The sequence below is a fragment of the Salmo salar genome, chromosome ssa19 (genome assembly GCF_905237065.1).
Source record: "Salmo salar chromosome ssa19, Ssal_v3.1, whole genome shotgun sequence".
Classification (NCBI taxonomy): Eukaryota; Metazoa; Chordata; class Actinopteri; order Salmoniformes; family Salmonidae; genus Salmo; species Salmo salar.
In genome coordinates this window covers 63145938-63290116 of record NC_059460.1, presented here as the reverse complement: position 1 = coordinate 63290116, position 144179 = coordinate 63145938, and the positions used below count along the sequence as shown (strand labels likewise).

Genomic DNA, 144179 nt, shown 5'->3' with positions numbered 1-144179 from the left:
CATAGGCCCTTTTGAAAAGAGAACCGCGGCTGGAAACCAGTATGCCCTAACCATGACTGACCTCTTCAGCAAATGGGTAATTGCTGAACCCTTGAAGGGCTAATCTGGAACAGAGATCGCTTCAATAGTCACTAACAAACTTCTTGATTTTGGACTTGTGGACAACATCACTGACTGGGGAGTGTGGTATATTAACCCTTTACACTCATGGGAATTGGCCTATATGAATAGGGATAAATTGAAATGTTTCTTAAAGAAATATGAAAATCCATAACCATGGTAGCAATTGAAAGGGGACAGTTTGTAGATTATGGGAAAATTATTAGACCAAATGTGAAGACACAACAATAGCAGAAATATTAACGACATCTGGAAATACTCTGAATACAATCAGTAACATAAGAATATTCCTGGAAAATATGGGGTAGGTGCAACAAAATTACAAGGGTTAGTGGGAGGACTAACTGGTTTCTCCAAGTGGCCACACCTCTACAAAGTGTGCACAGTTGCTAAGTCATTTCAATACACTTTTATGACTCAAAGAAGAGTCTTCAACTATATAAGGTGTTTTTTTTAGCTCTCCTAGCTGTGCCGTTGAGGAACTAGAGCAATCACACTTGTAGTTGCATTTGTTTGGAACACACCTCTGCATCCTCGCCAACACACAATTACTGTTTACGCTATTGAGAAACAGTCCATTATAAATCACAATCTGGGTCAGGTGGGCATCATTTGAATGCTTGTTTTATTATCAACATGACTAGTGAAGTTATAAAATAAGACGGTAGTGTTAGGCTTTCACAATGCAATTCAGGCTAACAGATCATAATTTTGGTGCGCATAAAAAGGAGTCTTTATGAGTGCATTCAGGTGTGTTCCACTGTGGATTTTCTTCACAACAGACAAACACAGGCTCATTATGTTCAGAATAATCCAGGGTTTGGCGCCATGTCATCTTGTATCTGTACATACAACATAGTGATCATAAATGTTTACACTGTGTATGACAAGTTTTATGATATGGAATTGTGCACATTTGGACTCACGGGTGTTTTGTTTGCTTGTATGACATCAACGTGGTATTTATTGTAATCCTCAACGTCTCACCTTTGAAAATAGTTTTACATTTACAGCATTTCCCTCTCAGACAACAAAACATTTCCAAAAGTTGTCGGGTACGAATGTAAAGGGCTACATAACAAAATCCTTTATTTTATTGCAGCAATGGCTTCAAAAACGTTTGGGATTTGAGTGAATGGACCGTCGTGTACCCATCACAATGGCGCCAGGCTCAGACTGATTCTGACAACTGGAGTTTTTGTTTGCTCCGTAAGTCGTTGCCTTACTTAAATATGCAACATGTGTGTTCCAGGTTCTGAGCCAAGAGTCTGAATGAAGATGCTCAACTCAATCATATTGTTGCTTATGTATTACGGATGGCAGAATTCGAGGTTCACGGCCTTGTGGCGGAGACACAGGAACTCGATGAGTTGGCATCGATGAGTGTGCCGCTTCTCTGGCAGAGTGTGTGGTTCCGAAGATGACATATGATAGGTATGTGATTAGAGTCCAACTCATAGTTGAGGCATAATTTTGCAATTGGAATACAACGTTTGATCAATAAAAAATGACTTTATTTCTTGGAATTGCTCTCCACCGCCACCTCAGCGTTCATGCCCTCACTGACAAGACAGAGGTAATTTTCTTGTCTGAAGAAATTATGATTGTCTTGATGAGTCTCTCAACTACAATTTTGCTTACAATTCACAAGACGAACAGTACCCTTCCACTTTAACTATTAAATTGCATACCCGAGAGCTTTCCGACGGCACAGCCAGACACGACCGGATGAGCAAGTGGCTGGATCCATCAGGATCGTCCAGGGTGAGACAAAAAGGCTTAACATTTGCTCATCCTGCAGCCTCCAAGAGCCAAGAGGCCCTCATAAGGATGATATTCAGGGTCATCGCCCGGCTGGGCAAGGACTTTGCCGCAGACACCCAGAAGTTATGTTCTGTGAGTTAAGGAAATGTGCTATTGGATGTTTTTGTGTGTTACAGGAGTGTATATTTTGCAGTCAATCCACAATCTCTGTGCGCATTCTTATCTTACAGGTCACAGTGTGGTTTCTGCAGAAGCATGAGTGTTTCAGTTGAGTAAAGCTGTACTTAGTTATCCTCACACATATTGCCTCCCCATAACTTTTTTTAAATTGTATTTCACTATTTGGTTGCGTCTGCATGTTCATTTTAGAGTCAGAGTCTAAAGGGTTAAGTGGGCAATATTAGAGCTAGCCAACATTCTCTGCCTGGTCAGATTGTAATCATCCTCAGTGTCGTTAGGTAGGTTCAACCTAAAACGTATCATTACTGTATCATATCGAAGCCCCTGTATCTAGATATGTATCAAATCGTCTTGAAAGGGAAAGATGCATATCCCTATTAACATGTATGCTTTTTATTTTGATGTATGCAATGCCACCATCATATTGTAACACCAGCACACCGTTCTTACAGTATGTCTCGCTCATCATGTCAAGTAAATCACATCAATGGGTTATACAGTGGCAAGAAAAAGTATGTGAACCCGTTGGAAATACCTGGATTTCTGCCTAAATTGGTCATCAAATTTGATCTGAACTTCATCTAAGTCACAACAACAAACAGTGTGCTTAAACTAATAACACACAAATTATTGTATATTTCTTGTCTATATTTAAACATTCATAGTGTAGGTTGGAAAAAGTATGTGAATCCCCTAGGCTAATGACTTCTCCAAAAGCTAATTGGAGTCAGCTAACCTGGAATCCAATCAATGAGACGAAATTAGAGATGTTGGTTAGGGCTGCCTTGCCCAATAAAAAAAACACTTACAAAATTTGAGTTTGCTATTTTCAAGAAGCATTGCCTGATGTGAACCATGCCTTGAACAAAAGCGATCTCAGAAAGCCTACGAGGAAGAATTGTTGACTGAAAGCTGGAAAGGGTTACAAAAGTATCTCTAAAAGCCTTGATGTTCATCAGTCCACGGTAAGACAAATTGTCTATAAATGGAGAAATTTCAGCACTTTTGCTACTCTCCCTAGGAGTGGCTGTTCTGCAAAGAGGACTGCAAGAGCACAGTGCAGAATGCTCAATGAGGTTAAGAATAATCCTAGAGTCAGCTAAAGCCTTACAGAAATCTCTGGAACATGCTAACATCTGATGTTAGCACTGAACAAGAATGGTGTTCATGGGAGGACTCCACGGAAGAAGCCACTGCTGTCCAAAAATAACATTGCTGCACGTCTGAAGTTTGCAAAAGTGGACCTGGATGTTCCACAGCGCTACTGACAAAATAATCTGTGGACAGATGAAACTACAGTTGAGTTGTTAGGAAGGAACACAAAACACTATGTGAGGATGGAAAAAAAAGGCACAGCACACCAATATCAACCTTGTCCCAACTGTAAAGTATGGTGGAGGGAGCATCATGGTTTGGGGCTGCTTTGCTGCCTCAGGGCCTGGACAGCTTGCTATCATCGACGGAAAAATGAATTCCCAAGTTTATCAAGACATTTTTGCAGATGAATGTCTGCCAATTGAAGCTCAGAAGAGGTTGGGTGATGCAACAGGACAACGACCCAAAACACAAAGTGAATCAACAACAGAAGAAAATATGCCTTCTGGAGTGACCCAGTCAGAGTCCTGACCTCAACCTGATTGAGATGCTGTGGCATGACCTCAAGAGAGCAGTTCACAACAGACATGCCAAGAATATTGCTGAACTGAAACAGTTTTGTAAAGAGGAATATATTCCTCCTGACCGTTATGCAGGTCTGATCCGCAACTACAGAAAACATTTGGTTGAGGTTATTGCTGCCAAAGGAGGGTCAACCAGTTATTAAATCCAAGGATTCACACACTTTTCCCACCCTGCACTGTGAATGTTTACACTGTGTTCAATAAAGACATGAGAATGTATAATTGTTTGCATGTTATTAGTTTAAGCAGACTGTTTGTCTATTGTTGTGACCTAGATGAAGATCAGATCAAATGTTATGACCAATTTATGCAGAAATCCAGGTATTTCCAAAGGGTTCACATACTACACTGCTCAAAAAAATAAAGGGAACACTTAAACAACACAATGTAACTCCAAGTCAATCACACTTCTGTGAAATCAAACTGTCCACTTAGGAAGCAACACTGATTGACAATACATTTCACATGCTGTTGTGCAAATGGAATAGACAACAGGTGGAAATTATAGGCAATTAGCAAGACACCCCCAATAAAGGAGTGGTTCTGCAGGTGGGGACCACAGACCACTTCTCAGTTCCTATGCTTCCTGGCTGATGTTTTGGTCACTTTTGAATGTTGGCGGTGCTTTCACTCTAGTGGTAGCATGAGACGGAGTCTACAACCCACACAAGTGGCTCAGGTAGTGCAGCTCATCCAGGATGGCACATCAATGCGAGCTGTGGCAAGAAGGTTTGCTGTGTCTGTCAGCGTAGTGTCCAGAGCATGGAGGCGCTACCAGGAGACAGGCCAGTACATCAGGAGACGTGGAGGAGGCCGTAGGAGGGCAACAACCCAGCAGCAGGACCGCTACCTCCGCCTTTGTGCAAGGAGGAGCAGGAGAAGCACTGCCAGAGCCCTGCAAAATTACCTCCAGCAGGCCACAAATGTGCATGTGTCTGCTCAAACAGTCAGAAACAGACTCCATGAGGGTGGTATGAGGGCCCGACGTCCACAGGTGGCGGTTGTGCTTACAGCCCAACACCGTGCAGACCATTTGGCATTTGCCAGAGAACACCAAGATTGGGAAATTCGCCACTGGCGCCCTGTGCTCTTCACAGATGAAAGCAGGTTCACACTGAGCACGTGACAGACGTGACAAAGTCTGGAGACGCCGTGGAGAACGTTCTGCTGCCTGCAACATCCTCCAGCATGACCGGTTTGGCGGTGGGTCAGTCATGGTGTGGGGTGGCATTTCTTTGGGGGGCCGCACAGCCCTCCATGTGCTCGCCAGAGGTAGCCTGACTGCCATTAGGTACCAAGATGAGATCCTCAGACCCGTTGTGAGACCATATGCTGGTGCGGTTGGCCTTGGGTTCCTCCTAATGCAAGACAATTCTAGACCTCATGTGGCTGGAATGTGTCAGCAGTTCCTGCAAGAGGAAGGCATTGATGCTATGGACTGGCCTGTTCCCCAGACCTGAATCCAATTGAGCACATCTGGGACATCATGTCTCGCTCCATCCACCAACGCCACGTTGCACCACAGACTGTCCAGGAGTTGGCGGATGCTTTAGTCCAGGTCTGGGAGGAGATCCCTCAGGAGACCATCCGCCACCTCATCAGGAGCATGCCCAGGCGTTGTAGGGAGGTCATACAGGCACGTGGAGGCCACACACACTACTGAGCCTCATTTTGACTTGTTTTAAGGACATTACATCAAAGTTGGATCAGTCTGTAGTGTGGTTTTCCACTTTAATTTTGAGTGTGACTCCAAATCCAGACCTCCGTGGGTTGATAAATTGGATTTCCATTGATTATTTTTGTGTGATTTTGTTGTCAGCACATTCAACTATGTAAAGAAAAAAGTATTTAATAAGATTATTTCTTTCATTCAGATCTAGGATGTGTTGTTTAAGTGTTCCCTTTATTTTTTTGAGCAGTATATTTCTTGCCACTGTAGTTGCACACAGGATTTCATAACTGTTTTGTTATCTTAAAAAATAGCCTATTTCTTATTGTCCTTTTACTGTTTAGGGGTCTGCTTCTTGTTACTTTGTTAGCACTTAATCTTAGCTCATAGTAACCTACGACTTAGTTTACTTATAAAATAAAGTCAGACATGCACTGTATACTCTAATCATTTAATGCATGTGTCAAACTCATTCATGCAGGGCTAAGTGTCTGCGTGTTTTAGGCCTAACCCCTTGCCTAGTGTCTGAGGGTTTTTTCCTTTTTTATTTTAAGACCTAGACAACCAGGTGAGGGGGGTTATTTACTAATTAGTGACCTTAATTCATCAAGTAAGTACAAGGGAGGAGTGAAAACCCACAGACACTCGGCCCTCCATGGTATGAGTTTGACACGTGCACTAGGCCCTCCATGGTATGAGTTTGACACCCCTGATTTAATGAAAATAAACTACATTTCACCACCTTTTTCAGGGAGGGTTGAGGAACCCACATAGGCTGCGTTTACACAGGCAGCCCATTTCTGTCCCAATTGTTTATGCCAATAGTTCAGAATTGTGCTGCCTGTGTAAAAACAGCCATAGTTCATTCTAATACCCTAAATGGTTGGAAGTATACAGAAATGTATGACTTTATTTTTGTTGGTCAGCATCTCAATTTGGTGGGGGGGTCATATCTACTCATTTGATTTGCTTTTTAAAGTGTCAAACACCAGCTATAAGACAGCAGATCGCCGAGACGTGACTTGTTTATGCAGGTTTTACATGTTTTTGGTCTGATATATATTACTTCTCTTTTGGATAGCATGTAATGTCTCTTCCCCTTATACCCTGGAATAAATTATGTTCACTCAAGTATTTCACTGTCAATTTCTGTTATCAACCTACTAATTAAGCATATGGCCATAAATTACATCAAGGACTTGCTTTATCCTTGGTAATATTCTGGCGACAAACTTGGAAGACACACTTGCAACACAGTCCAGTCTTCAATTCCACATTACGACAGTAGAGGCCACTCAAGTGACAAATGACAGCAAAAACAGATTATTTGGGAGAAATTGCAGTACCATGGGGTAGTTATATAAATATTTGTTAGTAGCGTTGATAATTCATGGTAAAGCCAAATCAGCTGTCATTGCATGTATATTTAGTGCTGCCATTTACTTTCCACTCAACGATTGCTCCAGCAGAGGCTACCATGGTACTGTTGGCTTTGGGTAATGTGAGAGACGGTGGGTAAAGTTATAGTCTAGCTAGTTGTGCTACCTAGCTACTGCAGCCTATCATGTGCTGCTTGGAATGGCAGATAGCTAGCTCAATGCATTTGGTTATCAAAAGTAACTAGTGGAGATGTGAAACAGTTGTTTATATTTTGGCTAAAACCTAGCTTTTATACTTGTTTCTTTAGCTATACAAATAAGCTTATTCTCAGAGGTGTGCGGTTGTAGCTATCTCGACCAACTGACAGCTAATTGTTAGCTAGCTAGCTAAATCAAGGGTGAGGGAGGGTGTGTGAGACCCGTATGAGCTCAGCCATCCACACAAAGAGACGCATGTGCAATTACTGAACTGGGAACACTTTCCCGCTGTGAACAATTTTACAACATGACGCCACAATCAGAATGATTGGGAGCTATTTCATGTTTGGAAGATTGTTACTTGACACCCTGGAGGTTTTTGTTTAGTTCCCAGTGACGTCACCTGATGGTCACAAAGAAACGTTCCCACCCATACCATTTAATTACTTTACATATAATGGCAGCATCGCGTGACAAGAACATCCAGGGGACCAAGACACAAGGTCCCAATAATGTTTAACCTGTTGGAGCTCGGGGGCAGTATTGAGACATTTTGAAAAAAATATGTGCCCATTTTTAACTGCCTCCTACACCAACTCAGAAGCTAGGATATGCATATTATTAACACATTCGGATAGAAAACACTCAGAATTTTCTAAAACAGTTTGAATGGTGTCTGTAAGTATAACAAAACTCATATTGCAGGCAAAAACCTGTGAAAAATAGATCAAAAAAAATGTGAATTTTGTGACTGTACTATTTAGTGTCATTGTTTTATAGATACCATAGTGAGAAAGGATTCATTTCGCAACACCTACGGCTTCCACTAGATGTCAACGATCTTTATAAAGTTGTTTGAAGCGTCTATGATAAACAGAGAGCAAATTAGAATCCAAGGAAGTTGACATGTCATCACTTCATTTTTTTGCGCCTGCGCATAAATCTGAGAAACGTGAGTTTTGTCTTCATTGTTTATCTCGACATAGGATAGGTTGTGTGAAAATATTACTGATGTTTAACGTTAAAAATGGACCAAAAGATTAATGCTAAACAACATTTGACATGTTTGAACGAACATAAATAGATTATTTACTAGGTTTTTTTAGCTTTTCGGCGTGATTTTACAGTCCCCCACCACGTTTTGTGGGAGCATAATGAACGCTAAGTACTTGGTGTTATTTGGACATAAATTATGAACTTTGTCAAAAGAAACCACATTTGTTCCGGACCTGGGATGCCTTCCGGACCTGGGATGCCTGTCTTCTGATGGAGATAATCAAAGGTAAGGGGATATTTACAATGTTATTATCGATTTTAGATGATGCTAACTGTATAGCATAGCCTGTTGTTCTAAGCATAGCACCCCGTTTATTGCAAAATGTGATTTCCCAGTAAAGTTATTTTGAGATCTGGCCATTCGGTAGCAATTACGAGATGATAATATATTATTCTTTGAATGACAATATTATAATTTACCAATGTTTTCGAATAGTAATTTTGTTATGTTCACCGGAAGCATTTCAGAGAAGAAAAAAATCTGAATTTCACGCTACTGTAAAATGCTGTTTTTGGATATAAATATGAACTTGATGGAACAAAAAATGCATGTATTGTATAACATAATGTCCTAGGAGTGTCATCTGATGAAGATTGACAAAAGTTAGTGCATAATTCAAGCTGGTTTCTGCTTTTGGTGACGCCTGACCTTGAATTGAAAATGGATGTTTGTACTTTTGTGGCTATGTACTGTCCTAACATAATCTAACTTTATGCTTTTGCCGTAAAGCCTCTTTGAAAATCGAACAATGTGGTTAGATTAAGGAGATGTTTATCATTTAAATTGTGTAAAATAGTTGATTGTTTGAGAAATTGAAATTATTAGATTTTTGATGTTTTGAATTTCCAGCCTTGTTAGCAATCCCGGCTTGGGGTTCATTGCAAACCTGTAGCCCCAACACGTTTTAAGGGACCTTCTGGGGACTATGACACAATGTCCCAAGAACGTCTTAAGAACTTCCTCAGGGACGTCCCTGGGACAAACAAGGAACTAGACAAAACCTCCAGGGTACCATGACACAACATCCAAAGAACATTCTAAAAATGTCCTTGCGTACGTCCCCCGGTACAATATTTATATTAGTATTAATTCATATTTTGTTCGGATATTTTCAATTAATCATTTCACACATTGTTACTTTTTCTTTCTTCTTCTGTCAGCAATGGGTGTGGCTGAAATAGCCAAATCCACTAATTTGAAGGGGTGTCCACATACTTTTGTATAAATAGTGTAACTACAAAGCATTGATCACTTTGATCACACTATAAAGTTTGAGTAATAATAAATTAAATATATACAGGAAAGTAAAAAAATAACTGGGCCTCCAACCCCAACCTCCCATCCCATTCTCCCAACCCAACCAACATGTTATCGCTGTCGATTGTTACAAATAACAATACATGTATCCGCTGGTGAATTGGGAGAGAGTGAGATGATTGCCATCTAAGAGTCAACGTCTTTTTTTTGTTGCAGTGCTGCCTGCCAGCAGTAATCGTCTCTGATTGACTGAGATTCAAGGAGCTATCATCATTAGTAACATAGTAGATGCAAAGCATTGAATATTTACATTCATACAATTCTAAATGAATTTAGTACATTTGTCCCAGAAGCATTTAACCACACTGCACTCCCACATCATTAGATTCACAGTGAACATTTGGGAGTTGGGGCCAATTTCATTGTAAAACGTTTCCTTGGTGCTAAATACAGTCTGTGAACAAACTAGAAAGGTATAAATTCATGGTTAAGATTACAAAATGCCAAAGTCATATTTTTACGTATTCTGTTCCAGTTAAAGAATTGTTCAAATTCAATAAGATCTGTGGACAATACTTTTTTAATGGCTAGCTCAGAATATAAGCTTTCCAAAAGTTGTTTACATAATAGAAATCAGTCCTTTCGGTAGCCTAGAAAATGTATTTATACAATCATTGGATGGTTTGGTAATTGGGTTTCCCAAAGGATTCCGTAAACCAGCATAGCTGACCTAATTTGTAAATATAGAACAAAATAGTTGCCTGGTATGTTCAAATCTTGGAATGTTCTCAAACCATTACTGTCCATGATATCGGCAAGGGTATGGATTCCACATTTGGACCAAAGGCCGCCCTCCAGATCGCAAGGCATTATTGTGAAATATTGGAGTACGGGCATGCCATTTTGATTCCTGGTTACATTGTTTTAAAATTTTGTGCCAAATAGAATTTGTGTGACGAAAGCGTAGTTTACATTGTTTAAGGGATATATCAGTGAAGACCACCTCTTCCAGGGCAATAGGAGACACCATTTTTCTCTCAATATTCAGCCAGGGGGCAGAAGAATCATGTCTTAACCAATTTCGGACGGAGCGAAATGCTAGCACCTGGAAATGCAATTTAAAGTTTGGTACGGATAGTCTTCCTATGTCTTTCCTTCTTTGTAAGTTTGTTAATTTAATCTGGGTTCGCTTACCTTTCCATATACATTTTGAAACCGCACTATGATTTTTATCCCAATAGCCAGAGGGGGGTGTCATGGGAAACATTGAACTACAGAAATTCAGCTGTGGTCGTATATTCATTTTGACAATAGTATCTAAACTCAGTTTAAGACCCAGATGCAGACAGCTAGAATCACAGATGTTTATTGACCAAACAGGGGGCAGGCAACAGGCAGGCCAAGGGTAGGCAGAGGTTCGTAATCCAGGGCAAAGTCATTAAGGTACAGAATTGCAGGCAGGCTCGGGGTCAGGGCAGGCAGAATGGTCAAAACTGTGGAAACTAGGAAACAGAATCTTGAGAAAACAGGTAGACGGGAAAGCAAGCTGGTAAGACCTGACAAGACAAGATGAACTGGCAACAGACAAACAGAGAACACAGGTATAGTTGCACAGGGGATAATGGGGAAGATGGGAGACACCTGGAGGGGGTGGAGGCAAGCACAAAGACAGGTGAACCCGATCAGGGTGTGACAAATAGATATTCTGCTGGTTAAAGCAATAGGGATGTTATTGCAACTAATGAGGTTGATTGAATTGATTTGAGCATTCTGTTAAAGTTTCTAGCAATGGTTTGATCTAAGGAAGGAAATATATCTACTCCCAAATATTTAAAATGGGAGATTGGTGTTATTTCCTTCGATTGACAAATTGCCTGGGCCAGGGGTTCCAAATAGCAAATATTGTCCAGTATTGCAAACTTAGCGCACCCACTGCTGCCATCTAGTGGCCAAAATCTAAATTGCGCCTAAACTGCAATATTATATTATGGCCTTTCTCTTGTATTTCAAAGATGATGGAGAAAAAAATTATAGAAAACACATGTTTTTATAATCTTTTACCAGATCTAATGCACTATATTCTCCTGCATTAATTTCACATTACCATACACTTCAAAGTGTTTCCTTTCAAATGGTATCAAGAATATGCATATCCTTGTTTCAGGTCCTGAGCTACAGGCAGTTAGATTTGGGTATGTCATTTTAGGCAAAAAAAATGGAAAAAAGGGTCCGATCCTATTAATCATATTAATTGGAGCAAATTCCCATATGTTCCAAGACAGACCAGAGATATGTGACCCGTTTCAAGAAACTAGGCGTATGTCTCACCTCACTACTTCACAGGAGAGGCTTTAATAATTTTTTTTATTAAAATGCGTTTTTTTGTTCTTCAGAAATTCCTTCTGAAACATGTGAACTTTCATGTGCCTTAATAACAAACTTGTATGCCATCTGTAAATACAAATACATTTTTTTTACGTGCCTAGTTGGTTTAGCCAAAAATAAAGGAACCTTCCTGCTAGCCATGTTTGGCTGAGATAATGGATGGGCTGGACATGCCGAGAGATGAGTTCAGATTGGTCTACCATGTAGCATTCTTCTGTCTATAACATGAGCTGCTCACTGTGTGGATGATCGTGTCTAGAGCGGCTTAAAAAAAGAAGAAAATTATATCATAAAGAGCTGAAAAAGTGTTGCTACTGCTCTCAACATTACTGCCCTGTAGTTAATAGTGCTATCGACAAAGCTCAGTTGGAAAATGTTGTGATGGACTAGTTTCTGGGGGATGCTCATGGCATGCTGATTCGTTCTGAAAATGAATCAGACAATGAGAAAATCCCTGATTTAGGTTTAAAAAATGTTTTACTTGTTTGGGATAGGGGGCAGTATTTTCACGGCCGGATAAAAAACGTACCCGATTTAATCTGGTTACTACTCCTGCCCAGAAACTAGAATATGCATATAATTAGTAGATTTGGATAGAAAACACCCTAAAGTTTCTAAAACTGTTTGAATGGTGTCTGTGAGTATAACAGAACTCATATGGCAGGCCAAAACCTGAGAAGATTCGAAACAGGAAGTGCCCTGTCTGACAATTTCTTGTCCTTCTGTAGCATCTCTATCGAAAATACAGCATCTGTGCTGTAACGTGACATTTTCTAAGGCTTCCATTGGCTCTCAGAAGGCGCCAGAAAGTGTAATGGGGTGTCTGCAGTCTCTGGGCAAAAAAACAGCAGGAGATTTTGTGAGTGGTCAGGCTGGGAACAGTGACACTGGAGATACAAGACTACTACATTTTTTTATTTTAGCCTTTGAATGAATACAACGTCGCCCGGTTAGAATATTATCGCTATTTTACGAGAAAAATAGCATAAAAATTTATCTTAAACAGCGTTTGACATGCTTCTAAGTACGGTAATGGAATATTTTGAAATAATTTGTCACGAAATGCGCTCGCGCATCACCCTTCGGATTGTGACCTGAACGCACGAACAAAACGGAGCTATTTGAATATAACTATGGATTATTTGGAGTTTGCTCAACCAATGAGAAGTTACAAAAAGGTTTCCTCTCAGAAAATCCTGGTTGCTGGAAAGACAACGGAGGAAGTTGGAACTTGGAGAGAAGGGAGAAGGACGCATGCCGGACGAATTGAGAGGACAGGAGTAAAATGTCGGAAATGGATGCTGAGTTTGAATCACGCAGCACGTTGAGCAAAGTTGGTGAAGATGAATGTCCTGAATGGACAACAATAGTGTCAAAACCTGGAACAAAAAGGAAATTGAGTAAAATTGGAGTGGAGATACGTCTATAAATGATGATTTGCTTCTTGTTGGGATGCGCTTGTTGAGTAGGGAAGCATATGTGGGAGACCCATTTGAGGTGTCTAAAATTGTGAAGTATGCGCTGGGAAAAGTGGACTGTCAGATTGACCAGGAGTGGTCTTATTTTGATTCATTGTATTTCTGAAGAATAGAGGAAGACTGCAGTTGCCCTCAAAGTAATCCATTCAACAGAAGTTCAGTGCTTTGAACTTCGGAATAAAGTATTTGTCAAAAGAGTTATCTCAGGGGTGACGTATTTTCACGGCCGGATGAAAAACATACCCAATTTAAACAGGTTACTACTCTGGCCCAGAAACTAGAATATGCATATTATTAGTAGATTTGGATAGAAAACACTCTGAAGTTTCTAAAACTGTTTGAATGGTGTCTGTGAGTATAACAGAACTCATATGGCAGGCAAAAAGATGAGAAAAAGTCAACCAGGAAGTGGAGGATCTGAGAATTGTAGTTCTTTTTTCTAGTCCCTTTCGAAACTACAGTATCCGTGGGGTTACGTTGCACTTCCTAAGGCTTCCTAAGGCTGTCTAAAGCCTTCAGAAAGTGGTTTGAGCATTCTCCTGTCACTGGGCAGATAATAGGAGCTCAGTTTCTGAGTGGACTGCCTGGCAACAAAGGGATTGGATATGCGCGGTCACGCGAGCACGCTGTTCCTTCTTTTTCTCCTTGAATGAATACGCTATTGTCCAGTTGGAATATTATCGCAATTTTACAATAAAAATACCATAAAGATTTCAAACAGTGTTTGACATGCTTCTAAGTACGGTAATGGAACATTTTGACTTTTTGTCTCTGGTTCCGCGCTCGCGCGTTATGCCTTTGGATAAGTGATCTGTACGCACGAACAAAACGGAACCAAAATCTGACACAGCGGTTGCATCCAGGGGTAGTCTATCTATTATTCTTTAAATAATTGTTACATATTTTGTCAACGTTTATGATGAGTATTTTTGTAAATTGATGTGCACATTCACCGGGCGTTTTGGTGGGAATACATTTTCTGAACATCACGCACCAATATAAAATGCTGTTTTTGGATATAAATATGAACTTTATCGAACAAAACATACAGGTATTGTGTAACATAATGTCCTAGGAGTGTCATCTGATGAAGATCGTCAAAGGTTATTGCTTCATTTAGCTGTGTTTTGGGTTTTATTGACACATGTCCTTGCTTGGAAAATGGCTGTGTGATTATTTTTGTCTATGTTCTCTCCTAACATAATCGAATGTTTTGCTTTCGCTGTAAAGCCTTTTTGAAATCGGACAATGTGGTTACATCAAGGAGAAGTGTATCCTTAAAATGGTGTAAAATAGTTGTATGTTTGAGAAAGTTGAATTATGACATTTTGTTGTTTTTGAATTTGCCGCCCTGATATTTCACTGGCTGTGTCCCGCAGGTGGGACGCTAGCGTCCTACGTAGCCCATAGAAGTTAATGCGGAACTTTGCCAGTCAAGAGGAGGGATACGGTAAAGTGAATAGGACTTCGCCAGTCAGGAGGAGAGGGGCTACAGCAGAGCTGCATTCTCCGCCTGTCAAAAGGGAATAGGAGAGAGAGAGACCCGTGGTGCAGTCGGAATGCGCTACCGATCTTCTGACCAGTTCTACTACAGCCATCGCCATCTTGGGGGAGGCCTATGCAGCATTGAGTATAGGTAAGTTTCGCACTGCCAACCAGTGACAATTCTCCAATGTTCCAGGTTGCTGACGAAGTAAAGGGACAAAGGAAATACAGTATCATTTACATAGTTTATTAGTGGCTGAACATTACTGAAATAAGTGGTTTGAGTTAAAAGAAAAGACTGATGAATGTGACATTCTGGTGTAACTTATGTACATGTTGATCACTAAGTTTAAAGGGTGATGTTGAACTATTTGTGCTGAAAGGGAAGTCATTGATAATGTATTCAGGTGACCAGAAAATATATTTTTCTTATTGAGAGAAAAGTGAAAAGACTATTCAGAAACAAAACGAACATTGATGCCTAAAATTAAACTAAGCATTTTCTTTTTTGTGGAAAACTTGATAATTGAAAGTAAATATAAACAGAGGTTTCATAAGTAGCATTGTGTTGATGTAAGGTCTAGTGAAGGAGGGGATACTAATTAGGTTGGAGGGGTTACTAGGTAGGTTTCTCAGTCCTGTTGGTACACACACGATCTCACTTCAGGTTGTCACCTTGATAGCTAAAAATCCTGAAGCCTTCCTCACTACATCTAGTCACGCTGTACAAAATAGGCACGGAGGCGAGTTGTGTTGGGGGCAGGGACCAAGATCCCTTTGCTGTCTCAGCTGTCCAGGGCAAAAGAGTATTGAGAAGGACCCCTACTAGGTGAGCTAGCCTACCGCCCGCTACAAATAGTACATACAACTATAGTCCTGTTATACTGTAAGTCCAATAAAACCTATTTTGTGTGTGTTTCCACAAAGTGAGAGCTGTAGTTACCACTGAACTGTGCCTGGTAGTGACACAGCTGAAACTACAATCTGGGCCAATTAGTGTGCAGAGTCCATAGATCCAACCCACTGGCTCCCTGTCTCCCACTTTATTGACTACAAGATCCTCCTTCTAATATGCAAAGCTCGTCATCACCTTGACTTAGTTGACTTATTCCTTTTCAGCTCCACTGACACTTTCAAGTTTAATGTGGTGATTCTTTAGAGATTGTCAAAGTTAGCGGAATTAATGTCCTTGTCTTTCTCCCTCAGGGGGACATCTTTCTCCATCCTGATTATGGTGCTGTCCTGTAAAGGAGAGAGATGTTAGAGCAACAATTAAAATCATATTTTCACGTCAAATCAGCATGATGTCCAGTAACAATTGTCTTTCAAGTTTGTCTTGTTACCTACTTTAATAATGATCAATAAATTACAAGTTTGTCATTAAATAATTTGTCATTATTTCTTTATCCCAGGGTATAATAGTACATTGTTGAACAGAATTGCATATCCTCTTGGCAAACACATGAATATTCAAATCTGAATCTGATATTGCAATTTACATTAAATTGATATTACTGCAATTTAGAGCTTAAGATTGAATAAAAGGTATTATCAATATGTCACCATAGATGACACATACTCACCAACCGTAACATCAATGTCCTCTCCACCACCAGCAGTGGTCCCATGAAATGTGTCTAGAACCGTAATATCTTATATTCAGAGGACAGTGCAACCATGTTCTGTGTATGTTTGGTGGGACATTGATGGAATATTGTCCTAACCCATAGAAAACTGGACACAAATGTTCTTGTAACGTTCTCATTTAACGTTACTGGAATATTAAAAGACATAGCTAGCTAGCTAGAGACAGCTCGCTAAGTTATAGTAGCTAGCTAACTACTTCTAAATGGCTTATTTTATCAGTGAAAAAGCTTTTGTAATACTATAGGGAACATCGGGTATTGAATTTAAAAGCGCTATTTTGACAACATTTGCATAATTAATCTTATAAAATGAGTTGCCTGATAATGTAAAACTGGTTTCTGAGTTGATAGGCAATTACGTTTCGTTTTGAAACACCATGTTAACTGATGGGAGTTTTTGGAGCCTGTAATCAAACCCACAAATCCAGATGCTCCAGATACTCAGCAAGTATAAAGAAGGCCAGTTTTATTGCTTCTTTAATCAGAACAACAGTTTTCAGCTGTGCTAATATAATTGCAAAAGGGTTTTCTAATGATCAATTAGCCTTTTAAAATTATAAACTTGGATTAGCTAACACAATGTGCCATTGGAACATAAGAGTGATAGTTGCTGATAATGGGCATCTGTACACCTATGTAGATATTTCAGAAAAAAAATCTGCTGTTTCCAGCTACAATAGTCACTTACAGTCGTATGAAAAAGTTTGGGTAGCCCTCTGAGGCTGCATAATAATTTACTCTGTCGGCACAGAAAATGATCACAGTGGCATGCCATTCATTTTCTAATAAAAGCTGAGTACTGGGGTATTGTCCAGACAAAGATTTTAGTGTAGCAATATTAAGTTGTATGAAATTAAATCAGATGTGAAAAATAGGCTATGCAAAAATGTGGGCACCCTTGTCATTCTGTTGATTTGAATACCTGTAACTACTAAGCACTGATTAATTGGAACACACAATTGGTTTGGTGAGCTCATTAAGCCTTGAACTTCATAGACAAGTGCATCCAATCATGAGAAAAGGTATTTAAGGTGGCCAATTGCAAGTTGTTGTTCTCTTTGACTCTCCTCTAAAGAGCGGCAACATGGGGGCCTCAAAACAACTCTCAAATGACCTGAAAACAAAGATTGTTCAACATTATGGTGTAGAGGAAGGCTACAAAAAGCTATCACAGAGATGTAAGCTGTCAGTGTCCACTGTGAGGAACATAGTGAGGAAATGGAAGACCACAGGCACAGTTCTTGTTAAGGCCAGAAGTGGCAGGCCAAGTAAAATATCGGAGAGGCAAAGGTGAAGGATGGTGAGAACGGTCAAAAACAGCCCACAGACCACCTCCAAAGACCTACAACATCATCTTGCTGCAGATGGTGTCACTGTGCATCGTTCAACAATTCAGCGCACTTTGCACAAGGAGAAGCTGTATGGGAGAGTGATGCGAAAGAAGCCTTTTCTGCACACACGCCACAAACAGAGTCGCTTGAGGTATGCAAACGCACATTTGGACAAGCCAGCTTCATTTTGGAATAAGGTGCTGTGGACTGATGAAACAAAGATTGAGTTATTTGGTCATAACAAGGGACGTTATGCATGGCGGCAAAAGAACACAGCGTTCCAAGAAAAACACTTGCTACCCACAGTAAAATTTGGTGGGGGTTCCATCATGCTGTGTGGCCAGTGCCGGTACTGGGAATCTTGTTAAAGTTGAGGGCCACATGGATTCCACTCAATATCAGCAGATTCTTGGGAATAATGTTGAAGAATCAGTCACAAAGTTGAAGTTACGCCGGCGCTGGATATTTCAACAAGACAACGACCCAAAACACTGCTCAAAATCTACCCGGGCATTTATGCAGAGGAACAAGTACAATGTTCTGGAAAGGCCTTCCCAGTCCCCAGACCTGAATATCATTGAGAATCTGTGGGATGATTTGAAGCGGGCTGTCCATGCTCTGCAACAATCAAACCTAACTGAACTGGAGATGTTTTGTAAGGAGGAATGGTCCAAAATACCTTCATCCAGAATCCACACACTCATTAGAGGCTATAGGAAGCGTCTAGAGGCTGTTATTTTAGCAAAAGGAGGCTCTACTAAATATTGATGTGATTTTTCTATTGGTGTGCCCAAATTTATACACCTGTCTAATTTTGTTTTGATGCATATTGCACATTTTCTGTTAATCCAATAAACCTAATTTCACTACTGAAATATTACTGTGCATCAGTTATTTGATAGATCAAAATGAAATTTCTGATCCAAACACCCAATTATTTATAAATGGAAATCATGGAAATTGTCAGGGGTGCCCAAACTTTTTCATACGACTGTACAACATTAACAATGTCTACACTGTATTTCTGAACAATTTGATGTTATTTTAATGGACAAAAAATGTGCTTTTCTTTCAAAAACAAGGACATTTCTAAGTGACCCCAAACTTTGAACGGTAGTGTATATCAATTAAAAATGATGCTGATTCATGATTTTGACTGGTTTAGGAACTCTGCCTGCCTGTCCGTATCATCTGGAGATGGAAGATGGAACAGAGTAAATAGGCATTTTAACATCATAGATTTAGCCGGTGGTAACTTGTGGAATAGACACCGGCTGGAATGTGGTTTTAACCAATCACCATTCAGGATTAGAACCACCCGTTGTATAAATTCTGTTATTAACTGGGTGGCTCGAGCCCTGAATGCTGATTGGCTGACAGCCGTGGTATATTCTGTTAACATCTGACTACAAAGTGATCTGTTCTTGCAATATGTCATCTATGACATTTCAGACTTAAATATGATCATTTTTCACAAAGTAGTTTGCATGTAGAACTACTTTTTCAAAGTAACTTTAGTTATGTAAACTATATTTTTTTAAGGGTTGTTTTAGTGTAGCTAAGCTTCTTCCAGTGTGAAGTAATTGGTAGCTTGGTAAACTATATTTTCAGAGTAGCTTCCCCAACACTGATAACTTGGGCCTGTTCAGGATGTAGTGTCACAGAACATTCAGATAGAAATGTATCTTGTAGAACAGAAATGGTTGTACGTCCAATAAAATATGGAATTGTGTCCTGTCTATTCATTACAGTTTTATCTGCAACATTCAGAGCACTTCCCGTCCCTGAATACACCCCTGGACTGTATGACATTGCTCTCTTGAACCACTCCCTACATCCTCTCTGTACTTTTTTCCCCTTTTTCTCTTACCTCTATTCTTTGAGAATGTATGTCCTGCTGTGTTGCCTTACACCACCATCTTCAAAGTCAACAGCGAAATCACTTACCAACCTTAAAGGTGAAAGGTATGACATGCACTTACAAGGTGTGTAAAACACACAAAGGAGGTTATTTGATGTGCGGGGGACAGGTGTCGTGTGTCATGGGGCAGAGGGGGCTAGGGATACACACTGCACACTGTCTGAGTCAATTTGTTCCCTGACACATGCGCATAAAAAACCACACACACACACACACACACTAGACTACACGGGTCATTGACATTACACACATACTGACCTTCCCATTAGGCTTACTTTTCACCTCATTTCCCTCTGGTGTCCTCTCTATTACATATTTGTAGTACTAAGCATGATGACAGAATACCGATCAAGACTAGTAAGACAAATAACCTTCAACTCAATCTCTCACCCTTAGAGAATATTATTTCTAGAACTGATCATAATAGTCTAACTTTGTGGGAGGAACACAAAAACGGATTTAATTGCTGAGGCAAACTATTGTCCATTTGCAGTTATCACTATAGTAAAGGCCAATACTTTTGCAGCACTAAAATGAGGAAGTAAGTGAAAATGATGCACTCTCCTAAATGAGTGTTTTCTTGTACAACAAAACCCTGCTGTCAAAACAATTACCAAAGATGAACTGACCCATTTTGACCTTTGACGGGTAATAGTTTGAATGCAGATATGTTGTTCGTTGGCACGCTCTGCATTCTTTTTAGCCACAGGCTTCGTCCCAAATGGCACCCTATTCCCTTCATAGTGCACTACTTTCGACGAGAGCCCAATGGGGGCTGGTCAAAAGTTGTGCACTAAATGGAGAATAGGGTGCCATTTGGGACAGCACAATAGAGATGCCTTTGCAACCCTACTAGTTGTAAAGACACGAGAAGTCTGTTTTCAAAGAAAACTTTATTAAGGGATGTATGTTTGATGTATGTATTACACCTTCACAAAAAACATAAAGACATAGCTAAAGGACCATCTGACTTGTGAATATAATCCCCAGCTGTGTATTGTCGCTTTCCAAGTTATCTGTTGTCTGTAGCTTGAAAGGTGTGTAAACTTTTAGGTATTTTGTTTAGTTGCTTTTTGTGCTGTTGCTCTGTCTGCATGCTACGTGTTGCTTGTCCTATGTTGCTCTGCATGTGCTCACTGCTCATTGTTTGTCTGTATTGTTAGTGTATTTTTTTTTTAATAACCTGCCCAGGGACTGCGGTTGAATTCAGCCAGCTGGCTAAAACCAGCACTTTTACTGAAACGTGTATTAATGTGCACTGTCAGTGAAAAAATAAAACTCAAACTCAAACAATGACGGTGCAATTATGTGGATGGCTCAGTGTGGATTAGGGAACTTCTTACATTTCTTGCTTCGCTAATAGAAAATCCTGGGAATCTTTTTCACCACTCTTATCCTTCCTTGTTAACAAAGCTTTAGATCCTGATAAGCATTTCTTGACAAATGGGCTAAATACTATACTCCTGAGAAGATATAAGCCTGGCAGTGAACTGTAGCAACGAATGGAAAGCCAATGAAGCCATACAACGGTTGTAAAATGACGTTTTTTTTGTTGATGAAATTATTTATTTAACTGGTTGCAATCTGGTTTTCGGACAAGATCACAACCAAAATATGATGTGCACTGAATAGGGAATTGTCAAAACATTGTACTAACATCTCGGACAACTTCTTCATGACATAGACCAGCAATCAATAGAGAAATATTCTAGCACATTAAAACTCTCATGTGTACTCAGGTACTTCATGGACTCAGTGGACAGAACTGGTTGCAATGACATCATGATGACGACATCTGAGTCATTATGGTCAGGCTTTAAACTGGTTGTAATGGTTTTAGTATGCGGCCAGATAACAACCAAAATGCGACATATTTTCCTGATGTCTTCATTACATCATGGGGAAAAAAGCATCTTTATTTGGTTGTAATCTGGATATCTGATGTATCTACAATCAGAAAAAATCTTTATAACCAGTACAAGACCTGTAATGATGTCTCATACCAAATATCAACCAAAACAACAAACACCGGGTTTATTTTTATTTATTTAAATCAAATAACAAATACAGATATCTGGTTCCATTAGAAATTGGATTGCAGTTTGATCATAAAATCTTTCTGTCCTAGACAGGGTGGATACTGATGAATAATGGTGTTTCTTGCTTTTTCCATCAGGCCACTGTTTGAAATATTAGATTAGATCACAGGGCACCAGAGGGCTTTCTCTTTCTCCATCTGGTTTTAGTGGTTAACCCATTAAGATACAGTACATCCAGTATATTTTATGGGATCCTTCACGGGCTCCTCTTCCTGACTGTACTTCCTTTCCGTACTGCTTTGAATATAGGACAAAGGCTATGGACACAGCTATTATAAACAGACTATGGAAGGGAATCAATCCAAAGTGCGTTATAGAACAGCATACTATACCAGAGTTTTAAAGATTGTTTAAGCATGATCCCACGTGCACAGCAGTTGTCTTGAATGTGATTTCCGGATCATATATACTATAAATTAAATGAATTATTTTTTTTTTCTGATGCTTTATTTCTTATTTAAAGTAATCACCAATAATCCGAGGCTGTGGCACTAATGGTCTGAGTGTTTCCCAAATGGCACCCTATTCCCTATATAGTGCACTACTTTTGACCAGAGCCCCATAGACCACTATAGGGAATAAAGTGTCATTTAGGCACAACCAGGGTCTGAAATTAGATCTGTATTGGCGAGGATTTGAGATAAATTTGGCAGTGGATCGGTCCTACCTCCATTATTGGCTCTCTTTTTTCTGAGGGGATAGAATAGAGTGGTCCTCTTCCTGTAGCATGACCCAGCAGTCTGATCACTGTAGAGTGAAGTGAAGATAAGAGTGGGGTGAAATCAGTGAATGTGGGTCAGGAATTGGTGAAGGCGGTGAGAATGGTGAGAGAAACATGGATTTGTTGCTGGTCAAAGTGTTTAAATGTACTGTATATACGAAGCAATCAATGTTGAGCAAGCATACTAAGCCCAACACCTGGTATAGTTTACTATTAAGCTACTTTAGCTGCGCTTTTATGTTTCTGGTCACCTCTCTACTATGGCCCAATGCATATAAAGACCACAAAACTGTGAGCGGCATTGAAAGCTGGGTTCAAATAGTATTCTTTCAAATACTTTTAGGGTTTGATTGAGTGCCAGGTGGGCGGAGTTTGAACTTATGGGAGTGTTCAATTGGTCCCATTGCGGCAGGCAAATTCAATCAAGCACAGCTAAAGTACTTGATAGAAAACACTATCTGAAACCAGGTTTGTTGAGAGAGCTCCAACAAATCTATTCTGGCACCCTTATCTGGCCCAACTCATCACTTTACTCACTCTTCATTTCCCCAGACCAGTGGTACATCGCAAATGACGCCCTATCTCCTACATAGTGCACTACTTTTGACCAGAGCCCTATGGCCTGACTTCCCCGTGGACCACAGCCTGACACCCACAGCAGCACTGGCTCCACTGGGCTGGCCCATGGCCCTGGTCCATGGGGGTTGTCACTCTCATTACAACCCCCAGAGGAGGGCCTTCACAGGGCCGCTTTGTATGGAGATGAGCCAGGGTGTGGATCTCCCTTCTTTTCACCGTTCCCCTTTGATCCGACTCCAATCCCTGCTATCTGATATTGTAGCAGAACCCGACACTGCATTCTGCCTCAGTAGAATTACAGAATGGGAAGAAGGGAATGGGGTAGGGCTGGGTGTTGGGAGTCTGGTTATCTACCTTCCCTGTGTTGTTAGTGGACAATCTGCAGTTGCTACATCCCACAGCTTCAGAAGCAAGCCAGCAAAGCAGAGTGGTCCTGGTCAGTCCCTGGATGGGAGACCAGATGCTGCTGGAAGTGGTGTTGGAGGCCAAGTAGGATGCACTCTTTCCTCTGGTCTAAAATAAAATATCCCAATAACCCAGGGCAGTGATTGGGGACATTTCCCTGTGTAGGGTGCCGTCTTTCAGATGGGATGTTAAAGATCCCATGGCACTTTTTGTAAGAGTAGGGGTGTTAACCCCGGTGTCCTGGCTCAATTCCCAATCTGGCCCTCATACCATCACAGTTACCGAATCATCCCCAGTTTACAGGATGGCCCCCACTCAAACATCCGAAGCATGTTGTGAACTGTTGTGAACCGATGCTTCATGTCCACAAAGGCTTTGTCGACTGCTGGAGACCATTTGAATGGTACCTTTGGAGATGGGAGTGCCAAGAGGGGGGCCGCCTGGGTGCTGTAATCCCAAATGAAACGGCAGTAGAAGTTAGCAAAACCAAGTAACTGTTGCAACTGCACCCTGGACGTTGGTTGAGGCCAATCCACCACTGCTTTTACCTTTCCAGGATCCATCTGAACATTGCCCTCAGCAATGACATACATGTATCCCAGAAAGGTGATAGAGCGGTGGAACTCACTTCTCGGCTTTCACAAACAATTGGTTCTCCAGGAGGCGATGAAGAACCTGTCTGACATGAAGTACATGTTCTTGGGCAGATCTGAAAAAAAAACAGGATGTCATCAAGGTAAACGAAAACAAAACGGTTTAGCATGTCCCGAAGCACATCGTTGACCAAACCCTGGAAAACAGCATGGGCGTTGGTGAGTCCAAATGGCATGACCTGGTACTCATAATGTTCACTGGCTGTGTTGAAGGCTGTCTTCCACTCATCCCCCTCGCGTATCTGAACCAGGTGGTAGGCATTCCGAAGGTCCAACTTGAAAAACATGGTGGCTCACTGGAGAGGTTCAAACACCGAGGAGAGGAAAACGATTTTTTACCGTAATGTCGTTAAGTCTCCGGTTGTCAATGCACGTACGCAGTGTCTTGTCCTTTTCCACAAAGAAAAACCCTGCTCCGGCAGGAGATGCAGACAGACGAACGGCCCCAGTGGCCAGAGACTCCTCTATCTAACTCCTCCATAGCTTTGGTCTCTGGTCCGGTCAGAGAATAAATCCGACCCCGAGGTGGTGTAGTGCCTGGGAGAAGATCAATGGCACTGTCATAAGGACGGTGCGGAGGAAGGGAAGCAGCACGTGCCTTACTGAACACTTCCAGGATATCATGGTATTCACTGGGAATAGCTGAGACATCCACAGTCTTGCTAACATTCTGAGGAAGACGTCTTAGGAAAGGCTGTGCTGCTTGAAGGCATTGGGAATGGCAAAATGGGCTCCAACACAGGATGGAGCTTGTGGTCCAGTCAATCACCGGATTGTGCTTTTGGAGCCAGGAAAATCCCAAAATGACTGGAATATGGAGAGATGCAATGAGGAGGAACTGTATGGTCTCACTGTGGTTACCAGAAACCCGTAATTAAACGGGCACAGTACTAGGAGTGACTTCCCCTATAGAGCTGCCGTCCAGTGCCCTAGCATCTATGGGAACAGACAGAGGCTGAGTGGGAATACCAAGCTCCGAAGAAATAGTGGCATCCATAAAACTTGCATCAGCCCCAGAGTCAATGAGCACTCGGAAAGACTTGGATTGGTCTCCCCTCAGCACAAGCACAAAAAAAGGGTGTGCAGGTGATGGGAATTAGGCAACTCCCAGTCTGACTCACCATAGTGTTGGTACCCACTAGAGACAAGGGTTTCCTAATAGGGCAGGTAGTTATAAAATGTCCTGCCCCTCCACAGCACAGACAACTGTTACTGTTCATCCTCCGGGAGCATTCCCCAACTGATAACCTAGCTCTTACCAACTGCATAGGCTCAGGAGTATCCAACTCACCCATCGTAGATTCACGAGAGGGCTCCGGTGGCTTTGAATCCTCTTGGAAAAGCTGCCTTCGGAATCTTCCGGATTCCCTCGAAGATGAACGAGCCATAGCGGGTGCACGAGTGTGCCCGAGACGAGACCTCTCACTCCTACATTCCCTTAGGCGTCCTTTGATTTTGATGGTTAGGGCGATAAGGGAGTTGAGGTCCAATGGCAATTCCCGAGCAGCTAGCTCATCCTTTACATCCTCAGATAATCCGTGCAGAAAAGTATCGAAAAGAGACTCTGGATTCAAGGCACTCTCGGCGGCCAACATGCGAAAATCAACCGCATAGTCTGCCACACTACGGGAGTTCTGACATAAGTCAAGCAGTTTACTGGCTGCCTTTCTCCCAGATACCGGAGACACAAAATACCTTTCTCACCTCTGCCATAAATTCCTCCAGATAACCACAAATGGAAGATTGTTGCTCCCAAACTGCCGTAGCCCAGGAGAGTGCCCTTCCCGACACAAGCGTAATGATACACGCTATCTTCGATCGGTCTGAAGGAAACTAAGATAGCTGTAGCTCAAAAATAAGCGAGCACTGAGAAAGAAATCCCCGGCAGGCACCAGGATTCCTTGAATATTGCTCCGGTGGTGGTAAGTGGGGGTTCTCGGGGAGCTGGAATAGGCTGTACAAACTCACCACAGAGAGGGAAAAAATTACTGGGTGATTGGGTTTTTTCTAGAGGTGGCAGGCAGCCTCTAAGCTAACTCCTTGATTTGCTCCATAATAGCCTTTATCCCATGGTTGTCACGTTCCGTCAAGGAACTGAGCCCTTCAAAAGGCCCTGTAACAACTCCTCATGTCTCCCAATGGTGGCTCCCTGCAGGGAGACAGCGTGGCGGAGCTGGTCCAAGTCTGCTGGGTCTGTCATGGCCAGTTCGTACTATCATGACACAAGGCGAGACCCAGATACAGGAGGCAGATGGTTGGAGTCTTACAATGTTTATTAATCCAAAAGGAGTAGGCAAGAAAATGGTCGTGGACAGGCAAAAGGTCAAAACCCAATCAGAGTCCAGGAGGTACAAAGTGGCAGACAGGCTCAAGGCAGGCAGAATGGTCAGGCAGGCGGGTACAGAGTCCAGAAACAGGCAACGGTCAAAACTGCAAGGACTAGAAAAAGGAGAATAGCAAAAAGCAGGAGTACAGGAAAACCACTGGTTGACTTGGAAAAACGTACAAGACGAACTGGCACACAGAGAGATAAATACACTGGGGAAAATCAGCGACACCTGGAGGGGGTGGAGACAATCACAAGGACAGGTGAAACAGATCAGGGCGTGACAGAAAGAGTAGGTTATTTTCAGCCAGTGGATGGGAAGAGAACACCACAGGTGTGAATGATGGGCCTCTCAGAATGTGGTGGAGGAGCTCTATGAAGGTAAAATATTGCCTTAAGTTTACAATCATGTAAAGTATGATTTGCCCATGTAAAATATGAGTTGCACCTGTACAATCAGTTCTGTAGCTGCAAAAAGTATTTGCAAACATGTAACGTGATGTGTGAATAAATACATTTGCAAACATTTAAGTTGATATGTGAATAAATTCAGTAAGATTTGCAAGCATGCAAATATGTACATTTGAGAATGAATGCAATACATTTACTAACCTTTGCCTTGATGACAGCTTTGCACACTCTTGGCATTCTCTCAACCAGCTTCACCTGAAATGCTTTTCCAACAGTCTTGAAGGAGTTCCAACATATGCTGTGCATTTGTTGGCTGCATTTCCTTCACTCTGCGGTCCAACTCATCCCAAACCATCTCAATTGGGTTGAGGTCGGGTGATTGTGGAGGCCAGGTTATCTGATGCAGCACTACATCATTCTCCTTGGTCAAATAGCCCTTACAAATCAAATCAAAATGTATTTGTCACATGCGCCGAATACAACAGGTGTAGACCTTACAGTGAAATGCTTACTCACAAGCCCTTGGCTCCTGAGTGGCGCAGCGGTCTAAGGCACTGTATCACAGTGCTTGAGGCGTCACTACAGACACCCTGGTTCGAATCCAGGCTTTTTCACAACCGTCCATGATTGGGAGTCCCATAGGGTGGTGCACAATTGGCCCAGCGTCATCTGGGTTTGGTTCGGTTAGGCCCTCATTGTAAATAAGAATATGTTCTTAGCTGACTTGCCCAGTTAAATAAAGGTAAACGAATACAAATCCTTATCCAACAATGCCGATTTATGAAAAATACCTACAAAAATAATAAATAAAAAAAACAAATAATTAAAGAGAAAATGCCTTGGGGTGTGTTTTGGGTCATTGTCCTGTTGAAAACAAATGATAAGCGCAAACCAGATGGGATGACGTATCGCTGCAGAATGCTGTGGTAGCCATGCTGGTTAAGTGCGCCTTGAATTCTAAATAAATGACAGACAGTGTCACCAGCAAAGCACCCCCACACCATCACATCTCATCCTCCATGGTGGGAACTGCACATGCAGAGATCATCCGATCACCTACTCTGCGTCTCACAAAGACACGGCGGTTGGAACCAAAAATCTCAAATTTGGACTCATCAGACCAAAGGACAGATTTCCACCGGTCTAATGTCCATTGCTCGTGTTTCTTGGCCCAAGCAAGTTTCTTCTTCTTACTGGTGTCATTTAGTAGTGGTTTCTTTGCAGAAATTTGACCATGAAGGCCTGATTCACGCAGTCTCTGAACAGATGTTGAGATCTGTTACTTGAACTCTGTGAAGCATTTATTTAGGCTGCAATTTCTAAGCTGATAACTCTAATGAACTTATCCTCTGCAGCAGAGGTAACACTGGGTCTTCCTTTCCAGTGGCGGTCCTCATGAGAGCCAGTTTCATCATAGCGCTTGGTGGTTTTTGCGAGTGCACTTTAAAAAACGTTCAAAGTTCTTAAAATTTTCCGGATTGACTGACATTCATGTCTTAAAGTAATGATGGACTGTCATTTCTCTTTGCTTACTTGAGCTGTTCTTGCCATAGCCCTATTTGGTAAAAGACCAAATCCATGTTATCTTCTGTCTACCACCCCTACTTTGTCACAACACAACTGATTGGGTCAAATGCATTAAGAAGGAAAGAAATTCCACAAATTAACTTTTAACAAGGCACACCTTTTAATTGAAATGCATTCCAGGTGACTACCTCATGAAGCTGGTTGAGAGAATGCCAAGACTGTGCAAAGCTGTCATCAAGGCAAAGGGTGGCTACTTCGAAGAATCTCAAATATAAAATATATTTTGATTAGTTTAACACTTTTTTGGTTACTACATGATTCTATATGTGTTATCTCATAGTTTTTATTCTACAATGTAGAAAATAGTAAAAATAAAGAAAAAGTGGTACTATATATATATATATATATATATATATATATATATATATATATATATATATATATATATATTTTTTTTTCTCCTTTATTATTTTCCCCTAACCCTACCACCCTTCCCCTAACTGGAGTAAACTAATGGTCAACAACACTTAGGTTTCTATCTTATACATACTATATACATTTTACGGACACAGTATATTTTACAATAGTTATCTTTTGTTTGCTTTTAGTCCCATCCTTCAGCTCCAGTCAACCCCTCCCATCTAGTATCAAAACAGCTTTGCGAGATGATGTTAAGTTCCCAGTTAGCCATTGTTATGCAAATGTCAGCTGAAAAGTATCAGTGGCCTAGCTTCTGGTGCAGGTCCCTCGGAGCCATGGCCCAGTGAGACAAGGGTGCCGATCCACGTAGATGGATACAGAAAAGTCTGAGCCTTTTGAAGTGCTGGTCTAGGATCATGTCCTACCAGTCAATATACTGTAATTCAATTCATTATGATCTAAAATTAAAAACTGATCCAAGATCAGAACTCCTACAGTACTCTAAGATGCTTTGTGAATACCGGTCCAGATAAGAAAAGTTGACCCTAGCTCCCCAGGACATAAACTATTGCAGAAAAATGACTGGGGACTGAAACAGGGGGGTTGGGAGACACTGTGGCTCTGTTCAATGTCACTGATGGACAGGACCAGCCAGGAAGGAGCTTACGCAACCACAGTGGTTGTGTGGCTAGCAGAGGCAGAGGTGTGCTTAGCAAATCTGAAAGAGAGGCACAACATTATTTGAATGAGAATTGAGTCCACTTGACAATTCAAACAGAATTCAGTATTCTTCATTCTGTAGATTTGTACAACTTGAGACAGACAGAAATACAGTACAAATATATTAAAACATAATATGGAGTGTATAACAGATACAGATGATGTGCATGGGGTGGTTTAAAATAAAATTACTACAGGTAGCTAGTTCTATTCATGCTTTTCCTGAAAATGTGTATCTGATATTATAGCTAGCTAGTTGATGTTGTAGCTAGCCCACCCAAAGCATATTTTTCTCCTCCAAGCGCGTCTGCACATACATGACTACATGATGTTGTGGCTGTAACATTTAACGGATACTAGAACAACTAGCAAGCTATATCAGATAGACATTATCAGGAAAGGCAGCTCAAATAACAAGCCAATACAATAAATATCAATGCATTGGTTCATCATTGACATCTAGCTAGCTAATCAAGATAGAATTTGAGGGATCTCACCTTTTTATCTCTGTAGCAGTTAGCTTTCATCTCATCTGGGCACTGCATCAGCCAGATAAAGCAACTGCACATCTGATCTTCTTCCCCATCCTCTCTTGTGTTGATTCTACAGGGAGCTAGCCTGTTCTCGTCAAAACATTATTAACAAGCTAGCTAACATTAGCCATCTTGAGCAGAGATCTCAGCTTGCTAACTAGCAAAGCCAACCAACTACACACCACATGTACACAGAGCAAACAATTATTTTCTAAACTAATGTTAGTTTTAACAAAATGACAAGTACAGACCAAGACCTATTGCTCTGTTACACATTGTAAGAACCACTAGATACAGGATACAGGTTAGCCAAAAAGCTCTAATGCTAGATAGATAACCAGCCATGAAAAGAGGCTAGCTAACTAGCGAGCATCAGCTTTGTAGCGGTTATGCTATGTGGAAACACTCATTTTAATTCTTCCCTTCACCTTCCTCACCAATGCCTTGTTGTAGCTTTCAAGTTCTGTGAATATCATTTAAGCTAGCTAGTACATTTTTACAAATTTGATCCATATTTAGCACAGTGGAAAGCTTGATTCCAGACCGGAACTTTGTGAAACGTGAAAGCGCATTTGAGAATGACAACACCTCACCTGACTGGTTGGAAGAAAAAGTAATGTCCACCAGATCTCTGCTGCTTGCCAGAATTTGCCCACTGAATCCAATAAAAAAAAGCATTTAAACTGTGTCTGACCAAGAATCCCTTGGGAACAGTGGAGGCTGGTCACATGAAACATTGAGGAGGATGGGAGACCCATGGTATAGGCGCAGAGCACACGGAGACACAGTGAATTAACCTGTACCCCCGCACATTGACTCGGTATCAGTACCCCCTGTATATAGCCTCGTTATTGTTATGTACATTTCTTCTGTTACTTTTTGATTGATTCGAATTTTTAAAAACGTATTATTATTATTTAGTAAATATTTTATTAACTATTTCTTGAACTGCATTGTTTGTTAAGGGCTTGTAAGTAAGCATTTCACGGTAAGGTCTACACCTGTTATTCGACGCATGTGACAAATAATTTGATTTGATTTGACGACAAAGCGTGTTTCAAAAATCGTCAAAGAGAAATGATTTTAACCTAAAGCATATCATAAATACATTTATAGTACAGAATTATGGGGAATTGGAATGAGAGTGCTACTTACACAGTGTCGGGAAGGGATCACAGCAGTGATTGAATGAGGGTATGAGGCATGACTTGAGGTGTTCAGAGGCTTGACTTCAGCGCAGGACAGGGGTTGAGGTGTTCATAAGCTTCAGTGCAGGATAGGCTCATTATAGGTGGATGGTGTTGGAGAAGAGCTCAACTCTTCCACTGAGGGCAGGACAGGATTTGACTGGAAAGAAAAAAACAATAACACAATACACTACACAGTTGAACAAAAGAGCTAAGACTGAGTTAGTCCAAACAAGGAGTAAAGTCATTGATCCCTAATAATGTGATTGTGTTTGTGTAGGTGATTAACTCTACATACAGTAATGAGAGAAAATTGATAAGGCTACTCAGTGCTTGGAGGGGAAACATTCAATGTGCCAGTAGATGAGCGGGCACATGATACGTGGCTTCAGTTCATGTGAGGAGAGAGCTGACAATTGTAGTGGAGTGGAGTGGTCATCACCTCTTAACCAGGGAACAGGAGGGGACTTAGCAGTAAATACATATAGCAGATTCGTTCCATTACAGCAGCGCCATGATAGGTTTGGACAACAAGTTTCTCCATAAAGTTTAATTCAGACATCTCAGAATTCACAAAGTCAAACATTTGACACATCAAAGTAGCCCAAGAAACGTGCCTGAATGAAGCCCCGATCATCCACATACCTGATGATAACTGACAACTGCCAGCAGACTGGTGGCATCATATGTCTCAGAGTGGTGGGGAAATGTTTTCCGTGTGATGCCCAGAGTTTTTCTTTATCTGGTAAACTAACCAGGAAAACTTTGAACCCTATATGGTATGACAGTGATTAGTCAGTAGACTAAAAGGGGAGTTTCCTCTACCCAGACACAGACAACAACTGATAGACAATAAAACTCACAAGGCTGAGCTTGCTTTATGCATGTTTGCATCATGTAGGCCTATGCAACTGTGGGCCTAATTAAAAATGTACTCACAGTCTACACTATACAGTGCATTCGGAAAGTATTCAGTTCCATTGACTTTTTCAACATTTGATTGCATTACAGCCTTATTCTGAAATGGATTAAATATGATTTTTTTCATAAATCTACACAAAATATCCTATAATGATGACACAAAAACAGTTTTTTTGAAATGTTTGCAAATTTATTAAAAATAAAAACAGAAATAGCTTATTTACATAAGTATTCAGACCCTTCACTGACTCGAATTGAGCTCAGATGCATCCTGTTTCCATTTATCATCCTTGAGATGTTTCTACAACTTGATTGGACTCCACCTGTGATAAATGGACATGATTTGGAAAGGCACACACCTGTCTATATAAGGTCCTACCGTTGACAGTGCACGTCAGAGCAAGCCATTAGGTAGAAAGAATTGTCCAAAGAGCTCTGAGACAGGATTGTGTCGGGGCACAGCTTCTACTTTTAAAAATCTACCTTTCCAGAAATAAGTCTCTCACTGTTGCCGCTTGTTATCCTCTCTGGGCTAGGCGGGACGAATTCGTCCCACCCATGCAACAGCCAGTTGAATCCCATGGCGCGATTTTCAAATACCTTAGAAATGCTATTACTTCAATTTCTCAAACATATGACTATTTTACACCATTTTAAAGACAAGACTCTCGTTAATCTAACCACACTGTCCGATTTCAAGAAGGCTTTACAACGAAAGCAAAACATTAGATTATGTCAGCAGAGTACCCAGCCAGAAATAATCAGACACCCATTTTTCAAGCTAGCATATATTGTCACATAAACCCAGAAGACAGCTAAATGCAGCACTAACCTTTGATGATCTTCATCAGATGACAACCCTAGGACATTATGTTATACAATACATGCATGTTTTGTTCAATCAAGTTCATATTTATATCAAAAACCAGCTTTTTACATTAGCATGTGACGTTCAGAACTAGCAATTCCGGTGAATTTACAAAAAATGTACTAAATTACTCACGATAAACGTTCACAAAAAGCATAACAATTATTTTAAGAATTATAGATACAGAACTCCTCTATGCACTCGATATGTCCGATTTTAAAATAGCTTTTCGGTGAAAGCACATTTTGCAATATTCTCAGTAGATAGCCCGGCATCACAGGGCTAGCTATTTAGACACCCAGCAAGTTTAGCACTCACCAAAGTCCGATTTACTATAAGAAAAATGTTGGGTGGGTGAATAGTTATATCCAAATAGCGGCGTTTTGTTCGTGCGTTCAAGACACTATCCGAATGGTAAAGAAGGGTGACGAGCACGACGCATTTCGTGACAAAAAAAATCTAAATATTCCATTACCGTACTTCAAAGCATGTCAACCGCTGTTTAAAATCAATTTTTATGCCATTTTTCTCGTAAAAAAGCGATAATATTCCGACCGGGAATCTGCGTTTAGGTAAAAAGACGAAAGAAAATAAAGCATGGGGTCGACTCGTGCACGCGCCTAAGCCCATTGTCCTCTGATCGGCCACTTGCCAAAGGCGATAATGTGTTTCAGCCAGGGGCTGCCTCGATATCATTCAGCTTTTTCCCAGCTTCTGAGAGTCTATGGGAGCCGTAGGAAGTGTCACGTTACAGCAAAGATCCTCAGTCTTCAATAAAAAGAGCCAAGATGAACAAGAACTTGTCAGACAGGTCACTTCCTGTATGGAATCTTCTCAGGTTTTTGCCTGCCATATGAGTTCTGTTATACTCACAGACACCATTCAAACAGTTTTAGAAACTTTAGGGTGTTTTCTATCCAAAGCCAATAATTATATGCATATTCTAGTTACTGGGCAGGAGTAGTAACCAGATTAAATCGGGTACGTTTTTTATCCGGCCGTGTAAATACTGCCCCCTATCCCCAATAATGTCCCATTGGTAGAATAGTGTTGATCGGAGCTCATCCATTTTGTTATCCAATGATTACACATTGGCTAATAGGACTGATGGTAGAGAGGGATTACTCACTCACCATCGGATCCTATACAGGGCACCCCAACCTACATCCCCAATATCTTTGTCTCTTCTTCATGCGAATGATGGGGATTTGGGCCTTGTCGGGTGTCTGAAGTAAATCCTTTGTGTCCGACTCGTTAAAGAAGAAATCTTCGTCCAGTACGAGGTGAGTAATCGCTGTCCTGATATCCAGCAGCTTTTTTCAGTCATAAGTGACGGTGGCAGAAACATTATGTACAAAATAATTTACAAATAACGTGAAAAAATGTACACAATAACAACATTTGGTTAGGAGCCCATAAAACATCAGCCATGTCCTCTGGCCATCTCCTCTGGCGCCATTATGTCTAGAGATTTGAAAATAGCTGTGCAGCAACGCTCCCCATCCAACCTGACAGGAGCTTGAGAGGATCTGCAGAGAAGAATGAGAGAAAATCCCCAAATACAGGTGTGCCAAGCTTGTAACGTCATACCCAAGAAGACTCGATGCTGTAATGGCTGCCAAAGGTGCTTCAACAAAGTACTAAGTAAAGGGTCTGAATACTTTTGAAAAATGTGATATTTCCCCTTTTTTTTTTATTATTTAGCAAAAATGTCTAAACCTGTTTTTGCTTTGTCATTATGGGGTATTGTGTTTAGATTGATGATTTGTTTTGTATCAACTTTAGAATAAAGCTGTAACGTTACAAAATGTGAAGAAAGTCAAGGGGTCTGAATACTTTCCGAATGCAATGTATGTAATACTCTTGTATAATAACTACACTTGAAGAGTAAACTGATATAATAGGATACTGTAAACAATAAGCTATCTGTCATTGGGTGGAAGGTTTTGGCCTATTATGTATTACATTCCCAACCCAACACTATTGGATTAAAATCAGTATAGTATGTTTTGGTATATTTTGATACAGTACTTTAAACATGGACATGTGACTGTTACTGCTTCAACATATCACCATCAAAGTGAAATTGCACAACACAATGTTCCTTGTTAGAAGATAGAAAGACTTTAACGAAGACATATGCATGCCTAATGTGAAATGTGGTCAGTTAAATTATCCAAATAATGTTTTATTGGTGTTTCTTCCAAACAACAAATGGTTGTAAGAAAACAGATGCAAATGAACCACAAAACGGCCAACCGGACGTCCTTCTAGTTATTGTTTCCAAGACAGGAAAACTTTTGCAACTTTTCTACATTTTTGCTTTAATGCAATTTCCCCCCTCTTGCACAATTAAGATGAATGATCATGATTGAAAATTAAATCAATGTGGACGATAAAAGCATGCAGTGCTTCCCTGGAGCAGATCAACATCATTAACTTTTAATCACCTGCTTTCAGACCACAAATGGTTTATTACTGTTCAGTCAATGATGATGTGGCTTATATAATTAACATTACTAGAGTTTATTTGATATCAAAGGAAATAGAAAGTCAAATGGTTATCAAGTGCCCAGTAAAACATTGAGCGTTTGAGTGATGGAACCCACCACATTTGGGGTCGAAACCACTAAAGAGCCCTTAGATAAGTAGTCTAAGTCATTCACAACCTTTTTCTTAGCCTCCCTTTGCTATTTCATTTATCCTTTTCTCTATCGCTCTCTCACTCTTTCTCTCTCTCTCGCTCTTTCTCTCTCTCACTCTCTTTCCATAGCTTTTACTTTAATCAGACCATATTGCACAAGAGGACAGAGGCAGGGAGGGAAGGGAGGGGGAGAGAGATTGAAAGAAAGGAAGAGAATCAGAGAGACAGAAAGAGAAGCCAGAGATAGCTTCTCCAAAAGGGAGGGAGAGAGGAGGGAGGGACAGATAGACAGACATGGAGGGAGGGAGTGGAGGAGAGAGGTGACAAATGGCCTTATTATCGGGCCTAATAGAATTTCCCCTGATCCCAGAGGGAAGTAGAATGGACTCTCCCCTCCTCCTCCTCCCTCCATCTGTTAGGGTTGGAGATATAATTTCATCACTCTGCAGATAATTGTGTGCATCACTCCCAGAGCCTCTGTCTGTCTGCCTCTCTGCCACAGAACAACAGCAGCAAAGCATGATGGGGGCCGCAGCAGTTGGCAGTATGGATGTAGAGCAGGAGTAGAACTGTTCCTGAAAACCACATAATTTAATTTACCTTAAGTGACAGCTTTCAAAAGCACATGAACCTTCCCGACCCGAGGTAAAAAATTATGGTAATTGTGTGTAATAAGAAGTTCATGAAAATGGTTTGAATTAACAGTACTATTATCCTGCTAATTGAAATCTAATCTTCCCTGTGGCTCAGTTGTTAGAGCATGGTGTTTGCAACATCAGCATGGTGTATGCAACGCCAGGGTTGTGGGTTTGATTCCCACGGGGGGCCAGTACAAAAATAAAAAAAAATTACAATAAATAATTGAAATGTATGCATTCACTACTGTAAGTCGCTCTGGATAAGAGCGTCTGCTAAATGACTAAAATGTAAATGTAATATATCACTAGAGATCCAATCATATGTATTTATTAAACCCTTTTTACATCAACAGTTGTCACAAACTGAAACCAGAGAAACAGAAACACAATAGTCTTCGTATCATAAACCTTAATTTCAACATGCAACCAGATTCCCACCAGCAGAGAGTGTAAAAGGTGAACAAACACTTTTCTCTGTGTGTGTGTGCGTGCGTGTGTGTGTGTGAGAGAGGAGGACAGAAAGAGCAGAGGAGCACATTTTAAATGGGGTTTTACAACAGCTACTTTGATTTGACCAAAACATAATCTAAGCTATGCTATCATAATGAGTATGATATCATCATTATTATATTAAAGTAATAGAAACTGTAATTCCTATAAAATACCTTCTCTTTTTCCCCCTTTCTTCCTTTTCCCTCCTTACACTAATCACTCCTTTGCTTCTTTCCAAAGCTGCTGTTGCCGTTTGATCTGTTGTTACAGTCAACCATGACAAAGCAGAATACATGTGGAATTATCTGGCAACGTACACACAGGGTGCGTCCCAACTGGGGCTCCGGTCAAAAGTAGCACATTATATAGGGAATAGGATGCCTTTTGGGATACAGGCACAGACTTGTTACACAATGTCATACATCATCATAAGAGTCAGGTCTGTTCTGTTTCATAGAGGGATGTCATCTCGTTGCAGTAAATTTGGATGGACTTTTGACCTCTGACTCATTTGGAATCTATATTCTGTTGGATGGGGCACTCACTGTTGTAACATTTACAGTATGTGGTACAGTCAAAATGTATAGTACCAGTCAAAAGTTTGGACACACCTACTCATTCAAGGATTTTTCTTTATTTTTACTATTTTCGACATTGTAGAATAGTAGTGAAGACATCAAATCTGTGAGATAACACATATGGAATCATGTAGTAACCAAAAAAAGTGTTAAACAAATCCAATTATATTTTATATTTGTAAGGGGTGTTTAACTGGCGGCAGAGAAGTCAGACGCAGGAGAGAAATAACTGTGTTTCCAACGGCACAGTTTATTACAAAAAAAAAAAACGGAAAACATAATAATAAAAATCAATGGGTAACATAACCCGACACACACCAGTACAGACGAACACAAACACTTACAATAAACAATGTTCGACAAGGACATGAGGGGAAACAGAGGGTTAAATACACAACATGTAATTGATGGGATTGGAACCAGGTGTGAAAGAAGACAAGACAAAACCAATTGAAAATGAAAAATGGATCAGTGATGGCTAGAAGGTCGGTGACGTCGATCGCCGAACACCGCCCGAACAAGGAGAGGGACCGACTTCGGCGGAAGTCGTGACAATATTTGAGATTCTTCAAAGTAGCCACCCTCTGCCTTGATGACAGCTTTGCACACTCTTGGTATTCTCTAAACCAGCTTCATGGAATGCATTTTAATTAACAGGTGTGCCTTGTTAGAAGTTAATTGGTGGAATTCGTTCCTTCTTAATGCATTTGAGCCAATCAGTTATGTTGTGACAAGGTAGGGATGGTATACAGAAGATAGCCCTATTTGGTAAAAGACCATGTCCATATTATGGCAAGAAAAGCTTGTGACAGAAAAAGTACGTATTTACCTGATCTATTTTAATATTAATGGTTAACAATTAATATTTAACTAATAGTAAGACATTTCTGTCCTACAAGTGTCTGTGTTTTTATCGTCTCCACTCTAGTTCCCTGCAGCTAATCTGAGTTAAAGACTACATTACATAGACAAGAATGTGTTTTACTAGAGATAGCTTGAAAGTAGAACAATCCCTCATTGTCTCAAAATCATCCTTGGGACTGGGAAACTCAGGAACTGGGAAAATCATTTTTAGTGTCAGCTATATGTAGTACTCTGCATTTGTGTAAAGGTTAGGTTACTTGGTCCAACACTCAAGGGTGTGGGGTCGACCAGCCTCATTATTGCAATAATTAATCGATATTAAATAAAGATGATTGTTTGAATAAATGACAAAGTCTCTCTCAGTATGAATTTCCACGACAAGCTCAAATAAGCAAAGAGAAATGACAGTCCATCATTACTTGAAGACATGAAGGTCAGTCAATCTGGAAAATGTCAAGAACTTTGAAGGTTTCTTCAAGTTCAGTCGCAAAAACCATCAAGCGCTATGATGAAACTGGCTCTCATGAAGACCGTGTCGTGGAAATGCTAATTCATTAATGAGGAGAGACAATGGCAGTCAGCAATCAAGTTATTTCTTTATTCAAAACGTATTAATAAGGGAGCAGGTCACACCACACACACAAGTGAAAAGAGTGAGAACTCAGCGATTCTGAGTTGGGGCTTGCGTTATATAACCCAACCTTGTTACATTTCCTTAATCCACCACAACTGTCTCAATGTGTCAAACTAACTGATATCTACTGGATGAGGGGGCCAAATATTCTGAGTCCTCTGTGTTCTGCGAGTACTAAGAACTGTTTGTTGTTAGAATAGAGGAAAGACTTCGTTCGGAACAGAGATACCTCGTTCCGAACGTGCAAGTTTCAGAGTACAGAGGGTGGGGGTAAGAACACGAGATGTGCACAGCCATGGTGGATTAGGTACAGCGTTAGGTGGAAACAGTAACTTACACAACCAGAGTAACAAGATTGTACATACCTATCATTTAAAGTAATGCTAATACACATTTCTCCCCCACAACCGCCACAGGAAAGGAAGACCCAGAGGTACCTCTGCTGCAGAGAATAAGTTCAATAGAGTTACCAGCCTCAGAAATTGGAGCCTAAATTAATGCATCCCAAAGTTCAAGTAACAGACACATCTCAACATCAACTGTTCAGAGGAGACTGTGTGAATCAGGCCTTTATGGTTGAATTGCTGCAAAGAAACCACTACAAAAGGACACCAATAATAAGAAGAGACTGTCTTGGACCAATAAACATGAGCAATGGACATTAGACCAGTGTAATTCCGTCATTTGGTCTGATGAATCCAAATTTGAGATTTTTGGTTCCAACCAGCGTGTCTTTGTGAAACGCAGAGTAGGTGAACGGATGATCTACTCATGTGTGGTTCCCACCATGAAGCAGGGAGGATGAGGTGTGATGGTGTGGGGGTGCTTTGATGGTGACACTGTCTGTGATTTATTTAGAATTCAAGGCACACCTTGAATTAACCAACATGGCTACCACAGCATTCTGCAGTGATATGCCATCCCATCTGGTATGCCCTTAGTGGGACTATTATTTGTTTTTCAACAGGACAATGACCCAACACACCTCCAGGCTGTGAAAGGTCTGTTTGACCAAGAAGGAGAGTGATGGAGTGCTGTATCAGATGACCTGGCCTCCACAATCACCTGATCTCAACCCATTTCAGATGGTTTGGGATGAGTTAGACCGCAGAGTGAAGGAAAAGCAGCCAACAAGTGCTCAGCATATGTGGGAACTCCTTCAAGTCTGTTGGAAAAGCATTTGAGGTGAAACTGGTTTAGAGAATGCTAAGAGTGTGCAAAGATGTCATCAAGGCAAAGGGTGGCTACTTTGAAGAATCTCAAATATAATTTGGTTACTACATGATTCGATAATTGTTATTTCATGGTTTTGTTGTGTTCACTAGTATTGTACAATGTAGAAAATAGTAAAAATAAAGAAAAACCCTTGAATTAATAGGGGTGTCCAAATGTTTGACTGGTACTGTACGTTCATGCAAGCGTAAAAGTAGAATTATTAGACGGGAAATATGGCCACCGATCCACCCATCATGGAATGTTAACCTGAATGGGAAAATTAATTCTGTTAAATCTATTTCTATGCATGCAACGGGGATTTGGGTTGGGTCTCCTGTTAATTTGAACTGCTCTGGGATCTGTGGAAAGATCTTTTTTGAGGGATGACTGATGTCAAGCCCTGATATAAAAAAATTATGTGCAATTTTCAGTTTCATGTGAAAATATGTCTTAAATTTAGAGTTCCTATGTTACCACGTTTTCATCTCACATGTGAATTTCAGTTTCACATGTGAAATTACCTAGTTCACATGTAAAAAAAACAATCAAGTGAAAATTACATTTGCAGTTTCACATCTAAGAAAACTCCATGTGAAAATTAGATTTTCACATGGAGTTTTCTTAGATGTGAAAGTGCAAATGTAATTTTCACTTGATTGGTTTTTTTACATGTGAACTAGGTAATTTTCACATGTGGAATTGCAAGTTCACATGTAGGGATGAAATAGTGTTATTCTCCTCACATGTGAAAAGGTATTGTTACATTATTATTATTATTATTATTTTTTTTTTTGCAGGGGTATTGTTAACATGTTGCAGTAGCAATGTTTCTATATGTGTAATTGCAAATTCTGTAATGTCCTTCTGTTAAAAGGTTACATACTGTATGAACCATGCTAATGATATGTATTTTAGAAGGTTACTTTTTATTAAATGTGTTTCTAATGGTTGCATGATAATTGCTAACCACTAGCTAGCTTAGTGATACAGTAGGTGAAAGCTAGCCTTCCATTTCGTCCTATCTAGCTATTTTGTTGCTTCTTTTATTGTCAGCTGTCCAATGGTTTTTGTTACATTTAATACACATGTCACGTCCTGACCAGTAATAGGGGTTATTTGTTATTATAGTTTGGTCAGGACGTGGCATGGGGTATTTGTTTTATGTGGTTCAGGGTGTGTTTGTGTATGTGTTCATGTAGAGGGGGTATTTGGTTTATATGGTTCGGGCTATGTTTTAGGTAGAGGGGTTTTGATTTATTAGTCCAGGGTTTTGGTTATTGTTCTATGTTAGTTTTTCTATGTTCTGTCTAGGTGTTTGTATTTCTATGTTTTGTAATGGGGATTGGGGTCTTCAATTGGAGGCAGCTGTCTATCGTTGCCTCTGATCGAAGGTCCTATATTTAGGAGTGTGTTTGTCATGGGATTTTGTGGGAGATTGTTGCTGTGTATAGCTTTGTGCCTTACCGGCCTGTTCTTTGTCGTCGTGTTTTTTTGTATACGTGTTTGTTTTGGTTTTTCCTTTTTTATCCTTTAATAAAAGAAGATGAGTATACATTTTCCCGCTGTGTCTTGGTCTAAACCCTACGACACCCGTGACAACACAGGCCTAAAAGGGATTTTAATGTATTTTAAAATGTGCAAAAATGTTTGCTATTAGAATGAATGTAAACAGATACTTTTCTACAAAGAGATTTTGAATTAGTGCTGTCAGAGTTACACTTCTTCAGGATCGGTGTGTCCCCCATGGGACGGTTGTGCTAACGTAGGCTAATGGGATTAGCATTTTCCAGGACATAGACATTTCTGATATTGGCAGAAAGCTTATATTATTGGTAATCTAACTGCACTATCCAATTTACAGTAGCTATTACAGTGAAATAATACCATGCTATTGTTTGAGGAGAGTGCACAGTTTTGAACTTGAAAAGTTATTAATAAACCATTTAGGCGCATTTGGGAAGTCTTGACACAACATTTTGAACAGAAATGCAATGGTTCATTGGATCAGTCTAAAAATGTGCACATACACTGCTGCCATCTAGTGGCCAAAATCTAAATTGTGCCTGGGCTGGAATAACACATTATGGCCTTTCTCATGCATTTAAAAAATGATGGTAAAAAAAAATACCAAAAAATGGTTGGTTTTTTCTTTGTATTATCTTTTACCAAATCGAATGTGTTATATTCTCCTACATTCCTTTCACATTTCCACAAACTTCAATGTGTTTCCTTTCAAATGGTACCAAGAATATGCATATCCTTGCTTCATGTCATGAGCTACAGACAGTTAGATTTGGGTATGTCATTTTAAGCGAAAATTGTGCACACTTTTTTTAATTTAGTGGTCTGAAAGTGTTCAAAATACACTGAAAAATATCCAAATACATAATCTATACAAACAAAATGTGGTGTCAAAATAAATTGATATAGGTGTGTGAAAAATGAACATGTGAAAATCCCTGTGAAACTTCACACGTCTGAAAACCACATGTCTGACTCATTGGAATTTGTATGACATTTTTCTTATATTTTTTCACATGAATTGTTCAAACGTGTGCTCATATGTGTGTTTGAAAACCATATGCTTTTTTTTTCACTTTCAAGTTTTTTATTTTATTATTATTTAAGAGAATCTCTTGCTATTTCACTGTTCTGGAACCTGAGGAAAGGTATTTTATTTTTCTAAGGGGTGACTGATGTTACTCTGTCCCAATGTTATGGACTATTTTGGGACCATGTGAAAAGTTATTTTTCAAAGTGACCGAGGTTGGGTCTCCTGATGTTGCTCTGTTCAGGGACCTCCTCAAACCAGGGTTTGGCTCAATTCAGAATTTTGGAATTGACTCCCATTCACATCATGAGTTGAAATTCGAATTGAATTGGCCACACCCAACAGGATGGAGAATTTGAATTTTAGTGACAGGAAGGAAAGCTTAGAGAGGATCTCATGTTAAACACTGTTGAAGTAATATGGCTGCAGCCTCAACTAAAGCCCACTCTTGTGGAAAGTTGCTATAGACCATCAAGTTCTAACTGTCAGTATCTGGATAACATGTGTGAAATGCTTGATAATGTATGTGATATCAACAGAGAGGTATATTGACCGTCTTTCATCAAGCTGCCCACTCAAGAAAAAGGTTCAAACTGTAACCAGTGTCAGTCAACCTACCAGGGTAGTTACAAATAGCACAGGAAGGAAATCATCAACATGTATTCATCACATCTTTACTAATAATGCAGAAATGTGCTTGAAAGCAGTATCCAGATCCATCGGATGTAGTGACGCTGCACTTGACACATTTATGAAATTGTGACCCATTTCAGGAAACTATGCGTATGTCGCTGGTCACTACTTCACAGGAGAGCCGTTTGAACTTACTTTTTTATTTATTTATCAAAATGCATTATTTGGCAGAAATGCCATCTCGAACATGTGAACTTTCATGTGCCTTAATAACAAACTTGTATGCCATATGTAAATACTAATCAAATTGTTAAATTACGAGCCTAGTTGGTTAAGCCATAGAAAAAGACAGCATATTTGGATGAGATAATGAGTGGTCTGGACATGCCGAGAGATGAGTTTGGATTGGTCTGCCATATAGCACTCTTCTGACTATTTGAGCTGGTCAGTATGTGTAGATAATCCTGTCTAACGCGGCTTTTAAAAAATGTATTGCGTAGTTAAACTTAACAAAAGACTCCACTATGCAAGGATCCATTTCAATAGAATGACACTGCAACAACTGTTTCAGAGCGCAGAATAACTGTTGAGTTTACGAATGCTCAACACCTGTTGAATATGGCCGGTGTCAGTAAACGTCTGCAAAAAAATCATTATTAAATTGTTGCCAGGAGCGCAGTTCAAGTCACCAACGCTCTGGATAACATGAAAACAGCCTAACCAGCTCTGTTGAGAAAAATTGTCAGAGTTTGGGTGGGGGCTGAAGCTTAAGATGATTCTTGTGGTATTGCACACGGTCAGTAGTGTGAACCAGAGTGACTTGACGCAACGGGCCAAGCAAGCTGTACAAACAAAACGGAAACGTCATCTTATTTAATGAAAGGGGTTACAGTCTGCCGTGAAGCGTTCATCCATGTATATGGGTAAGAATCTAGCTACAGTTTCAGATATTATATGTTTCTAATTTTGTCAGAAAGTTGTTTTCATTGCAAGTTAAAGCTTACTGTTAGCTAGCTAGCTAACATTACCTTTATGATCTATATGTAGTAATGTTATCTCAGAATGACATTTCACATTACTAGTTATTGCCTAATGTTAGCTAGCTAACTAGCTAACATCGAACCCATTTGGTTAACTTTAGCTAACTATGACAATTGGTTTGTATTGCTAGTATATGGATTGGGATTATGGTTAATTGTTTACAGTGAGGGAAAAAAGTATTTGATCCCCTGCTGATTTTGTATGTTTGCACACTGACAAAGAAATGATCAGTCTATAATTGTCACGTCCTGACCATAGTAAGTTGTTATTTTCTATGGTAGAGTTGGTCAGGGCGTGACAGGGGGTGTTTGTCAGTTTTTGTATTTCTATGTTTAGTTTCTAGTTTTGTATTTCTAGGTTAGTTTTTGTTTGGCATGACCTCCAATTAGAGGCATCCGGTTGTCGTTGTCTCTAATTGGAGGCCATATTTAAGTTGATGTTTGTCCCACTGGTGTTTTGTGGGTGATTATTTTTGTGAGTAGTGTATGCCTGCTCTGCGTCACGGCTTTCTTGTTTTTTGTATTTCAAGTTCCGATCCGTCTGAAAGTCAAAAATATTATAAATTGATTTGCATTTTAATGAGGGAAATAAGTATTTGAACCCCCCTCTCAATCAGAAAGATTTCTGGCTCTCAGGTGTCTTTTATACAGGTAACGAGGATTGCTAAATCATTGCTAAGAATAATGAAAAGGACTTCAGTTTCTACTGGTCATTGTTTTCAGGTACCAAGCTAAAGCTAGCTAGCTACCCCAGAAGTAGCGGTCAAACAAATAATGCCTTATTACCAACGTGGTATTGTGAACACATCGTTCGTGGCCAGTGTGTGTTTGTTTGCAGACTTTTTTGTACAGCTTTGACAGTGCTACTGATAGTAGTGGTGGCACTTGGATTGCACATGCAAATTCAGTACACACAACATTATATAATAGAATAGTGTTATTTGACGTGTATCTTTTTTGACACGCAAAGACCCAAACGGCGTTCCATAGCTAAGGAAGCATGTGGGAATGGCAGTGGACTGTGTAGAAACTGAAGTGACTATTGAGAGTTAGTGCCAGCAAGAGAAAATTGGGTTGGGGTTCTATCCTCTGCCAAAGGATTCAACATTCTACCTGTTCATGTATGTTGTTAATTGAAAGTGATGGGGAGGAAGTGAGCGTGTCTTCAGGCGGGCACTAATGGTGGGTGGGATTATCATGGTCAATTAGTCATTTAACCCAATAGAGTCGCTCTTGGCTCTCCAAATTTCCTCTGCATGTTTTAAAATAACCCACTATTACTTTTGTAAAACGTGTTATTACTATTGCTTAGTTGTAAGATTAATCCTGATGTACCAATCGTGGTCATGGATGGGTATTCCAGCATGACAAGGACCCAAAACACACGGCCAAGACAACAAAGGAGTGGCTCAAGAAGAAGCACATTAAGGTCCTGGAGTGGCCTAGCCAGTCTCCAGACCTTAATCCCATAGAAAATCTGTGGAGGGAGCTGAAGGTTCCAGTTGCCAAACGTCAGCCTCGAAACCTTAATGACTTGGAGAAGATCTGCAAAGAGGAGTGTGACAAAATCCCTCCTGAGATGTGTGCAAACCTAGTGGCCAACTACAAGAAACGTCTGACCTCTGTGATTGCCAACAAGGGTTTTGCCACCAAGTACTAAGTCATATTTTGCAGAGGGGTCAAATACTTATTTCCCTCATTAAAATGCAAATCAATTTATAACATATTTGACATGCGTTTTTCTGGATTTTTTTGTTGTTATTCTGTCTCTCACTGTTCAAATAAACCTACCATTAAAATTATAGACTGATCATTTCTTTGTCAGTGGGCAAACGTTCAAAATCAGCAGGGGGTGAAATACTTTTTTCCCCTCACTGTAGCTAGCTAGCTACATGGCTAAACAAAAGACCCCAAGTTAAAGCTTACTGTTAGCTAGCTAGCTGATGACCCATCAAGTTAGCCAGGCATGTCTGAGGGTGATTACGGCCCTCTATTGGAATTTGTCTTTTAGCATCAGTAGAACAAGCATGACTTTCCTCCACCAGTCATACAAGGAGAATGGTCTAATCTAACACCTCACATCAAAAAGAGAGCTGGCCAAAGCAAGCACAGGTTACACCTGATACATAAGGACTTGCAGCGAGTGGTGAACTTCATCAACGACGCATAGGATAATGCAATAGTATTACCAGGACGCCACCCAGGACACAAACTCTTTGGTGGAAAGCTGCTGCCATGCCATGTGACAAAAGCAGCAGTGTGGCGTCTCTACAAGGAATCGATGACAACACTTGGTATGTAAAGCATAAGCAACACGTTTTGATTATTTAATTGACCTCCAACATGATTGGCACTACTTTTATTGATCTCACATTATTTTAGTATTTTCCAGAGGTACATGTAGACGGGCTGTCTTCCTTCAGGAATCTGTAGAGAAAATTCCTGCCCCACATCTCAAGCACTAAGCCCAGGACAGACCTGTGCTGGCAGTGCCAGAGGAGCATCAATCAGGTCTTCAGATCTGCCAATCTGCCAGAAGCTGTTAAGTCAGCCAAGCTGAAGAAGCAAGAGCGGCATCTCCTGCTTGTTCAGAGTGAGCGGTCTGTCTACCAGAAAATGGTTGCTGACTGCAAGATCACCTGTCAAGACATGCAGTTGTCTCTGGGGGCCCCTACTGAACCAGCAAGAAAAGACATCAGGATGCATTACAGCTTTGATTTTGCTCAACAAGTAAGCAACATTTCCTCCTTTATACTGATTAAAGACAGAGAGAAACAGAGAGAGAGAGTGAGAGAGAGCGAGAGAGAGAGAGAGCCTTTCATGGAGCTGTGTAATTAATTGACATGTTGTTGTTTGCAGGTGCACTATCCTTCGGACCCTATGCAGCCAGGTCCCATCTACTTTTTAACTTCTCGCAAGTGTGGCTTGTTTGGTGTCCGCTGTGAAGGAATACCACAACAAGTCAACTAGTTGATTGATGAAGGTATGTCATCCAGCAAAGGCAGCAGCACAGTCATCAACTACATGCATAATTTCTTTACCAACTACGGAGTTGGGGAAACACGTGTGTACCTGAATTGTGATAACTGCAGTGGCCAAACAAGAACAAGTTTGTGCTCTGGTATTGTGCCTGGCAGACCATACACAAGCTCCACCACAGGCTGGACCTTCACTTCCTGATCACAGTCCACACCAAGTTTGCCCCCGACTAGTGCTTCGGCCTCATCAAGCAGCACTTCAGAAAGACCAGAGTGAACACTTTGTCTGAGATTGCTGGTGTTGTGAAGTACAGCACTGTGACAGGGGTCAACATCCCACAGCTGGTTGGACTGGAGGATGGTACGGTGCTGGTGGAAAGCTATGTCTGGCGACAAAACCTGACTGTACTTCAGGCCACTGACACAGATCAAGCTGTACCAGCTGTTCAGGTTAATATAATATCCATTGCATTGTATGAGGTTATTCTTCTTATCTAAACTTGGGAGGTGAATTAATGTTGTGCAAGGATATAATGTCTTCTACATTTTTTGGGTTATTTCCTGTTTTACAGCTTCGATGCTCTGGAGCCTGGTGTTGTTGTCGCCAAGCATCGGTCAGACTCAGTCGGGACCCGGTTTCAGCTGTTGCGCAACGCTGACATCCTTCCTCCCATAGATGGTCTGCCTGTACAAGCACCACCTCGACTGGAAACAGCTAGACAAACTTATCTTTGTGAGAAGATCAAGGAGTTTTGCGACAAAAAGGCTATGGACATCACATGCCCTGCACCAAAGGCAAGGGCAGGACAAAAACAGGCTCTCCGAATATAGATTCCCTTGTTCATGCGTGGTTCGGACGGACCAGTCATCAGCACTATCTGCAGTGCCTCTATTCACATGACTCTCTCCTAACACACACGCCACACGTTGCTGCTACTATTTTTTTATCCCGCTGCTCAGCCACTTTACCCCTGATTGTATGCATATAACTACCTCATCTATCACTGATATTGTTCTTGTACATACTGTATATTATTTTATTTATATTAACACTGTCTATTTCTGATATTGCTACTGTACAAGTAACCATTTGGCTGTACCGTTTACACCTTCTGTAGAGACCCATCCACTTAGCAAGATGTGGCTGGGGGTTATAGCATTTCTTTCACATGACCCATCAATATAGACAAGTGTGTCTGGATAAGCGTCATCTAATATTTATAAAATATTTTTATCTGGACACTTTCTGTTTACCTGGAATATTTCCTTATTGTAGGCTACTACTTTTACCACTTTTAGTCTTAAAAACTTCTTAGGGCTAGGGGTTCCGCTAGCGGGACAATGAAACTTTAGGGCGCGCAATTCAATTAAATAATCATAAATAACATGGATTTTAAACATTTACGTACATATAAGTGTCTTATATCGGCTGAAAGCTTAAATTCTTGTTAATCTAACTGCACTGTCCGATTTACAGTAGCTATTACAGCAAAAAACATGCCATGCGATTGTTTGAGGACGGCGCCCTACATCAAAATATTTTTCCACCGGCACAGGTTTCATACATTCACAAATAACGATTAAATATTCACTTACTTTTTGAAAATCTTCCTCTGATTTGTCATCCAAAGGGTCCCAGCTATAACATGTAGTGTCGTTTTGTTAGATAAAATCCTTCTTTATATCCCAAAAAGTCAGTTCAGTTGACGCCATCGATTTGAGTAATTCACTTGTTCAACATGCAGAGAAAGGAATCCGAAAATCTACCCCTAAACTTTCTTTCAACAAGTCAAAATACATTTCTATTCACTCCTCCTCCTAAAATGTAATCAAACTATAATATTTCTTACAGAAAGAAGTATGTTCAATAGGAAACCGATTTTAGCAGGTCGTCATAGCGCGCGCAAATACGAACAAAAAAAATTCTGGTTGGTTTTTCTTTGGTTTTCCTCCTACCATATCTATTGTGTTATATTCTCCTACATTATTTTAACATTTCTACAAACTACAAAGTGTTTTCTTTCCAATGGTACCAATTATATGCATATCCTGGCTTCAGGGCCTGAGATACAGGCAGTTTACTTTGGGCACGTCATTCAAACAGGAAGTGGAGAAAAAATGTTCCTAGCCCGAAAAAGTTTCAATTAAGAGGGTGTGAACAATGCTGAATGGGTGTGAACAAAAGAGAGCTCTCCAGTATTAGTGCCAAAACATTCAAAGGCCATCTCTCAAAATTGAGGTTACAAGTTTATCAACTCAAAGCAGAATTACTTTCCCATTGTTCCTCAAAAATGCAGTGTATACCATTTTGTAGCTCTGTCTCTCTGCTTTTATCCAATCTAAAAAACACAATTTGAAATTGTGCTACATAAGACCGAATCAAGGTGGTCGGTCACAATTGCTTATCCCAGTTACTACTAAGCATGCACCCATTAAGAAAATGTCTGTAAAAACAGTTAAATCCCTGTGGTTTGATGAGGAATTGAAACATTTTATGGTTGAAGAAAAAGTAATGGCAAATAAGTCTAGCTGCACAACCAATTGGCAAACAGACTTCAAATTGAGAAATGACTAAACTGAATAAAAATAAGAAGAAACTACACCATGAAACAAACATTAATTAAATAAACAATGATAGTAAAAGGCTTTGGAGCACCTTCAATGATATTTTTGGGGAAAAAAAGCTTACTCAGCTCCATCATTCCTTGAATCAGATGGCTCATTCATCACAAAACCCACTGATATTGCCAACTACATTAATCATTTTTTCATTGGCAAGATTAGAAAACATAGCCATGACATACCAGCAACAAACGCTGACACTACACATCCAAGTATATCTGACCAAATTATGAAAGTCAAGCGTTGTAATTTTGAATTCCGTAAAGTGAGTGTGGAAGAGGTGAAAAAAGTATTGTTGTTTATCAGCAATGACAAGCCACCAGGGTCTGACAACTTGGATGGAAAATGACTGAGGATAATAGCGGACAATATTGCCACTCCTATTTGCCATATGTTCAATTTAAGCATACTAGAAAGTGTGTGCCCTCAGGCCTGGAAGGAAGCAAAAGTCATTCCACTACCTAAGAATAGTAATGTCCCCTTTACTGGCTCAAATAGCCGATCAATCAGCCTGTTACCAACCCTTGGTAAAGTTTTGGAAAAAATGGTGTTTCACCAAATACAATGTTATTTTATAGTAAACAAATTGACAACAGACTTTCAGCACTTTTATAGGGAACAACATTCAACAAGCACATTACTTACACAAATTACTGACGATTGGCTGAGAGAAATTGATTAAAAGATTGTGGGGGCTGTTTTGTTAGACTTCAGTTCGGCATTTATATATATATATATATATATATATATATATATATATTTTACAAAATAAATATATCGGGTATTGGAAATGACGCTGACAATTACATTGATGGAGGCCACAGTCTATCTGCAATATTAAAGCTGATCTACCCCCTAAAAGTTCTGGTTTCACTTTAAAAATACATTTATTGACTGCCAAAGCAAATGCATTAATAGCTCCTTTACACCATAGTCTGTCTTCTATAATGGTAGAACATCATTGACAGCTTAACAGAAGAATTACAGTTATGGTAGTTGCTGTTAAGAGTGTACAGTATGGGACAGGGAATTGTCAGATAGCTCACATTGAATTTAATTGTTATACATATGCTGATGAAAAACGTAATTTATTCCATTAACAATTCTTACATTGTTAGTAACTGCTATAAGAACTATATAACACTTGGGATAATAGTTCCTGACAGAATGTCAACAGTCATGATATCTACCACATCTAATATTAAGTGGCACAACTCTGTTGTGAAAGTGAAACGATGAAATGTTTGTAACGTCGGTCGTCAGGAATGGACCAAGGCGCAGCGGGTTGAGTGCTCATAATTAACTTTTTAATGAAACACTGATACAAACAAAACAATAGACGACGAATACAGACTTGAAGGCTAACAACAGAAATACAAGTGACAGCAATTCAAGTGACAACCTCCCACAAATTACAAACACAAACAGACCCTAATATATAGGACTCTCAATCAAAGGCAACTAGACAACACCTGCCTTTAATTGAGAGTCCTCACCCCAATTAACTCAACACAGAAACAGACTAACTAGAAAGAACATAGACTAACAGAGCAGTGACCAAAAACCCCGGAATACATAAATCAACTACCCTCTATATAAAACACACACCCCGAACCACATAAACCAAATACCCTCTGCCACGTCCTGACCAGCCTACACTAACAAAATAACCCTCATACTGGTCAGAACGTGACATTACCCCCCCCCCCAAAGGTGCAGACGCCGGATGCACCTCACACACAAAAAAAAACAACAACAATAAATATCCCCCAAAACACTAATAAATCCCCAACAGTACATGGGAGGGAAGGGACGGTGGCCACCGTCACCAACGGTGTTCCTGCAACACCCCCCCCTCTAACCCCAATACTCCCCCCTCAGGAGGTGGCTCAGGAGCCGGACGCAGACCCCACTCCACCCCTGGCTCACTCCCCTCATAAACTGTCTCTACAGTGATGTCCCTCTCTGTCGACCCCGGACTATAGGGTGACTCTAGGAGCTCTGGACTGTAGGAAGACTCTAGGAGCTCTGGACTGTAGGAAGACTCTAGGAGCTCTGGACTGTAGGAAGACTCTAGGAGCTCTGGACTGTAGGAAGACTCTAGGAGCTCTGGACTGTAGGAAGACTCTAGGAGCTCTGGACTGTAGGAAGACTCTAGGAGCTCTGGACTGTAGGAAGGCTCTAGGAGCTCTGGACTGTAGGAAGGCTCTAGGAGCTCTGGACTGTAGGAAGACTCTAGGAGCTCTGGACTGTAGGGCGACTCTAGGAGCTCTGGACTGTAGGAAGACTCTAGGAGCTCTGGACTGTAGGAAGACTCTAGGAGCTCTGGACTGTAGGAAGACTCTAGGAGCTCTGGACTGTAGGAAGACTCTAGGAGCTCTGGACTGTAGGAAGGCTCTAGGAGCTCTGGACTGTAGCCAGAATCACTCGGCTCTGAACAGTGGGCCGTCTCACCTGGTTCCGAACAGTGGGCCGTCTCTCTCCGGGGCACTGTCGCCGGAAGCTCTGGACGAGGCACTGTTGCCGGAAGTTCTGGACGCGGCACTGTTGCAGGAAGTTCTGGACGAGGCTCTGTTGCCGGAAGTTCTGGACGAGGCACTGTTGCCAGAAGTTCTGGACGAGGCACTGTTGCCGGAAGTTATGGACGAGGCACTGTTGCCGGAAGTTCTGGACTGTAGCCAGACTCACTCGGCTCTGAACAGTGGGCCGTCTCACCTGGTTCCGAACAGTGGGCCGCCTCTCTCCGGGGCACTGTCGCCGGAAGGCCTGGTGCGTGGGGCTGGCTTAGGACGTGCCAGACTAAGGACACGCACCACATGGCTAGTAGGAGGAACATGGACAGGACGTGCTGGACTGGGCTGACGCACTGAAGCCTGGTGCGTGGTGCTGGTAATGGAGGTACCATACTGGAAACACACACCTTAGGGCTAGTGCGTGGAGCGGGAACAGGACGTACTGGACTGGGCTGCCGCACTGGAAGCCTGGTGCGTGGTGCTAGTACTGGACATGCCAGCCTGGAAACACACACCTTAGGGCTAGTGTGTGGAGCGGGAACAGGACGTACTGGACTGGCCTGACGCACTGGAATCCTGGTGCGTGGTGCTGGTACTGGATATGCCAGCTTTGAAACACACACCTTAGGGCTAGTGCGTAGAGCGGGAACAGGACGTACTGGACTGGGCTGACGCACTGGAAGCCTAGTGAGTGGTGCTGGTACTGGATATGCCAGCTTTGAAACACACACCTTGGGGCTAGTGCGTGGAGCGGGAACAGGATATATTGGACCGTGAAAGCGCACTGGCGGTCTCGATCGCAGTACTGGCTCCACCCTTCCTGGCTGGATGCCCGCTTTCCCCTGACAAATGCGGGGCGCAGGTACTGCGCACACCGGCCTGTGAATCCTCGGCCTCAACGCCGTGCACCTCACTCCAACGCACGGAACCTGACTAATACTAGGCTGTCCCCAATAAGCACGGGGATTTGGCTTGCGGCTCAATCCTGGCCCTGCCAAACTACCCGTGTGCCCCCCCCAATTTTTTTTCTTGGGGCTGCCTCTCCGGTTTAATAGCCAGTCTTGTTCCCCTGTAGCGTTCCCGGTCTTCGCTCCATTTTTTCCATGGGCCCTCTCCGGCCATAATCTGTTCCCATGTCCATTTCTCCCGTTGGTCCGACTCAAATTCCCTTTTCTCCACGAAGTCCACCTGTTGCTCCCTCCTTCGCTGCTTGGTCCGGATTTGGTGGGAGGTTCTGTAACGACGGTCGTCAAGAATGGACCAAGGCGCAGCGGGTTGAGTGCTCATAATTAACTTTTTAATGAAAACACTTACTCAAACAAAACAAAACGAAACGATAGACGACGAATACAGACTTGAAGGCAAATAACAGCAATTCAAGTGACAGCAATTCAAGTGACAACCTCCCACAAATTACAAACACACCCTAATATATAGGACTCTCAATCAAAGGCAATTAAAGGCAGGTGTTGTCTAGTTGCCTTTGATTGAGAGTCCTATATATTAGGGTGTGTTTGTGTTTGTAATTTGTGGGAGGTTGTCACTTGAATTGCTGTCACTTGAATTGCTGTTATTTGCCTTCAAGTCTGTATTCGTCGTCTATCGTTTCGTTTTGTTTTGTTTGAGTGTTTTCATTAAAAAGTGAATTATGAGCACTCAACCCGCTGCGCCTTGGTCCATTCCTGACGACTGTCGTTACAATGTTCAAGCGTGTGTCATCTTATGCTTCATTACCGAGCTATGTCACTCGCCAACTTGAGGTTAGTTGTTTTGACAAGCTATATGCCATTGTTATGATAGCATTATGTTACCATCATGACAGCAACCCCCATGTCAAAGGCCAACAATAACTCATACAGCAGCCATACCACTCTGTCTGCATGCATCCCACTGATGGTTTGCCTCTGAAGCTATGCAGGGCTTGGTCGACCCTTGGACAGGAGACCAGATGCTGCTGGAAGTGGTGTTGGAGGGATAATAGGGGACCCTCTTCCCTCTGGTCTAAGGAGACCCTATGCCCCAGGGCAGTAGTGATTGGAACCACTGCCCTATGTAGGAGTTGCTGTGTTTCAAATTGGACATTAAACGGCTGTGAACATATTTACGGTCATGTTATGGTCAATTGACACATGCCTCAACATCATGTGGACTCACGGTAGCATGAGTTGCAATGCATGTTTTTTTCACACAGCAAAAGACCTATGGTTAACACTTCCCTAGCAAGTTGATGTGAATGCGTTCTCAACCAACTTAGCTGATGTTAGGGATTTCACTATTTTACAACTTGATGCTTCTTCACCCTAAAAGTTGTCAGAGACTGTAATCCGTGGTTAAGTTTTCTTTAATAAACAGCCACTAAAAACTTCAGCTAACTAAACAACCATGCAACGTTTTTTTTTAAACGGTCAAATGATTTTTAACTGAGGTCAAACTAATTTCAGTTGATTTGGCCATAACACAAAGTTTCCATTACACTCATTGTAAAGCAGCCAATAAGGAGGAACAATTAATAAATAACTCTTCCTCACCTCCTTCCTCCTCCTCTCTGTGTGTTCTTTATGTTTGAAGCCCCCGGTAATCAATCTGTCTCATTTGGCTCGAGTTACATGTCAGAAGGACTTTGGAGTGGCTTTGCGGGAAAATGCCCAGATTCCTGCAGCCTAAGGAGATAATATGTGTGAATCCATGGAAGTTACACAAGCTAGCCACATTGTTAATGGGGGTGGTGTGTGTGCATGAGTTTGTGTGTGAATGTGTGTGAGTGAGAGATATAGAGACACAATAATTACTTTTATGACCATATTTGAAATCATTGCTTTTTGACAAGACCATATTATGTTGATTTAAGGACTTTATTATTTTGTGGATTGTACTGTTTACATAGCAAATTCACATTTGTATAATACAGTGTACATATTAGTAAATACAAGGAACATTCAGTATTTCTCACTTCTGTACATCTTGGCGCATTAAGAATCAGTCTTGTTTCACTACGGGCCACATCATCAGGGCTTGGTGATACATCTCCATCAATTTCCATTGTCCTCCATATATTTTTAACAATCCCTTCACTGTCAAACTCCCCCTCTTCCTCTGACCAAACAGTATGCTGCCAAGTGCGAGGTTAAGTTGAATATAAGCCTTCATTGGTCTTTTATTGTACTTACTAGGTGTGCTGCTTCACAACTATACAAAACGTATGGCCTGCAACTGTCCTCTCTTAAAAATAAAGAAATTAAGTGAATACTGTTTGGGGGGGAAACAATTCAGTCCTCAGTTCAGTTTTCATATCATATTAGCACATTCCTCGTCAGTGTCTGTAGGGGAAACCAACTTTGTTGTTACAGTCATGGCTATACACTGGGTGTACAAAACATTAGACGCCTGACTCCCCCTTGTCTGACATATGTTCTCCACACACAAACTGGCGCGTCTCCTGAGAACCACTGCAGTGAGAGTGTACAAATATGTCAGGAAATGTCATACACAGAGTTTAATTGGAGTTGAATAGCTTTAACATCTTAGTGTTGCATTCAAGGTAACAGTCCATTTAAAGACTGCTGCTGTATCAAAAGAGACAACTATGGATAATCATTTAGCTAAATAAGTGATAACATGGGACTGAGCCGAGTTGTATCAATCCACGCCACCTGTCAGTCACTATGGCTCAGTATTGAACAGCCTACTGTCATTTCATGCACAACACTCGTCGTTGAGAGCTATCGTCCTATAGGTTTTCATTTCATCCCTTACCTAACCTACTTGTACACATTCAGTATATACACTGAGAATACAAAACATAAAAAATACCTGCTCTTTCCATGACATAGACTGGCCAGGTGAATCCAGGTGAAAGCTATGATCCCTTATTGATGTCACTTGTTATCAGTGTAGATGGAGGGGAGGAGTGAGGTTAAAGAAGGATTTTTAAGCCTTAAGACAATTGAGACATGGATTGTGTATGTGTGGGCAAGACAAAAGATTTAAGTGTCTTTGACAGGGGTATGGTAGTAGGTGCCAGGCGGACCAGTTTGTGTGTCAAGAACTGCAACGCTGCTAGGTTTTTCACGTTCAACAGTTTCCCGTGTGTATCAAGAATGGTCCACCACCCAAAGGACATCCAGCCAACTTGACAACTGTGGGAATCATTTAGAGTCAACATTGGCCAGCATCCCTGTGGAACGCTTTCGACACCTTGTAGAGTCCATACCCTCATGAATTGGGGCTGTTCTGAGGGCAAAGGGGGTGCAACTCAATATTAGGAAGGTGTTCCTAACGTTCTGTTCACTCAGTATATATATGTGTGTGTGTGTGTGTGTGTGTGTGTGTGTGTGTGTGTGTGTGTGTGTGTGTGTGTGTGTGTGTGTGTGTGTGTGTGTGTGTGTGTGTGTGTGTGTGTGTGTGTGTGTGTGTGTGTGTGTGTGTGTGTGTGTGTGTGTGTATATATATATATATATACACACATCCACATACACTATACAGGGATATACCACATTTAGCCCCAGCAGGTTTTTACCATGCAATACTGTTGATCCAGACATCTGGGGTTGGTTTCCTAGACAAATAATTAAGCATAGTCCTGGACTAAAAAGCATCAACAGAGAATCTTCTTTGAAATAGCTTTTTAGTTCAGGACTAGGCTTAATTTGTGTCCTACTGACTGTGGCTAAGGCATACAGTGAAACCATTTTGGCCAAATATTCAATTTCTTTAGAGTCAGGTCATTGAGGTAAAGTGGGATTGAGTCACTGTCAATAGACTCTAGAGACTGCATCTGAGTCAGAAGTCCATGACATTTTACGGTAAGCCTTGAGGGCTCAAAAACACAAACTTCAAATGAAGACTTATAAAAAATAAAAATAAAATACATACAAAACAAACACAACATCATCATCAGGGACCTGAAACATTTCCCAGGCACTTATGATGTTGAATACATACGGTATTCTACAATCTAACCTATAATAACGTTTATTACTGCTAGTAACACATAAAAACCCTTGAGAATACCTTTGTTCATAATTAAGCTACTGAACTAAGATCAGTAAACTATTGGTGAAACGTTCTGTACAGTACTTACAATAGGCACATGTACCTATAGACTCAGGCCAGACTCTTGCAGTAGCAAGCTAAACCAGACGTGGATCAATTCAGTGACATAAACTGGTTCAAATACAGCAAAGCATTAATATTGTCTTCGCTCTCTTTGAACCTACCTATATGTCAGTAATGCCAGAATTTAACAAGACAGTCCTAACAGATCTCTTTGCATTAAATGATGGACAGAAAGCAAGCGACCACTGTTACTTCCTCGGAACTCCTGTCATTCAACCCCACTCCCCCCAAAAAAAGTTTCCCAATGTGAAATTGAATAAAAAATAAAATAAAAATCAAGTTGACAATGAGAATAAATGGGGATACGCTTCACTTTAGGCTGTATTATGCTGCAATTACATTTGTTATAAGCATGCATTGGCATTTTAATCCTCAAATAAGCTAAAAAAATATGACCCCACGAAACACAAAATAAATAAGGGAACATCCCCCTCAGTTCTTAATTCATAGCTGCCTGTAATGGTTATGCGTGCCTATGACACATTTTGAAGCATTTACGAAGGCTTTATGAATGCACCGATGTGCTAACATTTTACTTTGAGCTAACACGTATAGCGCTTTATTACTTGTTATAAGCATACTATGAGGCTTATAATATGTAGGTACTATGGCATGGCAATAAGACATTATAAGTGGGTCATAAATGCCTATAACAATTTTTACAATGCATTATAACCACATCTTAATGCATTATACCCGTCAGCTTTAAGTAACTTACCAAAACGTCTAATTGGAATGCTTCTTTTCATTTTTTCAGCTCTCAGTGGTTGGAATTCCTCCCGTATTGCTCGTCTCCAATCTCTAATGACTAGCCTTTCATTCGAAGGTTGTTGTCGTGAACAATGGGGAAACTAGAAACCCCTGTTTTTCCTCTGATCTGCGTCCATCCCTGTTCTTCTGGCTGAAGGATTGTCAGTCACAATGGCCACCAGGTCGTCTTTTTGGCAGTCACCTGCTAGATATCATATGAATATGGTCCCTGCTACTTTAGAGATTTAAACACTTTTCCAGGCAATGTGAGATCTGATCCTCCCGAGCAGCGCGACTGCATAAAAAGACAACCCGGAATGCCACTGATATCATTGCCTGAGTAAGTTCTACAAAGGGCCTTTCCTGAAACACTAGCTAGTGTTGAATCCCTCGACAAGGCCTCTAACCTTCCTCAACCTATACACAACTAATTCAGGTTGTCTGAGCTTTGATTAGGAAAAGGAAACAACATTAGACAAACATCCAGCTAATCACTAATCCAGCTAGTCACACAAAAGACCCTGAGAAACTAAACAGAAATAGATAACCCTGGATTATTTGTATATCTTAGCCTGAATAATGGCTAGTTGTTCAGTCGTAAGTTATTTTATGTACAGTACTTGTATGTGTATTTTGATTTGAATATGATGTGTATCGATTATATGACTCGCTCGTTTGTACATGCTGTTCCTTTTGCTAATAAAGCAGTGGATGACCTCACGGGAAAGGATTACATGATTTATACAGATTCCAAGCAAGATGTTTTGAAAGACAGTTGTGGTGTAAAAGACTGCAATCTTTTTCATTGACCGAACAAGTTGGCCTATGTCCATCATGTCCAATAAAGGTGTCCTGCGTGTGGTCCCTGAAAGGGTGTATGTTCATGTCCAATGACCTTGGTCCTGTTGTCCCTTATCATTGACACAACACTTGATTGAACAGTAGGCTTTTTGTTGTTGTTGTTGTTCTCTTATACAGTATGTGTATGCATACATGTGTGTGGTTACTGGCATGCATGCATGCATTTGTGTGTTTGTGTACGTATGCATGTTTGTGTGTGTAGATATCCATTTTTGTGTGTGTGTGTGTGTGCGCACGCACGCGTGCGTGTGCATTCATGGATGTTTGTGTGTGTAGATAGGCCTATATGTGTGAGTGAGTTTTAAATTCCTAGTCCTTTCCTATCTAGGTCAGAGTATAGGCCTAGTGTGAGAGCTCCAGTGTTATGCAGATGGGCCTGGCCAGATAGAAGCTGGAGTCAGGTTGCCTGCTCCACAGACTACCATGTTAGCCAGCACAGGCCAGCCAGTCCACTGCTCTGACTTTGTTCCAGTAGATATATTGATACTGGGAACTGTTCCTATGTCAGGTCTAAAGAAATAATAATAATTCATACGATAAGTTAAGTTTGAAAGGGGATATTTCTCATTAATATTTCATTATACAAAATATGATGGAGGAAATAATTGAGCTTCTCCATATCAATGTGTCGAAAATAATAGAGGCGATGATGCAGGGTGATATGGCAATAGCTTTTTTCACATAAGAATTGGTTTGGATGTAGTCTAGCTCGTTATATCTTCCCAGTCCTTGATCTCTGCGGAAAATTACCACTACTCAGCTGTGACCGACAGTCATTGATTGACTAGCAAACGGTCACAAATAATGGAATATTTTGCCAATAAATTACAAACAATTTCATGTTCAGATGTTATAATAGGTATAGGTATGGTTGATAAGCTAGGCTTTGGTAGTAAAGGACAACAAAAATGAAATGAAAGAATAGTAGTACCTTACTGTACTGTACATGTTGAATGCCAAATGAAGTTCATCAAAGCACCACAAGCCAGAGTTCGGTGTTGCAAGTGAGGAACGGATGAAAAAGAATTAGTTCAGTCGAAAGAGGAGCACAGAAAACGAAGCGCAATCCCCAGAGTTTTTTGTAGCCCTTTGCTACTTCAGGGTTAGTGAGAGAGCAGAGCAAAATGGCGCCTGACTGTTTTGGGCACACTGAAGACACAGTTGAACATCCAGTAGTGTGGTTACGAGGCCACAGTTGACCATAATGGGTTTGTGTTATCTTGAAAGTGCACTATAGCCACAGAGTTTGACATAGGTTCACGAGTGGAACGGGAAGCAATAGGTTTCACACGATGCGGCACAGTTATGAAGGACCGTGAAGGCGGTAAGGGATGCGGTGGCTGCAAAGTCTCGCGGAAATGTTCGATTTAGGTCTGGGCTGAGTCTTGGTGGATTGATAGCAGTAGTTTTGGCATCGGGTGTGGATGATCAGACTTTGGTTTACCGATCTGAATGGTTTGGCATTGTTGTAATTGCTCAGATGGTTGGTGTAGACGGTTAAATAGTCACAGTATGGATGGACTGTGGCGGGGGGGGGGGTTGGCTATGATGTTGCAGTGAGATTTTCGTAGCATTGGCGGTAATGGTTAAATGGTCACACCGCAGATGTGGCAGTGGGTTTGACGGTGTTGGGGCTGAGCACAAGGCTCTGTGCGATGTCTTCGCGGTTGATCTTGCACAGCGCCGTGCAGAGCGTGTCCAGGCTGGCGCAATCCTGGCTCGCCCAATCAGAGAGCAGTGCCCGCACTGGATGTTCCTGCTGCCGGAATGTGGCGATGCGCTCTTCCTGGTATCCCAGCAGCCCTGCCAGGCTGCACCAATCTCTGTCCTCCGTGTGGTCGTAGCCCTCCCCTTCTCCGCCCCTGTAGAGGAGTTTCTCCACCTCTTCTCGCGTGTGGAGGGGAAGGAGCAGACAAGGCTCCTCATCCACAGTGACCACTGCAGGGAGAAAGACGTTACATGAGCGTTAGTCTGAGGTTACATTTACGTTCATATCTGTTGAAGTAATGTTTAATAACACTGGTCAGTGAGGTCCAAATCCTTACTCGGGATCTGTGTGGACTTTTTTGTCAATCATACATTAATGTCAATGGGTCATCATTACATCATAGCTTTGACTTTGAATTTGGCTTTGTTGCCAGATGGAATCACTAAACAGAAATGCACATCAGCCAATAATATTGATTGACTACACTTATAGACAGTATATTGTAGTACTTTGTTCAGACCAGCTGGAGTGCTCTTTCCTGACTGACCATTTCCTCTGCTACAGTTGCTTATAGTTCTTTGGAACTAGTTCTAGTTCTCTGAAGGTTTTCTAAGGTACCTGTAATCTCAAGAGAATCACGCGACTCCACAGACAAACCAGCCATCAGGTCTAGTCTCAGCCAAGTGTGTGTTTCGAAAGGTCAACATTCTTCCAAACTGGTTCTTCAGGGCTTGACTCCAAACTGCCAGGAGCGCATGCCGCTGGTGAACTAACTGTGGCCCCTAACAGAGGTTTGTTATTATTGTTGTTGATTTGCTACAGTAGGTTTGAGAGGTTGTGTTCAAAGTGGAGCTTACGAGGCCACCAGATGCCACTCTCCCCAAGGGAAATTCCTATCCTCTTGTCTTGCTGAGTGAAGGCCCTCGGTGTTAACAAACATGGCATCAAGAAAAGCTATTCCATACCAACTGTCCATCAAACCTATTTTTGGTAGTGTTCTGTTGAGTGGTATCACAGTTCAACCTAAATAGCTTAATTATGTACTTTGCTCCATTTCGAAAACTGCCCTCAAAGTGCAAGCAGCCATCAAATACATGGTACCTCTATAGAGTTGCTTTGTTGTGTGGCACATGGTATAATTGACCTGAATGCTGACTTAAATGTGAATTCATGAATGGACCTTTTTATTATATTTTTTGGGGAGGAACTTGTCTAGGTGTGCTATTGTGGATGTTGTACATTCACCTATATTTTGTGTTACATTACACTAGGTGTCGGGTGCACAGACCTGTAGTAAAGTTCCCGTCTGTACCTGTCTGTCCCTGGGTTGACTTGTCTCTACATACAGGTGTGTGTGTTAAAGTATGTGTGTATGTGCATACTGTATGCGGCGCGTGAGCTTCAAGTAAGGGGAAGCTAAAAAAAAGTCTACAACAATTTTTTTTTTACCTTTATGGTAAAGTATTGCATGCATCTATTATGGCATTTGCAGACAAATGTAAGCTAGCCCACTATTCCTAATTTGAGGATTAGATTGGATAGTCATAAGGCTAATAATATAACTGACTTACTGTTTGCAAAAAATACCAGAGCTCAGACCCAGCTAGAAGAGATATTTAAGGAGGATCCGAGAAAAATCGGAGAAAAAAATTGGTCTTTTATAAACACATTTCATGCAATTCTACGACACTTTACTCTCTATGACTGTAGACAATAGCAGAATATTTAATACAACAAAAATGACAGGGTAGGCTACTCTGCTGACAAACTGAGCTAAATAAAAACAACCTTGTCTTGAATACAACCATCTAATTAAGGCCTATGAAAAGGGGAGACACGTATTGTAGGCTATGACGTCCATCTAGCCTGGAGGAGGAAATTGTTATCCTAAAAAACTATCCTGGAGCACGGACTCACCCAATGATAAAGACAGTGAATGTGCTCACCCACCGGGGATATGGCCGATGCTCTCCGCTACAGTACCAATTAGCCCAAAGGCCGGCAGATGGCGATATTGAGTCGTTTCATCTTACCGTCCAAAGGGAATGTATACAGCCGGCTGGATATACAATCGTATCCCCCGTGGACCGGTTCGTAAATAAAACATTCCCTATTCAGGCTGCAAAATCATCAATTTCCTCCCTAACTCTATTCAATCGCAAGAAGGCAGAAAGAAAACTGGAAAAATATGCATACTTTCTCCATTTTCCACCGCCATGCTAGAGTAGCTAAAGCTAGTCCAGGATGTTGCGTATTGTGTTCAGCCAATCAGGTTGCAGCAGTCTTTTATTTTGAATCATTTAGACCCTGGGTGAAAAAACAGACTGCAGCAACCTGATTTGCTGAACGTGATACACAACATCTGGGATTAGCATGGCAGTGGAAAATGGTTTTTCATAATGAAAGTATGTATATTTTCCAATTTTTTCTGCCTTCTCGAGTTTAAATAGAGTTAAGGAGGAAATTAGCGCCTTTGCAGCCTTCAATGGAGAATGTTTTATTTACCCACTGGTCCACGGGGACACAAGTGTGTAGCGGCTAAGTAAGACAGTAAGATGAAATTACTCAATATCGGCATATGCCCGCCATTGGGCTAAGTGCTGTTTGCTCAATAGCCTATTGGGAGTTGACAATTGTGATAGCTTAACTAAAGACAGGTTAGAGTTTTTTCTTTGCCTCCTCTGTTTTTCCAACGATTGTATTTAGAAATATTGAGATATGCCTAGGCCTATTTTAGATGCTTTTCACTGACAGCCGCAAATCAACAATCAGCTATTTGACATGCTGCGCGCTGCCAAAATTGCACGCTTCCCGACTGTAGGTTATGCCCTGGCCTTGTGACTGAAAACAATCCACGCTTTAAAAAAAGAGAAGCTAGTATTTTGAAGGATTTAATTTCTTTTTGTATAGACAGTGGTAATTACATAATTTTGGCAAGTTTAATTCAATTTACTTCAGAGGAAGCTTAGCTTTACTTATTGGACGTGCCGCCTATGTGAGTGTGTGTGTGAGTGGTGTGTGTGTGCGTGCTCATGCATCTGTGCTCGCCTGTGTGTGAGTGTATCTCTGTGCAGGCCTACCTGTCTGTGCCTGAGTCTGCCCCTGGCCTTGCTGCTCCTGTAGGCTTTGGCTATCCACCGATATGCCACTGTCGCTGTGCAGCTTCTCCCCCTCCGGTGATGGAGTCTGGTTCTGATTTGCTGTGCAGTTGTTGGCGCCCTGCTTGTTCTGCTTACAGCTGTTCCACCTGGACAGAGATTTTTTTTGAAAGTACTCATTGTATAAAAATGGATTAATAAATGACTTAAATGGACTTGGCCCTGATGAAGGTCAGGGCCCGTATTCATAAAGCGTATCAAAGTATATATACTATATCAGCACTCCTACTCTGAGGCGCTTTATGAATACCGGCCATGACCCTTGCAGCTTCACAGAGACGAAGGTCTAATGACTGAAAAGTTAGTTAAAAAACATTTGATAAATTCAAGAATACCAGTGTTCAGTTTCCTTGTATGGTGTTGTATAGTTTAGTTTATTAAGATACAGTGAGGGAAAAATGTATTTGATCCCCTGCTGATTTTGTATGTTTGCCCACTGACAAAGAAATGATCAGTCTATAATTTTAATGCTAGGTTTATTTGGACAGTGAGAGACAGAATAACAACAAAGAAATCCAGAAAAACGCATGTCAAAAATGTTATAAATTGATTTGCATTTTAATGAGGGAAATAAGTATTTGACCCCTCTGCAAAACACGACTTAGTACTTGGTGGCAAAACCCTTGTTGGCAATCACAGAGGTCAGACTTTTCTTGTAGTTGGCCACCAGGTTTGCACACATCTCAGGAGGGATTTTGTCCCACTCCTCAGATCTTCTCCAAGTCATTAAGGTTTCGAGGCTGACGTTTGGCAACTGGAACCTTCAGCTCCCTCCACAGATTTTCTATGGGATTAAGGTCTGGAGACTGGCTAGGCCACTCCAGGACCTTAATGTGCTTCTTCTTGAGCCACTCCTTTGTTGCCTTGGCCGTGTGTTTTGGGTCATTGTCATGCTGGAATACCCATCCACGACCCATTTTCAATGCCTTGGCTGAGGGAAGGAGGTTGTCACCCAAGATTTGACGGTACATGGCCCTGTCCATCGTCCCTTTGATGCGGTGAAGTTGTCCTGTCCCCTTAGCAGAAAAACACCCCCAAAGCATAATGTTTCCACCTCCATGTTTGACGGTGGGGATGGTGTTCTTGGCAGCATTCCTCCTCCTCCAAACATGGCGAGTTGAGTTGATGCCAAAGAGCTCCATTTTGGTCTCATCTGACCACAACACTTTCACCCAGTTGTCCTCTGAATCATTCAGATGTTCATTGGCAAACTTCAGACGGGCATGTATATGTGCTTTCTTGAGCAGGGGGACCTTGCGGGCGCTGCAGGATTTCAGTCCTTCACGGCCTAGTGTTACCAATTGTTTTCTTGGTGACTATGGTCCCAGCTGCCTTGAGATCATTGACAAGATCCTCCCGTGTAGTTCTGGGCTGATTCCTCACCGTTCTCATGATCATTGCAACTCCATGAGGTGAGATCTTGCATGGAGCCCCAGGCTGAGGGAGATTGACAGTTCTTTTGTGTTTCTTCCATTTGCGAATAATCGCACCAACTGTTGTCACCTTCTCAACAAGCTGCTTAGCGATGGTCTTGTAGCCCATTCCAGCCTTGTGTAGGTCTACAGTCTTGTCCCTGACATCCTTGGAGAGTTCTTTGGTCTTGGCCATGGTGGAGAGTTTGGAATCTGATTGATTGATTGCTTCTGTGGACAGGTGTCTTTTACACAGGTAACAAACTGAGATTAGGAGCACACTTAAAGGGAGTTAGCTTTGGGCAACAGGGTTAAGTAGGACTTAAAGGGAGTGCTCCTAATCTCAGTTTGTTACCTGTGTAAAAGACACCTGTCCACAGAAGCAATCAATCAATCAGATTCCAAACTCTCCACCATGGCCAAGACCAAAGAACTCTCCAAGGATGTCAGGGACAAGACTGTAGACCTACACAAGGTAACGAGCTGAGATTAGGAGCACACTTAAAGGGAGTTAGCTTTGGGCAACAGGGTTAAGTAGGACTTAAAGGGAGTGCTCCTAATCTCAGCTCGTTACCTGTATAAAAGACACATGGGAGCCAGAAATCTTTCTGATTGAGAAGGGGTCAAATACTTATTTCCCTCATTAAAATGCAAATCAATTTATAACATTTTTGACATGCGTTTTTCTGTATTTTTTTGTTGTTATTCTGTCTCTCACTGTTCAAATAAACCTACTATTAAAATTATAGACTGATCATTTCTTTGTCAGTGGGCAAACGTACAAAATCAGCAGGATATCAAATACTTTTTTCCCTCACTGTACCCATTGGTACATCAGGACTAATATTACAACTAAGCAATAGTAATAACACTTTTTACAAAAGTAATAGTGGGTTATTTTAAAACATGCAGAGGAAATTTGGAGAGCCAAGAGCGACTCTATTGGGTTAAATGACTAATTGACCATGATAATCCCACCCACCATTAGTGCCCGCCTGAAGACACGCTCACTTCCTCCCCATCACTTTCAATTAACAACATACATGAACAGGTAGAATGTTGAATCCTTTGGCAGAGGATAGAACCCCAACCCAATTTTCTCTTGCTGGCACTAACTCTCAATAGTCACTTCATTTTCTACACAGTCCACTGCCATTCCCACATGCTCCCTTAGCTATGGAACGCCGTTTGGGTCTTTGCGTGTCAAAAAAGATACACGTCAAATAACACAATTCTATTATATGTTGTGTGTGCTGAATTTGCATGTGCAATCCAAGTGCCACCACTATCAGTAGCACTGTCAAAGCTGTACAAAAAAGTCTGCAAACAAGCACACACTGGCCACGGACGATGTGTTTATAATACCACAATTGGTAATAAGGCATTATTTGTTTGACCGCTACTTCTGGGGTAGCTAGCTAGCTTTAGCTTGGTACCTGAAAACAATGACCAGTAGAAACTGAAGTCCTTTTCATTATTCTTAGCAATGATTTAGCAATCCTAGTGCGTAAGTATTAGCTAGATAGCCACTTGTTGTTCGCCTATTGAATTTGAACTTCAGTTCATGAAAATAAATAGCTAGCCAACTACTTAACCCTGTTGCCCAAAGCTAACGTTATAAGCAGTCAACTAGCTTCATCTAGTGACGCTCGCCGGGACCGGGCTATGTGTTGTGAAGTTAGCCACAATAGTGGAATTTGCGTTTTGCCTTCAAAATAAAAGTTCGTCTTTGAAAGTATTGCAGAAGGTTACAATTGGTGGAATCATGCCATATTTAGACTAGATAACGTTAGACAAGGTTGGAATGTGAAGCAATGAAATGTGGTATCAGTCTACTCGGTGACACCCACAGAACACAACTGCGAAGAGTTTACACAAATATTAGCGTTGTAGCTCTTATCGCGGGACTGTGACTGTGTGAAATCACCTCCCCAGTCAGCCTATTGTGTGTATTGACGTTCATATTACACTGTACAGCTTTACCTAAGGATTGGGGATCAATGAAATGGGATATCAGTCTACTCAATACCCAATATATTTTTTCCCAATTCCCTCCTCAGAGTTATAAGACTTCAAAACATCCACGCAGTATTGTTTTTCCTCTGGAATAATGTTCAATAGGTTGACAATAAATGTGGCTCTATTAGGTTGTTTCAGAGTCCAACAATAAGAGCTAAAACGCTAATGTTCTCTGGGTGTCACTGAGTAGACGGATACTCCATGTCATTGATCTACAATCCATAGGTAAGGCTGTACAGTGAAATAAGCATGCCCCCAATGCAATTCTAAAGTATAATACATCCAGTGTGATTTCAACAGATTTTTGTCAAATTAACAAATTATTGTCTTTTGTTGATTTTATATGACAATATTACAACCTCGTTTATTATGATCTATTCAATTATGGCATAATTCTACTATTTGTTTTTATTTGCATGACTGTCAATGGCATACTTTTATTTTGAAGGCTAACCACAAAGTCCACTATTGTGGCTAGCTTCACATAGATGGGTCCGACCACCATTAATCCAATAAGAACTGTTTTATAAATCAGGGTTATTTTAGATGATGATACCTAGCTATATAATTATCTTGCTAACTATAGCTACTGAAACAGATTATGTCATTTTGCTATGTTTTTGGGGAAGAACATTGTTTTCAACCATCAGCTAGCTAACTTTTTTCATATCCAGCATCATAGCATACATAGCGATGAATCGTTGTGACATGAAATACGAGTGATAGTGTAATCAATGTGTAATAACTACGTAAAAAAATTATGAATGCGTATAATTATTATGTGACGTGCAGTCATATTCAGGTCCTGATTGGTCAATCATTGGTCTTCCATGTGGTCTTCCCTGTGGCTCAGTTGGTAGAGCATGGTGTTTGCAATGCCAGCATGGTGTGTGCAACGCCAGGGTTGTGGGTTCGATTCCCATGGGGGGCCAGTACAAAAAGATAAAAATAGGAAAACAAATGCATGAAATGAAATGTATGTATTCACTACTATAAGTTGCTCTGGATAAGAGCATCTGCTAAATGACTAAAATGTAAAAAAATAAAAAATGTAATAAGCTTATTTGACACATCAAATATTGTTATTTGATGTGTATCTTTGTTGGCACGCAAAGACCCAAACGGCGTTCCATACTATGCACCCTTATTTGATTAAACTACATTCAATCTAATCCTGTCATCTTCCATACCAATGTGTCTCCTGTTGTTCTGATTAGTCAACACCTGTCAGTTACATCAACACAACATTCATCCTAGACTCAACAAGCTTTGAAGTCGATCAAAATAAAAAAAACACTTTGGAACTTTTGACCCTTTAGTTGCTGGCACTTCAGACCCCCATTCGAACATCATTTCTGTCTGCTATTTTAACCAGGTCTCTCGTGCCAACAAGATTTCATCTCAATAGCCACATTTCGATCCACAGTTTTTATGTGAGTAAAGTCATACGTACAGAAAAAAATCACAACAGCTGTAATGTTGGGCTCCTGAATGGCGCAGTGGGCTAAGGCACTGCATCTCAGTGCTAGCGACGCACTACAGACCCTGGTTTGATTCCATGCTGTATCACAACCGGCCGTGATTGGGAGTCCCATAGGGCGGTGCACAATTGGCCAAGCGTCATCCGGGTTAAGGTTTGACCGGGGTAGGCTGTCATTGTAAATAAGAAGTTGTTCTTAACTGACTTGCCTTGTTAAATAAAGGTTAAATAAAACATTTAAAAATAAATAATGTAATGTACAATTTGTTCGTTCGACATGGTGGGATCTTTTTGTGTGGGTAAAATTAATTGTGGGGGAAACCATTTATTGCGCAATTGTTGATAAGATAACCATCCTGTCGAGGTATTTTGTGTGGTCCTCACTGTGACTTGAAAACGGATGCACAGTTTATTAGGCTACAGATGAAATAAGTTATAATGAACTTCCCAGGGTGGTGAAAGTCCATGGGGATGAGCTTGATACTCCTTTCCCGTAAATATTGAGGGTCTTAATTTGTATAGTGACATGATGATCGGTGCTTAGCAGCCAATTACAAATAAAAATGCTCTTGCTGTTATCCATCTCGTCATATAACCTGTCCACTTTATCAGCGAACTGTTGTTTAGAGAGCATGTGTGAAAACCAGATTTGGCAAGTTATATAACATTCACATGAAAATATGTTGTAAATTGGATGGAAACCTAGCTATTGAGACTAATCTAGATAAATAAAGGTTACACATTTTAAAAACTATGAAAGAAATGTTAATTTCACAGATAAGTCAATAGTAACTGACCTATTGTGCGCCCTGTCTATATATGTCCATAGTCTGCTTTTCATGCTCATGGGGCGGAAGTGGGTCAAAGTGACACCCTTTGATGGGGTATCTGAATATTTCATAGCCCCCCTTCTGCCCCCGGTGCCGACTGCCGCAAGCATCGATGCTCACCCAACCGTGTTCTGGTCTGTTTGTTTTGAAACCCCTTTCTTGAGCTGAAAGCGCGTCAGATCATCACACTAAAGCTAGCAGTGCCGTGTAGAGAGTGTAGAGTTGGAAAAATAGGCATTTAATATTATGCAGGGGTCCGTGGGAAGTGGGTGTAAAAGGTTTAAAAGGATAGCAACTCAAATGTAGCACAAAATAGGCCGTTTTCTCTGAACAGACGTTGGGGATCCCCAGGCTGAATGTCAGGGGCTTGTGCCCTCACCCAGAAAAGTGGCAGATTACTTCATGAAATATGAAATAGAGTAACTTTATTATCAGATCAGATTTCTTGACTCTTATGAATACCTCATGTCTTGAAAATCTCATGTATCGAACATTGCTTCCTGTAGATTGGTTCCCTTAAATATTACAATACAACACCATTCCTCATTGAAGTCCCATCCCATCTGCTCTTCTTCCTCACCTCTTAAAGATGATGAAGGCTACGAGGCCCACCACAACGGCTGCCAAGATGGAACAGTAAATGGGGATGAGGTTCTTGTTCAGCTCGTCACCTATGAACTTGATTGTACTGGTAGTGGTGGTGGTGGTGGCGGTCTCCGTGGGGCCGTATGGGAAAAGGTTGTCATCGTCAGTGAACGAGGGCAGGGACGAGCCCCCAGAGGGAGGGGGTGAGATGGAGGAGAAGAGCAGCAGGTTCGGATCTGCAGGAGAAGAAAAGAAGAAGATGGTGGTGAGAATAAAAAGTGGGAGAGGAATGGAGTGAATATAATTGACTGTTGTGTATTCATGTACAGTAAATATACAGTAAATATATATGAACCGTGAACATATCTGATGTGATACTAGATAGAGGCATACAAATCCGTTATAGAATTTCATGAGAGATGGCGCCGGAGGAGATCAAATCAAATCAAAATGTATTTGTCACATGCGCCGAATACAACAGGTGTAATGCTTACTTATAAGCCCTTAACCAACAATGCAGTTTTAAGAAAATACCTAAAAAGTAAGAGATTAAAATAACAAATAATTAAAGTGCAGCAGAAAAAATGACAGTAGCGGGGCTATATACAGGGGGTACCGGTACAGAGTCAATGTGCGGGGGCACCGGTGTTGAGGTAATTGAGGTAATATGTACAAGTAGGTAGAGTTATTAAAGTGATTTTGCATAGATAATAACAGAGAGTAGAAGGGGGGGGGGGGGGCAATGCAAATAGTCTGGGGAGCCATTTGATTAGATGTTCAGGAGTCTTATGGCTTGGGGGTAGCAGCTGTTTAGAAGCCTCTTAGACCTAGACTTGGTGCTCCGTTACTGCTTGCCGTGCGGTAGCAGAGAGAACAGTCTATGACTAGGTTGGCTGGAGACTTTGACAATTTTAGGGCCTTCCTCTGACACCGCCTGGATGGCAGGAAGCTTGGCCCCGGTGATGTACTGGGCCATACGCACTACCCTCTACCATACCAGGCAGTGATGCAACCCATCAGGATGCTCTTGATGGTGCAGCAGTAAAACCTTTTGAGGATCTGAGGACTCATGCCAAATCTTTTCAGTCTCCTGAGGGGGAATAGGTTTTGTCGTGCCCTCTTCACGACTGTCTTGGTGTGCTTGGACCACGTTAGTTTGTTGGTGATGTGGATGCCAAGGAACTTGAAGCTCTCAACCTGCTCCACTACAGCCCAGTTGATGAGAATGGGGGCATGCTCGGGCCTCCTTTTCCTGTAGTCCACAATCATCTCCTTTGTCTTGATCACGTTGAGGGAGAGGTTGTTGTCCTTGCACCATACGGTCAGTTCTCTGACCTCCTCCCTATAGGCTGTCTCTTCGTTGTCGGAGATCAGTGCCACTGTTGTGTCATCGGCAAACTAAATGATCGTGTTGGAGTGCAGTCATGAGTGAACAGGGAGTACAGGAGGGGACTGAGCATGCACCCCTGAGGGCCCCCGTGTTGAGAATCAGCGTGGCGGATGTGTTGTTACCTACCCTTTCCACCTGGGGGTGGCCCGTCATGAAGTCCAGGATCCAGTTGCAGAGGGAGGTGTTAAGTCCCAGGGTCCTTAGCTTAGTGATGAGCTTTGAGGGAACTATGGTGTTGAACGCTGAGCTGTAGTCAATGAATAGCATTTTCACATAAGTGTTCCTTTTGTCCAGGTGTGAAAGGGCAGTGTGGAGTGTAATAGAGATTGCATCATCTGTGGATCTGTTGGGGCGGTATGCAAATTGGAGTGGGTAAAGGGTTTCTGGGATAATGGTGTTGATGTAAGCCATGACCAGCCTTTCAAAGCATTTCATGGCTACAGACGTGAGTGCTACGGGTCGGTAGTCATTTAGGCAGGTTACCTTAGTGTTCTTGGGCACAGCGAGTATGGTGGTTTGCTTGAAACATGTTGGTATTACAGACTCAGACAGGGAGAGGTTTTAAAATGTCAGTGAAGACACTTGCCAGTTGGTCAGCGCATGGTCGGAGTACAAGTCCTGGTAATCCATCTGGCCCTGCGGCCTTGTGAATGTTGACCTGTTTAAAGGTCTTACTCACATCGGCTGCGGAGAGCGTGATCACACAGTCGTCCGGAACAGCTGATGCTCTCATCCATGTTTCACTGTTACTTACCTCGAAGAGAGCATAAAAGTTATTTAGCTCGTCTGGTAAGCTTGTGTCACTGGGCAGCTCTCGGCTGTGCTTCCCTTTGTAGTCTGTAAGAGTTTGCAAGCCCTGCCACATCTGACAAGTGTCGGAGCCGGTGTAGTACGATTTGATCTTAGTCCTGTATTGACGCTAGGGAATTTTTCTGGAAATTTTCAATGAGAAGTTAAGCCCTGGAATTTGGGGAATTTTGCTTAAATTCATCCAAAAAGTTAGCTCATAACAGTGAACCTTTTTTGTGGGATACACATAAGGCAATTCTAGGTCTTGTGGCATATTTCAGTTAAACTATATCCAATTCAATGGAATTGCAAGCGTCTGATCTGCATGCACAGTGCATTCTTCCATCACATGTGCAGTGCACTCTTCCATCACATGTACATTTGATTCTCAAGATCTTGCACACTAATGAGATGCTATTGAGCCCACACTACTACACTGTCTGAGCCAAGGACTACATGCTTTCTGGTTTTGATTACAATATTGGGTTTAGATTACAATATTGGGTGAATATATTTTACATGACATACATAGTAGCATTCAACAAAGTGTGTTTAAATAATTTCTAACTTGTTCACAATTTCTGCTAGTTAGTTTCTACTACCATATGGGTTTTAGCTTGCTTGAGCCTGCTAACTGAGGAGTGTTAATTCACCTGTTTCCATACATGTTTCATTTTAAAACATTTATCTTACAAAGGACTTGTTTAATCTAACTGCTTAACTACTATATTTGGGGTTTTTTACTCATTTTTTCTAATCTTTACAGGAAAATGCCACGGGCACTCTGATGTGTGGAGACATTTCACTGCAGCTAATGTAGACGGAAAAGCTGTGTACATTTGCAAATACTGTGATGTGTGGAGACATTTCACTGCAGCTAATGTAGAAGGAAAAGCTGTGTACATTTGCAAATACTGTGCCAAATCATATGTGAAGAATGCAACAAAGATGCAGAATCATCTGGCAAAGTGCATTAAGTTCCCTCAACGCTCACAATTAGCAACCTCTGACAAAAGTCCCTCTACTTCTATTCGAGGTGAAAATTATGAATAAGACACCTTTTCGATAGCAACAGTTCACCCCTCCTCCTGGAATCACAAGATTTTTTGACTCAATGGAGGAACGTTGTCACAGAAATGCTGATGTTCAAGCTGTGCACGTAACTGGTTCACATCTGATGCTCACAGGCATGTGTATTGGAAGAGATTTCTGAATGTTCTTCGCCCAGAATACACCCCTCCAACCAGACATGCTTTATCTACTCATTTGCTGGATGCAGAGTTCAACAGAGTTCAAGTGAAGGTCAAGCAAATCATAAAGAAAGCAAACTATTGCAATCATCTCTGATAGGTGGTTGAATGTTTGTGGGCAAGGAATAATAAACTACATCCTCTCCACCCCTCAACCAGTATTCTACAAGAGCACAGACACAAGGGACAACAGACACATCGGTCTCTACATTGCAGATGAGCTGAAGGCAGTCATCAACGACCTTGGACCACAGAAGGTATTTGCACCGGTGACAGAAAATGCTGCAAACATGAAGGCTGCTTGGTCTAAAGTGGAGGAGTCCTACTCTCACATCACACCCATTGACTGTGCTGCTCATGCATTGAATCTGCTCCTCAAGAACATCATGGCACTGAAAACAATGGATACACTACAAGAGAGCCAAGGAAATGGTTAGGTATGTGAAGGGTCATCAAGTTATAGCATCAATCTACCTCACCAAGTAAAGTGAGAAGAATAAGAGCACCACATTGAAGCTGCCCAGCAACACCCATTGGGGTGGTGTTGTCATCATGTTTGACAGTCTCTTGGAGGGGAAGGAGTCTCTCCAGGAAATGGCCATGTCACAGTCTGCTGATATGGACAGCCCCATCAAGAAGATCCTCCTGAATTATGTATTTTGGGAGAGAGTGGTAAGCAGCCTGAAACTCCTGAAACCTATAGCAGTAGCCATTGCACAGATTGAGGGAGACAATGCCATCCTGTCTGATGTTCAGACTCTGCTTGCAGATGTAAGAGAAGAAATCCGTACTGCCCTGCCCACTTCACTGTTGCTCCAAGCAGAGGAAACTGCAGTTCTGAAATACATCAAAAAGTGTGAAGACTTCTGCCTGAAGCCCATACACGCCAAAGCGTACATGTTGGACCCCAAGTATGCTGGCAAGAGCATCCTGTCTGGTGCAGAGATCAACAAGGCCTATGGTGTCATCACTACTTTATCTCGCCACCTTGGCCTGGATGAGGGCAAGGTTCTTGGCAGTCTGGCGAAGTACACTTCCAAGCAAGGGCTTTGGGATGGAGATGCAATATGGCAGTCGTGCCAACATATCTCATCAGCCACCTGGTGGAAGGGACTTTGTTGATCTGAGGCTCTTTCTCCTGTTGCCTCCATCATCCTCCAAATCCCACCAACATCAGTCGCCTCAGAGGGCAACTGGTCCTTGTTTGGGAACACACACACCAAAGCACGCAACAGGCTGACCAATACAAGGGTTGAAAAATTGGTGGCCATCTGAGCAAATTTGAGGCTTTTTGAGCCTGACAACGAGCCATCCTCAATAAAGTTGGAAAGTGACAGTGAAGATGAGGCCTCAGAGTGATGTTCAAGAGGTGGACATTGAGGAGGTCCAGGGAGAAGATATGGAAGCCTGAGAGGAAGACAACCAAAGCTTTAGTTTCTAGACTATCATTTTACAGGTGTATGTTGAAAACATTTTTGGGAGATGCGATGGATCATTGGGGATCATTCAATATTCCCTTTCTTTTGTTGTTCAGTGAAATCATCCCATGTGAAGAGTCAACTCATTTAATTAAAGTTAAATTCGTAACTAAATAGTTGTTTTTATTTCTGTTGGAAGGATTTCATAATTTGCAATTATGTCTACTTATGATAAGGTAAAATGTTTATATTTCTGTCTCCATATGATATGGTAAATATATCCAATGCAAAAAACATCTACATTTAAATGGCATTAATATTTATTTGCATATATTTCCTTTAATCCAAATATATCCCCATTAATTCCCATATATTCCTGTTAATTCCCACAAAAAGTTTCCACCTCTGAATATGCCCCAAAATGTGCAACCCTAATTGCCTGTTTGATGGTTCGTCAGAGGGCATAGCGGGATTTCAAGGTTAGAGTCCTGTTCCTTGAAAGTGGCAGCTCTACCCTTTAGCTCAGTGCGAATGTTGCCTATAATCTATGGCTTCTGGTTGGGGTATGTACGTACAGTCACTGTGGGGACGACGTCATCGATGCACTTATTGATGAAGCCAGCGACTGATGTGGTGTACTCCTCAATGCCATCGGAAGAATCCCGGAACATATCCAGTCTGTGATAGCAAAACATTCCTGTAGTTTAGCATCTGCTTCATCAGAACACTTCTTTATAGACTGAGTCACTTGTGCTTCCTGCTTTAATTTTTCTTGTAAGCAGGAATCAGGAGGATAGAATTATGGTCAGATTTTCCAAATGGAGGGCGAGGGAGAGCTTTGCACGCGTCTCTGTGTGTGGAGTAAAGGTGGTCTAGAATTTTATTTACATTTAACATGCTGATAGAAATGAGGTAAAACTGATTTGTTTCCCTGCATTAAAGTCCCCAGCCACTAGGAGCGCCGACCTGTGGATGAGAGTTTTCCTGTTTGCTTATGGCAGTATACAGCTCATTGAGTGCGGTTTTAGTGCCAGCATCAGTCTGTGGTGGTATGTAGACAGCTACGAAAAATACAGATGAAAACTATCTAGGTAGATAGTGTGGTCTACAGCTTATCATGAGATACTCTACCTCAGGCAAGCAAAACCTCAATACTTCCTTAGACACCATGTGTGCACCAGCTGTTGTTTACAAATATACATAGGCCATCGCCCCTTGTCTTACCAGAGGCTGCTGTTCTATCCTGCCGATAGAGAGTATAACCTGCCAGCTGTATGTTATTAATGTCATCGTTCAGCCACGACTCGGTGAAACATAAGATATTACAGTTTTTAATGTCCTGTTGGTAGGATATACGTGCTTTCAGTTCGTCCCATTTATTTTCCAGAGATTGAACGTTGGCTAACAGTACGGATGGCAAAGGCAGATTAGCCACTCGTGGCCTGATCCTCACAAGGCACCCCGATCTCTTTCCATGAAATCTCTGTTTCTTTCTCCTGCGAATGACAGGGATGAGGGCCTGTTCGGGTGTTTGGAGTGTATCCTTCCCGTTTAACTCATTAAAGAAAAATTATTTGTCCAATTCGAGGTGAGTAATCGCTGTCCAGAAGCTCTTTTCGGTCATAAAAGACGGTAGCAGCAACATTATGTACAAAATAAGTTACAAACAACGTGAAAAAAATAAAATAAAATAGCACGGTTGGTTAAGAGCCAATAAAATGGCAGCCATCCACTCCGGCGCCATCATGTCCTCATGGCTGCCGTTTTACAGGCTCCTAACCAATAGTGCTATTGTGTGTGTTTTTTCGCGTTATTTGTAACTTATTTTGTACATAATGTTTCTGCCATCATCTCTTATGACCGAAAAGAGCTTCTGGATATCAGAACAGCGATTTCTCACCTCGTACTGGACAAAGATTTTTTTTCTTTAATGAGTCGGACGTGAAGGATTTCACTTCAGACACCCGACAAGTCCCAAATCCCCGTCATTTGCATGAAGAAGAGACGGCGATATCTGGGACGTAGGTCGGGGTGCCTTGTGAGGACTCCTGAACAGCTAATCAAGTGGCTACTCGGACTATTTGCATTGCCCCCAATTTTTATGCTGCTGCTACTCTTATCGATGTATAGTCACTTTACCTCTACCTACATGTACATATTACCTCAATTACCTCGAATAACCTGTGCCCCCACACATTGAGTCTGTACCGGTACCCCCCGTATACAGCCTCACTACTGTTATTTTATTGTTGCTCTTTAAAAACATTTTACTTCAGTTTATTTTAGTAAATACTTTCTTCACACTTATTTTTCTTAAAGCTGCATTGTTGGTTAAAGGGCTTGTTAGTAAGCATTTTTCACTGTAAGGTCTACACCGGCGCATGTGACAAATAACGTTTGATTTGATTTGATATTGTATCAGTTAACATGTATTGAACGACGACTTACTGCTAAACTCCCTCCTTTGTACAATATCAAATATTAAGTCCTTTCCCACACTATCTTAACCCACCATACAATCAACATCTACTTCAGTTTTGTCCGAATCCTGTCTTGAAATACACATTTGCCACTTGAACTATCAGGCAGATAATGCATTGAGAACAGGATTCAGCCCTCTGTATCTATCTCCATATTTGAAGTATTGCTATCAGTTTGAGTTTCATACAAACACCTGCATATATTCAGGGAGAGGCCTGATAAGGGGGTCACCGCCCACCTCTATAAGCCCAGCCTGGAGCCTCAATATGGAGACTGTTCCCTCTGTCACAGGTGGTGGGAGATGGAGAAACATATTGTGGGTCCTGATACCCTGCCCATATGGAGGTTTTAGGGATCTAAGATGTGAGGTGGGTATAGGCCCCAAGGATGGAAACAGGAGTGAGCCTACAGGAGTTGAATACGGCACATGTAGCCCTGGGCCTGGACTGTAGACAATCCCCCCTTAAGCTCAACCTCATGCACACACCACACACACACCCACCCACACACCATGCTTCATCTCTCTCTTGTCCTGTAACTGTCAATAATTGACTCCATTTTGAGGAGTAGCTCGAAAACCCAGGAGAAGGTGGGTATACTTAACAGAGAACATCTCCCCACACACACACACACACACACACACACACACACACACACACACACACACACACACACACACACACACACACACACACACACACACACACACACACACACACACACACACACACACACACACACACACTTGACTTCCTCCTCCTATCCATCCCACATCACTTGGTCATTTCCCATACCCCCAAGGAGTCATTACCAGAGTAAGAGCCCGTGCTTCCATCCATCCGGCCCACTTTCCCTCTCTCTCCACCATTAACGCCTAGCGTACATGTTCACTCCTCAGCGCTGGCTGCTGATGTGGAAAACTATCCACGTCTGTCATTTACTTACAGTTACTCACATCAACAGGAACTCATCCGACAGCACTAAATTACTCAGGAGAGTTGCTTTGCATTGGGGAAGGAGATGGTAGTCGTTTTTACACTAATGTGATGAAATAATTAGTGAGACCTTGTTGTGATTGCGACTCAAGGGGAGCAGGTCAGGAGAGGGGTCAGTAGTATGGAAGGAGAGGATACATTTTTAGTATGCTGTCTTAGTGTGACCAATGTTAATGACAGGAAGTGTTCAATTAGTTTGACATGTAATTGTGTTTTTGCTTAATGAGACCGCTACATTTGAACTGTACAGAATTCTAAGATTAGAAATACATTGAACATCACATTTGTACATACATTTTTTTTAAAATCTTTGACTGCTTTCCCATATTTCATATCTCATGTTATTAAGCGTCCTAGTCATAACTTCATAGCAGCTCTGACCATGAATACAAAAAAACAAGATATTTTATTTTATTTTGTGTGCAATTTACAGGCTTGTGTGACTGTGTGACTGACTAGCTAGCCTACTGATTTACCTGAGGCCTAGTTTGTTCAAACTTATTTTTCTGTCTGACTGCAGATCAGTTCTAGTGATGCATGTTTTATTGCAGGTGTTGTTAATAACAGCCAGTTAGTCTGATTGTTTTGTCTGGCCGCTAGTTTACTGGTAGATTGCAGGTGTTTTAAAAAAAGATTCTGGCTGATGCTTGTTTCTCTGACTGCTAGGTGACTATGGCCTCCTGTGACTGCCAGGTCAGTGAATGGTCCACCTGCTGTGTTCAATGAGCCTTGTGCTCCAGTCAAGTGGCCTCTCCGTGGGTCCAGCCTACTCAGCAGAACACAGCTTAGGCGCAGGTGGCTGACGCCAGCGCTTCTTTCTCTCTCTTTCTGGTTATCCTTTCTTTACCCCTTTCTACTGATGTACATTACTCTAACCTGGCTTCTGTAGCTTAACCCTGTAGCATTTGAGGATGTTCATTTTTTCTTTAACGAGTCGGACGTGAAGGATTTCACTTCAGGCGCCCGACAAGGCTAAATCCCCGTCATTTGCATGAAAAAGAGACAGCGATATCTGGGACGTAGGTTGGGGTGCCTTGTGAGGACTCCTGAACAGCTAATCAAATGGCTACCCGGACTATTTACATTACCCCCAACACAAGAAAAACCGCAAATGCTTCGATTGGATTTCTAAACAAATTGACTGTCATTAAAGGGAACTAAGCTGATTGACTGCCTAATTGACAACTTTTTTCACTTCTTTTGATAATTGCTATTTCCCCCCCAACCCTTACTCAAGGACATCAACAGATTTTTCACCAAGTCAGCTTGGGGATTCGAAACAGAGACCTTTCTGTTACTGGCCCAACACTCTTAACCACTAGGCTACCTGCTGCCTATATCTACTACTAGTTCATGACATTTCCTCCTCTCTCATCATCATGACTTCTCCCTCTTTTACTACCCCCTCCCCCACCACACCCACCACCCCCTTCATTACACCCCTCCACCCCCCGTCCAACAAGAAAGGACACCAGACACCCTACACTGACAGAGATCCCCTTTGTCGGGCACAAATGTTCCCTCTCTTTCTCTCCCTCACTCCCTCTTTCTCTTTCTATCAGAATATGCCATCTCTCTTACTTGCCCCCTTGTCCATTCCTTATCTCCCTCTCTATCAAGCCATATGCACTTTCCTTTGTTTCCATTCCCAACTCACTTGGACCTCACAGTCTCTCTCTCTTTCTCTCTCTCTCTCTCTCACACACAAACACCCTCTTTGGCTTTCTCTCTCTCTTATACTGTATTTCTGTCTCTCTCTCGCTGTCTGTCTGTTTCTGCATCTCTCTCTATTTCTCTCTTTATCTCTGTATGATGGAGAGAGGAAGCTGTACACTCTAAAGTGCCCTTTACTAGCGTGACTGAGTGCTGCTCACAACGCAATGAATGGCCACCCTGGGAGTGACCTTATCCTCCTCTTCTACAACATTCTGCTGAGCTCAGCTCATACAGTATCCCCAGAGCAGGAGAAATGGCCCTTGGTTTGTACTTATAAGAGCTTGTGTGTGTAACCTCAAGTTAGGATTGAGCCCTATTATTGTATCACTCAGTACAGACAGTACGGCAGGAGAAGTTCCTCCCCCATTCATTTTCAACAAGGGCATGAAGAGAAATGTGAAGGGATTGTGTGAAGGTGAGCGAAGAGAACCCTGCTGGAGCGCTTCACTACTTTATTCAAATTTCACCCGGCCACCGCCGCCGTTAACCAATCAGGTGAGGAGCAGATGTTTATTTGAAAATCTTCAGTTCATAAAACACATAGTAGTTCCGCCAGTCATTTGTTCCGAGCAAAGCAAAATAAAAAAAGATGGAAGAAAACTAATCATCGGTTCTGTTTTTCAATTATATATGAGGTTGCTTTGCTAGAATACAGAGTCAAAATCAAAAAGGTCAACGTCATGAAGGAGGATTGTAGAGATTGTTGGTGTTGATGGTGCATGAAGAGAAGTTTGCACAACAATGTTTGCTTGTGCTGCTAGCTAGTTATGAACCTCAATCAACCTAGGCCTAAACTTCAAAATTGTGATCAAAGCCACCATTTGTGAATGTGTTAACTAAATTCAATTGTGAAATTTTCCCACCAAATGATAGAAATTTATAGTAACACAAATTATAACATTGTAAATAAAGCACTAAGCATGAATTTCCCATTCAATATGCTACCAATTGGATTATGGTATCTTAACGTTATGATTCTTATAAATTATAGCTCATGGCTCTTATACCTGTGTAATGACATAGATGATTAGAGCTCACTTCCTATAAAATACAGTACACAGGTCTGCATGTAAAATACACATGAATGGGTATTTTGGGTAAAGTAAATTGTGAGAAAATCTCTATTCACTCACCATCAACACCAACAATCTCTGCAAACTTCCTCCATGCAATTGACCTTCTGATTTTGTCTCTATATTATAAAAGCATTCTCAGCAAATAAACAAGGTAGAATTACAACACTCCCCACGTCCCCACTATTTCCCTTTTTTAAATGTTATAATTAGCCTACACATTTCAGCTCCTTATTTTCACATACAGTGCTGTACCCAGAATACAAGGGTTGGATTTGCACTTAACAAATATATTATGTCAGAAAAATGACGTAGAAAATCTGGCTTTTGGTTAGCCTCATATCTACTGGTATCATTCTAAATTGAAAATATTTAGCTAGATCAACAAACAAAGTGTGAGTTTAGTAATTCTTTGCATCAGATGCACAATGACAAAGGGCGCATTGCACATGCCATCATACTGAAGGCATATGGCTGCATTGGTGATGCATGACATTATGATAAGTTGACATGGCTGATATCCTGAGAGAGCGTGACAATCGAATAAAAACAGACTGGAGAGATCATAACAGGACAAAAAAAAAGTCATGTTCATCGGAGAAATCAACATAGAAACACAGACAAATTAGAGACAGATCCTCTTCACCCCCTTTTATTGCAGAATTTTGATCTGTGAACATTGACACTAGTTAATCTTTAATAATGGTTTTAAGTTGACAATTAAAATAAGTTTAAACCCTTCACGTCAATGAATCCACATTGAATGAATCAACATATCATTTCAAAATGTACAAATAAGCAAACTTGTTTGTAAATTATAGACATTTTAGTAAGTAGGCTATTATTACTAAAGCATCATTTCAAAGGTGACCAACCCTGCTCCACTCCCTGAGCCACTGGGTGAGCAGACATATATTCCAACCCAGCAATAACAACACATTATTATCAAATCATTAGGTTTGATAAGTTGAATCAGGTGTGTTAGTGCTGTGCTGGAATAGAAGCCTGCACACCCAGCATAGCTCCAGGAGCAGGATTGGCCTGCTCCACTTGCAATAAGTTTATAGCCTACATTGTGTGTGATTTTTAACTGTATTCTTTCATATAACATTTGCTAACATGAGTACACATACAACCCATGGCATATAAGTATTTGCCAGCAGTCTCTTAGGCCATTCATTGGGACCTCTTCATCTGCAGACAGGCTTTCACAGCTCTCCATATCTGAGGAGAGACAACATCACAAAGAAACAGGCTTCATTATATTACAATTAAACAGCCCCTAATATGTTGCTATAGTTTTCCATTTTAGAGATCAGAAATGGTGAATATTTTCATAATGTCCTCCCACAAACATACACTGCATTCGTTAAGTATTCAGACACCTTTACTTTTCACATTTTGTTACGTTACAGCCTTATTCTAAAAGTGATTAAATAAAAATGTTCCTCATCAATCTACACACAATACCCCATGACAAAGCAAAAACAATTTTAAAAAAGTGTATTAAATGTATGAAAAATATTTACATGAGTATTCAGACCCTTTGCTATGAGACTCGAAATTGAGCTCAGGTGCATCCTATTTCCATTGATCATTCTTGAGATGTTTCTACAACTTGATTTGAGTCCACCTGGGGTAAATCCAATTGATTGGACATGATTTGGAAAGGCACACACCTGTCTATATAAGGTCCCACAGTTGACAATGCATGTCAGAGCAAAAACCTAGCCATGAGGTCAAAGGAATTGTCCGTAGCGCTCCGAGACAGGATTGTGTCGAGGCACAGATCTGGGGATGGGTACCAAAAAATGTCTGCAGCATTGAAGGTCCCCAAGAACACAGTGGCCTCCATCATTGTTAAATGGAAAAAGTTTGGAACCATCAAGACTCTTCCTAGAGCTGGCCGCCAAACTGACCAAGAAGGGCCTTGGTCAGGGAGGTGACCAAGAATCATATGGGTTCCAGAGTTCCTCTGTGGAGATGGGAGAGCCTTCCAGAAGGACAACCATCTCTGCAGCGCTCCACCAATCAGGCCTTTATGGTAGAGTGGCCAGACAGAAGCCACTCCTCAGTAAAAGGCACATGACAGCCCGCTTGGAGTTTGTCAAAAAGCAACTATAGGACTCTCAGACTATGAGAAAAAAGATTCTTTGGTCTGATGAAAACAAATTTGAACGCATTGGCCTGAATGCCAAGCATCACATCTGGAGGAAATCTGGCACCATCCCTACGGTGAAGCATGGTGGTGGCAGCATTATGCTGTGGGGATGTTTTTCAGAAGCAATGACTGGGAGACTAGGCAGGATCGAGGGAAAGATGAACGGAGCAAAGTTCAGAGAGTTCTTTGATGAAAACCTGCTCCAGAGCGCTCAGGACTGGGGCGAAGGTTCACCTTCCAATAGGACAACGACCCTAAGTACACAGCCAAGACAACGCAGGAGCGGCTTCAGAACAAGTCTCTGAATGTCACTGTGTGGCCTAGCCAGAGCCCGAACTTGAAAACACGATCGAACATTCCTGGAGAGACCAGAAAATAGCTATGCAGGGACGCTCCCCATCCAACCTGACAGAGCTTGAGAGGACCTGAAGAGAAGAATGGGCGAAACTCCCCAAATACACCTGTGCCAAGCTTGTAGCGTCATACCCAAGAAGACTCGAGGCTGTAATCGCTGCCAAAGGTGCTTCAACAGTAGACTGTTTTTGCTTTGTCATTATGGGGCATTGTGTGTAGTTTGATGAGGTAAAAAAAACAATTTAATCAATTTTGGAACAAGGCTGTAACATATCAAAATGTGGGAAAAGTCAAGGGGGCTGAATACGTTCCAAATGCACTATACCTGCACTATCTAACGAGTAGCCTACTTTCTCCCTTTCACCAGCTTTCATTGCTGTTTTCTACAAATATATTTGGAGCATGTGTTTTTAATTTACAATGATAAATAGGCCTACATCAAGATAACAAGCTAATATGAAGTTAGCCCGATGATGATATTTCACTTACAGTATGTACTGTAAAGTTCTAAAGTTGGCTGGCCAGCTCATTAGCCTACACACAGTGGCCTGCTGTAGCCAGCTAGCTAAAAAACTAGCTAATAATACATTGTTTTTTATACTTTTCAAAATGTATTTACTTACTTGAATATGTTCACGCCTACGCCCACGAAGCGGCCAATCTTTTGATGCAAAGCGTTGTCAAGCGGAGGCAATGCTTCGGGTCAAAACATACTGTAAGTGATCACTTTAAAGCTCAAACAGTTTTTTAGACTGTGCACACCCAAGAGCACATGTAACCTTCTCTCAAGCACATAAAGGGATATAAAACATCTAAGACACATCAAAATCTCTTCTTTACTTAAGAGTTGTTGATTACCTTGTATGTAGTGGAGAAGGTGAATAGCTTCAAGTTCCTTGGTGTAATCATCACGAATAATCTGAAATGGTCCACTCACACAGACAGTATGGTGAAGAAGGCTCAACAGTGCCTCTTCAACCTCAGGAGGCTGAAGAAAGCACAACAGTGCCTCTTCAACCTCAGGAGGCTGAATAAATTTGGCTTGGCCTCTATGACCCTCAAAGTTTTACAGATGCACCATTGAGAGCATCCTGTCGGGCTGTATCACCACCTGGTACGGCAACTGCACCGTCCGCAACTGTAGGGCTCTCCAGAGGGTAGTGCGGTCTGCCCAACACATCACCGGGGCACACTGCCTACCCTCCAGGAGATCTACAGCACCTGGTGTCACAGGAAGGCCAAGAAGATCATCAAGGACCTCAGCCATCTCAGCCACCAGAGGTACAGCCTGTTCACCCTGCTATCATCCAGAAGGCGAGGTCAGTACAGGTGCATCAAAAACTGCTTCTATCTCAAGGCCATCAGACTGTTAAATAGCTATCACCAGCCAGCCTCCACCCAGCACCCTACCCTGAACTTAGTCACTGTCACTAGCCGGCTGACAACGGGCTCCTCAACCCTGCACCTTAGAGGCTGCTGGCCTCTGTACATAGACATGGAACACAGGTCACTTTAATAATGTTTACATATTGTTTTACCCATTTCATGTGTATGTACTGTATTCCAGTCAAGGCCATCTTATTCAACTATTGCTGTACATATACTATTCTATCCAACATATTCTTCAGATATACTACATATTCTATCCACATACTGTCTATATATTTCTATTCCGGACTCCAAAATTGCTTGTCCTAAAATGTACATGTTTCTTAATTCCATTATTTTACTTTTAGATGTGTGTGTATTGTTGTGTATTGTTAGATATTACTGCACTGTTGGAACACATGCATTTCGCTTCACCCGCAATAACATCTGCTAAATATGTGTATACGACCAATACAATTTGATTTGAGTTATTCTATTACGTTTTAACCCCAAGGACAGATGTGAATATGTTCATGTTGTAACTCAGAGCCTGTCTTGATAAAGCTCAAGTTATAAGGTACATACATGCACACAAAAACACACCCTAAACATATCAAAATTCCAACAAAAACACACATGACATACCCAAAACACATCCAAACTCCTCTGAAAACCACCCCAAAAACATACCCAAAACACACCCCAAAACACACAGAACATACCCAAAACACACAGAAAAATGCACAAAAACACAGATATTCCACTACAAATGCAGACAGTCAAGTCACAGGTCATGGGTGCTAAGTAGTTTTTACAGTGCAAGTACTATACCAACAGTATAGCCTCTGTAGCCAAAGATGATTACACAGTGAATGTCAACATCATACATTTAAATGTTTTGCCAGTTGTTATTGGAATGATTGAAAAAATCCTGTCTGGTTTTGTCTGTTTATGAAAGACTTTAATAGCACCATAACTCATAAGCAGCTACTGTAATTACACTTGTAAAGAGCCATGTGTTCTTTCTCAAGTGTGTCAAAAACATATGAGCAATGTTTATACTGTATGACCGCCAATTTTTACCACGTTCTTGCCTGCATACTCCTTTTATACTTCCCGTGCACATACCGGCATAAGTGGTAGTAGTGGTGTGCAGTTGTGGGTGGGTGTCTATTTGAATAAATCCATTGAATATACACCATTAAAATCCATTGTTAATTAGTTTATGCAGATCCTAAGAAACATTATAAGACTAATACAATTTATTTTCAGAACAATAGAATGGCAGATTGAGTTTAATTATGTTACATCCAAATTAATGAAATCAATAGTTCATTATTTTGTTCATTAAACAGACAAGACACACCCTGAACACAGTCAACACACATATATTTTGTAGTAAGAATATAATTAAATATAAGAGAATAAAATACAAAGAATATTTTTCCCATACAACTTGCCTCACGTCAACATGTGAAAGCTAAATCCTAAACAAAAAGTAATATTTTGAAACAGAGCCAGAGGCAAGTCCATGCTTTTTTGATCAACGTTTAATCTCTTTCCTACCCTCACTCCGCTTTGTTAGAGAGTAGGCGTAGGGTTTTTCATTTTGAGTATCTTCATCATGATATTGATAAGGCAATTTATATGCTTAAAAGTAATGATTAACTTCTCTAGGGTAGGGGGCAGTATTTTGACGTCCGGATGAAAGGTGTGCCCAAATTAAACTGCCTGCTACTCAGGCTCAGAAGGTAGGATATGCATATTATTAGTAGATTTGGATAGAAAACACTCTGAAGTTTCTAAAACTGTTTGAATGATGTCTGTGAGTATAACAGAACTCATATGGCAGGCAAAACCCTGAGAAAAATCCAACCAGGAAGTGTGGAAATCTGAGGCTTGTCGTTTTTTAAGTGATTGCCTATACAGTACACAGTCACTTAGGGTTAATTTTGCACTTCCTAAGGCTTCCACTAGATATCAACAGTCTTTAGAACGGTGTTTCATGTTTCTACTGTGAATATGGGAGCATCGGTTCCTTTTCTTTTCTGAAGACATTGGAATTGTCCGGTTGGAATATTACCGAAGATTTATGTTAAAAACATCCTAAAGATTGATGCTATACATCGTTTGACATATTTCTACGAACGTAAATATAACTTTTTTTGACTTTTCGTCGTGACATTTTCGCGCGCTTCCTGCATTTGGAGTAGTGGACTGAACGCGTGAACAAAAAGGAGGTATTTGGACATAAATTATGTACTTTATCGAACAAAACAAACATTTATTGTGGACCTAGGATTCCTGGAAGTGCATTCTGATGAAGATCATCAAAGGTAAGTGAATATTTATAATATTATTTCTGAGTTTTATTGACTCCACAAAATGGCGGGTTTGGTTTCGTGTCTGAACGCTGTACTCAGATTATTGCAAAGTGTGCTTTCGCTGTAAAGTTTTTTTTAAATCTGACACAGCGGTTGCATTAAGGAGAAGTGTATCTATAATTCTTTGAATTACAGTTTAATATTTTATCAACATTTATGATGAGTATTTCTGTAAATTGATGTGTTCATTCACCGGAAGTTTTGGGAGGCAAAACATTTCTGAACATTACACGCCAATGTAAAATGGGGTTTTTGGATATAAATATGAACTTTATCGAGCAAAACATACATGTATTGTGTAACATGAAGTCCTATGAGTGCCATCTGATGAAGATCATCAAAGGTTAGTGATTAATTTTAGCTGTATTTCTGGTTTTTGTGATGGCTCTCCTTGCTAGGAAAATGGCTGTGTGGTTTTTCTTGTCAAGGTGATGTCCTAACATAATCTAATGCTATGCTTTCGCCGTAAAGCCTTTTTGAAATCGGACAATGTGGTTGGATTAACGAGAAGATTATCTTTAAAATGGTGTAAAATACTTGTATGTGTGAGAAATTTGAATTCTGAGATTTTTGTTGTTTTGAATTTGGCGCCCTGCTATTTCACTGGCTGTTGAATTGTGTGTCCTGCAGGTGGGACGGTCACGTCCCACATACCCAAGAGAGGTTAAAGAATTCCACCCTGAAACGTAACTATTAGTGATTATTAGTTTATGTAGCATGTATAATGAATAATTAAAGTACTAAATGTAAGTCCAATAAGGTTCGGTAGAGACATGTGAGGGAGAGAAATGTGTGTGTGTGTGTGTGTGTGTGTGTGTGTGTGTGTGTGTGTGTGTGTGTGTGTGTGTGTGTGTGTGTGTGTGTGTGTGTGACTAAGAAGATACCGAGAACAATTAAACTGGCTAGAACTCTGAGAAACGTACAATAGGACAGGGAGTCCTAAATCAGGTTCCTCTAATCTCGGGGGAATGGAACTTCTAGTTTGGTAGTGATAAACAGTGGTGAGAACCATGGGGAAGGATACATTCCACCTACTGTTCGTGTGTATGTATGTGCGTAGGTTATCTACTGTTTGTGTGGAGGTATGTGCGTAAGTAGGGAGTGAGTTATAAAATGGCATGTCTTTGTATTGTGGACTTTAGAACGTTCTCGTGAATAAACTGTACGAACCTTTTGCATAAGCTGAGTCTTTGCCTAATTATTATTAAACCCAGGGTCTTACAAACCTTGGGGATTGGTCAAAGCTTAATTGATTGTTAGTTATTATCATTGGGATTGAAAATTCTCGTGACAGATACCGATAGAAAATACTAGCAATCTATATTTTCAAAAGCATGTGAGTCTCGTGTTCATATTTCACAACCTCCATGGGCTTTTGAAGTTGCCTTTACGCAATCAAACAAAATAAAAGGTCTACACTTGATTTAGGGTACATTATTGCTTGCTAAATGTTTCTGATCAGTGATAGATGAACAAACAAATAGATGAGCTATACCACCTCCACTTATTTCCCCAGGCAGAGAATTAACCAAATATACAGATGGAAATTCAGTGAAACAAAATCACATTGATTGATTAAGAAGAGTCACTGGGTTTTGGTTGGGAGTAGGCCTAGGCTACTAAACGACTGCGAGTGAAGAGCAAAATAATCAAATTGTTAAGCTACACAACAGAACAACAATTTTCTGATAATAAATTAGCTGACTAGACAAGATGATCATGAGCAGCACCCACCTCAACTTAGCTAACATTTCTACAGCCTAATTGTAGCCTAACCAATATCCAAATGGTGATTCAGTAAAAAGAAAATCTGACATTGATTGATTTATCAAGATTTATCAAGTCCCCACGCTTGTCTCAAACCAGCATAAAACAGTGCCAAAATACTTGAACACACGCAGGTAGGCTATTGCTTCAAATGTATTATAACAATTTAATGACTTTTGGAGTTTTAGTAAGCAACAATTTGATGCCTTCAATTGCATTGGCCTACTTTATTCCAATATTTTCATAATTCAATTATATTTATGCCCACAGTAATTCTTTATGGATCCATCCAGTCGTGGTTAAGAAAACAGTGCATGCCCAGCTAACACAGTGGATCTGGACCGATTCCGGCTGAGAGTCGGGGCACCCGGCTGAGAATCAGACATGGCCGACGCTCAGGCCGATTCCGGTGTGACCTATCTGGCCCAAATGTATTACTTGGGGCTTGGGCCGATTCCGGTGAGAGTTATCTGGCCCAGATGCTGGTTCGAGACCTGTGCCGGCATTGACCGGGAGACCCATGAGCCGACGCACATTTGGCCCAGCGTCGTCCGAGTTAGGGGAGGGTTTGGACAGCCGGGATGTCATTGTCCCTTCGCGCTGTAGCGACTCCTGTGGCGGGCCAGGAGCATGCATGCTGACACATCACCAGGTGTATGGTGTTTCCATCGATACAATAGATTTTTTTTGATTGGGTATAATTTGTATGTATAAAATGTATCATAGTAATATTTAAAATGACTAAATCAGGTAATTTTGTATACATATATTAAAATTTGCATCGGGCCGCTTCTGGGGGGATTCTGGTAAGATGTCGGCAAAGTCAGCTGAATTCCGGTAGACGGAAACGGACTGATATACTTGGGACGATTCTGGGCAGTCAGTCATTTTGATTCCGGGCCGAGTCCAACACCCGATTCTGGGCCGATTTAATCAGTTTCTGCCCCCCGGAAGTTGGCCGCTTCTGGGCCGATTCCTCATTGCTAGCTGGGTGTGGTGGGCTATGTGAAGAGATGAGTGAAGTGACATGCCTTGCAAAGTTTAGAACTGCCAGGAGGATAGTAGTAACGGGCACTGCCTGGCAACCATCAAGAGCTTAAGAGCATAGTGCATGCAAATGCCGCCTCAGCATTACAGCTACATTTCATACTAAGCTGTAGGCAGAACTTTACCACATTTAAAAAGTTCACAAAAAGTTGGCAGGATGCTAAAGTTGCCGGAAAAACATATTGGTTTGAAAGGTGTATAAGCTAAGCAACAAGTTCTCAGGGTCTCACATAAGAAATAGACATTCATCCATGTCACTCAACTGTAAAATGTTGAAGTGTTGGTTACTTCTCTGTATCATTCCAAGGTTACGTTTTTGAACATAAGTGTATAAATGCATGCATATTTCTATGCATATCTGTGTGAGAGTGTGTATTTCTGTAGAGTATACTACTCTACTTTATATCATGGAATAGTAAAATACTATTGGCTTGAAGATAATTCTAGAGCGTGCATTATTTAAGTGATAATGCCAGAAAAGCCAGTGTTTGGAGGATATATTCACAGGGGTGTTGTTTCATCTCGGGCCAGCAAACCGTGCATTCAGAAAGTTTTTTTTTTTTTACTTTATTTATTTTTTACTTAACACTTTTTTTTCTTTAACTTTTTAAAGCGTTGTTGGTTAAGGGCTTGTACGTAAGCATTTCACTGTAAGGTCTACACCTGTTGTATTCGGCACATGTGACAAATACAATTTGATTTGATTTGAAAAAATGCGCTGCACCTATACCTGTACCTATACCCCTCTGCGGGAGAGAGAAGGTGCTGTAGAGTGGACTCACTGTAACCTGATCCTTCGTATCCTCACAGGAGAGTCATGACACTAGTCAGGATCGAGGGAAAGATGAACGGAGCAACGTACAGAGAGATCCTTGATGAAAACCTGCTACAGAGCGCTCAGGACCTCAGACTGGGGTGAAGGTTCACCTTCCAACAGGACAACGGCCCTAAGCACACAGCCAAGACAACACAGGACTGGCTTTGGAACAAGTCTCTGAATGTCCTTGAGTGGCCTAGCCAGAGCCCGGACTTGAAACCGATCAAACATCTCTGGAGAGACCAGAAAATAGCTGTGCAGCGACGCTCCCCATCCAACCTGACAGAGCCTGAGAGCATCTGCAGAGAAGAATGAGAGAAACTCCCCAAATATAGTTGTGCCAAGATTGTAGCTTCATACCAAAGAAGACGCGAGGCTGTAATCACTGCTAAAGGTGCTTCAACAAAGCACTGAGTAAAGGGTCTGAATACTTAGGTAATTTCAGTTTTTATTTGTAATATATTTGCAAAAAAAATGTTTTTTGCTTTGTCATTATGGGGTATTGACAAGGAAAATAATTTTGAAAAAAATTATATTTAATCCATTTTAGAATAAGGCTGTAACGTACCAAAATATGGAAAAAGTCAAGAGGTCTCAATACTTTCCAAATGCACTGTATCCTCCAAACACTGGCTTCGAGGGCATTATCACTTTTATACAACGGGTTACCAACATATTCAAATAATGACTGACATATTTTCATTAAAAAGATTATTTTGATAAATGTATTCATACTATTTTATCCTTCCACAAGATATAGTCCCGACACAAATCTAAAGTTGCTACCCAAGCCGGCTGGTCGTTCGTTCAGTCTTTTTGTTCTGTATCTATGGACGCGACCCAGTCGTTCGTTCTAAATGGTGCATTGCCATACTGGCTGGCAACCTCAAACTAAAGCTGGAAAGATGGCAAACTACAGTAGCAGCACTTTGTTTCATTTTACTGTTGGCTGAGTAACGCTGCCTGCCTGTCTGTCTTGTCCTGACTCGTTCATTACTATGCTGGAGATCGAATTTGAATATTGAGACAATGTTGCAAATATCTGAGAGACAGACAGCAAGGTTCATACAAATCTCCGCTATTGAAAACTAAATTCAGTCTAAAAGAAATGTGAGATAATGTCTTCATGCTTCTTATAGTGGAGATCAAGTTTATAAATTGCATGGCTGGGCTGATGAGACAGTGGATTGCACAGGCAGATGGAACAGAGTAAATAGGCATTTTAACGTCATAGATTTAGCCGGTAGTAACTTGTGGAATAGACACCGGCTGGAATGTGGTTTTAACCAATCAGCATTCAGGATTAGACCCACCTGTTGTATAATTAAGCAATAAGGCCTGAGGAGGTGTGGTATATGGCCAATATACCACGACTAAGGGCTGTTCTCTGCATGACGCAATACGGAGTGCCTGGACACAGCCCTTAGCCATGGTATATTGGCCATATATCACAAACCCCCGAGGTGCATTATTGCTATTATAAACTGGTTACCAACATAATTAGAGCAGTAAAAATAAATGTTTTGTCATACCCATGGTATACGGTCTGGTATACCACGGCTGTTAGCCAATCAGCATTCAGGGCTCGAACCACCCAGTTTATAATTCCCATATAGGTCATTATGAATAAAACGTCACAATAAGTTTCAAAGCCTTTGATTTGCCTGCTGGGCGGCAAGGAGACACCCATCTCCGTTAAAACCTTTGATAACTGCATGCCATTTTCAAGGGATTGTTAAATAAATGTTAACTATTAGTTGTAATATCATCAACACTTGTAGAGCGTAGTCAGAACTACACATTTCTGATTATTCTATGCAAACAATTGCACACATTTGGCTCCATCATCAGAGTTATACAGCAAGTAACTACATGCTTATCATGATCAGTAAACATCAATTGATCATGTAATTTCAGATATGTGAGGGTAGTCTTATGATATCTCTAAATATTGGCCACAATTAATTGGGTATTTGAGTGAACTATACCTGACAAGTATGAGTGGTTTAGGTTAATTTCTCATCCTTTGTGGGCTCTGCCTGTCAAGTAGCAGAAGGTTTTGCCGATGCACTGTTAGCTGATAATGTTTACTTTGCAAGCTACAGGTATAACCTTTGTACAGTTGGCTAAACATAGTGGTAAGTAGACCTAATGTTTTCTCCTCCAACCAACGTAGGCCTATCCAGCGAAGTTAGCTATCCTCTTTTTAACATTGTTTTAAAGAGTGTTTAATCACGATTGCTGCTGACAGACATGATTGGATACATTGATTGATGGACCACGTCAAATTGGCTAGCTAGCTAATAACAGATCACGTAAATATGGCTAGTTAACAAGCCAACCTTCAGGGGATGAACTAGATGGCAATATATGACCGACCTGCTCGATTCGGTCCTACGTAGCTAAATTTGAAATTGTGTTTTTTTCCTTGGATAAAAGTAGAGAGAGAGCTAGAAAATGATATATCATACAGTGCAGTTGAGGAACAATGGGAAAGTAATTCTGATTTGAAAGTTGATAAACTTGTGACCCGACTTTTAAGAAAATGTACCTTGAATGTTCTGGTACACCTACTGGAGGGCTCTTCTTTGTCTATACCCATTCAGAATCGTTCATACACTCTTAAGCCTTAGCCCCGCCCATCTCTTTTAGGATTCACATGTGAGTCCATGTGCTAAACAGAGTAAGGTGGTGTAGTAAACAACCAAAGATTTTAAGACTAAAAGTGGTTAAAGTAGTAGCAAAAATACACTTTATCTAGTCCATTAGATTACAGTAATCACCTCCAGACACACCTGGCTAACTTGATGGGTCATGCAATCATCTAGCAAAGTGGAGTCTTTTGTTCAGACATGTAGCTAGCTAGCTAAACAATGGACCTAATGATGCTTTCAAGGCAAATGGGAACTTGGAAAAATACGAGGTCAAATCTTGACGTCAGTGATCTTCAGGTTGGAAAGTCGGGGCTCTAGAAAGAGGCCTGAGTTCCCGAGTTAGAATTCCCGAGTTGGATGACCGTTCAAAATATTTTTTCCCAGTCGGAGCTTATTTTTTCAGAGTTCGCAGTTGTCTTGAATGCACTGAAGTCTGAGGTTTCTGAGTTGCCAGTTCCGAGTTCCCAGTTGTTTTAAATGCAGCAGTAATCCCAACCCATATAGTACTAACAATACAAACTGATTTTCATAACTAGCCACCATGCATGGATCTGCAGGTAGCTAAAGCTAACAAACTAGGTTCAACGTTAGCTAGATAACATTAGGCTATAACTAGCAATACAATTGGCTTTCTGAAATACAACTAATATTACTACAAAGATCATACACGTAACGTTACTTAGAAAGCCTGCCAGTTAATGTTAGCTAGCTAGCTAACAGTACGCTTTAACTTGCAAGGAAAATGAATTTCAGACAAAACTCGAAACGTATAATATCTGAAAATGTAGCTAGCTAGACTCTTCTTACCCATGTACATGGATTAACGCTTCTCCCTCTCTGTCAATGATCCCATGGATGCCCATAGTTTTAAGATGTAATCCACAGACAGGTAATTTATACAACTTCTCTTTTCGACTCCCTCCGCATATTTGCAATCAAACGCCAGAATTTTCTCCATCTCCTTAGCTATCATACTCTGCTTCCACCGGGAATTCCACTGATTAAAAGAAATCAGTCTACTTCTTCCTTGACCCCCAGCAGCCAAATCGAACTGCCTTTTACCTTGGTATCATGTCATTTTATTCTGATAGTGATGGCACATTCTTCAAATAGCCACGCTTTGCCTTGATGACAGCTTTGCACACTCTTGGCATTGTCTCAACCAGCTTCACCTGGAATGGTTTTCCAACAGTCTTGAAGGAGTTCCCACATATGCTGAGCACTTGTTGGCTGCTTTTCCTTCACTCTGCGGTCCAACTCATCCCAAAACATCTCAATTTGGTTGAGGTCGGGGGATTGTGGAGGCCAGGTCATCTGATACAGCAATCCATCACTCTCCTTCATGGTAAAATAGCCCTTACACAGCCTGGAGGTGTGTTGGGTCATTGTCTAAACAAATCACAGACAGTGTCACCAGCACAGCACAGCACCCCCACACCATAACACCTCCTCCTCCATCCTCCACGGTGGGAAATACGCATGCGGAGATCATCCGTTCACCCACACCACGTCTCACAAAGACAAGGCGGTTGGAACCCAATATCTCAAATTTGGACTCCAGACCAAAGGACACATTTCCACCGGTCTAATGTATATTGCTCGTGTTTCTTGGCCCAAGCAAGTCTCTTCTTATTATTGGTGTCTTTTAGTAGTGGTTTCTTTGCAGCCCTTCGACCATGAAGGTCTGATTTACACAGTCTCCTTTAAACAGTTGATGTTGAGATATGTCTGTTACTTGAACTCCTTGAAGCACTTATTTGGGCTGCAATTTCGGAGGCTGGTAACTCTAATGAACTTGTCCTCTGCGCAGAGGTAACTCTGGGTCTTCCATTCTTGTGGCGGTCCTCATGAGAGCCAGTTTCATCATAGCGCTTTATGTTTTTTTGCGACTGCACTTGAAGAAACTTACAAAGTTCTTGAAATGTTTCGGATTGACTGACCTTCATGTCTCAAAGTAATGATGGACTGTTGTTTCTCTTTGCTTATTTGAGCTCTTCTTGCCATAATATGGACTTAGTCTTTTACCAGATAGGGCTATCTTCTGTATACCAGCCCTACCTTGTCACAACACAACTGATTGGCTCAAACGCATTAAGAAGAAAATACATTTCACAAATGAACTTTTAAGAAGGCACACCTTTTAATTGAAATGCATTCCAGGTAACTACCTCATGAAGCTGGTTGAGAGAATGCCTAGCATATGCAAAGCTGTCATCAAGGCAAAGGGTGGCTATTTGAAATATATTTTGATTTGTTTAACACTTTGTTGGTTACTTCTTTTTTTTAAATTTTCATTTATTTTTTAGTCATTTAACAGACGCTCTTATCCAGAGGGCCTTACAGTAGTGAATGCATACATTTCATACATTTTTTTTTCTTTTTCTGTACTGGTCCCCCGTGGGAATCAAACCCACAACCCTGGCGTTGCAAACACCATGCTCTACCAACTGAGCCACATGATTCCATATGTGTTATTTCATAGATTTGATGTCTTCACTATTATTCTACAATGTAGAAAATAGTAAAAATAAAGAAAGACCCTTGAATATGTAGGTGTTCTAAAACTTTTGACCAGTATATTTTTTTACAAAAATGTAACATTAGACGCTAGTGCCGTAATTGTACATTTTCGGTGAACTCACTACAATAAATGTGCTTTAGCTGTTACCCTGGCCGGATGTTGGCTACACTATCTAGCTGCACACAATGACTAGAAGTTTGTGGATATCTGCTTGTCCAACATCTCATTCCAAAATCACGGGCATTAATATGGAATTGGTCCCCCCTTTGCTGCTATAACAGCTTCTACTCTTCTGGGATGGCCTTCCACTAGATGTTGGAACATTGCTGCAGGGACTTGCTTCCATTCAGCTACAAGAGCATTAATGAGGTTGGGCACTGATGTTGGGCGATTAGACCTGGCTCGCAGTCGGTGTTCCAATTCATCCCAAAGGTGTTCGATGGGGATAAGGTCAGGGCTCTGTGCAGGCCAGTCAAGTTCTTCCACACCAATCTCGACAAACCATTTCTGTATGGACCTCACTGTGTGCATGCTGAAACAGGAAAGTGCCTTCCCCAAACTGTTGCCACATATTTGGAAGCACGGAATCGTCTAGAATGTAATTGTATGCTATAGCGTTAAGATTTCCCTTCACTGGAACTAAGGGGCCTAGCCTGAACCATGAAAAACAGCCCTAGACCATTATTCTTCCTCCATCAAACTTTGCGGTTGTCACTATGCATTGGGGCAGGTAGCATTCTGCTGGCGTCTGTCAGACCCAGATTCGTCCGTCGGCCTGCCAGATGGTGAAGCGTGATTCATCACTCCAGAGAACGCGTTTCCACTGCTCCAGAGTTCAATTAGCCATGAAATCCCTAATTTGAAAGCAACGGTTTTCTGGAAGCTGTGTGGCACCATTTTGAGTACTGCAAGCGGGGCCCATGTAGCAAGCCTCCTAGCAATTAGAGTTTCAACCAATGAGCTTCAGCACCTCGTCATTTGATTGACAGCTAGCAAGACGCACATTGATGATTTCCACAGTGGGGAGAAGCTGTACGGATACGCCTGGAGCCCAAATGTATGACATATGTCACGGAGTTCAGAGTCGAGGGTGGAGACGAATGGATTCAGTTCAGTCAGTCATCCTGATAAACCCTTCTCAGCTAGTTTATCCTGGCTAGATGGCAACAACAGCAACATGGCGCTAGTTACAACTTGTAAAAAAAGCAAAGAGTTTCTTTCCAAGACGCTATATACCCATTTTAAGACAAACAATCATGTTTTTTAGCTAAATGCTATACACTGAGTGGACAAAACATGCTCTTTCCATGACATAGACTGACCAGGTGAATCCAGGTGAAAGCTATGATCCCTTATAGATGTCACTTGCTGAATCCACTTCAATCAGTGTAGATGAAGGGGAAGAGACAGGTTAAAGAAGGATTTTGAAACAATTGAGACATGGATTGTGTGTGTGCCATTCAGAGTGTGAATTGGCAAGACAAAATATTTAAGTGTCTTTGAACAGGGTATGGTAGTAGGTGCCAGGCACATCGGTTTGTGTCAAGAATGGTAACTCCGTTGGGTTTATCACACGCAACATTTTCCTTTGTGTGTCAAGAATGGTCCACCACCCAAAGCGGCATCCAGCCAACTTGACACAACTGTGGGAAGCATTGGAGTCATGGGCCATCATCCCTGTGGAACGCTTTCAACACTTTGTTGATAGTAATATGAGATAGGTATGTAAAACATTTACATTTGACATTTTAGTCATTTAGCAGATGCTCTTATCCAGAGCGAACTACAGTTAGTGCATTCATCTTAAGATAGCTAGGTGAGACAAACCCATATCACCGTCAAATATACAGTATACAAACATTCCATTACAGCTAAACAATCAATATATAGTGGTTTGCAAAAAAAAACATGTTAATACACAACTAAAATCTACTAATAAAACATCTGAGAACAGTAATATTTTACAGACACAATCATCTCTGTTGAAAAAACATAAATGTGAAAAATTGGTGGATACAGCATTTCGGAAATAAACTCTTCAAGTGATGTTTATTTCGATGGGCAAGGGAGAAATAACTTGACCTAACGTTATTGGTCACCATCTGGATTTGGAGACCATCTCCAATTTGTACCATCCCACTTGATTTTCTTCTAGTAGGATAGCAGCATACACGAGAAATAACTTGTAATAATGGAAGTAACCATCTGGATGTCACAGTGATACAGTCTACACTGCTCGATGGGGATAGTTTGTGCTGCAAGCCAACAGCACAACAACACAGTTTCCTTTGCTCCCGCTTGCCTCAGTAAAGAAAGGGAAGTACAATATACAGTATATACAAAGGTATGGGGACACCGCTTCAAATTATTGGATTTGACTATTTCAGCCACATTCGTTGCTGCACACAGCCATGCAATCTCCATAGACAAACACTGGCAGTAGAATGGCCTTACTAAAGAGCTCCGTTACTTTCAACGTGGCACTGTCATAGGATGCCACCTTTCCAACAAGTCAGTTCGTAAAATGTCTGCCCCGCTAGCGCTGCCCCTGTCAACTATAAGTGCTGTTATCGTGAAGTGGAAATGTCTAGGAGCAACAACGGTTAAGCCTCGAAGTGGTAGGCCACACAAGCTCACAGAACGGGACCGTCGAGTGCTGAAATCGTCTGTCCTCGGTTGCAACACTCACTACTACCCTACCGAGTTCCAAACTGCCTCTGGAAGCAACGTCAGCACAAGAACTGTTCGTCGGGAGCTTCGTGAAATGGGTTTCCATGGCCTAGCATTCGCACACAAGCCTAAGATTACCAGGCGCAATGCCAAGCGTCGGCTGGAGTGGTGTAAAGCTCGCCGCCATTGGACTCTGGAGCAGTGGAAACGCGTTCTCTGGAGTGAAGAATCATGCTTCACCATCTGGCAGGCCGACGGACGAATCTGGGTCTGACAGACGCCAGCAGAATGCTACCTGCCCCAATGCATAGTGACAACCGCAAAGTTAGGTGGAGGAAGAATAATGGTCTAGGGCTGTTTTTCATGGTTCAGGCTAGGCCCCTTAGTTCCAGTGAAGGGAAATCTTAACGCCACAGCATACAATTACATTCTAGACGATTCAGTGCTTCCAAATATGTGGCAACAGTTTGGGGAAGGCACTTTCCTGTTTCAGCATGCACAAAGTGAGGTCCATACAGAAATGGTTTGTCGAGATTGGTGTGGAAGAACTTGACTGGCCTGCACAGAGCCCTGACCTTATCCCCATCGAACACCTTTGGGATGAATTGGAACACCGACTGCGAGCCAGGTCTAATTGCCTAACATCAGTGCCCAACCTCATTAATGCTCTTGTAGCTGAATGGAAGCAAGTCCCTGCAGCAATGTTCCAACATCTAGTGGAATGCCATCCCAGAAGAGTAGAAGCTGGTATAGCAGCAAAGGGGGGACCAATTCCATATTAATGCCCATGATTTTGGAATGAGATGTTCGTCAAGCAGATGTCCACATACTTCTGGTCATTGTGTGCAGCTAGATAGTGTAGCCAACATCCGGCCACTGTAACAGCTAAAGCACATTTATTGTAGTGAGTTCACCGAAAATGTACAATTACGGCACTAACGTCTAATGTTACATTTTTGTAAAATAATATACTGGTCAAAAGTTTTAGAACACCTACATATTCAAGGGTTTTTCTTTATTTTTACTATTTTCTACATTGTAGAATAATAGTGAAGACATCAAAACTATGAAGTAACACGTGGAATCATGTGGTAACCAAAAAAGTGTTAAACAAAACAAAATATATTTCAAATAGCCACCCTTTGCCTTGATGACAGCTTTGCATATGCTTGGCATTTTCTGAACCAGCTTCATGAGGTAGTTACCTGGAATGCATTTCAATTAAAAGGTGTGCCTTCTTAAAAGTTCATTTGTGAAATGTATTTTCTCCTTAATGCGTTTGAGCCAATCAGTTGTGTTGTGACAAGGTAGGGCTGGTATACAGAAGATAGCCCTATCTGGTAAAAGACTAAGTCCATATTATGGCAAGAAGAGCTCAAATAAGCAAAGAGAAACAACAGTCCATCATTACTTTGAGACATGAAGGTCAGTCAATCCGAAACATTTCAAGAACTTTGTAAGTTTCTTCAAGTGCAGTCGCAAAAAAACATAAAGCGCTATGATGAAACTGGCTCTCATGAGGACCGCCACAAGAATGGAAGACCCAGAGTTACCTCTGCTGCAGAGGATAAGTTCATTAGAGTTACCAGCCTCCGAAATTGCAGCCCAAATAAGTGCTTCAAGGAGAACAAGTAACAGACACATCTCAACATCAACTGTTCAAAGGAGACTGTGTGAATCAGGTCTTCATGGTTGAAGTGCTGCAAAGAAACCATTACTAAAAGACACCAATAAGAAGAAGAGACTTGCTTGGGCCAAGAAACACGAGCAATGGACATTAGACCAGTGGAAATGTGTCCTTTGGTCTGGAGTCCAAATTTGAGATATTGGGTTCCAACCGCCTTGTCTTTGTGAGACGTGGTGTGGGTGAGCGGATGATCTCCGCATGTGTATTTCCCACCGTGGAGGATGGAGGAGGAGGTGTTATGGTGTGGGGGTGCTGTGCTGGTGACACTGTCTGTGATTTATTTAGACAATGACCCAACACACCTCCAGGCTGTGTAAGGGCTATTTTACCATGAAGGAGAGTGATGGATTGCTGTATCAGATGACCTGGCCTCCACAATCCCCCGACTTCAACCAAATTGAGATGTTTTGGGATGAGTTGGACCGCAGAGTGAAGGAAAAGCAGCCAACAAGTGCTCAGCATATGTGGGAACTCCTTAAAGACTGTTGGAAAACCATTCCAGGTGAAGCTGGTTGAGAGAATGCCAAGAGTGTGCAAAGCTGTCATCAAGGCAAAGGGTGGCTATTTGAAGAATCTCAACTATATTTTGATTTGTTTTACACTTTTTTGGTTACTACATGATTCCATATGTGTTATTTCATAGTTTTGATGTCTTCACTATTATTCATCAATTTAAAAAAAAAATCAAAATAAAGAAAAACCCTTGGATGAGTAGGTGTTCTAAAACTTTTGATCGGTAGTGTATAATAAAACATTACTCAGATAAAAATAGAATGATTCTGAACACTCCCAAAGTCCTAACTTCGGCAGGCAAGTCTCAAATTCTCGCTGATGTTTTCTAGCCACAAGCATAAACTAGCTAGATGGGAATGGCTCTTCAGGATGACTGACTGAACTGAACCGACTGAACCAAATCTGTTTGTCTCCACGCGACTCTCGATGTGCGATAAACGTTATCAATTTGGGAACCAGGTGTGTCCTTATAATCTCTCCCTGCACAGTGAAAGAAGAATGCTGGCTTTGAAAAAAATAAATACGAAAAAATCCAGTTTAATCAATTTTAAGATAACATTTTAAGGCAGCAAGATGTCAGGACTGCAAGGGGTGGGTAGACTTTCACTAGGCACTCATAAATGTGTGTGTGTGTGTATATATTTCAATAGCTGGCCACACCTGAAAAAGCTCTGACCATTCTGCATTCCAACCTCTTGAATACTGTAGTCAACAGTGTTCCTAGTCTTTTACAGACTCCACAGTGTAGGGTTATGGTTTCAGGGCTGGAGAAAAGAGGGGTTTCCGACACAACCGTGTTTTTATTACGTCATTACGCTTGAGTGGTGCCAAAACTGTAACATTGCCCACCACAAGCCCAGTCCTGTCCTAGAATCCAGTTAAGTAACTTAACAGTTGCTTAAAAAGTATTTCAGAAATTGTGATATTCATTCACTGCTTAGACTCAGTGACAAAAATGTACTTCCGCATGTAATGACATAATTTTGCCAATACAAATATTAGATGGCTTGACTTCATAACAAACCATTGTTGTTGCTTCCACTCTCCTCGCCTGATCTTTCTTTCTCTCTGGCTATATGGCTAACTCTTACTTGGTTTGTCTCTCTTTTTCTTTCTCTCTCTCTCTCTCTCTCTCTCTCGCTCCCCTTGACCTTTCTCATTTATCTGTGCACATACCCCTGTGTTTATTCATGTGCGGATGGACTTGTGCACAGGTGTTGCTGAGTGTGTGTGTGTGTGCGTGCTTGCACGCGTACATATTTGCGCTTGTGTGTGTGTCTGCTCTGCGGCAGAATGTGATAGGCACTGCTAGAGGTCACCCGCCGAAACCTGAGAGTGCAGAGGAGTAACTCCATCGCTTTTATCGACCGGGACACTCTTCTCAGCATCTGTTCCCCTTTCTCCTGTCCTCTCTTCCGTCTCTCCCCTTTTAGCCTCTCTCCTTCGCTCTGCTTCTGCACCACCCCCTCTGTCTCTCTTCCTCTCTCTTCGCTGTCACTCCCTCCTCTACCTGTCTTTCTCTTGTTGTTTTCATCTGCAACCTCTGCTCCTCCTTTCACCCAAATTATCAAATTGAGGAATAAGGTCTAAGAAGTCAGGCAGTGCTATTAAACAAAGGTATTGGTATACATCATTCATAAAATGTGTTCCTTAATAACCTGCTGGGGGAAAACAGAAGAAAACGAAGAGCCTTTTCTCCCCGTTAGATTTGGACTGCTGGAGAAGATTCAGAGGACCAAGGACCAACGTTCATTTCTGATAAATAACTACAAATAAAGACAAGAGTTCATATAACTTGAATATATAGCTTTGACAGAGGAGATGTGTCGTGCCGCATGAGGCAAATGGTGGTCACAGAAGATACTGACTGGTTTTCTGATCCATGCCCCTTTCTTTTTTGTAAGGTATCTGCATTCCCAGTCATGTGAAATCCATAGATTAGGACCTAATGAATTTATATCAATTGACTGATTTCCTTAAATTAACTGTAAAATCATTGAAATTGTTGCATGTTGAGTTTATGCCATGCTCAATGCAGATATCTGATAACTATAGCATATAGCTGATAAGAATTACCGTTGGGAAGGGTTGGCCATGCTACAAGCAAGCCTACATACAAGCTTCCAACACATCATCCATCTATCACAGGGACTTGGCTACCAACTGGAAAATTGGCCATGAATGGAAGCGGCACGAGCCCTGCCACAAGTGTTGTGGTCATCCCTGGACCGGAACTCAACGCTGCAATTAAAAAAAGCAACTCCAAGAATTCTTCTTGGAATGTCGAAGGGCTGAATTACACAACATTCCAGAAAATGCCCACACTGCTCCATTCGTTATTTGTTATGAGTCCTTAACACAAGGAGACAATTCTTTGCATCTACATGCGTGGAATTTGGAGACTTAAAACTCCCTTCATCGGCACAAGGCTTGTATTGTGTTGAATAGAGAGCAATGGGGTTAAGGAGAGAAGGTCAACTGTGGCCATATCACCCAAGTCAATAGAACTGATGCAAGGCCATAGAAGCCAAAAGTGGACTCATAGAGGGTAGCTCGCGCTATGGCCTTACAATGGCACACTTTACAAAGACAGACGGATGGACGGACAGACAGATGTAGGGGCAGACAGACAAAATAGTCTCAAGTTATTAGGCCTGGGTGAGGGTCTAACCAGTCGCCTCAGCTAATTATGTGGTAATTTTATGGAACATAAAATCTCTCTCTCGTTCTCTCTCTTTCTTTCTCTCTCTCATTCTCTTTTGAATAAATCTGGCTTTTCACAAAATAATATGTTGTTCAAAACACATAGCCTAGCCTACATAAGTAGCATCTTAATCTGAGCCAGTTTGCTTCAAGCAATTTGAATTATTTTGTGGATTATAATTAATTGGCATTTTTTGGGGGATTTATATATTTTTTGTTAAGGCAAATCAAGTCTGAAATGTTTATGTCGAAAATTACAAAGTTTACAAGCCTTTAAAAACCTCCAATACACTACAAGTTTGCATTTCCTGCTGAGCAGGAAAATTCTGAGCAACAAAATAATAATTAAGATCCAAATATAGCCACAGCATAAAATAAATGAAACATGAGCCTGTTGGCCACACAAAGTTTGTGTTGATGCTGAAGAAGATGGATAGTGTGAAGAAACAGACACCCCAGTATGAGCTGAGAGGGGAGCTGTGCAGCACATTGGAGAAAGTGAGGAAGATTGTATGTAGCACAATGCTGTTTGCAATGGCATGGTAGGAGAATCCGTCGCTCGCAGCCATTTCTGCTAGAATTGAATTCAGTGCTTGCGTCAGCTTGAGGTAAGACTGCATCATTCTCGGACATTTGGCTGCTAAAGCCCCCTCTGCACTTGCTGAAGCCCCCTCTGCACTTGCCTCACAAGTGTTGGGGGTGTAGGCCTGCACGTCAGATCAATCCGCTTGACGAACTGCCTGTAGGCTACATTTTATTCTGCACTTGCATATTTGCATTCTGCCTCAGTGGCATTACTTTACCGTAGGCCTACTAACTGTATTTCAAGGTTGTGTATACAGTTTCAGCATAAACAATGTGCATAACCAATATAGTAAATGCGATAGGCTATTACAACAGCATACACTGAGCCATGATTATTGATCATTATTGATCAGATAGCAGAGCAAAGAAGGCTATAGAGAAGCCAGAATTAGACATTGAATATAATTTAACAGTTCAATTTCACGTCATGCTGTTCATATAAATAATTGATTATAATTGATCAGTTTCTCGCAGTTATTTATCCTGGAAAACGGGAGTGGGTTTGGGCAGGAAGTATCGGTAAATCTCGGTAACCCGGTTTCCACTAAAAAACCCTAGTTCGTATATGGTGCTGGTTAGTTGATCACTCCTTTTCCCGATTTGTTAAGGGCAGTCTGTCAATCGTTAATGTCAACCAAACACAGGAAGGAAACAGCCTTAGCCCACCCTCCTACTCCCCCACCTACCCACCTAATAACAGAATGCACTTGGCCCGATGCTTCGTCCATCCCCTCTCCTCTGATCCCCACCTGACCTTGTGTACAATGCTCTGTCATGTCCAATAAGTCAGCCCATGAACCTCAAAGTAAGTATTGTGTGTGTGTGTGTGTGTGTGTGTGTGTGTGTGTGTGTGTGTGTGTGTGTGTGTGTGTGTGTGTGTGTGTGTGTGTGTGTGTGTGTGTGTGTGGTGTGTGTGTGGTGTGTGTGTGAGTGTGTGTAGTAGTGGTAAAAAATATAGGTGGGTAAATAATGACCGCTGTTCATGGTAAGTAAAGTACTGTATCACTCCCTAAACTTTCAATACATTTTTGCGCAAAAGGTGGGTAAACGCTTGCACCCCCCCCAAAAAAAAGGTGGGTATGTGCGTTTAGCCTCCACTACACCACTGTTTGTGAACTTATGTTAATATACGTGTGCGTGTGTTTGTCGTCAGTCTCTCCACTACCCTTGGCCCTGAGGCCCTACATCCAGGGGCCCCAGCCTTGGGTTAGAGGCCAGCCCAGAACATGTGCAGCGTGTCTGGGCTATAATCCTAAGGAGGGAGGGAGGCCATGGATAGTGTTCTCCTGTTCCCCACTATCCTTGAGGTACTCAGCCAGTGCTTCAAATTGATAAGAACTGGACATGAGGATCTTTTGGACTGCTTACCCAGTCATGGTCCAAGAGAAAGCTGTTACAATAAGTCTAGCTTACCAACCTGTGTTAGCTATTGTATAGAACACACACACATATTCGCACATGTACAGTATGTGAGCACACGTGCTACATGACCATATGCACACACACACACACACACACACACACACACACACAGTGTGTGCATGTAACAATAACCCCCAGGGCTCAACAGACAAACACATCTGTCACCCTGTAAACCGATCCGGTTATTAGCCATATTACACAGCAATTTCATGGCCCCATCCTCCTTTGCACAGGGTGTACAATCAAGTTGCCTCTAGACGCTGATCAGTTTTGCATTTTCCCCAATAATGATTAAGATTAAGATTGGGGGAGGAGAATCTGATTCTAGATCTGTACCTAGGGGAAACTTCACCCCGGAGCATTGTACAGCACCAGCATTCCATTGAGGATTAATCACATACACTCTACAGTAACATCACTTTGTCCAAGTTGATTTACGATCACACTGAAGATGTCGCTCTGACTGAGGCTTGGTTTTGGTTAACTAGACTGTTTTCATTCATCAACTTCAACATTGGAGCAATTTGAACCCAGCAGGAATTTTTGGGATTAACCCTTTGTTGTTTTCTCCATCTCAGTCATGTCCCTTGGGGGGGTTCTGAACCACTCTAACCTCCCAAACAGACCTCTGTCACATGATATGATAGCCTCCCATGGCTTGCGAATGTTGACCTCTACATGGTGGCCTCACTGGCATGGATCAGAGTCGAAGGCATATTGCACTTTCCTTTAGATAACCATCATCATTTCACTTGAGACGCGCTACTGGTCGTCAACTCCACTTACAAGGGACTAGCATCACAGAGGGTGCGTCTCAAATGGCACCTCGGTCCCTTCCATCGTGCACTGCTTTATATCTCTCAGATATAGGACAGACACTTCAGAACAAACTTACTTTTGGATGCCTTCTTCCATCCCACCTCTACAGAAATTAATCTGGCAATATATTCCTTTTGATAATAGATATTCTGCTGGTTGAAGTAACTAGGATGTTATTCCATCTACTGAGGTTGGATTTAATTGATCTGAGCGTTCGGTTAAAGTTTCTGGCAATGGTTTTACCTAGGGAAGGAAATATATCTACTCCCAAATATTTAAAATGGGAAACAATTGGGATTCTATAAGTAGAGTTGGAGTCCTCCATCGGGGTCTTGAGTGGCAGTACTGTAGGGCTTTAGATTATGCTAAATGTATCTATGATCTTCAATGCGTTTGGGAACGATAGAGATACATTGTCTAGATATAAGGTAGTAAAATATCGTCTGCATATAATGAGATGAAGTGATCAGTAGATTTTATGGAAATGTATGACAAATTGCCTGGGCCAGGGGTTCCATGGATAATAAGAATAGCAAACGCGAAATTAGATTGCCTTGTCTGCTGCTTCTAGTCATTTTCAATGGAGCAGAGGAGATATTGCCTGTTATAACTATGGATGAGGGATTGGAATATAGTATTTTAACCATATTAATGAAAATGGAGGCAATTCCCATCTGTTCCAAGACAGACCATAGATATGACCATTCTAGTCTAAAAAAAAACGTTTTCTGCATCGAGAGACAATACAGCCCAAGGTGCTGTTGTTTCTGATGAAGCATCTAAGATAAGTAAAAGTCGACAGAGGTTATCCGAGGAGAAACGCTTTTTAACAAACCTGCTTTAGTCCGTGTGGACCAATTTGGGTACATAAGTCTCGAGACGGGATGACAGCATTTTAGAAAACAGTTGAATATCTGTGTTTATCAAAGATAGGGGACGATAGTGAGAACACTGGGTGGCGAAATTAGGGCTGTATTCACATCTCTCCCAAATGAACCTTTGTGAACAGCTGTATTTATTGTTTAAAGCAATAGTGGACCTAATTGATTCCAACATTTTAAATATAGGAAAACCGTCCCATCCAGGTGATTTGCCTTTATTCATGATATCCAATGCTCTATTGAGTTCATTGAGAGAGATTTGGGCTCCCAGCGAGGTGATATCTTCTCTAATAGTGATTTATTCAACCCAAATGCAAATGCAGTTGCATTATTTTTTGTAAAACCTTTGGTGGCATCCCATAGAATCCAGGGTTCCGACTGAATTTGTATTGATCATTATGAATGAATTTAGTTCAATTTCAAATTGATCGCAGAAATCCATCTTGTGGATCTTTTAGCAGATTCTGAAATGTGAAGTTTGGCAGTAGTAAGCGTGGTGGTCGACAAGCTCTTCTGTCAAATTTCTTTTTTCTTAATAAAAGAAAATAGAGGAGTAGATAATAGTATGAAATCGATTTGTGAGAATGATTGATGCCTGCTTGAATAACTGCTTCAGGATTCAGGATTATGTGCTCGCCAGGCATCAATAAGGTTGTAATCAGAGAGTATATGCTGGAGAGCCTTGGTTGCCTGTGGATTGTAGTTAGTCTTACTATGTCCAAAATGGCATTCATCACTGTCCCAATAACCAGATGGCATTCAGTTAATCCTAACAATATGCTGTTCAGAGAATAATAAAACATAGAATCATATGAATTTGTAGCATACACATTGATAAAGGCCATTTTCTTTCCATTTAAAGAAAGTGACTTTGCATTCTTGGTCTTCACCTTTACCCAACATGTGCATTTTCAGTTTCTTATGTATGGTTACGATCACACCTTTAGTTTTGTTTGGGGCTGATGAAAAAGCAGCCAGTTTGTACAAATGTTTTTTTTATTCTATGTGAGTCCTTTTAGAGCAGGTGTGTTTCTTGGAGCAGGTGTGTTTCTTGGAGCAGGTGTGTTTCTTGGAGCAGGTGTGTTTCTTGGAGCAGGTGTGTTTCTTGGAGCATTGCATTTCTTGGAACATTGCTATATCAACATAGTGTCTTGCTAGGATATCAATGCAGATTGTAACATTTAATAGGACAGTTTAGGCCTCTCAAATTCCAAGATAGAATAGCTAGTGTTGCCATTGTTAAAAATATATATATTATTAATAATGTCATTGTTATCTTTAGTGTTAATAAGCCCATGGATGTGAAACAAAAAGCAGGACCCACAGGAAAACCCACCCATTGGGCCCTGGTCAAAAGAAGTGCACTGTACAGTATAGGGAATATGATGCCATTTGTGACACACTCAGAGTCTGTTCTATATTATCATCCTCGTGTTCTAAGGAGAGGACTGGTGAGAGTATTCCTTCTCAAATCTCCGATATAACACTAACAGTAATCCCTTTGGTAATGAGGGGGACATTTTCACAGCAGCTATTGGCGGAACTAAGGTAAACACAACCATTTCTCAACCATCGCAGATCTTTTTTCAACTCCCTCCACTTTCATGAGCTGCTAGAATGCCGAATCATCCCAATGGCCGACAAAAATATACTTCGCAAGACATACAAATAATGAATTGGATACAGTGTAAATGTCAATGGACGGACACAATGGCTTTTCTGATGCCTTCCATTTTTAAATGCACTGATCTCTCTCACCGCTTGAGTTACAACAAGAAGCAGTGTCTCCCCTTCCTTCTCTCTCCCTCTCTCTCTCTCTCTGGCTCTCTCTCTCTTCTTTCTCTCTTTTTCGCTCTCTCTGTCTCTCTTTCTCTCACTCACTCTATGTCTCTCTCCCTGCTAACTAGGTTCTGGCAGTATATAGCCTTAAGGCTGCATCAACTCTATAGCCTTAAGGCTGCATCAACTTACTCCACATCCCTAATGGATAAGGACATCTGGCAGGGATACAGATTGAGAAGTAATGATGAATCATGTGCTCCTTAAAACGATTAGATCAGATAGTAAGAGTACATGATTAGGTTAGATTCAAGAGTAATATATGATGATGAGGACGAAACACGAAACAGTGGTCTGTGAAACTTCATGCCTGGAATGAAAATCAAGATTAAGATGTTACTGGTAAGTGCAGTACTGTATAAGCCATCTGCAGACTGCAGAATTACATCAGACTCTGAATCATGTTCATATAGGACGTGGGTTCACAGAGTATTTATTTTCTTTTAAATATTGAGTGTTTGTTTGAGCCCACCTCGCCACTCGCCTCCCTCCTTTGGCCGTCCTGAGGCAGAACCTGAACCAATGGAGATATGGTTTCCACCAAACCGTTCCTGGTTTCCATTTCACTGGTTGGCTGTTACTCATGTGTTGTTTTTACCTCTATAGTGGATTCTGGTGCCGCAGGGAATTTCATCGACCAGGCCCTCGTCTCCTCCATGAATATCTCCTCATACCCGCTCTCCTCTTCCAGTCCATTCCCTGGATAATCGACCAGTGGGATCAGGCATTATCACACACGTCACAGCACCACTCACCTTCACAGTGGAATCCATACACCAGGAGAGCCTTCCCTTCCTCATCATCACCGCACCAGTGCACAAAGTCATCCTCGGCCTCCTGTGGATCCAACTTCATAACCCCACCATCTCCTGGTCAAGGATGGAAATTACAGACTGGGCATCCGGATGTCGGAGGACCTGCTTTCCCTTGCCCTGATGTTTCACGTCGGTTGACAGTCCTGTGGTTGCCCTCGAGCCCGACATCCCGGTGGTTTACCAGGATCTCTGGGAGGTGTTCTCCAAGACCCAAGCCACCTGTCTCCCTCCTCATTGCCTCTGGGACTGTGCCATCGACCTGCTAGAATATTCCGCGCCATCACACAGCTGTGTCTACCCTCTGTTGGTGGCTGAGATCGAGGCCATGGAGGAGTACATCCAGGAGGCTCTCCAACAGGGTTTTGTCCACTCATCCACATCTCCTGCATCAGCAGGCTTCTTCTTCGTGACCAAGAATGATGGGGGTCTGCGTCCCTGCATCGCTAACAGAGGTCTCAATTCCATCACCACTAAGTACCGCTACCCTCTCCCATTGGTACCGGCTGCCATCGAATAGTTCCATAGGGCCCGTTTTGTTTACGAAGCTGGACCTGCGGAGTGACTACAATCTGATCCACATCCGAGAGGGGGATGAGTGGAAAACGGCCTTCAGCACAACGTCTGGGCTCTACGTGTACTTGGTGATGCCTTATGGATTAGCCAAGAAGTGTCAGTTCCATCAGGTCGATGTCTACTTCTTGGGATACCGGATCAGCCCAGTATGGGTTGGGTGAAGTATGGGTGAAAGGAAGGTCGAAGCAGTCAGGTCATGGCCACTCCCAACCACCGTAAAGAGTCTCCAACAGTTTCTGGGCTTTGCCAACTTCTACCGCCGCTTCATTAAGAACTTCAGCTCTATCGCCTCTCCTCTCACCTCAAGGGTGGTCCTCGTAAGTTGGTGTGGAGTCTTGCGACCATTGAGGCCTTCCGCCTACTGAAGGGGCATTTCACCTCCGGCCCGTTGCCCGAAAAAAACAGATCCCATGATGCCCTTCGTGATGGAAGTGGACGCCTCAGAAGTGGGCATGGGAGCCATCCTGTCCCAACGCCAAGGTAACCCACAGAAATTGTAACCATGTGCATACTTCTTAAAGAAACTGCCTCCTGCAGAGAGGAACTATGACGTCAGCTTGGAGCGCAACAAGGAGCCATTCCTCAATCTCACCGACCACCTGGAGTACATATGGACGGCAAGGAGGCTGAACCCGCACCAAGCAAGGTGGGCCCTTTTCTTCACTAGATTCAACGTCACACTGTCATATCACCCAGGTTCTAAGAACATCAAAGCCGATGCCCTGTCCCGTCTCCATGACTCAGGAGAGGTACCGATCCTGAGTGCGCCCATCATTACACCCTCTCGAATCGTGCTTTGGAACGTAGACGTGGACATCTGCCAGGCTCTGCAGAGGGAACATACGCCTGCTACCTGCCCTCCGGAGCGCACCTACATCCCTACGGGGGTAAGGGATCGGCTGACCTGGGAACACACAAATCTCGCCTCTGGACATCCAGATATTACCCATACAATTCAATCTCTCTTCACGAAGTACTGGTGGCCCACCTTGACGCGGGAGGTCGCCTGCAATGCCCACTACTCCTGCTCTGTATGTGCTCAAACCAAATCTCCCCTGCACGCTCCAGCAGGGAAACTCCTTCCCCTTCCCGTGCATCAGCGGCCTTGGACCCATCTGTCCATAGACTTCATCACTGATCTCCCCCCTTTCTGATGGTTTTACTACTATTATGGTTGTTGTTGACAGATTCTCTAAATTCTGCCATTTACTGTCACGCCTACTCCTGCTCAACGTCGCCTGGCAACCATCATTACGCACACCTGCTCCCCATTATTACACACACCTGGACATCATTATTTCCTTGATTTCTCTCCCTTTATTTAGCCCTCAGTAGAAATCAGTCACTAGGTAGTATTACTTTCATTCACATTCTGTACGCTTCTCATGTTGTTTTCTTAATTTGTATTTATCATTATTAAACTCACATTCTGCACCTGCTTCCTGACTCCCGAGGTTTATGAAACATTATTCAACTGTACATGCTGATATAGCTTCCTCTTACGCAAACTCAAGCATAACTATATATCAATTTGAAAGGAATACAAGAAAAAAATTGCAGATTTAAGCATTGATAAGCACCTAAATTGGAACGGAGTGGCTGTACAGTATCATGCTATAAATGACGTCAGAGCTCAGACCATGCGTTTCACAGCGCTGTATGGGTTTCAACTGACAGCCGTTCTGAAGTTGAGCACCGCACAGTACAAGAAGTTGCCCCCATCCCTCCAACTAATAGGGAAACCTTTGCAAATGTTTTGCTGTCTGAGTGAAGGAAATGCTGTAAATTAAGAGGACTCTATGTATTTTGAAAGATGAGACGTTGACGATTATAATAAATACAGCTTTGATGTCCTACAAGCAAGCCAAACACCCGAGAGTCTAAATGAGCACTTCACATTTTCATATAATAAAGCGCATGTCATATACACTGTCAACGTTTATGATCACTATGTTTGATGTATAGTTACAAGATGACATGGCTTCATACCCTGGTTTGTTCTGAACAGAATGAGCCTATGTTTGTCTATTGTGAAAATTCAATCTGTTTCTCTGAATTGGCCTGTGAAAGCCTAACACTAAGATCATATTTTATAATTTAGCTATTCATGTTGGCAATAGAACACGCTTTCAAATGATGCCCGCCTGACCCAGATTTCGATTTATAATGGGCCATTTTTGGATAAACAACAAAAGTAATTGTGTGATTGCGGGGATGCAGGGCTGTGTTCCAAACAAAACAAGTGTGTTTGCCCTAGTTCCTCAACGACACAGCTAGGAGAGCTCAAAAAAAAGCACCTTATAGTTAGAGCCATAAAAGTGCATTGAAATGGCTTAAGAAGTGCGCACACTTTGATGTGGCCACTTGGAACCAGCAGTTAGTCCTCACGCTCAAACCCTTCGTTGCACCTACCCCACATTATCCAGGAATATTCTTATCATGTCACTGAATGTATCCAGAGTATTTTCAGTTTTCGTTATCAACAAATGTGGCGAAAAGTACAGTCGATATAAAATGCACATATAATGAAACGTCTATTGTTTGGGTTCAGTCTTGTGTCAGGTGAACTGTTGTGTCCTCACCTTTAGTCTAATAATTTTCCCATAATCTCCTTTCAATTGCTACCATGCTTATGCATATGCTTTTCGTATTTCTCCTGTAAGACACATTTTAATCTAGCACTATCCATACAGGCCAATTCCCACGAGTGTAAAGGGTTCACTCATCTTCTGTAGGTCCCTCAAATAGCCCAGCATGCCTCTTGGGCCATCCAAGAGCCTGTCGCACCAAAAGGGATCATGGGAGAGCACAAAAGACTCCCTTTAGTCCTGGTCTCCTTCCGTCTGCAGTACGCTACCGAAATAAAGGCCTTTCCATGACTGTTCAATAGACTCCCTTTATAATAAGCTCACATAAAGCATCGATTTAATCCAGGGAGGAAGCATGAAGACATTGAAATCTGCGGTGATGCTGATCATGGGGAATTCCAGGTTTGGAGGACTGCGATGGCCACGGGGCGAAATGATATAAAAAGTAATTCAGAGCCAATAGTGATCATGACCTTTCAAGTGGCCCCAGGAGACACAGAGGGTGGTCTTTGTGGTCTTTGTATGGGATGAGTCTATGTGGACATTGAGACGAGTATGGAGTGGTAGTTACATCTCTAGCCCAACAATGTCCATATTGTGGTGAGGGAGATAGAGATATTATCTGATAGAGTCATATAGGGCTGATATAGTGCAGGGTTAGCACTGTGGTGGGGGTTGGTTCTTTATACAATATATATCATTGATTGACAACACAATGCAATGGCTCCAACTCATCTCTGAATGTCAAGAAAAGTATGTGCTGGATGTGAACCGATGTACAGTCTGTGCGTGTGTGTGCGCACATGTGCGCGTGCGTGCGTGCCTGTGCGTGCGTGCGTGTGTGCGTGCGTGCCTGCGTGAGTGTGGCCTCTGTTTTGGTCTCTCACTCGGTGTGTGAGCTAACTCTAATTGCTTCCCGATCTCCCCATATTACAATGCATCCCGGTAACATTAGGCAGCTGACGTACAGTAGTGTTAGCTCTCCGTCTCTCCTACCTTGACATCGCAAGCTACTAGATGTGCGAGCTAGTCATACGTGTGCCATGGCTTTGTGTGTTTCGTTTTCTCCCTTTTCCTGATTCGTGCTTTATTTATTTAGTCCACATGTATGGTTTGTTTTACAGTTATCACTATTTAAAATAGGCCTAAACTATTTATTCATATATTACATATTTTGCTTAAATTGATAACCAGACAAACACAACAAAAAGGCTTAAGTGAATGAGGGAATGAGCGAGTCAAGTAGTTGCCCGAAATGGTTCCAGGGGCCCAACACACATGATGAGCATTGCATTAACAAGCTGCCACCTGCATCAAGGTAGCTCTTCAGTCAGCGCTGGGGATTCGACACTGCAGCAAACCAGCTACACAGCAGATGACAGGGCTCACTCAAACCATCAACACTACCTGGGGAGAGGGGAGCTGCTACTGAAGCGAATGAGACCCTACATGGAAAGAGCCAAACGATCTAACGACGTCAACCGCAGCTCTCGTGTGACTGAAGTACTGCTATGTTTTCATTGCGATTATGTTACTGATTTCAGCTCTCCCCTCTCTCCAGCGGAACCAAGATGCAACGACCGAGACAACCGCGGCTGCCGAACGGAGCCACAGCGGGCTACTAAGAAGAAATTAAAATGTTTTCATTTATTGTAGCACCCTTCTAAACGAAAAGAGAAAATACATATTAAAGAACTGTAACTCTGACTGTCTGCCTCCTGCCTGTGTTTGAGGTTTACGGATCCTAAATAACCTTGTTTTTTTTTACACTAGCTCTATTTGCTTCCAGAGTTCCGCAAGCTATATTAACATTGACTTTTAGTCTCTCTGTAACATTAGCTCTGTCTCCCTTACCTTGGCAAACGGTGTCACTGAAGGAGTTGCAGGCCTCGACCTCCAGCTCGTCGTCCTCGTCGCAGATGGTGCAGGGCAGGCAGGGCTCCCGCGAACTCTCCTGGTCGGAGTACGTATCTCTGGTGCACTCCTCGCACACGGTGTCGCGGTCGTGTTCACAGCTGTACAGCATGCCCTGGCCCTCAGGGCACTTGGTGCAGCTCTGACACTGGCTGGACAGCTCGTTGAGGTAGTAGCCGTAGTCACAAACACAGATGGCATCGTTGGTGTCGGTGCAGGGCGTCTGCATGCGGAGAAGGCCCATGCAGCGGGTGCACGGCTGGCACGTCTCGGTGTGGCTTAAGTTCTCCGCAAACGTCTCACCTTGGAGAAAATTGAGAAAATAATATAATTATATAGGGTTGCAGTATTCTGGCAAATTTCCCAGCTTTTCCAGAAATCCTTGTCGGTGGATTCCAGTTTTTTTGCTTATTCCGGGAATCTTCCAACTGGGATTTCTGGAAAACCTGGGAATGTTGGGAAAGCTAGTGATGCTCCAGAGGTTTTGTATAGTAATTTCAGCCAGTAGTTTTGAAAGTAGTGCTCATGAGCCAAAACCGGTCCCTGAAAATTGCACAATTGTGTACTACGTCATCCATTTGATATGTTACGTCCTAATACCGCCCTCTCATTTTGTCATGTGAATACAATCAATAAGAAAAACAATTTCAACCCCAAGACCTTCTTTGAACATTAATCCATCCTGAGATGTCTGGTAGTCTGACAGAGGTGACTATTATGCATGTTCTTAGAAATCCATCTTACTGGTGACCCCAAAGGTTAAAAGTTCAATTCCCAGGTGCTATGCCCCTTGAGGCAATTCCTCCTATGTTAGTCCAGTGGGTAGATATTCAGCTGCATGAATGGGGATTAGTGTTAGCAAAGGCGATGTAAGCCACTTAGGGGAAGTGAACAAAAATGTCTGAACATTTTAAAGAATTAAAAAAAAAAACATTTTCACCTGTGATATCAAGCACAAGCTGGAGGGTTCTTTTAAGACTGTTTTATTTTTTGACATTTGTGAGGTCTATTCAGAAAGTTTAATGAATCTGTTATTTCAAAGGTATCCATCAATATTGCGTGTTTAGTTGTAGTTGGACTGGATAGAAAACTCAGAAACACACTAAATTATGCAACAGACCTATTTGTAAGAGCCGTTGTGATGTTCTTGTTCTTGAGAGTGTGTGTCTGTCTGTGTTCGACTAAATGGCAAGTATTGAGCATGTTGAAGATTAATGAGGATGTACAGTACAGTTGTGTGAGGGGGTGTAGTGTAGTGCAAGGAGAGTTATGCTGTGGTCTGTATGCTCAATGTCCCATGGCATATCAAGTGTTTTCTTTCTGCATCATTGGCACACCAACCAGGACATACTGTATACTGCAGAAGCCCAAAGTTAAAGAGAGGGAGGCGACACTGGACATACTAACCTTGCTATTTTGCATAAACATAAAAATACAACATTTTTGGAGAAAGAGAACCTATCCTGATAAACCATTAAGGTAATGAAGTGTCTGCCAACTACAGTATCCAAGGAAGTGTTGCAGAAATGCCACTCTGTCTCTTTATTGCTCTGCAAGTTACAGTGCTAGTGACCATCATCCATAGACCATTGCTTTATGGTTCAATAGATAGTGCCTTGCAAAAGTATTCAGACCCTTTGGATTTCTTCACATTTTATTGTGTTACAAAGTGGGATTAAAATTGATTTCATTTTCATGTTCTTGTCATAATGTACCCAAAATACTTTAATGTCAAAGTGGAAGAAATGTGTACTTTTATAATAAATGTTTTTTTTTAAATAATAATAAATAAAAAAAATCATATATATATATATAGGTGTTGCATAAGTATTCGGCTCCCCGAGTCTATACATGTTAGAAACACCTTTGGCAGCAATTACAGCTGTAAGTATTCTTGGGTAAATCTCTAAGAGCTTTGCACACCTGGATTGTGTAATATTTGCCTATTATTATTTTCTAAATTCTTCAAGCTCTGTTAAGATGTTGGTGATCATGGCTAGACATCCATTTTCAAGTCTTGCCATAGTATTTCAAGCAAATTTAAGTAAAAATTGTAACTTGGCCACTTAAGAACATTCACCATCTTATTGGTAAGCAACTCCAGTGTAGATATGTCCTTGTGTTGTAGATTATTGTCCTGCTGAAAGGTGAATTCCTCTCCCAGTGTCTGGTGTAAAGCAGTCTGAAACAGGTTTTGCTCTAGGATTTTGCCTTAGCTTATCCCTATCCCATTTATTTGTATCCTTGAAAATACCCACGCCATGATGCAGCCACCACCATGCTTGAAAATAAGGAGGCAGTTACTCAGTGATGTGTTGTGTTGGATTTGCCCCAAACATAGACCAAAAAGTGTATTCCTTTGCCATGTTTTGTATATTTGTGTTCTTCTTTTTACTCTGTAATTGAAGTCATTATTGTGGAGTAACTACAATGTTGTTGACCTATCCTCAGTTTCTCCCATCACAGCCATTGAACTCTGTAGCTGTTTTAAAATCACCAATGACCTAATGGTAACATCCCTGAGCAGTTTCCTTCCTGTGCTGCATCTCAATTCAGAAGGACAACTGTGTCTTCGAGGTGTCTGGGTGGTTTAATACAGAATGCGAAGCATAATTATTAACTAAATTATTCAATTATTAACTAAACCATGCTTAAAGAGATATTTAATGTCTGATTTGCTATTGTTACCCATCTACTAATCACTCCCCTTTTTTTACGATGCTCTCGAAAAGCTCCCTAGTCTTTGTAGCTGAATTTGGGGACAGAGTGAAAATTAGTCAATTAAACATAGTCCATGTAACTTTTTATGTGATTTGTTAAGCCAAATTTTACTCCTGAACTAATTTAGGCTTGCCTAAACAAATGGGCTGAATACTTCTACTATATTTTAGTTTATAGAATGTTTTATCAATCTTTTTAAAAAAATCCACGTTGACATTTCAGAGTATTGTGTATATTGTTGACAAAACATGATAATTCAATCAATTTGAATCCCACTTTTCAACACAATAAAAGAAGAAATCCAAGGGGTCAGAATGCTTCTGCACGGCACTGTACCTAATGGACTGTTAAGATAATGCCTGGGTATATGGGGATGGAGGCCAAATGTGGCATCTATTTGGATTGTGTTGGTGCATGCAAGTGTATGTGTATATGTGTGCCTGCCTGTGTGTCAGATATGTGTCCACTCAGCCCCTCTGCCACCCCCCCCTGCCCCATCAGTGCTCTCAAATGCATTATCATAATGCCACACATCAATAATTCAAGTAGTCAATACATTAATAAAGCTAGCCTGCAGCTGAGGTGGAGTGGAGGGAGTACAGGCTGTCTTTGCCTGGCTCAGCATTATAATATAAAAGCAGTACATTAGCCTGGAGCTAGCATTCAATGCATTCTTTTGTTTTGAACTCCCATAAAAGGACTCCGACTTTGGCCAGCCGGCAATAGATGAGCATGTGTGTTAGGATGGAGTGTTTTTCACTGGATGAGATGTGTATTTTTCTCATACAGCCGGTGTGTGTGTGTGTGTGTGTGTGTGTGTGTGTGTGTGTGTGTGTGTGTGTGTGTGTGTGTGTGTGTGTGTGTGTGTGTGTGTGTGTGTGTGTGTGCGCGTGTGTGCGCGTGTGTGTACGTATGCGTGTGTGCCTGTGTGAGTATGACATGTTTTTCGCTTGGCAAGATGTCTCTTCTTGAAGTTCTCACACAGCTGGGTTAGCTTTGTTTTATCTTGTGTTGTCTATCTATCCACTCCCAAGAACTCATGTTTCAGTTGGCCCTGATCAGCCCTGATCAGTTCCACGTTCCAAGACAAAATGGTGTGTGGCTGTTGTTAAGTTTTTCTTCTCAAGTAACCACTGAGTCTCTCTTGCACTGTAAACTGACACAGCAGTTTGGTGGCCTAAAGCAGGGGAGAACGACTGCCCCCCTCGCATTGAGGAGTTCAAGTTGAAAGCCGATCACGGTACTGCAGGCATTGTTTCCAGAAAACAGGATCCCCCATTATAGTGAATGGGGAAATGGCGATATTCGTTGTCAATATTTGTTGATATAAAAAAAATGTTTTAACCCAATTATGGTACCAATAATTACTTATAGTTCACCAGATGTATGTCCTAGAACAGATTACTTTAAAATCACACACAGACGAAATTATAAGGATAATTTAGTTGCTAATGGCAGCCTGCAGTAACTCGGTCGGCCTTCAACTTGAGATACTCCATGAGAGGGGGCAGCCCTGAGCTAGCCTGCAACATCACTTCCTAGAGTAGCTCAAACTGCGCATGCAATGTTTCCAAAAACTCATCCATGTAGCAAGATGGCGACACGCTGAAATGACACTTCCTGATTATCAAATGCGCCACTGAGCATTCTCATAGGAAACAATGGGGTGACGTCATGGATAGCTTCGTCCATATTTTTTTACAGTCTATGACCTAAAGAGCACAACATTGTCATGCGTATATGCGATCATTAACATGGATGAGACAGGCCTTTTAAACCTCTTAAGGATCGTACCCTTTTTTTTCAATTGTCGCCTAAAATGACATACCCAAATCCTGAAGCAAGGATATGCACATGTTTGATACCATTTGAAAGGAAACACTTTGAAGTTTGTGGAAATGTGAAATTAATGTAGGGGAATATAACACATTAGATCTGGTAAAAGATAATACAAAGAAAAAAACATGATTTGTTTTTCATCATCTTTGAAATGCAAGACAAAAGCCACAATGTATTATTCCATTTTAGGCACAATTTAGATTTTGGCCACTAGATGGCAGCAGTGTATGTGCAACGTTTTATGCTGATCCAATGAACCATTGTATTTCTGTTCAAAATGTTGCATCAAGTCTGCCCAAATGTGCCTAAATGGCTTATTAATACATGTTCAAGTTCATAACTGTGCACTCTCCTCAAACAATAGCATGGCACTGTAATAGCTACTGTAAATTGGAGTTAGATTAACAAGAATTTAAGCTTTATGCCCATATCAGATATGTCTATGTCCTGGGAAATGTTCTTGTTACTTACAACCTCATGCTAATCACATTAGCGTATATTAGCTCTCCTGCATAGGAGTTGAACTACTGTTTAAAGGTTAAGGTTATGGTGGTAAGAAATACAAAGAGGGCAAGAGCAAGGCAGGGGTCAAGCGAAGGGAGGAAAACAACTTACAGGGTGTGGTATATTGGGCCTGTCAGTTTGATTAACAGCTGGAGGCTGTTACTCAAGTTAGCTGTTCAGCATCTCTGGACCAGAGGAATGGTGAAGTCAGGTTAGTTTTTTTAAAGGAAAGCACACCTGTTCTGGGGCCAGTTTGCTTTCTCTGGGCTGATTATGGTGAAGGTTAAGCTTGGGGGTCAGGAAAACAGATCCTAGATCAGTACGTGCCTTTGGGGCGAGTTCCTCCCTAGAGACGGGGCAAAAAAATGTGTTCCAGGAAATGGAATGCTTTGAGTTTGATGTGATTGACAAGTGGAGGAACAAATGGCTTTAAAGTGATGAATGAAGTGCTGCCTCAAAGCCCACAATCAGTAGTATTTCCCAATCCTGGTCCTGAGGACCTAAAGTGGTGCACATTTTGGTTTAAGCCCAGCAATATATGTTATTCAACTTGATAATTAAGTTGATTAAGTTGGATAAGGTGTCTTAGGGCTTAGATAGAACAATGTGCTCCATTCCCCTTGCTTAAAGTTATGGCCATATGAAATAGTAGTTTACTACTCATATGTATCTATACATACATTACTTTATGTTATACTGTATGTCTACCGGTACCGCTACTCCTTGTCTTGTTATTATTTGTGTTACTATTACCTTTTAAATGTTTAACACATTTTTCTTTCTTTTTAACTCTGCATTGTTTGGAAAAGGCTCGTAAGTAAGCATTTCACGGTAAAGTCTAAAACCTGTTGTATTCGGTGCATGTGACAAATAAAATTTGATTTGATGTCCGATTCAAGTTCAATATTATGTGAATATAAACAAACGTGGTTTGAATTGAGTTTTAGACTGAAGCAAAATGTACTAATGCGATAAGCTTCAATCAGTCACGTGATTTAATCATTCATCTGACAGGCATCACATTATTTATCTTCTTTTTACGTTTTCTGTATGAGTCACTAAACTTGTGTAGTCCCTGATGATTTTGTGTCTTTGCGACTCAACGCCTTTCAAGTCCAGACAAGACAGGCACAACACACTTAAACAAAATAAATGTTGTACTTCGTATTCAACCAGACCAGAAAGCAACAAACCCCCCAAAATTAAGATATTGTCCTTAACAAAATACCTTGTTCTTGGAATCAAAAACAAATGTGTGGAAAGCCCTGAAATCCTTTAAAGTCTATATAATGTGTTTATATTACCAAAAAAGGAATTTGAAAAGTAGAACCAGAGAATCACTCACTCCTGGTCTGAATCCCAAATGGCACCCTATTCCCTATACAGAGAACTACTTTTGACCAGGGCCCGTAGGGTGCCATTTGGGACGCAGCCCTGATGTTACTTCTATGAGAAACAACATGACCACTTAAAGTAGCCTAACTCATGTCATGAGTTGTATTATGGTCTTACAGAAATAGATGTACATAATTTCCCAGAAACTACCCATGAATAAATTACAAAGTGCAGACCAATCCTGTCCTCCTCATCCTTAAAACCTAAAAACACTCTTATGACCCTGTCTGTGTGTCTGTCTGCCCTGTGGATTCTACAGTATATCTCTCTGGCTCACACACAGACAGAGATACAGACAGAGATATTGACAGAGACACGCACACTCACACACACTGACAAGAGTAGTGGTGACTTGACAGGGTGACCCAGACCAGCCATGGGATTCACACACAAATGCGGCCAGAGAGGACTCTGGGAACCCGACAGGAACTGGCCCATAACCAGGGCATTTGAAACGCAGCCCCAACTCAACTAGGACCTCCTGACCTCGAACAAGTCTGACACGCAATAAGTCAGGGGAAGAAGTTAAATATGGACTCATCCTACATGGGAGACGGGTCCGTCGTTTTAGTAGATGTAGAACATTCTCATTTTGGAGCTTCTGATCCAAGAAACTAGTCTGGTCCCAGTTCTGCTAAAATGTTTGGCAAGACAATGAGTGACCAGTAGGTTGCATGATAGCACAAACAGATCTGGGACCAGGCTACCAAGTAACAGTATCAAACTGCTTTTTCTTTTATAATACTCCTTTATTGGCCTATTATTTTCCTATCATGCCAACCTGTCTCAGGGCAATTCGTAGGATTTGGTATTTAAATTGACACCCTCCATTTAGTATGATTTATTACATTACATTATGTTATGAATTGAATAGCGATCGTATATTATCATATGAATTAGAAGACTTATAGTATCATACATCTTACTTGTTCATACAATAGCATACGAATTGGATGAAGTAATTTATCATACATTTTGGAGGACATATAGTATTATATGTATTGCTCTGAGAGCAGGTTGCTGGTTGGGTCGAAACAACAAAGGACAAATATGGGGAGAATTTACATTTGTGGTTAGGAGAACTAACGACAAAGGTTAGGATAATTTATGTTAAAGGTTAGAACTAAAATGACAAAGGTTAGGATAATTCATGTAAAAGGTTAGGAGAATTAGGTTAAGGTTAGGAGAAGGGTTAGAGGAAGGGTTGGCTAAAATCCTACAGTTGTTCCTGATGCGACTCGAACACGCAACCTTTGGATTGCTGGACTGTTGTGGTATACGCCCATGAACATTCATGTGTCTTAATAACAAACTTGCATGTCATCTGTAAATACAAAAACAATTGTTAAATTACGGGCCTACTTGGTTTAGCCACGGAAAAAGATAGAGACCTTCACTAGCCATGATAGGTTGAGATAATGGATGGACTGGACATGTCGAGAGATGAGTTCTGATTGGTCTGCCATGTTGCAGGCTTCTGTCTATAACATGAGCTGCTCAGTATGTGTAGACAATCCTTGCTACCGTGGCTTTTTTGAAAGATATAGCCATGCAGAACTGCAAAAGTGTTGCTACTGCTATCAACAGCATTGCTGCCCTGAATTTAGCAGGCGCTATCAACAAAGATCAGTGGGAAAAAGTTGTGATGGACTACTTTCTGGAGGACGATCATGCCATGCTGACTCTCTCTGACTCTGAAAATGAATTAAATGATGAGGAATGTCCTGCCTTAGGTAAAAATATTTGAATATAACCAGACATTGTAGAGTCTTCTGATGACAGTGATGGGTAAGAAGCGGAGTGTTGGCCTCCCGAATGGCAGACCCGGGTTCCACTGTGCCAGATGATTACATGGCCCATCAACTTGTTAAGCATAAACAACACATCTTATCATCTAAACGGAAGAGGTATTATGTTATGCAAGGTTATAATGTCTTGTCTATTTTTGGTCTATTTTCATGTTTTACAGCCTCAAAGCCCTGGAGCTTGGTGTTGTTGTTGCCAATGAGCGTTCGGACTCAGTCGGGACCAGATTTCAGCTGCTGGACAAGGCTGACGTCCTTCCTAACAGAGATGGTCTGCCTGTACAAGCACCACCAAACGTATATTTTTTAGAAGATCTGAGAGTTTTGCGATGAAGAGGCCATGGACATCATATGCCCTGCGGCAGGACAGAAACAGACTTTCCGAATATATAGATTCCCTGGTTCATGCGAGGTGTAGACGGCTCAGTTCATCACTGGGGGTGAGTTTCCAGTTATTCGGACTATCTGCACTGCCTCTATGTGCGTTCACATGACTCTCACACACACCACCGCTATTGTTATTGACATTGTTATTTTACATACTGTATATGATTTTGTTCTCTCTCTACTGGCATTGACACTTTTTGTTCTTGTTTTTTTTATTGACACTGTTGGATTATAGCTTGAAATATACCTATTCATGTTAACATACTAAAACTTATTGATAACTTTACATGTATAAGGAATGTACAGTTGAAGTCGGAAGATTACATACACTTAGGTTGGAGTCATTAAAACTCATTTTTCAAACACTCCACAAATTTCTTGTTAACAAACTATAGTTTTGGCAAGTCGGTTAGGACATCTACTTTGTGCATGACAAAAAAATTATTCCAACAATTGTTTACAGACAGATTATTTCACTTATAATTCACTGTATCACAATTCCAGGGGGTCAGAAGTTTACATACACTAACTTGACTGTGCCTTTAAACAGCTTGGAAAATTCCAGAAAATGATGTCATGGCTTTAGAAGCTTCTGATAGGCTAATTGACATCATTTGAGTTAATTGGAGGTGTACCTGTGGATGTATTTCAAGGACTACCTACAAACTCAGTGCCTCTTTGCTTGACATCATGCCAAGACCTCAGAAAAAAAAATGTAGACCTCCACAAGTCTGGTTCATCCAGCAATTTCCAAATGACTGAAGGTACCACGTTCATCTGTACAAATAATAGTATGCAAGTATAAACACCATGGGACCACGCAGCCGTCATACAGCTCAGGAAGGAGACGCGTTCTGTCTCCTAGAGATGAAAAGTGCAAATCAATCCCAGAACAACAGCAAAGGACCTTTGGAGGAAACAGGTACAAAAGTATCTATATCCACAGTAAAAAGATGTCCTATATCGACATAATCTGACAGGCCGCTCAGCAAGGAAGAAGCCACTGCTCCATAACCGCCATAAAAAAGCCAGACTACGGTTTGCAACTGCACATGGGGACAAAGATCGTGCTTTTTGGAGAAATGTCCTCTGGTCTGATGATGCAAAAATAGAACTGTTTGGCCATAATGACCATTGTTATGTTTGGAGGAAAAAGGGGGAGGCTTGCAAGCTGAAGAACACCATCCAAACCGTGAGGCATGGGGGTGGCAGCATCATGTTGTGGGGGTGTTTTGCAGTAGGAGGGACTGTTGCACTTCACAAAATAGATGGCATCATTAGGTAGGAAATTATGTGGATATAATGAAGCAACATCTCAATACATCAGTCAGGAAGTTAAAGCTTGGTCGCAAATGGGTCTTCCAAATGGACAATGACCCCAAAGGTGTGGCAAAATGGCTTAAGGACAGCAAAGTCAAGGTATTGGAGTGGCCATCACAAACCTGACTCAGTTACACCAGCTCAGTCAGGAGCAATGGGCCAAAATTCACCCAACTTATTGTGGGAAGCTTGTGGAAGGCTACCCGAAACGTTTAACCCAAATTAAACAATTTATAGGCAATGCTACCAAAAACTAATTGAGTGTATGTAAGCGTCTGGCCCACTAGGAATGTGATGAAATAAATAAAAGCTGAAATAAATCATTCTCTCTACTATTATTCTGACATTTCACATTCTTAAAATAAAGTGGTGATCCTAACTGACCTAAGACAGGGAATTTTTACAAGGATTAAATGACAGGAATTGTGAAAAACTGAGGTTAAATGTATTTGACTAAGGTGTATGTAAACCTCCGACTTCAACTGTATATGTTTGGGGTCAATAAATGGTGTGTAGGAACTCTGGGTATTGAAAGTTACTGAGAGGAAGTGCAGAAGGTTCATATTCTGTAGAAACATGTTTTTTATATATATATTAATGATCCTAAGGAGGGGGGCAAAGGGCAACAGTCTAGGTACAGTTCCTGATTAGGAAGGCCAGTTTCTAAGGAACTAGGACCAAGAGAGATGTGGAACTGAAGTCTAGATAAGATCAGCAGTTGAAGATAGAAGACACTGCAGGAAGGTGGGCCATAGGGGCTCACCCCGAAGACCATCTGATTATAGTCCTATCTCACACACACATTTCCATGCCCATGAGGGTCCTGGACTTAGGCAGGGCCATGATAATACCAGTAAGAGGAACCTACTGTGTCTCTGCCTAACACCAGAGAAGGATTAGTTATCTTAGACATGCAAGGAAATGACTCTGCTTAGTTGTAAGCTATAAATATGTGCTTGAGCGACTTGTATGTTGTGTTTGCAGCTCAAGCACCCAGTGAGTTGAATAAACTAGGTTTGAGCTTTTCCTAGATGTCCGTTTAAGTTTTTACTCTGTTTGTTCAGAACCTAACACTTTTATATTGACACTTTCCATTTTTGATTTTGCTACTATGCAAGTAACTATTTCACTGTACTGTTTACACCTTCTGTATCCTGTGCATGTGACAAATATACTTTGATTTGATATAGTGTGTGTTTACCAGAGACAGTACTGTGAAGAACAACATGACCTGCACCAAAGTCAGATTAGGATATAGGCCAATAACTAGATAAAGTGTATTTTTACCTTGAGTTTTTCTTATGGAAGGCTACTACTTTCACTACTTTCAGCCTTGAAATCTTTGGTTGTTTACTACACTTCCTTACTCACTTTGTTTAGCACATGGCCTCAAGCCTTAAAGAGATGGGTGGGGCTATGCTTAAGAGGGTGTGAACGATGCTGAATGAGTATGAACAAAGAGGTGTAGAAACCGAACCACAACTTTTCAAGAGCCATTTCTCAAAAGTCGGGTTACAAGTTGATCAACTTTCAAAGCAGCATTGCTTTTTTATTGCAGTGTACGATATACCATTTTGAAGCTCTGAGTCTGTACTTTTATCCAACGTCAAAAACACAATTAAAAATGTTGGAACATAAGACCGAAAAGGGGGTCTTATTTGTTAGGGGGGACACATTTGTTATAGTTTTTGTTTTGAGGAAATTAGCATCCAGCATCCAAGTAAAAAAAATATAGTACATACTCTTCTGTCATAGCTGTGGGAAGTAGGGGTGCAGAGGGTGTTGCAGCACCCCCTGAAAATGTTTTAAATAATAATAATAATAATAAATATTTATGAATAAAAAAGTAGTGCATAAGAGGAGTGCACCGGGAGTTTACTACTCCTGTATTAGCGGACCAACATAGCCGTCTGTAGCATGGGCAAACAAAGGCGTGTGGACAGGGCACTTGCTTTGGCACTCATAAGTACAGTATGTATTCACTCAAACGTATGTCTTGACTAGAGAAGTGTTTACTCGGTCTAGTGTACAGCATAATTACTGTTGGGAAGTTGTGAAATCATGATAACAGAAGTCACTGTTCATCTGGGCCCATATTCATAAAACGTCTCAGAAGAGTGCTGATATAGGATCAGGCCCTCCCTGTCCATATAATTGTATTCATTATGATCTAAAAGGCAAAACCGATCCTAGATCAGCACTACTTAACTTCTTCTCTTCGCTTTGTGAATACCGGCCAAGACTTACTTCACGTCCGATACAGCAGTACTGTGTGTACTGAACTGAACTGTACTGTACTATGGACAATAAGTACAGTGGGGAATTGCTATGAGCAGGTCATAACCCTTAGGTGACCACATCACAATGTAATGAATGTCCAGACATTTATGGCTAAAGGGGGTGTAATCTGTAAATCACTATCAAGGCGTGTGTGTGTGTGTGTGTGTGTGTACTCACTGTCGAGACATGGGGCACAGACAGTCTGTGTTGCTCCACATGGCTTGATGACTCCCTCCCCTGGCTGGCACTGCTTGCAGCACTCCCCAGTGGTGGTGAACTTACCTGAGCTACAGGCCTCCTTATTGGCTAGAGCTCCGACCTGTCAATCAACAGAGAGACACAGATGAGGATGTTTGATCGAACAACTGGGCACGAACAACAACAACAACAGACACATGGAAAGGCCAAACACACGCACACACACACACACACACACAAATGATAGGGAGAACACATGAGAGCTCACTGTAGACTCTAGAGCCATGAATGTGCACTTATAACACTTATAGAACACACACAAAGGCAAGGGAATGCACTGGTGGTTTATATGTGTGTGTGTGTGTGTGTGTGTGTGTGTGTGTGTGTGTGTGTGTGTGTGTGTGTGTGTGTGTGTGTGTGTGTGTGTGTGTGTGTGTGTGTGTCTGTGTGGGGGGGTTGTTTGTGTGTGTGTTAGTTAGTTAGTTAGGTTGAATACTCTGGGCACTTCTTACACTTCTTAAACTAAACCCAATGTTCCTAAAATTGGTCCCTTAAATGCTACACACTCCATATGACCCTTAATCTCCAAAGTAAATCTTCAAAAAGAGAAGCAAATGCGTTTTTGACAGTGATGCTGATGAGCGCTGTGAAGAGAGCTCTGTCTTCAGCCCTTATGAAGGTAGCATGTTATGGTTCCTTACTTCCTCTTTCGATACAAGGAATTAGCCAAAATGCTAACTTTTTGAAGTCATCTTTTTAGCTTGCTTTACTGTCCGTGCACTTAGTTTCAAAGCAAGGTAGCATGTAGCAATAGCATTTTTCTTCTTTGCATGGTTCCTATGTTGGATGGTGCATACCTTTCCAAGCCAAGGCTCCATTTGAGAGAGGAATTAGCTTTTCCCCCAAAGAAATCGGTTACAAACCACAGACCACAATTGGAGGGAGAGAACTGTCTCCATTTGTTTGATCTGATTCTATGAATGCTGTATACTGGTGTCAGAAGGGGGATCCAGTATGGAAAATATTATAGGCTATTTAAAATGTAATCATAATATTGTAATATTATTATTGCTAAAATAGAATGAACAAACTCATGTTTGAGCAACTTTATGCAATGTTAAAACAGGAGTAGAGAGGATTCTGGGTCCTCCAGAGTGAAGTTTCCCTTTCTCCTCCCTCAACATGAACTTTCAACATTAGTGGGACAATGTAAAACTGACGCAGGATCAGTGTATAGGGGCAACTTCACCCTAAACTATACAGGGGTATGCATGGTACGCAGAGTGATGATGTCGACGGAAATCCAACGTACTCAGGTGTGGAATGTCACTGACAAGAGAGCTGCTCTAAAAAGACAGCAAATGTCCCCTCAGGCTTTTTGAGTTACTTACATTGATAACTGGTTTCATTTTTTTCATGATATGCTATTTGAACCAGTTTGTGTGCTGTCTGTAAATTGGTGTGGACACACACACACACACACCACCGAGGGGATATTTGCTGTCTTTTTAGAGCAGCTCTCTTGTCAGTGACATTGTGTGTGTGTGCGTGTGTGTGTGTGTGTGTGTGTGTGTGTGTGTGTGTGTGTGTGTGTGTGTGTGTGTGTGTGTGTGTGTGTGTGTGTGTGTGTGTGTGTGTGTGTGTGTGTGTGTGTGTGTGTGCGCGCGCGTGTGTGTGTGTGTGTGTGTGTGTGTCCACACCAATTTACATACCCAATGCATTCTCCCTTCAGGAAAAAGGTTGTCCGTTTCACCCTCTTCCCCTCTGCCTTTCTCCTCCTCCTCTCCTCCTACCCCTCTCCTTCACTCCCTTGAACATTCCGTTACGTGCCCCATCCACCTCTAAGTCTCTGCTAGTCCCATTTTAACCCTAGAAGCTCAAGTCCACTGTGATGTGGTAACACTTGAGTTGATGGACAGATTACTTTGGAACAACTGACAGTTTCTTGAGTTTTGCTCAACGTTCTATAGTGAGGTATTGAAAAATATATTACTTACATTGATAACTGGTTTTATTTTTGCGTGATATGCTATTTGAGCCAGTTTTGTAATGCAAATGTTTTAGTTTACTTGTTAAAACTGTAGTTGAAGGTAGCCATATTACCGGTATGTATAAAAACCACAATTGAACTTGCCAAAAATGTTCACAGTTCACGTTTATTGTCACTGAGCAATTTCCCCTTAGATAGGCCAGCTGCAAAGTCAAAATTGGCTATATTGTAAACATTTATGAAAACAAAAATGTGCTTTATGGTCTTAATTTAAGGTTAGGGTAAGGCATTATTGTTAGCAGTGTGGTTAAGGTTAGGGTTAGGGTTTGGGTTTGGGTTAGGTTTAAAATCAGATTTTGTGGCTGTGCCAGCTAGTGACCACTCTGCAAAACTGCCTCCAGAACAAGATTCAAGATGAAAAATGTTAACCTGCTCAATCTACTTGGCTGTGTCTCAAATGGCACGTGCTACTTTTAACCACTATAGGGTATAGGGTGTAATTTGGGAAGCAGCCCTTGCTTCTTCTGATTCAAGATTTCTTATAGTCTCAGGAATGGGTGTAGCACAACATGTTTCAATGGCCAAAAAGTACAGAAAGTCACACAAAGTAATTGTGCGCTCAGTTGGATTGGTGGATAATTAGCTATTAGCAATTAGCAAATGCCAAAGGATACCTGGTTCTTGACACAAGTGAGTCATTGCTTGACTTGGCATATAGTCCCCTTAGTTTATCGTTTATTGCTGTGTTTTTTTATCAAGTCAGTTATCCCTGGAGAGTCAAAAGCACAGGTTGATCACAAGGCGTGGAACGGGAAAGTGTGGAACTCGAGGCTGTTCTCTATCCCTCTCTCTCTCACACAAACACGCGCACAAACGAACACACACATACAGTATGTACACACTCGTACACTGATGCCCACACAAGCCTGCCAACCACACACAAACACACACACACCAAATTATTTTTTAGGGAACAAAACTTGAACCTTCCACCAAGCTACTATGTGAGTACATTTCCACTTGGATGCACTTAACCTTCCAACCTCAGCCTGTCAACACCTGTTAAGCCATTAGACATTGACTACATCTACTACTATGACAACAGTAGCCATTCCGGTAAAGCTGGCTTTAATTTAAAGGTAGCTACTCTCTGAGCCTTTATCAAATAACGACAACAAAGACAAGTGCTTTTAACTGTCAGGTAAATAATTTCTCTGTTTTGGGAGCGGTTTGGGCATGTCAGTGTCGGTAATATGACAAATGTATGGGCTGTGTCCCAAATGGCACCCTATTCCCTATATGGTGCACTACATTTGGCCAGAGACTTATGGGGTTCTGATCAAAAGTAATGCACTATGTAAGGAATAGGGCGTCATTTGGGATAACCGATGCTGAATCATCCTCTCTAAATGAGAAAGGGAACAAAAGAGAGATGGAAAGAAGAGTGAAGGGGACATAAACTCATATCAATATTGCATGCTGAGGCAGCAGTGGAGGCAGCCTGGTCTCATAGACTAAACGTAACATCCAGGACACTCAAATGAGTATGACGTTAATTAGGTATGGTTATTAAGGCAAAAACTAAAGGAGGGTGGTTGGTCGGGCGGTCGTATAACGCAAACAATCCAAAGGTTGTGTGTTTGAATCTCATCACGGACAACTTTAGCATTTTAGCTAATTAGCAACTTTGCAACTACTTACTACATTTAAGCTACTTTGCAACTACTTAGCATGTTAGCTAACCCTTCCCCTAACCCTAACCTTAACCCCTAACTCCTAACCCCAACCTTAACCCCTAACCTAGTTCACGTTAGCCAGCTAGCTAACGTTAGCCACAACAAATTTTAATTATTTGTAACATATAATACATATTGCAAATTCATAACATATTGTACGAATTGCAATTCGGAACATATCATATGAATTGTATACTGAACAAAATTCTAAACACAACATGCAACAATTTCAAACATTTTACTGAGTTACAGTTCATATAAGGAAATCAGTCAATTGAAATAAATAAATTAGGCCCTAATCTATGGCTTTCACATGACTGGGCAGGGGTGCAGCTATGGGTGGGCCTGGGAGGGCATAGGCCCACCCACTTGGCAGCCAGGCTCACCTTATTGGGAGCCAGGCCCAGCCAATCAGAATTTGCTTTTCCCCACAAAAGGGCTATATTACAGACAGAAAACTGCACATTTTAAAGTGGCCTTTTATTGTCCCCAGCACAAGGTGCACCTGTGTAATGCTAGAAAATAAAGGAAAGCTGCACACTCTAAGAGCTCAGATGCAAAAATGTAATAACCAACGTTTCGACAGCGAAGCTGTCTTCATCAGGGTATCATCAAACACTGCGAGATGAGTCATTTATATAGTGTCAAGAGACACACAGGTGTTTGTAATCATGGCCAAGTATGGCCTAATATCATTGGTTAACTCAAATATTTTAAAAAATGGCATACAAAGAACATACAAAAAGACAAACAAATGGATAGCATACGATCATAGCATTTGTAGTCTAAAATGTATCTAACAAACAATTACAATGGCAAAATCACAATTATCACAAGAATGGCTTCAGATCAAAGTCTATGTTGAGACCGAAGGGAGCAAGGGTCTTTAAATTAAAGATCCAGGCAGCCTCTCGTTTTAACAATAAATTATCAAGGTCACCCCCTCTCCTCGGGAGGGTGACATGTTCGATACCAATATAACGCAGAGACGAAATCGGATGGTTTGCTTCCAAAAAGTGGGCCGCAACTGGGTAAGTTAAGTTTTTGCACCTAATGGTGCTACGATGCTCTGAGATACGTACTTTTAATTCACGCTTTGTTTTACCCACATCATTTTTACCACAAGGACAAGTTATAAGATAAATAACTGCCTTAGTGGAACACGTAATAGCACCTTTAATTGGGATAGATTTCCCTGTTTGGGGGTGTTTGAAGGATCTACATTTATAAGTGCCATTGCATTAAGCACAGCCATTACACTTGTAATTTCCATCCAGTAGGGGCGCAAATAGACGTTGTTCAGGAATATCTTGGGGTGGTAAATCAGAGTGTACCAATTGGTCTCTGAGATTTCTTCCCCGCGAGAATACGACCAGGGGAAGATCAGAAAACACATTAACGAGACTATCATCATATTTCAGAATGTGCCAATGTTTGTGAACGATTCCTTTAATTTGTTCAGAGCACTTTTAATAGCGGGTAGTGAGAACGCAAGAATGCGTCTTTTTGCGAGACTGACCTTGAAAAAGGTCATGTCTCGTTTTGTTTTGAATTTTCTCAATGGCAATATACTCGCGGGGAAGAAATCTCAGAGACCAATTGGTACACTCTGATTTACCACCCCAAGATATTCCTGAACAACGTCTATTTGCGCCCATACTGGATGGAAATTACAAGTGTAATGGCTGTGCTCAATGCAATGGCACTTATAAATGTAGATCCTTCAAACACCCCCAAACAGGGAAATCTATCCCAATTAAAAGTGTTATTACGTGTTCCACTAAGGCAGTTATTTATCTTATAACTTGTCCTTGTGGTAAAAATGATGTGGGTAAAACAAAGCGTGAATTAAAAGTACGTATCTCAGAGCATCGTAGCACCATTAGGTGCAAAAACTTAACTTACCCAGTTGCGGCCCACTTTTTGGAAGCAAACCATCCGATTTCGTCTCTGCGTTATATTGGTATCGAACATGTCACCCTCCCGAGGAGAGGGGGTGACCTTGATAATTTATTGTTAAAACGAGAGGCTGCCTGGATCTTTAATTTAAAGACCCTTGCTCCCTTCGGTCTCAACATAGACTTTGATCTGAAGCCATTCTTGTGATAATTGTGATTTTGCCATTGTAATTGTTTGTTAGATACATTTTAGACTACAAATGCTATGATCGTATGCTATCCATTTGTTTGTCTTTTTGTATGTTCTTTGTATGCCATTTTTTTAAATATTTGAGTTAACCAATGATATTAGGCCATACTTGGCCATGATTACAAACACCTGTGTGTCTCTTGACACTATATAAATGACTCATCTCGCAGTGTTTGATGATACCCTGATGAAGACAGCTTCGCTGTCGAAACGTTGGTTATTAAATTTTTGCATCTGAGCTCTTAGAGTGTGCGGCTTTCCTTTATTTTCTAGTGTTCTACTCCGCTAGCCAGCACCTCGCCTTTAAAGGTGTGCGTTTCTTTTTTCTAGATTGCACCTGTGTAATGATCATGCTTTAATCAGCTTCTTGATATGCCATACCTGTCAGGTGGATGGAATATCTTGGCAAAGGAGAAAAGCTCACTAACAGGAATGTAAACAAATGTGTACACAAAATTTGATAGAAATATGCTTTTTGTGTGTATGGAAAATGTCTGAGATTTTTTATTTCAGCTCATGAAACATGAGACCAACACTTAACATGTTGCTTTTATATTTTTGTTCAGTGTAAGTCATTACATATCATACGAATTGGATGATGGACATCCAAAAATGAATACAAACAATACGAAACATAACGTATCATACTAAATGAAGGGAGACAGCTTTACATATTACTATGTTATGTTTACCCCTGAGTCCAGGTTGGTGGAGGATACACATGCACTGGCCTGCACGCACACACAATGCACAAACTGTGTGTACCAGTTGACACTGGACAGAAATTAGTGATGGAGTGCCTGTTCCAGGTTTGGTTTGGTCAAATAACATTCATTCACCAAATAACTGTAGCCGCAAGAGTAGAGAGTAAAACCTGGTGTCAGAGCATTTAGTATTATCCTAGACACTCCATTCAGTATGATACGTTACATTTCGTATGGTATGTATCAATTTCTGGATGTCCATCACCCATTTCGTATGATATGTTACATTTAATACTAATTGTAATTTGTTACGAATTTGAAAAACTTACAATATGTTATGACTTTTCAACTGTAAAATATGTTATGAATTTGCTAAACGTATGATATGTTACAAATTCTAGCTAGATTGGCTAGGTGCCAAAAAATTGGCTAGGTGGCTAACATTAGCTAGCTGGCTAACATTAGCTAGGCTTGGGGTTAGGTTTAAGTTTAGGAGTTAGTTAAAGGGTTAAGGTTAGGCTTAAAGGGTTAAGGTTAGGGGAAGGGTTAGCTAAAAAAGTTAAGGTTAGGGTTAAGAATAGGGGAAGGGTTAGCTAACATGCTAAGTAAACTCAGCAAAAAAAGAAACATACCTTTTTCAGGACCCTGTCTTTCAAAGATAATTCGTAAAAATACAAATAACTTTACAGATCTTTACTGTAAAGGGTTTAAACATTGTTTCCCATGCTTGTTCAATGAACCATAAACAATTAATGAACATGCACCTGTGGAACGGTTGTTAAGACACTAACAGCCTACAGACGGTTGGCAATTATGGTCACTGTTATGAAAACTTAAGACACTAAAGAGGCCTTTCTACTGACTCTGAAAAACACCAAAAGACAGATGCCCAGGGTCCCTGCTCATCTGCTTGCACGTGCCTTAGGCACGCTGCAAGGAGGCATGAGGACTGCAGATGTGGCCAGGGCAAAAAATTGCAATGTCCGTACTGTGAGACGCCTAAGACAGCACTACAGGGAGACAGGACGGACAGCTGATCGTCCTCGCAGTGGGAGACCACGTATAACAACACCTGCACAGGATCGGTACATCCGAAAATCACACCTGCGGGATAGGCACAGGATGGCAACAACAACTGCCCAAGTTACACCAGGAACGCACAATCCCTTCATCAGTGCTCAGACCGTCCGCAATAGGCTGAGAGAGGCTGGACCGTGGGCTTGTAGGCCTGTTGTAAGGCAGGTCCTCACCAGACATCACCGGCAACAACGTCGTCCACGGGCACAAACCCACCGTCGCTGGCCCAGACAGGACTGGCAAAAAGTGCTCTTCACTGACGAGTCGCGGTTTTGTCTCACCAGGGGTGATGGTCGGATTCGCGTTTATCGTCGAAAGGAATGAGCGTTACACTGAGGCCTGTACTCTGGAGCGGGATCGATTTCGAGGTGGAGGGTCCGTCATGGCCTGGGGCGGTGTGTCACAGCTTCATCGGACTGAGCTTGTTGTCATTGCAGGCAATATCAATGCTGTGCATTACAGGGAAGACATACTCCTCCCTCATGTGGTACCTTTTCTGCAGGCTCATCCTGACATGACACTCCAGCATGACAATGCCACCAGCCATACTGCTCGTTCTGTACGTGATTTCCTGCAAGACAGGAATGTCAGTGTTTTGCCATGACCAGCGAAGAGCCCGGATCTCAATCCCATTGAGCACGTCTGGGACCTGTTGGATCGGAGGGTGAGGGCTAGGGCCATTCCCCCCCAGAAATGTCTGGGAACTTGCAGGTGCCTTGGTGGAAGAGTGGGGTAACATCTCACAGCAAGAATTGGCAAATCTGGTGCAGTCCATGAGGAGATGCACTGCAGTACTTAATGCAGCTGGTGGCCACACCAGATACTGACTGTTACTTTTGATTTTGACCCCCCCCCCCCCTTTGTTCAGGGACACATTATTCAATTAGTTAGTCACATGTCTGTGGAACTTGTTCAGTTCATGTCTCAGTTGTTGAATCTTGTTATGTTCATACATATATTTACACATGTTAATTTTGCTGAAAATAAACGCAGTTGACAGTGAGAGGACATTTCTTTTATTGCTGAGTTTTGTTGCAATGTCGCTAAAAAGTAGTAAGTAGTTGAAAAGTTGCTAATTAGCTAAAATGCTAAAGTTGTCCGTGAAGAGATTCAAACTCGCAACCTTCGGGTTGCTAGACGTTTTGCGTTATATGCCCATCTGTCCACCCCGCCATTAGGTAACCATCTGTCGTATGTAACCATACCAAATGTAACCTAACGTACTTATTTGAGTGTCCTGGATGTACATTTACTATGTTATGTCTAGTCTATAAGACCAGGCTGGAGTGTATTATAGGGCTATAGGTCTGATGTTCTTGGTAGCCTTATGCTGACCTCTTCCATATGATCTACTGCGACATTGTTATTGTCATGCTGTCTACAATGTAATCGAGAAGGATGTCGTTTCCACGGTTCGCAGCTATACTTTGTGCATAAATGGAACGGGAAAATAAATATGCAGGATGAAACTCTGTATAGGCTATAATATATGCCATTTAGCAGACGCTTTTATCCAATGCGAAAGTCATGCGTGCATACATTTTACGTATGGTCAATTGATAGTCCCTGCTCCATATGGTCAATTGATAGACCCTGATCCGAATACACTTCATAATTACGTTGATATCATGTTAAATGGTTACTTTACGTGCGTGGTGGAACAGCGAAGAGGGTTGTCTCCAATCGGCTAACAATGGGACGATGGGGTGGGTTTGACAGAGTGAATGAGGTTATTTCAAGAGTATTGAAGGAAAGAGTCAATGAATGAAGATGCACTTTAACATGCACTACATGAGTCTATGAATGAACAGAAACTTTAACATGTACTACATGATGAAATTACTTCACCAAAGAAGCCTGTGGAAATCACGACTCGTAGCCTGGCACTCTAGCCTAGGCTACACCGTCCTACCTGGATGCGCAAGTGTCAGTGTTGTCGCACATATAGCGGCGTGAATATGCACGAGGTAGTTCAAACAACTTAATAAAAAATGGACCATGCAAAAAACATAAGATGAATGTTTTAGAAGTATATTGACACTCACCGCTCCGAGTAGAACTGTTAAGAACAGAGTACACATTCTGAATCCCCGTCACTTCGATATTTATGTATTTTTCCAATAGGTCAACGGACTGACGAGAAAAGCACAAAAAAATAAGAACATAATTTATTTGGTGGATAAAATATACATAATGCCCATGCATAAAAATATACGTCTGTATTTTATCCTCATACGTCTCGTCCGGCTCCAATTCTCTTGTGTTTCCGAAGTCTTCAAAATAAATGAGTCAGTCCATGTATTGGAGTCACTGTATAATAATTATCCTCAGCAAGAAACCTGCAGAGATGTACTCATGCAGTAGCCTATGTTGCGGGACAGTCCGGGGCGCACTTGCGAGAGAACAGCCCACAGCGCGGAACAGAGAGATGTACAACTGATAGGAAGTATATTCTTGCTCAAGTGCAGCTTCTCATATGACAGCTGTGCTTCTCTTATGGGCTAAGGGCACGCCCACCACTCCAACATTCATGTTCTGTTTTTTTTTCTTTCACAAAACAACAAACCTGGGACTTTTCACCGTCTTTTCCCTTCCAGGACCCGGTGGCATCTCTCTGCACATGCAGACCATTTACACTTTTATTGTCTGATTAGATTACCGCCCATAAGTAAATAATTACAGGCTTGTGACTCAATTTTCCCAAATAGTCTATGCCAAATCACTATTGCCAATTGCGTAACAAATGAAAGTTTAGGTCATTCAGTGCAGAGAGAACTTTATCATAGGGGAATTGACGTAGTACGGTTATAGATTACTGTAGTGTAGGCATACCAATTGTGACATTATTTATCGCCTTTATTCACCCCTTTGACAGGGTGTAAATTTGTTATTGTTGTTATAACAGGCATTTATGTAATTTCAACTTGTGTCTTGTCTAATGAAAGGAGACCTAATAAAGGTGGTCTAGTCTTTTTTGTTGTTGTTGTTGACAGATATCGTCTCCATATAGCCTACTGTAATTTAATGTCTGATAAAGCCTTCCACTAGAGGGCAACATAGGTTATATACTCACGTGCCTTGTTGCACAGGTCAATTATTGAAATTATTTTGAAACTATTTTCGGGTATTAAATACATAAGTTCTTCATGAGTAAGGCATTACCAATATCATCATATGCCTACCTACAAGAAGACAGGTGCATACAGCACAGGTAAGAAGTCTTTCAGCTCATGTGCTGGTCAGAGCATCAATAATGTATTTTGTGCATTCTTTTATCACGTGACCTTACCATAGCCATGCCTTTGCGCACAGAAACCAGATGTGTCAGGTACAACGTAAGACATTGTCACGTCCTGACCAGCAGATGGAGCTAGTGTTTTAGTTTTGGTCAGGACGTGGCAGGTTTGTGTTTGTTAAATGTTGGGTTGATGATTGGGACTTCCAATTGAAGGCAGGTGTGTATAGTTGCCTTTGATTGGAAGTCCTATATAGGTGTGTGTGTTTGTCTTTGGGGTTGTGGGGAATTGTTCTGTGTTGAGCCTATGCTTTGCCAGACTGTTTGTTGGTTGTTCGTTCATTCTCATAGTTTGTTATTTTGGCATTCATTTTGATAGTGAATAAAAGTCAAGATGAGCCTGCACATACCTGCTGCGTTTTGGTCCTCTTCTCTCCAGTACGACATTTTTAAGGATGAGTACAACTTATTGTATGACAGACATTCTATTACACATCTGTATATTTACCAACAATTGTTTCATTCAACATCATTCCAGCTCAGAACATTTGTCAGTGTGGTTTGTGTAATACCTACGTGCTACTGCGAATTAACCACAAATTAGCCGATGGTCATTATACAAAAATAGGCTAGGCCTACTCAATCTTTAAAAATAAGGACATTTTGTCTGAGAAGTCAAGAATCATAAGTTATAATACTTTTATAGCCTACAAAAATTATCTGCATGCGATGTTGTTGATTAAAGAGGCTCATTGAGGTTGGAGCTGAGTGAAGAATATAGATGAAACTATGCAGCTTCACAGAAAACCCTTGAAGGACAAGAAAGTATTTTGATGCTGAAGAAAGAGGTTCAGGTTTCTTCCATGGGCCAATGGATGCCCAAACAGTCTCAGTATCGATCCTGAAGCCTTTCAGGCAGCGTATCATCAACATCCTATGTCCAGCAGTATGTTGGATATCCTCCATAACCCACTGATTAATAAGGTAAAGGAGAATGTGTGCATCCGAAACAACACCCTATTCTCTATGTAGTGCACAACTTTTGACCAGTTCGCATGTGGCTTTGGTCAAAAGTAGTGCACAGCATTCGGAATAGGGTGCCATTTCAGACACATCCAATGATTGATTTGGAGTTTAGCTGGAAAGATAGTGTTTCCCATTCATTTATCTTTTTAGCAGGGTGCAAAGACCCTAGGAATAATAGGCTACATGCAGCCTTCACCAAATCTTTCAATTGAAATTTGAATACATCCAAAATTATTTTAGATGGTGGACCACAAAGCTTGGCAAGGGAGTCGGTGCAGCTATGAAGTCTATAGGCTAGTGATGGGTGCCTATTAGTGCCAAATTACTGATGCTTTATTGATGAAAATAATTATACACTTATTGACGATTGTCAGTACAGTACATCACTAATGCTCATGTGTTGATGATGCGTATAACTCAGGGGAGAATGACTGCCCCCTCTGATTGAAGCCAACAAGTTCAAGGCCGACCGTGGCATTGCAGGCATTGTTTGCAGAAAACAAGATACCCCATTATAGTGAAGGGGAAAATGTAAATCTTCGTGGTCAATCTTTGTGTAAATAAAATAGAAATGCAAAGACAATCATGGTACCAATAATTGCTTTTATTACACAAGATGTATGTACTTGAACCGATTTTAAAATCGCACACAGAAGTTATAAGGATAATTTAGTAGCAAGTATTTTAGCTACGTTTCAGATGCATTTTATACCTCAATTTCACTATTTTGCCCTTGTCCTTGTCCCTGACCCAGACTTTTAAGCTTCTACTGTTTTTCTATGAGAAAACATGAATAATTACACATTATATAATGTTATGTACTACAGAAAGAGTCAATTAAATAAAATCTATATCAAAATGTATTGTGAGTATGCCCTGTATATTGTTTTTTACACACAATATACCTGTCCTTTGGGAGTGGTGTCATTTCCACCACTGAGGACAAATTCCTCATTAATAAAGTTTTTTCAAGAGAATGTTAATTTAGTTACCATGGAAAACTATTGTGACACTGAAGCACATGGCTGCAGTGGACAGTTGTTCCAGATGTGTGTCACGGGTGTGCATACTGGTAGCGAAGTCAGGTGCAGGAGAGCAGAGAGTTGTGAACAGGCGCACACTTTATTTAGGCAGGAGCAAACAGCAGACGGACGCAACTATGTCAAAACCTCCAGCAAAATGGCGAAAAGTGCGAAAACAGTTACAAAAGCTATAGTTTACCAAATAAACATACTTCATGAAATAAACACGGATCATGGAAAACCAGCCTGGCGCGTCACATAAAACAATTCCACACAAAGACATGGAGGGGGAACAGAAGAATATATAGCAGTGTAATTAGGGAATGTAAACCAGGTGTGCAGGGAACAAGACAAAACAAATGGAACAATGAAAAATGGAGCGGCGATGGCTAGAAGGCCGGTGATGTCGAACGCCAAACGCCGCCCGAACAAGGAGAGGAGCCGACTTCGGCGGAAGTCGTGACAATGTGATGTCGAGAAGTTGAAGAAAAATCTAGGTAAATATTGCTTGTGTAGAGAATATTTTAATTGTCAGTTATTTCCACACAGGCTATAATTTCTTTAATTTGTGGTAGAACTTTTGAAATGTTTTTATATTTTATGTATTTAGTGTAAACAACATGCTAGCTGTAATACTAACCAAAGCATGCTAAGCAGTCTGTTAATTTTCCCCAGAAACTGTAGAAGTGTCATTTCCATCACAGTCATTTCCATCACAAACTTAAGTGTGGTGGAAATGACAGAAAGTGGTGGAAATGACACAAATTCATTATCTTACTCGTCTTTACTTAACTTTTTATTTTTTATTTTAGGCTTATTTAATCATGTTTTAAATGAATTTAATCTAGAAAATGCTCCAAGATGTGCACAAGTTGAAAAGTAGTATTTGTCTTTATTCTTAGAATATGCCACATAAAACAGCACAGAGGTCACAGACATATAGAAACCAAATACAAAATGATCCTATACGATACCAGGAGCATCTGCAAAAAGACAGGGAGAGATACTGGAAGAAAAAAGAGAAAGGAGAAGTGAAATCTATCTCTGAGCTTACAAAGCGAGAACAAAGAAACAAGAGAAGGCAATGGAAATGGAACCAACGGAATAGAAGACAGACTTTAAAGAGAACAGTTGCAATGGAGACCTACCTATCAGGCAACACACCACCTCAGTCACCAGATAACTTGCAGCCAGAACATGAGGCTAACATACCTGTCCCTAACTTACCTGTCCCTGATGCACACACTGATTGATACCTTTCCTCATCGTCTGCAACAGGAATGAGAAGTCGAATACTTGCTGGAAGGAAAAAGGTTGGAAGAGGTCGCTCAAAAGCATACAGAGATCTTAGTATGACAAATGTCAAACTTGATAATACTTTACGGAAAGCTGAGAAATACAAAAAAGGCATGATCGATTAATGAACAAAATGGAGAGACAGGATTCCCCAAAGACAAAGACAAAACAGCAAATGAAGGGAACTCCAAAGAACTTGACAAGGATTTTATTGTTTCAAAATGCCATCATTGCAGAGTTAAAACAAAAGTAGTGCCAAGGACCAACAAGTGGCTTCAAAAATGCTCAGAGGCAACATCCTGAGAAAGTATGGCCTGGTCAAAGCCATAAACAAAGAATTTGGATTTTCAGCAAAAGCAATGAGGGCAAATGAAAACAGGCCATCAAGTATTCAATACTCAAGGAAAAACCAGTGTAACAGAATTAGCACAGCCACAGAAGAGAAAATCACTAGATTCTATGAACGTGATGACAACAGTAGAGCAACAAAAGGGGAAAAGGACACACTAACGAGGAACAAGAAAAAGCAGAAGCGCTTCTTGAATGGCACAATTCAGAACCTTTATCAGAAGTTTAAGAGGGAATATTCAGAAATTCAAATTTCCTACTGTGAATTCTGCAAAATACGTCCTTTTTGGGTTGTCAAGCCAGCAGTCCAGGATAGGGACACATGTCTCGGCAAAACCCACGCCAACCTCCAGTTCATGGCGGACAAACTACAGTATCACAAAGTGATCAGCTGCAGCAACATTGAGAAACTCATTGAGTCTTTGTGCTGTGAGAACCTGAAGAAAGAGTGCATGTACACAGAGTTCTCCCCTTGTCAAGCAAAGTAGCTTAAAACATCTGACTTTGATGCTGGTGTGCAGACATGGTGGTTTGAGTGGAAAAACAAAGCTGAAGAGAGAGAGAAGAAAAACAAAGAGGGAAACATGGAGAAGTTCACTGTACATTTGACAGTAAAATAAAAGGTATGTGGCACACTGCAGTTTCTATTGGAGGACTTCTCCAAAAGGATTGAAAGAGAAGTTGGGGAAACACTTGTACAACATTCGACACCAATACTCCAAACGGAGAGAATTAAAAGAGAATCTGGGGAAAGAGGAGATCATTGTGCATATTGACTTTGCAGAGAACTACCTGTGTAAATGGCCAATGAGAGATGACATCATATGGTACCGACCACAGCATGTGCTTGGACTTGTCCCTGAGCCCCATCCAGTGACCAAAAGGCACATGGAGCTTAATGCCTTGGTCTGGGAGGAACTTAGCTCTCTTTCTAAGCCTTAGAAACACTTGGAAACTCACTATACAAAGCAGGGAATAAAATCATACATTAAATAAAACATGCGTAGCTCTCAATTAACTCTTCCCCTCTATATATGTGCTAGAATTTCTATTTGTAGCATCGAAGTGTAGTCAAGGACAACGCATTGTTCTCATGTTGACAATATGTTAGTTCCAGTGTTGTGGAATCTTACTTTGTCTTATATTAATGAAATGTTTAATGGTTGTTGTTCAAAATGTTTGCAATAAAATATTGTTTTCCATACATTTTGTTTTACATAGATGTCATTTCCACTACACATTTTCATTTTCATCACAACCCATATTTTTTTAGTTAAATGAGTATATTATGTATACTTTACATACATTTATTTGTTTTAAATATGGAAATATTACGGTTGTTATCATAATCTCACAAAAAGATTTGGTGGAAATATCTTATTGTTCATGATAAATAAATGTTTTCAGCTGTCACCAAGGCAAGTTTATACATTCAGGCGTCGTGTTGAATTATTAGTATTAGGAAAACCTTCAAAATCACTTAAAATAATATTCAATACAAGTTCATGTACAAATGTATAAGAAATTCGTTATAAATCAATTGTATGATATTTCATTTTCAACTAAAATTGATTTTTAATGACGTGATGGAAATGACATTTGTCAATGGCTGGCTGGGAAAAATAACAAAAATATATACATTCCTGAATAGTATGATCGCAGCCATTATCAGATATAGTTTCTAGACAAATCAAAGACAAGTACAAACTGGTAAA

The 144179-nt window shown here is 41.3% G+C and overlaps 1 protein-coding gene across 1 annotated transcript; it reads right to left on the bottom strand.

Annotated features, from left to right (window-relative positions):
* Positions 1 to 57673: 57673 nt before the first annotated feature.
* ngfrb (nerve growth factor receptor b) lies at positions 57674 to 138160 on the bottom strand. Its single transcript, XM_014158637.2, has 7 exons — positions 137774 to 138160; positions 137583 to 137670; positions 127862 to 128003; positions 115374 to 115736; positions 70235 to 70475; positions 63836 to 64002; positions 57674 to 60985 (listed from the first exon to the last, which is right to left on the bottom strand). The coding sequence occupies exons 2-7, from the start codon at positions 137616 to 137618 to the stop codon at positions 60642 to 60644; spliced, it is 1293 nt and encodes a 430-aa protein (XP_014014112.1). The 5' UTR covers positions 137619 to 137670; positions 137774 to 138160; the 3' UTR covers positions 57674 to 60641.
* Between the last annotated feature and the right edge of the window lie 6019 nt (positions 138161 to 144179).

Excerpts from the sequence above, each read along its gene's own strand:
- ngfrb (XM_014158637.2), bottom strand. The coding sequence starts at position 137,618 with ATGTGTACTCTGTTCTTAACAGTTCTACTCGGAGCG. Across the intron at positions 128,004-137,582 it reads TAACAGTTCTACTCGGAGCG|GTCGGAGCTCTAGCCAATAA; the intron begins GTGAGTGTCAAT and ends GTTGATTGACAG. Across the intron at positions 60,986-63,835 it reads GCAGACTCAGGCACAGACAG|TGGTCACTGTGGATGAGGAG; the intron begins GTAGGCCTGCAC and ends TTCTCCCTGCAG.